General features: G+C 41.9%; 1 protein-coding gene across 7 annotated transcripts; it reads right to left on the bottom strand.

Annotated features, from left to right (window-relative positions):
* Positions 1-4,806: 4,806 nt before the first annotated feature.
* On the bottom strand, positions 4,807-84,820 carry EEA1 (early endosome antigen 1). 7 transcript variants are annotated; one of them, XM_084810254.1, is made up of 30 exons: positions 84,665-84,820; positions 76,617-76,709; positions 73,587-73,712; positions 66,440-66,567; positions 61,955-62,009; positions 61,689-61,842; positions 60,732-60,771; positions 58,832-58,945; positions 58,623-58,744; positions 54,165-54,320; positions 44,376-44,492; positions 42,430-42,768; positions 38,171-38,320; positions 36,961-37,080; positions 35,956-36,159; positions 32,717-32,917; positions 30,580-30,693; positions 29,745-29,900; positions 25,144-25,283; positions 24,463-24,793; positions 22,117-22,218; positions 21,528-21,722; positions 18,347-18,529; positions 13,822-14,007; positions 12,990-13,121; positions 9,471-9,656; positions 8,773-9,011; positions 7,711-7,831; positions 7,241-7,339; positions 4,807-6,104 (listed from the first exon to the last, which is right to left on the bottom strand). In XM_084810254.1, the coding sequence occupies exons 8-30, from the start codon at positions 58,881-58,883 to the stop codon at positions 5,982-5,984; spliced, it is 3,768 nt and encodes a 1,255-aa protein (XP_084666380.1). In that variant the 5' UTR covers positions 58,884-58,945; positions 60,732-60,771; positions 61,689-61,842; positions 61,955-62,009; positions 66,440-66,567; positions 73,587-73,712; positions 76,617-76,709; positions 84,665-84,820; the 3' UTR covers positions 4,807-5,981. The 7 variants fall into 7 exon arrangements, with proteins under 7 accessions (XP_084666380.1, XP_084666375.1, XP_084666378.1 ...); XM_084810249.1 differs by having other exon boundaries at positions 61,777-61,842; XM_084810252.1 differs by lacking the exon at positions 73,587-73,712 and adding an exon at positions 62,992-63,170 and having other exon boundaries at positions 61,777-61,842.
* Positions 84,821-108,649: the final 23,829 nt, after the last annotated feature.

Genomic DNA, 108,649 nt, shown 5'->3' with positions numbered 1-108,649 from the left:
TCCTCCTCTGTGGGAAGCTGATTTCCCCGGGGGTGGGGGGATGACACATAGTATCTGTACCTGACCCTCCTGATCATTATGCCCTTGGGAAGATTCTCCTTCCCTGACTCCTGTGGAGCCTTGGGGAACTTCCTCCCCTGCCCTCTGTCCCAACTGTTTTTCTCCTGGCCCTGCCTCTGAATCAGAATCTTTGGACTCCACAGGGAGGCTGGGCCCAATGCTGACACATAGGTTTGCTGAATCATTTAGGGATCACCCAAACTGGCAGTACACCTCCACAAGGCTGTCAACACTGACATGGGTAATTGGCACAACACACTCAGGAAACTGGCTCTAGAGACTACACGGCCATTTTCAGTGAGAAGCACAACCGCTTAAGTCATTATTCACTCAAAGAGCTGTTGAAGGAAGCATAATGGTACCAATTAGAACAGCTGTATTCATGATCAAGAAGATGGGGGAAAACACAGCCTTGCTGCAATTATGTTCAAGATTCGGAACAGTGATAGAATGCTGCTCATGCTTGCATGACCACTATTTGAATTTGCAAATGAATAGTAGTCAATACAGTGATAGTTTTCTATGTAAGCAAAAGTACAGCAAATCAGTCATTGAAAATGGTCTATTAGAAATGTCTAATTTTATTTTCAGTCCAATAACAGATTAGAATACAAAAGTAACATTTTCACAAGTATCCACCCATGTGTTTCATACAGAATTAGTTGATACGTGGTGACATTGTCTTGCTTTCCAGCTTCCATTACTTTCCAAATGCAGAGTTTAGGGATTACTGTGCATACCAAACTAAACTCTTTCACAATGTAAGGCACAACTACATGACTACAAGTCATAAACACACCACTGAAAGGAGGATTTAGGAGAATCCAACTGATAAAACTGCCATGCAAGACTATCTACAGATAATGTGAATGGAAGGGTCCAGTTGAGAAAGGAGTTCAGTGTTATGTAGGTAAGGCTACCTTAATACACCTCCTGTAAATACAAAGTAAGCACAGAAATTTTCCAATTCTAATTTATACAATTATAAAGAAAAATCAGTAAATATTATGCACAATATTCACATCTGCAACCATAAGAAACCAATCATGTTAAAGAGGCCAACAGGACAGTACAATTTGTGGCACACATCCATTATAGCATTTGTCAACTTCTTGTCTAGAGTTCTGGAAATAGAGGCTAATTTTTGGCACGTAAATGTTAACAGAAGCCACTTGCCAACGTGACATATATAGCTGATATAACCCAGTAGACTATATAGCTGATATAACCCAGTAGACTATATAGTTGATATAGCCCAACACTTTGTGTGTTGTGTGTTGGTTTATTTCTGTCCAACAGCTACAGAAGTCAAAAGACCACAAGTGAGTCTACAATAATTGGAACCTACAGAAACATACACATCCAAATATTAGATTTTTGGTGAGACAACACACTTGAAAATTTGGCAGTCACCACAAATCATAACTAACATTATAGTGAGGAAATCCTATCAAAATGAACTAATGTTGAGTTTCATATCAAGAGGTAGTTTAAATGAAATCTTATATAGTAGCATCAAGTGTCAGATTGGAGTTTTTGTATTTTTAAAATATTTTTATTACAAAAGTGACAAATCTTATACAAGCAGCATTTTGGATAGATTTCTATTATTATAAAAGGTTTCTGTGTTTGCTAACTGAATGTGACATTCTTTTCTTATCCCTTTGGTGCTCAGAGTTGGGATTTAACAATATGTTAGAAAGTACTTTGCATGTGAGCCAACAACAGGAGACTTGGACCTGCCATACCAGTCAACAATGAACAACCTGTCTGAAAAATTTTAAACCCAAAAGGCCAGTAATAAAACTATTCACATGGGCTTAGAGGGGATGACAACTGACAACTCCATTGAACTTGAAAGGATTAGTTTCCTAACATCAAATATGTTCTATTTAATCCAGTGAAAATCTTCCAATCTACCTGCTATACAATGACTGCACAGAATATTGTGTTGTTCTATGAACCAAGGCAGTACAGTCAGTGTTGAGAACTAGCAGCTTTTACTCATTTTCTAAATCTAAATTCTTAAATGGCAACTATGTTTTTATAATTGTATACTACTTTAAAGCTTTTTAGCTTTTAAAAACAGAATGTGAACACAAAAACATCAACTCTTCGGTAGGGGATTTTCCTCTCTATTTATTGCTATGGTCTGGAAAACAGACCAAGTAAATTCTAGTATAATTTAATGGTAAGAAAACAAAAGGAACAATGGAAACCATTCAGCTAACAACGTAAAATGTGCAAAGTTGCTATGTCCATATTCCCCATTCTTAAAATTGAAAACGCTCATTAAAAAACATGCAAATTCCTTCACTACGCATATGTTGTCTGAGGTGGATAGGAATTATGGATACAGTATTCCTAAGCACCAACATGAAGTTACCATGAATTTCAATGAGAATGTAGCTAAGAATACATAGACTTGTGGACCAATTACTACATCAGTTCTTGCAAAACAGTTATTTCTTGCATATTGCGTTGATTACACTAGAAAGAAAGTGCATAGTGCAAGTGACAATGCTATTACTTTACCCTTCCTGAGGTTTCCACTGAAGTAGTTCAAATCTCTATAAACTCTAGGAACACTTCATGTTCTTTCTCTGGACAAGATCGATTTTTCTCTGTCTCCACCTGTGTGCAATTTCTAGGGCCACACTGATTCTGTTCACACAACACACTAACTCACACTCAGTGGTTGAGTGTGGGTTGTTTTGAACTGTGAGGTGTTTGTTGAACCATGGGTTAGCATGTGAATACAGCACATTTTCTGTAGGATGGGTTATCATGTTGTCTGCATGGCTTATAAATCATGCAGTGTGGCTTGTTAGCCACCCTGAACAACCCAACAACAAACCATGGATTCTCAAGGTGGCTTGTTCGAGAAAATAAGCCACAGTGTCCGGTTAACAAGCCACCCTGGCTGCATTCAGACAACTTGCTAACCCATGGTTCAACAAAGCCGCAGTTCAAAACAACTCACACTCAACCAGAGTGTGGGTTAGCGTGTTATGTGAACAGTTTCAGTGTGTAATCAACCAATTAAATCAGTTCAAACCATTTAATCTATTTTAAAACCCAGTTTAATTGGGGAACAGGTGCTTTTTAAAAATTCTTTCAAATACATGTAGTAACAAGGGGTTGGATCCAGGATCTACCTTCCACAAGAGAAAGGGCTCTGCTAGCGGAAGGTCCTTCCACCTGATTTTTTAAGATCCCCCTCCCCACAATTCACCTCATTCAGCAGGGTCTCCTGACTCTGTGTAGCATTTTCAGGGAGCTGGAGGGGCTGCCATGGGAAGGAATGGGCAAGAAATTCCACTTCCACCAGTGCAGTTGATCCAGCTTAAATCTGGACCCAGCCCAACTGTTGGTGACAAATGCCATTTCAGAAGAGGTATTTCCCTGTTCTCTCACACACTGGGGGGAATGCTTGTCCCAAGGTGGTGCCTCCTACAACATATGTGAGAATCGTCTAAAAACAAAGTATATGTTTTTCTTCAGAACTAGCTTATTTATATGCAAATTTATGCAGGTTAATTGATTAAAACTAATATGATTAACATTTTTTAGTCAGGTGACAAGCCTAATAATTTGCAATTCTATTAGCAGATGCTTTGGACACTACTTTTCTCTACCTTTAGTCCTAAAGAGAGAAGTAATGGAGAAAAGTGGCTGAATAAGTAGCATCTGAATGGTTAAATGTAAATCTGGAATACAGGGCATGCATACACGAGTCAGGTGTTTTGAAAGTTCCACACATCTTATTTGTATTTGACCATCTGGATGTTTTTTAACAGATGAAGCTACTTCACACCAAGACAGACCATTGGTCCATCTAGTCCACAGCTGTCTAACCCAGAACTGCTTGCTCTCCAGGGATTCAGGCAAAGGGTCTGTGCTAGTCCTGGTATCTGTGGACCCATTTTATCCTTTTTTATCTAGAGGAATGAGGGACTGAACTTGGGATCTTCTACATGCAAAGCACATGCTTTACCACCAAGCTATGGCACCTCTACAAATATGATATCTTTGTTAAGCTCATTGTTTCTCCCTTTCTTCCTAACTCTGTACTCCAGTTTCTCAACCTGCAACAATTTTGCTTGCTGGAATCATTTCTCATTCTTATAGGTCAGTGAAAATTTCAGGGCATTTTAAAAACAGACAAATATAGAAGTTTTAGCTTTAAATGTCACTGTGTATTTTATCCAGGAAAAAAAGATTCCATTTCAAAATGTGAGTGCAGACTGAATGAATCACTGGTAGGTGTTACAGTTATCAGATAACACCAAGCATTCTGGGACAAAGAAACAATGACCAAGCCAATTTCTGAAAACAGTCTGCCGTTTTTGAAACTGGGTCTATACTGCAGACCTCATGGCCACAAGACCTGACCTGATTTTTGAACTTTTCTGTTACTTCTCCCATCCGCTGCTTCTTATACCACATAGCATGATGAAGAGTTCTGGAGAACTCAAAAGCTTGCAAAACTTTCATGGCATTTTGGTTGGTCCTAATAAAGGGATTGCCTAACTATAAATATTTCCCCTGGATTCTGGATGTGTTACTCATTAACCAGCATAGCTATCTTTGTTGTTTGCTGTATATTTTAGTAATCCTAGATTTTATAAGTATATCATTTTATATCAACGCAGAGTGTGCATAGATGTATGTATGTAAAGACTATCTCTCTCAATCAAAAGAAGAAAATGTATAGCAATATGAAATTGGAAGATGTCATCTGCTGCCTAAATCCAATTGTTTAATTCAAAACAGTAATCTCAACCAACTTTTCAGTTGGACAAAATATGACAGCATTGTACTGTAAAACTCATGACTGGGATGTACCTCATTAAACTAGTTCAAGTAAAACAAGAGAGACTACAGTGATGGTAGAATCATGGTTTCCAATAATCTTAAAAGCTGTCCCATTAACAGAGCTGAGGATTTCACTCCAAATCTGTAGGGAAACAAAACAAAACTCTAGCAATAACTGAGAAATTAGAAAGCAAAATAGCCACTAAAAATGCTGGGATTCCAAACTAACTAATTTCTTCTGCAATTACTTATCTCTGAAGTCCAGCACTTCCTATGTATATTTTCCTGGATCTTTTATGCAACATTTCTTCTGAGAACAGAACAAAATTTTTTTTTTTAAGAGTACAAAAGAAATGTAAATGAACATAAGGGCTCTCAAAGAGGGAGAGGCAAAAATATAGCCCTTCCTCAAAGGCTTAAGAATAGGAATTTGCATATTAAGGATGATGTAGCCCACCTAAGTGCTAATTTTGATATGATGCAGAATATTCTTAGAAGAGATGTCAAGCATACACTATAGTCTTGACATTGCTTTCATTTTCAGTAAAGTATATATAGTGACACTATAATGAAACTGGCTGAAATTTTTAAAAGCTCAAGACAGTTTTCCACTAACTGGGGAGGCACCATAGAAGTGACACTCACAGTGTGTGTGTGTGTGGGGGGGGGGGGGGAATTGGCAAAAAAGTGGCTTGTTTACAAACTCCGATGCAGCCGTTAAACTGTAACTATGCCATTACAGCAGCAATATTGGATACACAAAATCCCTGTAAGTATGTTTACTTTAAAAGGTGTTACTTTTGAACAAACAAATTAGGATAAAAAAATACATTGTTACTCCTTTGTTTAAACTTTATTTACAAGTTACTGGAGACTTATAAACTCGACACAGAAGCTCTGGTAGGATCAAGACCAAATAAGCCATAGATAACTTCAGCCTCACAAGTACATTTGTTTGACTTTATCAGTGAAGTATATTTTAAACTATACTATAATTTTGCCAGTTGTTACAATCATAGCCCAAACCAAACAGTAGTCTGAGTGTTATATGAAGTGCATAACAGAAACATTATTCTAGCATAACATTTAAGAGTCGTGAATAATTATCCTTGCAAGTCGTTGAAACAAGTATCACAGACGCGAACAGGTTTCTTAGAGGAAGGAGTTAAGGCATTCTTTGATGAGCACTCGGCACAGAAGATGTTTCCGCACTGTCTGCAGTGATGCTGTAAACAAAGGGGGGGAAGTTACACACACAGTTCAGACATAATGCCAAACCATGATTTGGCGCTACATGAAAATGCTCCCTTTTCCCCCTGTGCACTCCAATTTGTTACTTCCACCTTTAGCAAACTCCATAGTTTGCTGTTAAATCCAAACCAGCAACCTATGGTTTATGCTTGCCCTTCAAACCAGGATTGCAAACCATGGTTTGAAGGGCAAGCATAAACCATAGTTTGACAGTCCTGATGCAACTACAAACTAAGGTGTATGCTCAAGATGGAAGTAACACATTGAACCAGAGCACACAGGGCAAGGAGGGAATGGAAAGGGGAGCACATGAGTACAACGCTTATTTGCCATGATTTGGCATTGCATGAGACATCCCACAGCATTTTAAAACACAAAATTGTCTATGAAGTGCATTCCAAAAGCAATATACACACTTTTTTCTTGTTCTTTTTTTAAGAAGTCATGAGGTCAAAAGTCTTAACCAAAACACTCAGCAGACCCCACGTTTTCTGCCAAAAACATCCCCAGTAGCAGGGATAACATAGGACTGCACTGCAATAGCAGATAGATAGATGACAGATGGATGGATGGATAGAAAATGACAGCTGAACAGGTATGTTTTAAAAATAACACAACAAGAAGCCCTATCTAAAGTACTAGAAGATGTTCTGCAGTATTGCGCCTTCCCAAAAAGGTCAGCAGTGGAAGTAGTTCCTTGAGCAAATTTGGTGCTCACTCTATCGGAGTATAGATTAGTATGCATATGAATCCAAAGCAGATACTGTGCTTCACACTGTGAAGCTTTCATACTACCATGCTCACAAGCTTCAAATTCTGTCCATTGGGACACAGCCAGTTAGATTACAAGGGAAGAAGATGTCCATGCCTGGTTGAGCAGGTTGTATAATCAAGGTTAATGGAAACAAGTGAATATACAAGGCCTGAACAAGATTTCTACTGTACTAACAACAAACTTCTCACTGCACTACCAACAAAAGAAAACATGTTTCTTGGATAAAACTGTCCAACACCACAAAAAAGTGGGGGTTTTTTAAAGCTTTTCCTAAAACACACTATTTCATTGCTTTAAGGAAAATAATTCTCATAAGATCATCTCAGACACACATACCCTTCTTACTGTTACAGAAAAACCTTTTCCGCAGGCCATGCAATTCTGAACCTCATTGTCTTCAGCCCATTTCCTATTTAGGGCTTGTGTATGTTTGATCTATACAAAACATAAAAAGTAGAGATTTTAATTGACATTAAATCAAACACCCAAATCATGTCAAAGCTATTTCATGGAAATTCAGTTGTAACATTGATGATGTAACACTCTCTCTCTCTCTCCCTCTCTCTCTCTCTCTCACACACACACACACACACACACACCTCAACTCAAGGACCCAGCCATGTAAGCATTTGCCAAAAATTGTTCTACCCAAAATAAGCACATAATTTTTACCACCCTTACTAGATCACTATATTTGTTTCATCTGTTCTACCCACCAATCCACCTCATCCCAGCAAATAGCAATATTTACCTGAATTAATTTTATATTAGCACTAACTCTGTCTTTCAACACCAAAATGGAATACCTGTAGTGACTGGTTCTCTCTCCCTAGCTCCTGCATGGCTGCAGTAGTATCATCCAATTTTCTTCGTGCATCCATCAGTTTGGTTTGAAGCTTTTCAATTTCCCCTTCACTTTTAAGGCACCTACAGAGGAGATGGTAAATAAACAAACAATTTCCTAAGTCTCTGAGAAGAAATTGCAGTGGTCTTTCAATGCTGTAACTGGGGAAATAAGTTATAATTATGGTTATAGTTATATAACCATAATGAAAATTACCATGACAATTAACGTTGTTAACCTGCCTTAAGACTATGTATTGCTTCTTTCCTTATTGAAGTCACTATACAAAACTGGTTGGTTGTAGAAATGAACAAAAGAGAATGCACAAAAGTAACGTACAGAAGGAATATTTCAGCACAATCAGTAGTAGGTCTGACTGGTCGCATTAATCAAAGAAAGCCGGGCAAGGGGAGGCGAGGGGAAGGATAAAAGAAAACAGAGCTTTTTGGTTTCAATTCATGAGAAATTTCTTGTCCCAGGATCGATCTTTCTTTCTTTCTTGTTTGTTTGTTTGTTTATTTATTTATTTATTTCATTTTTATACCACCCAATAGCCGAAGCTTTTGTGTGATGAAGCTACATTTCATAAGGTATGAATCATTATTCCAACACAGTTCCAACCATAACTGCAGGACCACCATATACACTTCTGAAATCAAAAGAGGCTATTAAGAAATCCAGGAAGTGGCTGTAGGCTTTTTGCTATCCAGACTCAAGCAGAGATCCCTGACCAGGCAAGCTACATGCAAGGAGTAAGCCACTATATGCATTATACACACAGCAGTCTACATTTCACATAAACCTGGAATCCACCCTATAATTTTGAATTTCAGCAGCTATCCAGTCGACCAACTTATCCTGAACGTAGAATTTTTCATCTGCATGGCAGAGAAATTGATTTTTAGCACAAAATTACACAAGATCTAATCTGTATCAAAGGCATTACAAAATTTTTGTTCAATATATTCTAAAAAAAACAAACTGCCACAAAATCTGTTATTTTGCCCCTCATTCATTCATTTACCTTTCCAGCAACACTCTCCTCTCATCCTGGTTATTTTGTACTGTGGCTTCCAATACTGCAATCTCTCCACGCAGATCATCTGTTTGCTTTTCTAACTCACTAACCCTTCTTTGGCTGCTTTGCCACTCTTTCTTCACCGTCCCCAGATTTTCATTCAAAGCTGTGATCTGCATATTGAGTTTATCCTTGGCCTCCTCATGACTTTTATACTGTTCATCTTTCTCCTTGATCTCAGCTTTCTAAAACAACAGAAACATGTAAAATGTACACAATCCTCATTCCAACAACTCAGAGGTTATTTTTTCCAGACAGAAACAGAGAACAGGCCTGAGCATTGCATGCTCTTCCCTGATCCTTCTCACTATGGAGAAAAGTGAATGACTAAATGAGGAGATCCTGGCTTGGATCTTGAGTTGCCCTTCCATAAATGGAAGGGATACCAAGCCAACTGGGACTCCTGCTGGTAGGAAAGGAGGAAGTCTCCCATGATGTTCCAGAGGTTCTCCCAACCATATGAGCAGATTTTCAGAGGTCACAGAGCATTTCAGGGGGAAGAGGAATCAGCAAAAAATGCCTCTCCCACCCATTTGCTAACATGAGAACAGGTTGAGAAAAAAGAGGGGAATTTACATCTCATCATTTATAATCATATTTAAGCATGTCAACATAACAAGAGCTCTCATATTAAATATACGGACCAGTTTTGCTTCAGTCTCAGCACATTTCTTCTTCAGTTCTTCTTCTCTCTTTTTCAACTGATCTTTGATAACTTCCTGGTTCTTTTTCTCCTGTTCAAGAGCCATATTAATGCTATCAGCTTTTCCCTGTAATTCTAGCTTCTGTTTAATCAGCAGTTCCTTGGCATCCTTTAGATTTGTTATCTCCTGTTAAAAACATACTTAATGTTACAATGGAAACGTAATAGTTTGGTGAGAGTTAAATTCCAGGTTATACTACATGACATGACTAAAATTTGAGAACGTAGGTGTTAAACCAGCCAGAGCTTTCCCAACACACAAAAGATAAAGGTTTAAAGAGACAATATTTTCTAAATTCCAACAGCCTAAAAACCAGCTGGGCTTTTGTTTTGTTTTGGCCAGTAAGACCTTGTAATCACTCAAACTGCTGCAATGTTTTGAAGTGCAATGTCAACACCAGAATATTTCTAAAGAAAAATAAAGGTCAGTTTAACACAGAAAAGCTGCAAAGGACCTAGGGACAGGAAAAGGTATGTAGGCAGGAGGAAGAGAAGCTGAAAACTGAAACTGAGCAGGAGGAAGGACCATAACATACGGAAAGTAAAGGACAGCAAAATCCCAAGGCGTGAAGGCTGAAGGAAGGGGCAATGTCAGCAGTGGACTGAGGGCCAAACTATATGTTAAGTTATTCATGCTTTTAAAATGGCATGCTTAAATTGGCCACTTCTGTTTTGAAGAAAATGAAGCCTTAGGGCTGCTAGCTGGAATGTGAATCCGAGTCAGCTCAGACCCCATGTCAGTTTCCGTCTGAAAGCCACCTTCTTCCCGTGCTGCTATTTGCCCTCAGAGGTGCTGTTTACTACAAACAACACCCAAGACGGGGATGATTTTCAGCAAGAAACTGGCATTTACTTCTGCTTCAAAACAGAAGTGGCCAATTTGGCCCTGAAAGGCAGGCAACTGTGTGAAGGATGAAGGTCAGAAGCTCAAGTCCTAAAGGACCTAAAGTCAAAAAGCAGCAGAGCTGAAGGAAACAGAGGAAAGGGGGACTCTTTCTTTCTTTCTTTCTTTCTTTCTTTCTTTCATTTCTATACCACCCAATAGCCGAAGCTCTCTGGGCAGTTCACTAGGTAAAAACCCACATAGGGTAGAGGGTGTACAGTTAGCAGGAAAGGGGAGAAAGAGCAGATCACCATGGTGAGTAGGCAGAGAACTCTATGGGATGGAAAGTTGAGTGGAAAGAGGACCAAGAATCCAGGTGGTGGTGCTGGTATGGAGTTGAGCAAGCAAGTGAAAAACAGACAACAGGCAGAAAAAACAACACTCACTAGACAAGCAAGGGACCAAAGTATAGCTAAGGTAAATTTCTGCCCATAACTGGAGGGGGCGAAACACTCCAAAGAAATTCGAAAGGGTACATTTTGGGGGCTGTTTGCAGGCAAGGTGCCCCCATACCCTCACTGCTCCTCCAATACCTTTCTGTTCTCCCTCACTGCATGATCCTAGCCCATCAGGGATCATGTAATTAGCAAGATGACATCACACTGCTATGCAGCCAATCAGATCCACACATAAAGGAAGGAACATTATGATCTAGGAACACACTCCCTGCTCTGCACCTTATGAGCAAGCATTTTGCCACTCTTCACAATCTACCCCCACAAGCATAATCAAAAGGGGGGGTAGATTTGGGGGAACTGTAGGGCAGGGAGACCAAAGAGGTTATGGAGTTCAGCTATCAGCCATATTTTAGGCTGCAAGTGTATATTAATATTTTATTTCATAGAATACATATTAGATTAAATGAAACAGCACATCTAATTTTCTCTTTCATAAAAAATACAAGTATAGCAAACATTCTGGCATGTTTTGAGTGAGTAGCTGATAATAGTCACTTCTGTCTATAATCAGATTTTAATAGTTCCCATATTTGCTTAACTATCTGTAACCATTTCAGTTCTACCAAATAAATGCTACGGGGAGCGAGTGTAGCAAATATGACAAATTGTGATGTTACGTCAGCACTGCAGGTAAACATGTGAGTGCAAATGTGTAGAATCAATAGGTAAGGGAACAATCCTATCGGGATAGGCAGCTACCTCCGAACTCAGAGGCGACCACCTATCCAATGCAGGGCGGGTGGAATGCAGAGGGGATCTTCTCCTCTGCACCCTGGCTGCCCTGCATTCGCGGCTAGACAGCCGATTTCAGCTGTCTAGCTGCAAGACTTAATAGCTGGGATGCGGGGATGGGAAGACCAGACAACGCATAGGAAGCGTCGTACTGGCACTTCCGCACTCCCCACCCCCGGGAATGCCCCTTTTGCCCCATTCTGCTCTGCTCTTCTGAGCGTGGAGCCCGGGGATAATCCACGCCACCGCCAAGGCGGCAAGGGAGGGGACAGGTAAGTGGTTTTCTGGGAAGCGACCTCAGAGTGTGGGCTCTGAGGTCTGTTCCTGAAAATCGAACAATCCTATGGCCATCTAGCTGCTGTCTAGCAACCACAGGATTTGCCCTAAATTAGTGTTATGTCTTGTATTACAGGTAATAAAGGTTTGTCACAATACTTGATGTATTTAATGATTAAAGTAGAACAAATAAGTTAAGTAGTGCTACTACAATGTATGTACACAACTAACTAGAAAGCTTAACTAAAAGAGTACTACCTTAACCATCACTGCGAAAATATAAGATAAAATATAAGATAAAATATAAGATAAAATATAACGGTGTTCCATAAGGCCATAGATTTAGTGCAACTCAATTCTACCTGCTTGCAAGTATTTATGCCAAGTCATATTATGGTCTAGGATCAAGACTAGGACAGCAATAAACTATGTTTTATCATTATGGGAATTAGCCTAGGGCATGCACTCTCCGCACTCTCCTTCCCATGGCACAGCTACAAAGGGCAGGTCGGAAGCTTTCAGTTCTGTTTTTGACTAAGTACAGTTTAGCACTATGTGCAAACCCAGACAAGCTATAGTTACTCTTAACTATGATTTACTGAAACAAGCCAACTCCAAATGAATGCTTCCAATCTTCTCACAGCCATGGTGGAAGAAAAGGGAGGAGTGCAACAGACTAGACTTACTTAGGCTAATTCCCATCATGATAAACTACAGGTTATTGCTACGTCTGAATGCAGCCAATTTATAGACTTTTATAATTTGCAAGACACTTTTGTTCATCTTCTCTTCTCATTTAACTATTAAAAAGAATGCAACATTCTGGAAATAATATTGAAAATGAAATGATAGCATATCTAAATGGCTCAGAACATAGAAAGCTGGGGAAAAAATCTTATGTTTGGCCCACCAGATGTATGACACATTTCTAATATAGCCCTTGGAGCTGAAACAGTTGATCGCTTCTAGTGCTGATTCTGGACTGCAATATAATGCATTCCAGCTCTCTTAACTTCACCAAAGCCACAATTTTGGGGTAGTGCTGCCTATCTTCCAAAGGTTTAGGTAAATATATAGTCTTAACTACTTGAACTCCTGTGTCTCAACATACCTTCTCAAATTCTTGTTTGCAGATTCTGGCTTCTTCCCTCAGTTTGGAATTTTCTTTTTCCTGTTTGCTTCTTATATTCTGAAGCTCTGTTGTTTTTGATTTTTCATTAGCCAAGTCTTTTTCTTTTAAATCCTTAAGGTAGAAAAAGCCAACAAGTATGTTTAAAAGATCTCTTTCAACTGATCTACAAAAGCTGTTTCATTTTCAGTAAACAGCACTGCCTCTTTAAAATCCTGTTATAATGTACTTCTTCCCTACAGAAGAAGTATTGCAAGAGCATTAAATTTTGATATACCACTAAAATATCACCATCTAAACCAAAAGATTACAAATAAGTCCAACAGTGAAAACATGCATTTTTACTTGGAAGAAAGCTCCAAATTCAAGGAGACTTTACATTTGTGCAAAGGAGTACAGCCAAAGGCTAATTGTGCCTATATCTACAATTAGATGTCAAAGCCATCTGTTACTATTTAACTCTTGCAATGCAGAATACATGCTATCTCTTACAACCATCATAGCTATTTCATGTACCTTGGATAAACTTAGCTATTTTTTCTATGATTAATTGAGTTCAAATTTCTAGCCATTCTGATTCAACTTCTTTTTGTGTGACATACTGAGTAACTGCAACAGCAAAGTCATCAGTTCTCTCCCAAAAGATATACGTACACTATACTGCTCATATTACATTTGCATATACCTTCCAGTGGGGACTTAAGTTTACAGTAGGGCACCAATGTGTTTAAAGAAATAGTGAGAAGCAACTACCAGCAGAACTCTACTTCAAAGCAGCAAAGGGAAAAAATTATGATGCGTGAAAATCAATTACCTTATCTTTCTGTATTTCCTGTAAGAGTTTTTCCTGCTCTTTCAGCTGCTGTCCTTTTTTAGACATATCTTGCTCCAGTGTAGATCTCACAGTCTTAAGTTCTTTGATCAACTGATTGTGATTACTAATTTGATTTCTATTTGAAACCAATTCCTCTTGAGCCAAAGCAAGCTTCTCCTCTGTGGACTAGATTTGAAGAAAAATAAGTACTACTAAATTCCCAGAGCCTGTCTGCGTTAAAACAGAAGATATTATGTATTAACGTGAAAAAGATGTTTTCATTTTAATTACAGTAAAGCACTGTTAGCAGCAATGTACAAAGGACTTGCTGATTCAATTGGTATGGTTCAAAATTATCTATTATTTATTTATTCAGTCAGTCAGTCAGTCTTGTTATTTCCCATATACTTCTTCCCAGAGAGCAAAAGAAGTGGCAGCTAAGTTGGTGCAAAATGAGAAGAAACATGGCAACTGAGTAGGAAAAAAGGAAATAGAGTAGACCTTCCCTACTCCCAGGCCTTTGGCAGCATATGTTAAGTCTTGAGAATTGCAATTAGTCAACGAGTTATAAATATTTTGAATACAGCCAACAATGAATCTTTCTAATGATATATATAACATTATATTTATCACTGATAATCTAAGCAGTTTAGGCCTCAAGGGATACTATTGCCTCAGGTCCAACACACCATGGCTGTGTTTCCACCAGCGATTTACTCCAACCTGGCTGCATGGTGAGGTCTCTGTGTTTCCATGACGTTGTGGCCGTTCAGCACCAGCCCCGCATTTTATCGCGGAAATTATCGCGGAAAAACCGCTTCTTCTGAGACTGGTTATAGTCCGACTTTTCCTGCTTACTTTGGCTCCATTAATGACCTGTTTTCACAACCCTGCTGGGTCCGGTATCACAGTCCTGCCCATGGGGCGTGTAGCCCGGCCCTTGTTGATGTGTCGCTCACCTGCCCGTGACCTCACTGGAAGCAGCATGTGAAGGAGAGGGGGAGACGATACTGGAGGGAGGAGTCAGGCAGAGATGAAGAGATGCACACATAAGCACCCCTGACATACAAGTGCAGTGTCCGCCCACCTTGGGTATTCCTTCCTATGAAGTTCCCAGTCAAGGTGGTGGCAGGGAATCAGGAGAATCGCAAAGACCGCTTCCCAGAGAGTTGTTAAGTCATTAAGGAGCATTCCCCGGTTTAGGGGAAGAAAGTGTTAAGGCTGAGGGGGAAGCTGCACACACAACTTTGCTTTTACGCTCCTCTTCGTTAAGGTGAACGTATGCTTTAAGTCCTCGTTTGGGGGGGGAGGCTTTAAAGGGGGGGTGCCGCACACATGACTTTGCTTTTTCGCTCCTTTGTTAAAGCGGAAGTGCGCTTTAAAACTCACTTTAAAGGAAAAACAAAAGGGCTGGAGCAGAGCAGACGGGGGTGAGGGAGAAAGAGTGAAGAGATGCAGAACTAGTATGTCATCCACTGGCTCTCTTTGCCATTTCTTTCCTGTGTATTTATTTCCTCTTTAGTGCTTTGTCCTGCTTTGTGTGGGCGTTTACTGGGGTGTTGCTTCGGAGTAAACTCATTGGCTGTAAGGCTTTCCTTTCCTGGCAGTAAGTACCATTGTGGCTTGCTTCTGAGTGGGCATGCATAGGAGTGCATTGTAAGTCGACTTAGAGTAGCAGTCTTAAGGGATCCCATCTCCTTCAATGCATTTGCTTGGAACTTCCCCTTCCCATTGACTTCACTGACTGTTTCTTCTCCCTTTTGCTCACCAGTTTGATGGGCTTTTTTCCTCCCAGGGTGGATGGGGGAGTCTCCCTTTGCTTGACAGTTAGGATTTCAATGTATTAAAAGTGCCTTCAATTAGGAAGCCAGCCAGCCACTATCTCTTCTTCTAGCCTGCCTTGCAGGGCCATTGGGAAGCCAGAATAAGGGGGGAAAACAACAACAGTGCCAGGGGGATGGGGGGAGCAACCCGGGCCTAACGAAGAAGGTGTCTCCATGAAGCAGTTGCTAGGGATGGGGATGCTGCACACAGGATTTTGCTTTTTTGCTCCTTCATTAAAACGAAATTGCACTTTTAAGTCCCTTTTGGGGGGGTTAAAAGGGGGGATCCTGCACACATGACTTTGCTTAAAGGAAAAAACAAAAGGGCTCGGAAGGCATGGAGGAGACTGACCAGAGCGGGAAACTGGAGCAGAGCAGAAGGGGATGAGGGAGGGGGGAACTGGCAAAAGGAGGAGGTGGGAACACTGATGAGGTAATCAGATCCAACCCAGACTCCATTCAGACTCCACCCAGCCGTCAAGAAAATAATTTGATTAGAGCTCAGTGGAAACAGCACAGAGCCCCAGGCTACAGTGATGATAAGCCAGGTTTTTAAGGACTGTGGAAATAAGAAAAGGGGAAGATGCAGTTGGGGAAACATCACAACAAAGTTGAAAACAAAGTGAAGCTGATAGTGTGAAAACACGCCCCATACCAGACAAAAAACAACTCTTTTTAAAACCCAAGCTTGTATTGTAAGAGGATGACACTCCTGCTGCTGTTTGCTGTACTTTTTAATTAGCTGCTTTTAGGATTATATGTTGCCTTGGATATAAAAATATAAAATATATATATCTTTTTTAAGATATAAAAAAAAAATATCTTAACTCATACTATAGCTTTAGTTAGGAAGGCAATGAAAAAACACAAGTAACAAGAATTACTTTCCCAAAATGCTCCAGCAGATGGTGCCATCATCATAGCTCAATTGGCATCACTGATGATACCACTTCTAAGTTTATTACCCTTAAAGCTGACATCCTTGTTTTCTTTCAACAAATGTTTCACAGGGCCCATACCTTGGTCCCTAATCCTTCATGCCCCCTAATCCTTCACTAGCACTTCCCCCACCCCACCCCAAAAATCTGATTGCATGTGTAGTCCAATCTGAATGTCTGCAAACCGTCCTCCCCTATTTCATCTTAAGACTCTGACCATGATGCAGACATAAAGTCAGCCTTCTCCCTCCTCCTGTTGCACCCACTCTGCTTTTTGTAATCCCTTGATGAAGAGATCCAGAGATCTCAAAGCTTGTACATTTTTTGTGACCTTTGAGTTGGCCTAATAAAGGTATTACACTAATATGGATTTTGGAATCTTTCTTATGGCCTTGCTTTTTATATATTTAGCTATTCCCTCTCCAACATACACCCCATTTTATTTAAAGTGAACTTGCACACACATATCAACACCCCTCCCTCATTTTGAATCATATTCCCACACAGCTACTGTGTATATACATGAGCAAAGCCATCTGTGCATCATTTTGACATAAATTACCCAGTCCAGAGAACTACCCACAACCAGAAGGGCAATGTGTACAGTAGAAATGCATGAAGATAAGTACAGGGACAGCAAGAGAACAAAGTCATCCAACTCCAACAGATGAACGCAAGTGCAGATCATCATCAAAGGTACTAATTCCAATCTTCAGGGGGAAGAGTGCCATTTCTTATGTATCTAACCTGGCAGCACCCACATACTAGAATGGTATCAGCAGACTCAAGGAAACCCCAAGGTTTGCAGATATACAAAATAATCTTTAAGAACCTTGCATTCTTAGTTGCCACAGAATTCTGATTGGGGTGGGCAATCATAAAACTGGGGTAGGGGGAGAGGGTGAATAGAATCCTGAACAGAGGGCTTTTTTGGCAGTAGTCCCAAAGTTGTGGAACTCTGTTCCAAATGGATTAGACAGGCTCCATCATTACAGCCCTTTAAGTGGGTTTTGAAAAACGTGTTTATTTACTGCTGCCTTTTCATAATTTTTGGGATTTTATTTGGGCTGTTATTATTCTGGGGTTGTATTTAGTGATCTCTGCTTATCAGGCTGAGTGCTGTTATGCTGTTACTGCTGGCAACAGCTGTTTAATTTTATCATGACTGTGAGCTTTAACTACAATGCTTTTATGTTGTTATAAATTGTTTAATGTTGCTATAATGTAATTGTTATAAATCATTTAATGTATTTGTAAGCTGCCCTGTGAGAATGTTTTGTAAAAGATAGGATATACATTTATTAAACAAATAGTTCGCCCTATTTCCAAAGTTCAGAGGCAAGTGTAGATCCCTGTGTAGCCAAAACAGCGCCATCTATGCAACAAGAGGGAGGTATCAGCAGGGGACCCCAAGCTTGTACCCCAAGTACAGAAAGTCTTTAAGGGAAAAAAAAAAACCTATGGTTGGGGGAGAACCCCAAAACTTCTTAATGAGGATTGCGCATACTCAGTGGAAATAAAATACTGCCTGATTGTTGCGGGGGGGGGGGGGATTATCATGGGAGGGAGAATGGAATGGAGTAGCATGCAGATGGCGCATGGCTGGCTGATCCAAGACCAAACAGGAGCACTCCAGACTGTGTTGCAAGTTCCACTTGTATAACTTAAGTGCCAAAGAGAAGGTAGAGCCTTATAACAGTACACTGCATAAACTGCAAGAACATACCCTTCCCTCATGTACAACTTTGAAGCACTGTAATGTACCTTAAGGTCTTGTCGTATAGCCAAGAGCTCAGATTCTTTACCATAAAAATCCAGCTGAAGTTTTTCCATATTTTCTTGGGTTTTTTTATGGGTCTTCTGTAGTTCTGTTATCTTTTCTCTCTCTGCTGTAAGCTCTTGTGCTGATAATGTTATCTGCTGCTGCAATTTATTCTCTAGTTCTGCCTAACACATGCACAAAATAGATTTCTCTTATACACAACAAGGCAATCAAAATAAGAGACAATATGGAAACATATAAATATGGATCCCTTTCCAGTTAAATTTTTATTAATCGCACTGTTGTATTTACAAAAATACTTTACAATTCTTTTCTCACTTGTCCCTTGCAAAATAAGGTAAGCTATAAGACAAAAACTTACCTAAGACCCAGTGCAGAATTACTGAGATAGTTCAGACATCACATTAAACCAGAGTTTAGCATGACAGCAACAAGCCGCAGGAAGCTTCTGGCTCATATGCTGTCTTACTCTCTCCCACTACCTCCTCCTGCATGGCCACTTCCATTTTTTATTAGCCACAGCTTGTTGTTTCTTCTGTAGTTAAACTGTGGTTAATCTTAACTATAGTCTGTTTGAAACAAGCCAACTTCAAACCATATGTTGTTAAAACAAACTAGGTAGCTGATTCATTTTAACAAAACATACAGTTAAGATTAACTACAGTTTAGGTTTCCGACACACTGACCTGATTTGCACGTAACCCTAATCCATGGTTTATTTAACCAAGTGTTTGTTGCCCTATCCAGAGTTTGTCTTGCAGATGATCAAACAAACCATGGTTTATTTTCTCAATCCTTGGGTTGTTTGTTTCCTTCCACCTTCAGCCACTTCCTCCCTGTATCAGCCTTTATGGTACTGTAGCACTGGCATGTACAGTGACTGGGGTTTTTGACCCCTCTTGCCTGGCAAACAACCCATCAACAACCCACAGTTCTGGGTTCACATGTAACAACCCATGGCTTAAGCAACCCAGAGTTCATACCCAACAACAAGCCATCTGTTTTCTTTCTGGGATGTTCATGGTTTGTTAGTGCGTCTGGTTCACGCTTCACGACAACCCAGAATTCAACAAACCATGAGTTAAATAAACCATGGGTCAGTATTATGTGTGAACCAGGTCAATGCTAAACTACAATTAATCAAAAATGGAAGTGAAAGCTTCTGACCTCCTCCTCACAGATATACCAGAACAGGAGAAGTGGGGGGGGGGGGTAGCAAGCTTGAGACTTACTGTGACTCATTTCTACGATAAAGAATGGTTTACCATGATGTCCAAACTGGCCCAATGTTTCCTGATCTTTTAAACCATGGTTAAGAGATCCTTTGGTTTTGTGCACTCTCTCCCCTGCAAACTCTATACTCTCTTCCATTTTCATCATTAAATCACAGTAGCATGTTATGTTCTCATCAAGCCTAAGACTAACCTTGGTTCGCTTTAAAACAGAGTTTGAACCCAGGGTTTGAAGCTCGGTTTGGAAATGCTGTTTAAAGCTAACTATAGCATTAGCCTCAGTGCAAATAACAGTACACTATGGTTAGCTCTCATGCAGGAAGTGCACGAGCGCTCAGTATGCTCCTGATCTTTTAACTATGGCTAAGGTATTTGCAATTGTTACATTTGCATTGGGCCCAAGTGAAATTCATCCATTCCCAAGAGTCTAACCACAGCACCAAACTCGCCCACTGATAAAGAAAATCAGAAAATATTGAAGTTGTTTGGACCAATCTAATTTACCTGTTCATATTTGGTAGCAAGCTTTCCCTATTTTGTGGGCTACAGTGACTTCACTGGATTGTAAAGCCACCTCATCCATACCAGTATACTACATATTTGTCCAGGCTCGGATGATCAGCGGGGGAAACAACGCAGCACCCGTTGTTTCCCCTGCCCACACACATGCCAGTCATGTGGCCAAGATTACCCTAATTACCTGCACCACAGCGCAAGTTGCCATATCATCCGAACCCAGGGCACGGCACACATGTAGTGCATTTTCACCCACCTTACAACCCATGGCTTGCAGTATGGATTGTGGGGTGGGTGAAAATGCCTGCACAGCATGCCAGGTTTGGACGGCATTGCAACTTGAGATGCAGTGCGGGTAATTGGGGTAATCCCAGTCACATGACCAGCACGTGCAGGGATGGGGGAAACAACCAACGCTGCATTGTTTCCCCCACTCTTTGTCTGAACAACCCGATTGACTGGAAAGCTCCCTAGCTCTTAAGACCATTCCGACTGCACCTTTCTTGTCACCGTTAATGAAAGTTTGTAAAACATAGTTGCACTAGATTTTACAGAATCAGACAAACTTTATCAGTCTTCACAGCCAGCCCTCTCTCCTACCCCAAAGAATGATTTTAGGCTGTCTTGACAATGAAAGGTTGCAACTGAATACACAGGACATAAATAACTATATGTAACAGAATATTCTATACTTTTATGGGATCTGTGCTTGAATATTTTACCTGTGATTTGATCTGTGGTTGAATACACAACACTTCTATAGATTCAAAGCTTGAAAATTAGCACTTCTTCCCCCAATTAGCATGAATGAACAATCAGAGTCGCCCAGCCATCCCATTAGGCAAGGTGAGCCCTTTGCCTGAGGTGGTGGATCTGGCAAAGTGTCCCTGGCCTGTCTGCCACATCTCCAGCCACCTGTCATAGCTTTTCCATTTATCCCCTGCAGCAAAGCAGCTGGCGACTCCCCTATAGGACTCTCTAGGTTACCCATGCCTTGTTCTGAGGAAGGGTCCTCCCTCAAATGGAGTCACTATAGGCGAGGTGGCCCCAGAGAATGCTTGTTTAAAGTTTCAGTTTACTACTGTTATATTTTAAGAAGTATTCACCACTGCTGTGGCAAATATTTTAAAAGTTTAGCGGTAGTAAATTGTGAAACCTTAAATAGGCATTGTCTGGAGCAACCCTACACACAATGTCTTGCTCTGAGGAAGGATCCCACATTCCTAGGAGTGATACACTGTGGGGACAGATGGCCCTGGAGGGCCAAGAAGTTCCTGCATTTCACAGCTAATGTGGTAGCAAAAAATATTTACAGCAGGGGCGGGGGGGGGCAGGTTCTCATCTCAGGGAGCATAATGTCTTGCACTGGCCCTGATGAACAGTAGCATTCTTGAAGAAAATATGGAACTATTACCTTTTCTAAGAGGGCTGTTTTTAATTCAGCTTGCTGTGTTTCATTTTGTTTTTTCTTTAGGTCAAAAGATTCCTTCAGTTCTTTCACCTTCAGCTGGAGCTGCTGTTCATTCTTTTCTTTTTCTTTCAGAACTCCTTGAATCTGCAGGACTTGTTCACGTGCTGAATCAAGCTCTGTTGCCAGCTGCTTGGAGATCTACATATAGAAATGTAGTACAACATATTATCTCTGCTGTAACCAGTATTATTTTAATATAGCTGCTTTTACATGATGCCTTGTTGCAGACCTCACTGGCACTGCAGTACAGTTCTCCAAAGTCTAAGCATTTTTAAATGCATTTTATGAATTTATACAAATAAAACAGTACAAGTGACCTACAGATGTGCTATCCTTACTTGTGTTAAATATTCACACATGCAGTTATTTAACCTAGGAGCATTAATACATTATTTTCTTAAGTGAAACCTGTTTTGTATGCAGAATAGAGCAAAAATGACATCGCTTTCCACAGAGTTTGATTCTAGCAAAGCTATTTGATAAAGCAGCCACTCTACGGGTTTCATGTTTGTGGTCAAACAGTCATCATTACCCCTTCTTGTTTTTCCAGCAAGTTTTTCAGTTCATTCTGTTCTTTAGCTATAGATTCTGATTGTAGTTGAAGTTGACGTCGAGCTTCTTGACAAGATTTCTCCTGTGTAAAAAGAGAAATCCAACATGTATTGCAGCAGCTATAAAAAAAGTGAATTCCATTTTAGAGACCAATAGAAAAGTGATCAAAACTAAAACTGCCAATATTGTAATGCCTTTATAAAAATCAATATGAAACAAGACTTGAAATAGTGTGCACAGTTCTGGCCACTACACATCAAAAATGGTATTATAGAGCTGCAAAACATAGAGGAAAGGGAAACTAAAACGGTCAGGAGACTGGAACAACTCTTCTATGAGGGAAGGTATTGGGCTGGTGACATAGTGAGACAGCCCCATGGTTGTCTTCATGGGCATGAAGTCCTGAACAGGCCCACTAAAGCAGCCCTGGTGTGAACACTGAAATCCTGAGGTTTCCCACTACCATGCCAGGGACTACGTCAGCCATCTCAGGCAGGGAGACTGATGAGCAGTGGGGTGGTAGAATCAGTTTTTCTGGATCAACACGAGGTATAAACTGGACTGTTCCAGCAGGGCTTGTCTTATGTTCTTATGATTGAAAGAACGGCTTCCTGTTCTTTGTTGCAGCTAACTTGGGGGGGATCTCATGAAAATGGAATGAGAAGCACATTGGAGTATTACCCAGATTTTCATGGAATCGGCTTTGGTCCATTCAGGACATGCGAAGCGAGATAAACCGAATGTAGTGTACCTTTAAAATCCAGTTTTCAGGGCTCGCACAGCAGGTGGGGTGGGGGGAGTAGAACTGAACCTGACAGGGGCTGCTCAACCAATGAGAGAGGCTTGTTTCCTGCCCCTGTCCAGGCTCCCTGCTGCTACTACATTATTATGAATGAAGAGCAACTAATTTTCCCCATGCCTGCAGGTTTCCCTGAAGACACCAAAATCCCCAGTTCTCCAGTGAAGTATCTGAAGGCTCCTGAGAGCTCCCCCGGCCCGACCCCAATTTCACCACATCCCAGCAATCTGCTGCAGACTTATTGCTCCCACCCCATTTTTCCCCATGTGTGCACTTTTGCCTATTGCTTCCAACCCCCCACTTCCAACTCCCTGCTTTCTCCCTTTCTCCTTCTCCCTGCTCACAATGAGAAGCTCCCGTAAAGTTATTAAAATCAGCCTTTAACCCTATCACTGCAGGGGAGCAAGATTTATTTCTTACTTCTGAGTAAACATGCACAGAAGTGGGGGGGATATGTTAAAGACTGAAAGTAGGCTACCTAAGGTGATTGAGTGTCCCCACTACTGTGGTAATGCGAGGGGTCGCTGCTGCGCTCCTGGGGATTTTTTCAGTGGGAATGGGAAAAACTGCTTCCATTGTGGAAACAAGAGGGAATGAGGCATCTCACTCCCTTGACCATGTCACTGCCAGGTCACAGAGGTGCGCCCAGGATTTAATGTGGGGGGACATGGCACACTGTGGTAAAACCGCCAGAGAGTGATTTCAGTAAAAAAAATTGGAAGAAAGGAGATTCAGAAAATGTGGCTTTTCAAGAGGGAAGCAGCTGGTTGGCAGTGGATTGGTGATGACATCACCTGTTGCGAAGGACCTCAAACTGCTCTAACTTCACACTAAATCACTTGTGAAGACAGCCCCCTGGTCATCTGTAGGCAATTTGTTCTAGCTGAGATTACAATATTTTAAATGATTGGTAAGTACAGTCATCATAACAACCAATTTTCCTGCAACTCATATCCATTAGGGCACTAGGCTCACTTGTCATTCTAAAGAGTATTATCACCCACAAGAGAGTGATAATTGTCTATATATACATATATATATATATCTGTTTATATTTAATACAACATAAGTAATCTTATAGGGTGCTCAAGCAAGCATATGGGCATCTTTTATAAGGAATGTAATTGTTTTAATGTCATAAAAATACCATGTTCCCTAATTTTTTTCTTAACTGGCTTCCAAATGAACACAGTTCAACATTTCTTCCACAATGCACATGAAATAAAGCTGCTTCATTACCCTTTCCAATTCTTTCCAATACTGTTCAAAAATTAACAGTAGACAGGTGTCTGATCCAAGTCAGTGCCCAGCACCCAAAAATAAGCATGCACATATAGACCAATACATTTAATTAGTGAAATGCTCAATTTAGTATTCTTAAGAGCACTCATTTCCTATTGTCAGGTCCATCGATCACTAGCATACTGCCCTAAATTTTCACAGCAGGCAGCAAAGCGCAGCTAGTATTTATAGATGTGCAAATCGGTCACACAGGAAATGTCTATTTGTTTAAAATTCATGACTCACTATTTCTGCCACTGCTGCCTTTCCTTTTTGTTTTTCCTTTTCCAATTCATCCTTTGCTTCTTTCAAAGATTCAGTGCTTTTTGACAATTTGTCTTTGATGACTTCAAGTTCTTTTAATACAGTATCTTTTTCCAACTTCATTTTCTTCAAATCCTCCATCACTGCTTGCAGCTTTCCATCTAGTTCCTTGTGGTGTCTGTCTGCATCTTGATGTAATTTCTCAACATTCAATTGCAATCTTGCATTTTCTTCCTCTTGCTTCAGTATCTGTTGGTTTGCTTCTTCTAAAGTATCACATTTCTTTTGTAGGTCTAATGTGGTACTAGATACTCTGTACAGACACAAATTAAATAACTGAAAATCTTTTGATACTAAATGCGACAAAATAAAGCATTCACATTTATATAGCACATTTTAAATATTCCAAGTACCCCCGATATCCTCAGTAATAACTAATATTATTAACTTAAGTAATGCTAATCTTTGTACCTGATAGCTAAATGATCCACTGGCATAAATTACTCATAAATTACATCTTGCGAGTATAAATCAAACTAAGACAGCTGTCAATTAATAGCCTTATTATTAAAGAGAAGAGGTCTTCTGTAACCATGAACTCTAGGTGCCTTTAACATTTCGATACAAATCTGAAAAGTAGTACATTTAAGAGATTTAGCATACATTTCTCTTTCTGCATCTAGTTGTTTGGTCAGTTCTGCAGCTTTGAGACTTAAGTCTGTACATTGTTGTCTTTGCTGCTGTAGCTCCTGAAGGGTCTTCTCTTTACTGCCCACAACTTCAAGAATGTCAGCTTCCAGTTTCTGTAACAGAAGGTTTTAGAAAGCTGATAAAGGTGTACAAAATTATGCATGTGTGGAGAAAGTGGATAGGGAAACATTTTAATTATAATAATAGAACCCAGGGTCATCCCATGAAGCTGATTGGTGGGAGCTTCAGGACAGAAAAAAGGAAGTAATTTATTTGCAAGCACATGGTTAAACTATGAAATTCACTACCACAAGATGTAGTGATGGTCACCAATTTGGATGGCTTTAAAAGGGGACTAGACAAATTCATGGAAGAGAAGATTATCTAGTCCTGATGGCTGTATGCTACCTCCAGTATCAAAGGCACGATGCCTACGTACACCAGCTGCTGGGGAACATGGGCAGGAGGGTGCTATTGCACTCATGTCCTGCTTGTGGTTTTCCTGTGGGCAGCTGGTTGGCCACTGTGTGAACAAAATGCTGGACTAAATGGACCATTGGTCTGATCCAGCATGGCTCTTATGTTCTTAAAGCTAACAATTGGAACAAAAAAAAACTGTCACAATGAAGGATAGGGGCTTACTTAAACTTGCTGTAAATTCTCATTCTTCTACGTCGGGGTGGGCAACTTGTGACCCTCCAGATGTTTTATCTTACAACTCTCATCACCACCAACCAGCATAGCCAATTGTGAGGGATGATAGGATTTGTAGGAGGACCATAAGTTGCCCACCCCTGTTCTAGGTGGACAGATGGTAGTATCTGTATCTGGAATAGCATCTCCACATGATAGGGTGACATGGTCCATCTTTGACCTCACCACATGGAGGAGCTCCTTGCCTACACAGACCAGAATTGGCAGAGTAGGAAACACTCTCACCCATCAGAAATACAAACAGTAACTGAGGGAAAGGGTATAACCAAAGCCATGGAAAACTGGTAACATTTTTAAAAAGATAAAATAATGGAAGAGGAAAAGGCAGGACACCCCTATGAGTCCTTGCCTACTTCCCCCAAAATGTGCCTACGGGTATGGACCCACCCAATTCTGTATGGGTAGACCGCTCTCTGTACACCTAGAAGAATGAATTTGCAGTATTTATTTCCCATTCCCTTCCAGGTTTATAGAGGGCAATCTCTAAATCCAGGATGCAGAAAAGCTTTAATCTCTTCTAGGAAGGTCTGCAGTTTGTGCCTGGCATACAGCACAGAATCAGCGCCCTCTAAAGAACCCGCCACCAAAAAATGTCTGCTGAGGAAAGAAAGATCCACTTTATAATTCCTGATAAATGTGAACCAAAGCCCATGATGCAGCCCTGCCTTTGCCAAGGATTTGCTGTATACATAAGCACATGGCTCTTCTGTATCTGGAGTTTCAAAGCCAGTCAGCTCTCAGCTCTAGCCTGTTTACGCTCATTTGAGACTCTGACTCTAGCCATTCCTGACTCATCAGTTCTTGGAGATGGGCCCCTTAATCAGATGGGCTCCTCAACTTTCATGGTGATAACAATCGATTGTGGATTCTTCAGAGGTGGCTCCTGGACAGTCTTTCTGGGGCTAACCACTAATCCAAGGACCTCTATTAAAATACATTCATTCTCTGATTCATTCATTTGTACAGCCACCCCATAACATAAGTTGTCTGAGGGCTCACAAAACAAATACAACGACTGAAAAAAGAATATAAAACAGTAACACTAATTGCGTTTTTAGTTTTTTAATAGAAGACATATTTTTAAAATTAAGAAGACAAGACCACAAAGCATGAGTTATTTAAAAGACCTAGGTGAATCGAAAGGTCTGAAAAGACTTTACCCAAGTCTGAAAAGACCACAAAGATGGCACCAGGTGAGCCTTGTTTGGAAGGCTGTTTCATAACTGGGGTGCCACTGGAAAAAGGTCCTCTCCCTTTTCTCACTTCATTTGGTGGGGATACCTGAAGCAAGGCTTTTGAAGAAGAGTTAGTGCTGAAGAACCTCTGACCTGCAGAGTTTCCCCATCCATCCTGCAGAGACTTGGGCTCCCTCCCCATGCACACCCCCTAGCCTGTAGGTTACCAGAGGCTTTGGGAGGAGATGGGGAGAAGAATCCCCTTACACAGCGTGCCGCTCTCCCTCCCAAGCTCTGGTTCAGGACAGCTACAGCCTTGCCTGCATCTTACAAAAGAAAGAGATAAGAGCTGGGTGTCATCTGTATATTGGTGACACCTCAGAACCAAATCTCTGGATAACCTCTTCCAGCAGATTCATGTAGATCAGTCTTCCACAACCTGATGCCCTCCAGATGTTTTGGACTACAACTCCCAGCATTCCTGACCATTACTCATTCTGGCTGGGGCTGGTAGGAGTTGAAGCCTGAAACATCTCGGAGGCACCAGGTTGGGGAAGGCTGATATAATACTAAATAGCATAGGAGAACTGAACCCTGCAGGACCCCAAAGCATGACTGCCAAGGGGTTGAGCAGGAATCCTAGCAGAACCTTCTGGAAAACATTCCACTCCTGCTTGGATGACTGCAGCCAAGCAGAATCTCCCACAGCCAGTCTGATCAGTCTGTCCAGAAGGATACCATGGCCGATGGTATTGAAAGCGGCTGAGAGATCCAGCAGAACCAACAGGGTCACACCCTTCATCTTTCTATCAACGAAGGTTATCCCACAGGGCAGCCAAGGCAGTTTCTGTCCCAAAACCAGGCCTGAAACCTGACTGAAAATGGGTTTCATTCAAGAGTGACTAGAGTTGTCCAGCTATACTCTCTTGATCACCTTGCCCAGGAAGGGAACATAGGCCACTGGCCTATAGTTACCCACTGGCCATGTCATCGGGGTCCAGGCAAGGTTTCTTCAGGAGTGGTCATCTTATGGCTTCTTTTAAAGAAATGTGAACTACTACTTCTCTCAATGAGGTATTTACAACCTCCTGGACTCAGACAGATATTCCCTCCAATTTTTGGCACCTCCCAGTTAAAAAGGAAGAGATAAATTGCTCAGGTTCACCAAGAAGGCTAGACAGGTAGAAAGCAGTCCTATCTGGACTCCCCAAAGAATCCTTTCTGATCCCTAACTAAGATAGAGGAAAGTGAAAGAGCAAATTTATAAATAAAATTTACAGAAGAAAATTAAGACTTAAAGAAAACTAAAGGTCTTCAATTCCTTTTAAATTATCCTGAGCCCTGCCAAAGACCAGCTTCTAGTCCAAAAGACAGGGCAGGTTTTGGTAGGCAGGGAGTTCCTCAACATAGTGAGGTATAAGACTAATATCCTGTCTTCCTGCCTGGAGAAGGACATATCTCCAATGTAGGGACTTACATTGCACACCTGGGAAAGAGAGCAAAGTGTTCTTATTTATTACATTTGAATTCCTCCATCATGGAACTCTAGACAACAAATTGAATTTTCTATTTGTAATCCATTTAGTATTTTTTTATTTTTAAATTCTCCCAGGATGTAATATAAGGATAATTTCCCACACTGATGTGGGGAACACAGCAAACATTCAAAAGAAGTACTTGTTTTCAAGACTATTATTTGTCACTCTGGATAAACTACATTTCAGGTATGATCCAAATTTTTCTCCTTAAGCAATGTATCCTGCTTAAACCTGTTCTCAACATCTCAGCCTCACCCACTAAAACACACTGCACAACGGGAGAACATCTCTGCTATGTGATGTTTATGCATCAATATTCCTGACCAGCACAGACAGTCCAACAGTGCTAGCACTGAACAAATAATAATACCAAAGTTACACCCAAAATTTTACTTTAGAAAAATATTCCACTCCTTCTGTTCATTCCTTTCTGAACAGAGAGCATGTATTTATTTATTTTGATGCATATTGTTCCCTATCCCAGATTTTGGGGGCAGGTTATACAAATATTGTGATCAAATGTATAGAAACTATTCTTATTAAAAGTATTTAAAATCTTCACCTTTAAAGAGTCTCTCAAGCCTAAGTTATTCTGCACTTAAAAGCAGTCAAGTATAACATTCACACTAACTCATGTCCTAATCATATAAAACTATTTATTTACTGTTATACAAGTACAAATCTTTGCAATACAGGAAAATGTACTTAAGGAATGAATGCTGCTAATAGATTTATGTAGCACCAATTTTAAGAAGTACTAAGGGGCTGGTCAGAGGTACCTTCTTCTCACCCACCATTTTTACACAGTGAAATTAGGAGCAGGGCTAGTCTTGTGCATGTCCTCCATACACACAGATGTGAACATCCAATAAGAACACTGAAGATCAACTTTTCCCTGTTGTGTCTATTGTTTGATGTTTGTCTATATTTATTCCTAGCATTTTCAGGAAAACATTTTTCATCTCTTTTACAATTTGGGTCCCTGTTCTTATATATTGATGGCAGTTGTAAGGCTGAGAAAGAAATAATGCCAGCTTTGAAACAATTCCCCATCCGCCCCCACACCCTCCTCATCTTAGCAATGTTGATAATACACCTATTATATACACAGTATGAACAAATGAAAAAAAGGTTTCTGAATACAAACCTTGTGATAACCTTCCAGCTCTTCGTTTTTTTGCTCTAAATGAAGATGCTTTTCTTTGTACTCTTTAAGATTGGCTTCCAGCTGGGTACAGTATTCCTGCTTGTCATGCAACTTAGCAGTAACCTGATCCAACTGTGTACTGACCTTATTTAGCTCCTATTAATAAACATTGAAAAGGGTAATTTTTAGAAAAACCCATTTTGCCATACTTGTTTAATGAACGAAGTATTATTTTGTAAATGAAACATGTCTAATAAATTCTTCATTTTTTTAAGGAAAATTGCAGATTACAAAAATTTTAATACAGAAGAACATCTATATTATTCGCAGAAATCTGCATTCAAATCTAAACATAGAGATATCATTCAGACACAGGAATATGTAGGTTCCTCCAGCACCTACACCTAATAGTAGGGTTGTCCATTTTGAATTATTAATCAGTTTTAGAAAGCCAAAATGCACCAGGGAAAATTCATTCCCAACTGAAAAATGTAGACCAGGATCCAAAGAACTACTTTACTGATTTCTGAAATTTATATCCCAACCTTCAATGGCAAATTGACAAGTCCAAGAGCTGAACAAGCCCAGTGAAATTTGACCTGTTTTCTTCCAACACAGCTAATAACCATTTGATAAAGGTAAATGAATGCATCTCCTTTAATACTTTAACATTTATTTATCTTACTTCTATTGTTTTAGCAATTTTAGCTAAATATAAAGAGGTCATCATGGAGCTACATATTCTAAGTGATTATAGCAACATTCACCCCAGTGATTTGGTTTTAATCAATCAGATTATCATGAAATCATCCTATATAACCTTTTTTTCTCTCACCTGCTGTTTATCTTGTAATGCATTCTGGGCAGTGTCCAAATGATTCTGAAGGTCTGCTCTCTGAGCAGCTTTTGCTGCTTCTGCTGATAGAAGCAATTCAGTCTTTGCTTTTACCTGACAGAGAATTAAAACAAGTGTTCCAGTGTTCACTATAAATATTAAGTAACTGCAGTTTCTTTAAATATTTTTCCCCTAGGGGAAGGTAATCTAGTAACTTCACCAGAGCAATTAGACTGTCCATCAATTTATGGAAAAGACACAGTTCAGCCCAATTCAAAATGGGTCACAAATTACAAGGGATTTTGAAGAACTTTAAGGAAAAAAACCCTCACTTTTTTTCTGAGAGTCCTAAACTGATTTTTAATGTTAATTACACTATATTAAACTGGTTTACGATCTCATCAATTTGTTTATTTATTGGTCTACATCCTGTACAGTAAATCTCACTTTGAACAGAATGATGAATAGTGGGAGATTCGGGACTGATATTTATTTATTACATTTCTATACCACCCAATAGTCAAAGCTCTCTGGGTAGCTCACAACAATTAAAACCATAAAATACAAGACAATAAAATACAATATAAAAATTCAAAAGTTTAATATTACAGTATAAGAATAAAAAGAATAACCAAATAGAACCTAGCTGCAGTGCAAAGATTTAAAATACAATATCAGATTTCAAACAGAAACTGAAACACTAAAATATCTGGGAAATAAAAAGGTCTTCACCTAGTGTTGAAAAGAGCACAGTGTAGGCACCAGGTTAAGCCTCTCTGGGAAGCTCATTCCACAACTGGGTTCCCACAGCAGAAAAGGCCCTCCTCTTAGCAGCCACCCACCTCACTTCCTTTGGAGGGGGCTCCCAGAGAAGGACCGCTGAAGATGATCTTAGGGTCTGGGCAGGTGTATATGGACAGAGACAGTCCTTCACTAATCTGGTCCCAAGCCATTTAGGGCTTTGAATGTTAATGCCAGCACTTTGAATCGGGCTTGGAAATGGACTGGCAGCCAATGCAGATGGAAAAATACCAGCATAATACAATCACACTGGCTAGCCCCTGTTAATCTCACTACTCTATTTTGGACCAGCTGAGGTTTCTGGACCATTTTCAAAGGCAGCACAAGATAGAAGGAAGTACTTCTTCACACGATACAAAGTTAAACTATGGAATTTGTTACTGCAAGATTTAGTGATGGCCACCAGCTTGGACAGCATTTCACAGGGGATTAGACAAATGTATGGAGGATAAGGCTATCAATGGCTACTAGTCATGATGCCTAAATTTACCTCCAGTATCTGTATACCTCTGATTTCCAGAGATTGTGAGCAGGAAGGTGCTACTGCACTTCCCATAGGCATCGGGTTGGCCACTGCAAGAACAGAACTCTGGACGTGTTAGGTCTTTGGTCTGCTCCAGCAGGACCATTCTTATGCTCTCACTAATTACACAGATCCTGATGAAGTGATATTTGATTTTGGTCCAGTCCAGCACACGAAACGTACTGCATTCAGATGTCATGATAAACCGTGGCTAATCATGAAAGAAACAAGCCACTGTGAGCCATCCTCAGGTTTGTGCACTTTCCCCAACACTTCCTCCAGTATAGCTGCATCGAGGACAGCAGGATCTTTTGCATGCTCCTTCCTTCCCTTTTCTACTCCAGTGTGGCTGTGAGGAGATTCAAAGTTTTCAACCCCTAAACTGTGGTTCATCTTAACTATGGTTTGTTGAAACAAGTCAGATTCATAATGTATTGCTTGAAGTTGGCTTGTTGCAAAGAAAATCAATCACAATTAATCATTAGTTAATTAGTTAATATTAACCATAGTATGATTTGGACAAAACAAGCCATGGTTAATCAAAAACTGAAACAAAAGCTTCCAATCTCCTTCTCGAAACTGTACTGGAGTGGAGGGGGGAGTACGCAAGCCCAAGGCTCATTGCAGCTTGTTCCTGTAACAATAAACCACAGTTTATCGTGATGTCTAAATGCAGCTACTATGTACATTGTTTAAGGTCAAACAACTTTCTGAGGCTGATCAAGATAGATTACTGTCACTAAATTTGCTGAAATTAAACCAACACCCCCACTGCTCATATTTTTATTTATATATAGGATAAAGTCAGATTACCTGCAAATCAAGTTGCATTGCTTTCTCTTTGCTTTCACTTAGCTGACTATTGAGCTCACTTATAGTTGCTTCTAAGGAGAGAACACGGTCTTGAGAGGCTCTTAGATGTGCCTTCTGTTCCTGCACCTGCTCATGCAAATTCTCTAGAGCCTGTTTATGGCTTTCTGACTGATTTTTCAGTTTTTCTGTCAGCTGAGTTACCTACAAACAAAACAAAGGAGTAATTACAAGGAAAAATATTAATAAAATATCTCAACTATGAAATGAAGACTAACACTGGCTGTGGGCCTGACTTTCAGAATATTAGTGAAAGTCCTATAATATATTGTACACATTTATGCTTCTATTACTAGTCAATTAATGACAGATAAGGGGAAAAGGTGAAGAAAAGTAACTCAAGCCATTTAGGCTTTATAGGTAAGAACTAGCACCTTGAATTGAGCCCAGAAACAATTTGTGAGCTGATGCAATATGGTCCATATAACATACATCAGCGAGGTCTGACTGCCATATTTTGCAACAGGCTATAGTTTCTGAACATTTTCGAGGGCAGCCCCATGTAGAGTGTGTTGACTAAGGTATTTGTCACTGTGACCAGATCCTTCTTCTCCAGGGAAGGGTACAAATGGTGCACCAGCTGAAGCTGAGCAAGGACACTCCTGGCTACTACTGCCACCTGGTCATATCCAAGAGTATCCCCAAAATGCACACCTATTCCTTCAGAGGGATTGACATCCCATCTAGAACAGGTAATACCCCAATCACAGGGCAGATTGTGCACTGACCAACCAGACTTCTATCTTGACTGGATCCTTAGCTTGTTAACCCACATCAAATCCATAACTGTGAACAAACACTTGTTCAAGTTTTCCACAGCCTCCTTGGCATCAGTTGAAAAGAAGAGATAGAGTAGGGTATCATCTATATAATGATGAGACACAACTCCAAACCCTTGAATGATCTCTCATGAAGTGGTTTCATGAAGATGTCAAAAACAAAGAGAATGAAATAGAGCCCTGAGATACCCCATAAGCCAATGCCAGGGGGCTGAGCTATAATCCCCCAGTGCCACCTCCTTGCAATGATCAGCTTAGTAGGGCCAGACCCACCATAAAGCAGTTTCACCAAGTCCTAAGCTAGCCAGCCATCCCAGAAGGATGCCACAGGCAATGGTATTGAATGCCACTGAGATGTCTGCTAGAAGCAACAGGGACACTTTCCCCCTTGTCAAGTTCCCAGCGTAGATCATCCACCAATGTGACTAAGGCTGTTTCTGTCCCAAAACTGGACCTAAACCTAGATTGGAAAGGATTTAAATAATTCTGTTATTCACTTTGTTAAACCTTAAAAAGCTCTATTAGCTTAATGTGCAAATTAACTGACATACTGAGGTTTAACATGACTTCAACTGCACTCAGCAACATACTTATGTGTAAGTAATCCCACTGAAATCAGTGGGACTTACTTCTAAGTAAATAGGTTTAGGAGTCAGAAGTCAATTTTATTGACCTGATCGAGACCAAAATGCCTTAAATCCAACAATTTGTATAAACTGAGTTGTGCCTCCAGCTTTCAGAAGTTCTACAGAGTCCAGTTCTCACCACTGCAGGTGCTTTGGGACAAGGATGTCATATAGCCCAATTAACATTAAATACACTAACTTTTCACCTTTACTAGCATTACGTCTCAGTATGCCTGCGGTAAGAGCTATACTTAGGGGATCAGCAGCAATGAGTAAGCATCTACCTGTACCTCTCTGAGATTGCCATCTTTGCCATCCAAGGGCTTCTCTGCCTTTCCAGAATACATGACAGACAACAATGTAACAGGTGCAGCAGTGCCCAGCACAGAGATACAGTGACAGGGAAAGATACATCTGTTACTGTTTTGCCTTGCAGCTGTCACAAGCATAAGGGTCCTCCTGCACAAAGCCCATTCCTAAACTTTGCTTGCAGAACTCACTGCTCTCCTTTCGCCTCCAATATTACTGCTGCTTCCAGAATTGCCCAAAGGCAAGTTTTGCTTTGTAGATTTCAACATCTCCCCAGGCAGGTCTTCAACCCACAACTTATGCTTCCCATTGCACTGCTCTGTAACACGAAAGTCCTGTTAATTTACTGCTGTAGCGTTGTGGTGGCCCTCTCCCTTCAAAATATGTATATCCCTTACATAGACACCAATACAGACTGTGTTGCATGTAGCATCATGAACTACATCTGTGTGGGACCATTGATCACAGTGGGACTCGAGCCTATGTCCTGGGAGACCTGTTGCTTTCCATGCAGGCCTCATCTTAATAACAAGGATATTGAACTGGCTGACTACTGTGATTAGCGCAGAATGACCTCCTTCCCTCTGTGGTGCTGGCCTTTCCCCCTGACAAAAGGGTTATGATGTATAGACCTGTTGTGTGTGTTGGGTTGTTGAGGGTTTCAAACCTTTTCTTGCAGGGAACCCTGCAGCTTATGGTTACAGGTATCAATTGCAGCCTTCCTACAAAAGCCACGGAGATTTGTCCTGAAGTTGGCACTCTCTGCTTGTGGGATCCCCACAGGCATCTGGTTGGCCACTGTGAAACAGAATGCTAAACTAGATAAGCCTTTGATCGGATCCAACACAGCCTTTTCTGGTTGTCTAGTTGTGTATTATATGTAAGAGAAGGTATGGACTGAGGTGGCCGACAATATGGGTGTGTTTGGCCTTCACCAAGCTTTGACTGGTGCCTTCCATGTATGTCTAAGTTGGGGACATCTTCAGCAAGCATGAACAATGGAAAGTAGCAATGTTGCCATGAATGCTATATGGGAGTGGCTGTTGTTAGGTTCTCTCTTGTTTCTAAGGGTATTGTTTTGCTTTCTACTATTCTGCTGGGAGGGGAGAAAATGATATTCTGGGACATCCCTGTATAGTTCAGAGAAAGGAGTTTTACCTCACAGCACATATCCCTTCAACCCTAATCCTCTTCTCCAAGATATAATCTTAGGGGCTTAATCCCTCTCTACCTTGCCCTCCATTCCCATCCCTCAACTAACACCCTAACATGATGTGTCTCAACTGGTGTCAACTATAGATAACCTACAAGCAAAGAACAAGTCTCTGATTTTCAAAATACACCAACACCACACTTCCTGTTAATTTTCACTGTTTCACTCAACACATACTTTGTGGATCAAAGAATAAACACCTCTTATATAATACATTATAATGAACTTGGAATTCTGCCTTAGAAAACATCTTACCTGTTCCTGCAAAGCATGGTTCTTCTCCTGTAGCTGGTTAAGAACTGCTGTTTCTCCTTCACCAGCTTGAATTTTGGCATACAAGTCTTCCCTTTCCTTTTCTAGCAGGGAGATATTCTCCTTACTCTTTTGCAGCAGGGCTTCAAGATTTTGGATTTTTTGATCCTTATCACCAATCTGACGTAGTACTTGTTCCAAATCATTCTTAGAATTGGGCAGGGGGGGATACATTAGCTCAAATAATTATGAAACATGTATATTTATTTACTTACTATATTTAGAGACTGCCTTTAAGCCATAATGGCTCTTGAAACACTTTGCAACAAGAAGAAATTAAAACAGTTCAAGTCTTTAAAAAATCCAGTAATCAATAGGCAAAAAGCCTAATCGAAATAAGCATTTCAAAATGAGAAAAATACAAAGCAAGAACGATTTCTTTACTCAAACCTCTAATGACTACCAAAAAAAAATGCAAGTTTTCACCCACAGACCCCAAATAAAGGAGAGACTGTGCCCAAACCTCCAAACAGGCAGAGTTCAAAAAGCAGGGGTCACCAACAGGGGGAAAAAATCCCTGCTCCTGGTTGAGGACAGCTTAGCATCCACAACTGATGGCACCTCTTTGGCAGGCCTTAATACCCAGGATAGGCACTCCCAGGATAAGACCTAAGCCATTTAAGGCTTTTAAAGTCAAGATCCTTCTCTTGAATTCGGCCTGGAAAATTTGGCAGACAATAAAGATGTTTCAAAACATCTTACATGTTTGTCCTGCCTTATACCTTCAGCAGATGAGCAGATTCTGAACCAGTTGAGGTGTCCAGCCCATTTAATGATAGCCTCACATAAAAAGTATTACAATAATCTATTCTAGAAGTCACCAAAGCATGAGTGATACAAGCCATAGCCTTGTCTTACATCAGTAGTGGGCGCACCTGGTATATCTAGTATTACCTGTTGTACACACTGGCAACATGGTCTTTTTCCCAGTGGCATGACGTCTCTTACCTGGGCTTCTCTCAGCTTTGCTGTTGTACTTTGTTGAAGAGTCTGTTGTTCCTGGTGCTGCTGTTTCATTTTATCTAACTGATGCTGCAATTCAGTTGCATTTCCTGCTTTCTCCTTTAGCTTAGAAAAATAGTCACAGACTGTTGACTGAAAACTGATAAGCACAATTCAGTAGTTTAATAGTGTTTAGCATTTACTCTAATACTGAAGCACTTTACAACAGATACCTTTTAAATTAATTTAGAAGTATTATGTTTGTCCTAGACAACCCCCCCAAAAATCAACATTTTATCAACAAATAATTTGTTCACACCAACAGAGGCCAAACTATAATAAAATTAAGCAACTAGGCATGGCATTTTACATCTGAAAACTTGCATGTTAGAAAAAGAGATCTGCTGCTGTCTCATTAATAAGAATTTTGACATAATTAAAATTTGCAGATGCCTTGTGTTAGATAGCATAACAATAATCCTCACAGTTATTGCAGTTATTGCACACAGACAGAAACCATTGCTTAACCCCAGGGAAAGGCTTGAGGGGGGAAATAAATGTTGAAGACCCCTAATTTAACTAAGGAGGACCAATACACTGATCCATTAAAATGTATCATTTTACCTACTTTGTATGTCTTCACAGTGGAAAGGAAGGAGAGGGTACGGAATAAGGGATTTTTGGATGGCACAGTTCTTTAGCTAAGACTAACCATTCTGATTTTTTTTACTAGTGTAGCTACAACTGTAGAATACAGGAGGTCCCAAAGAAGCACTGGAAGGGGAGCAGAGGGAAGAGACTGTTGACAGCTGGCAAGATGGGCTACCAATCTCAGTTTCAAGGGGAAGACAAGTCATGAACCATTTCACAAATCCCATAGACAGATAATCTTACAAGTCCCTGTGAAGAATTTATGTGCCCATCTAGCCTCTTTGCAACAGCCAGTTGTACTGTGGTCCCTTCTCACCCTTACTTGAATACGGCTGAGTAACAGTTTGTTTGACCAGTTCTATGCTTGTTATTTCTTCCAAACTGTATGTATTCAACAGGCTTCAAAATCTTCTCTGGATAAAGTTGTTGAGGCAAATTGCGTATTTACTGGGTACCTGGGTTGAATTCCATTAAATTCCAACAAAATGAAAAGGATATTTCAGTAACCAACTACAGAACATAAACTAAAATCAAGCAAGAACTAAATCTTGCTTTTGATACCTACCTGCTCCTCAGCACGTGAAAGTTTGAGCTGAAGGTCAGCCACCTGCTGCTCCTTGTCCATCAGCTTTTCACTAGACAGCTGTCTCTGCTCTTTTAGCCGGCCGTGTGCTTCCCCAAGTTGGCGCTCTGTCTCCAGAAGTTTATTGTGCAACTGGGAGGGAAAATTGGTCTCACTTTTCTCCAAAAAAAATGTTTTTGATGGGACAAGTAAAGCTTTATTTTTAATGTGCTATAATTGCATACAAACAGTACCAATACTTCCCACATTGGGTAAGGTGTGCATGATTCGCATCACTGGACTGGAACTAAACATACAGCCCAATCAGAAAGTCACCGTTCTCAAGACTGACAATGCTTGGCAGGTGGGGGAACTCAATCAATGCCTCTCCCTTCTACCCCCAAGTAGACCTCAGCTAAAGGGTGGGGTCAGTCCCACATTATATATTTTTTATCTTACTTTGTTCATTTTGGGATATTCTAAATACATAACCAGCAACAATTGATTAGGTTTTGACAAATGATTTGTCTGCATTCAGTTCAAGTCACACAAGGGCTATTTTCTTTCAGACATATGAACTGTACAAGTACATATAACGAATGAAACAGCTCATATTACTGTTATATAACTACTGTTAACAAGCACATCATACAATAATGCATGTCAACTGTACCATTAAAGTAAGTGAATACTGTAAGACTCGAGAATGGTTCTGTAGGAAATCTCTCAATAAGCCAGAAAAAAACAAACCTCCCTCAAGTCCCAGACAAGCCGATGGACCAGACATCCGCTCTATGTCTCTTCTATTAGAAATGAGAGAGCATGTGTGTCAGCAACTAGGCTTTGTCTACCACTCAGTAAGACACAAACCACTGTGTGCTAAACATTCCCAGTTCATAGAATAGAGCCTTGCAGAACATGGATCCTAACCCTATTTGGGTAGTTTTGCTAAAATGGTACATGATATCTAGATTCAGATAGCCTACAGGGCCCAGTCTTTGAAAGCATGTTACATCAGTGTTTCAGAACCTATACTAGCTAGGACTGTGAACCACTTCGGCTCCAGACCCGAATTCCGAGCCGAAGCAGCCGATTCAGGTTGCTTCAGGCCAGATCCAAAGCATGGTGGGATCAGTCCGAAGCAGGTCGGATCAATCTGAAGCCCATTTACGTCTGCAATGTTGCACACATGACGGCCCTACAGCTGCCATCTGCGTAAGATTTTATGTCCTCAAAAAGATGAGTCACCATTTTAAAAGAAACTGGAGAATCCCTCAAAGAGGGCGATTGCTGCGGGTGCTCCCCCCGGGTTCAGGTAAGGAGCAGGGGCTCGCACAATGGGGGGGGTGATTCAGATGTCCGAATCTCGCTTCAGATCCAGAGTCCAAAGGTGGTAGGACCAGGTCTGAATCAGGCTGAGGCGGTAGGGGCTGATTTGGAATCTCCGAAGTGGCCTCCGAAGCGGCTTGGGGGGTCCCTACGCAGCCCTAGTCCTAGCTATCCTACAACATTCAAAGTGCTGGGTTTATGGGTTAAAGGTCTATAAGCAATGAATGTGCTAGAACAATAAGGCATTTTAAATGATTAGAAGGGCTAAGAGACAGAAATAATATTTTTGTACTTTACAGCTTAAAAGATTGGTCTCCAAAACACAAGACCTACTCCACTACATCTCTGAAACAGACCTGCAGTATCATCTTAAGTATATTATCTGCATGTTGATGAGAAACTAGAGAGGTCTTCTTAGGGACTGCTTCCTTTGGAGCCGTACTGAAACCTGAGTATCTCCTGAAAGCACTGTTAGGTTTTCCTATTTGCTTTGGCCATTAGCAGCAAGAATTACAAGGGCACTGGAGATTTTAGACTGGTATGAGTTTTTTAAATCTTCTGTGGTTTACATGGATAATATTTAGATTTTCCATGATGAAACTTCAGTCTGGATAGAATGAAACCCTTTGTAATAGTATCACAAAGAAATTTCAGTGAGCTGCATTTCTTTTCTGGAAATCTATTAGCCCAATACTTCTCCCACAGAAAATGCTTTCCCTCAAATCCTATTAATTTGCAGCAGACCCAAAGACCATGAAATCAATTTCCAGATGAACTCATCAGTTAGATGCAATTCTAGAACTTTCATTCTTGATTGCTAGGGAGACAACTGCAAGTTCTTCAAATAGAATTCCAAAACAAGATTGCAGAATCTTCCATTCTGGCACATCGCCAAAGAACAACTTTAACAATCGACAGATTTCCATGAAGACACAAAAGATGTATAAAACTAAAAATATAAGCCAGGAAGACTATTTTACTGGTACACATGGGGGAACTATTTCTCCCTCCAATGTATTAGAAGCCAGAGCATCCAGAGGTTTCAAGAGTCATGGGATGACCTGGAAGTTGTCCTTCGAGATGGACGAAGGAGTAGCAAGGGCTACTTAATTTGCAAAAAAAGAAACAGAGAAAGTAGCAGCTAGAATCATGAGAGGCTAGAGATTTTACACATTTTGCCTTACAGAACCCAGGGGGTAGGTATGCATGACACAACAACCCACCCTGACAATACGCTACACAGTTTGGGTTGTTTGCGGAACCATCCATGCTGCACCTCACAGATGATCGGGCTCACCATGGGTTATTCTCCCCCTCCTTCCCGCTCGGTCCTCCTGCCAATATTCCAGTCCCCTTCATGGCAGAAACCATTTTGTCTGCCCTTGGCATCCTCATCCCCCACCCTAATTACAACCCTTTTTCATTGCCTTGCTTAAAAAAAAAAATCCCAGAAATCTGTGCAAATGGGGCCATAATTTTTTTATTTAAAAAAAATGTTGGTCTTTCGGAGATGCACAAATGTTCATTTATGGGTGTCCGATGTGTATAGCCTTAACTTGTCAGTGCCTTGTACATTTCAGCTGTCAACGCAAATGAAGTGCAGTAGGAAACGTACAAGGAAATTTACAAGAGGAGATGGCTAATTTGCACCCTGTGGAGAGTGACAGGACAGGAAAAAGGGGAAAGATTGGGAGATGTAACTGCACCAAAAAGTGGGGGATACAATACTGACCACTTAGCAAGGTGATCCTCTGGGTTTCAAGTGTTGAACTGACACTTGTCAGTGTCCTGCTTCCATTCAACACTTCCGAGTCTCCAGCTACTCAAGAAAGGGAAGATCTAGGCTCCCTCCCTTTTCTCGGTTCCCTTTCACAGTAACCATGGCAGTAACTGCTCCAAATGGAAGCCGTGAAAAAAGGGGGTGGTGAACAAGTGACAGCTCCTCCAAAGTCCCAATTGGGCATCGTTGGAGGGGCAGTCACTGGAAAGGGAGGCTTGAGGTGGCATGGGCAGGTGCAATCGAGAAGAGCGGCAGGGTCTTTTGCCACTCTTGCTGTACAGCTCTGTGCCCAATCGCCGCAACCCACGATAAGATTGCTCTCCCAGGTTCGGACGTCACAACAACCCACAGTGGGTTAAATAACCCCTACAACAAGCCATATTGTCAGGGTAGCTTGTTGCCAAAAAATAAGCCACTGTGTGGGAAGCAGTCTACATTTGGACAACACAACAACCTATTGTGGCTAGTTACCTGCAATGGGTTATCGTGTTGTGCAGACCCAGTCAGGGGGTTCAAGATTCTCTCTACTTTGATTAAATTCCCGCCAACAGTAATGGTGAACCACCCTTTTTATATACGAGTGGAAGTTGGGCTGGAGAGAGTCTAGTTAGCCCATTGCTATGACAGAGTGGTTGCATTCCTAAGGTTCTCTTGATATGTAGAAAAAAAGAGTATTATATATTTTTGCACCTTCATGTTCATTTTTAGAACTAGCATGTTCTCTGTTTTTTCTGCTCTTTTGTTCTTGGTTTACTCAGACTGGGGTGGGAGGATTTTTAATTTTATTATTGTTTTAATATATATTTTTGTAAATTGCTTTGCAAACACTTTCTGGGTGAAAGGCAACACACAAACTTAGTTAAACAGGAACAATACTGCATACCTACCACATCATTTGGACAGCCTACATGAATACATAAGACCACAGTTAAATTTAGCAACTGTGGTCAGCAATACCTCTTACACTGCGGAAGGAGGAGCCCTCAGAATGTGCTTCCCCACCACTACTACTATCGTAAGCACCATTCCATCCTCTTTCCCTCAGTGTAATTGTCTGTGCTTGTATTATGTTCTGTTTTGCAATCTCCATATGAAAAAATAAAGAAAAAAAACCTTTAACACACCCCTTCTGTGTGATAATCCTTTATCTTACCTGATTGAGCTCATTTTGAAGTTGCAGGCTATGCTGTTCTTTTTCCTCCCTTTGTTGCTGTAGCTGTTTGAACTCTGCCTTAAGATGCTGGTATTTGGTCTCAGCTTCTGACAATTCTTCCTTAAGTTTCTGACTTGCTTCTCCCTTTTCACCTAATTCTTTCTGTAACCTCTGTAATGAGTCCTCAGATGCAGACAGCCTCGCCTGAAGCTGTTGACAGTCCAAGTCCTTTTGATTAAGGGTTGCCTGTAGATTCTTTTTACTTAATGATTCTTCAGTTTGCCTTTCTTCTAACCGAGTGCAATCCAACTCTCTCTTTTTCAATTTTTCTGCAAGACTCTACAATATCAGATTAATTTAAAATTAAAGTTGGAGACACCTGGAACACTATATTGTAGATAAAACTAATGCATTAGTATATAAAACCACTGTTTCATATCCTTTTTAAATTGATAGCAGCATCTACCAGAGAGCAATTCAGTTTCCAATCTCTCATTTGTTGCTTGTAATGAGACAGCAATTCTCCTTTCCCAATATGAAGTTCTAGTTTGCTTCACTGTATTTGCAACATCAGGAAGGCCTAAAAGCAAGGAAAACGCAATCCTGCTACTCCACTGCAAGTAGGTTGAATTGGAGCCACATCTGAACCACCCCTAAATTGTATAGCCTCATCCCAAAAAACAACGCACCAGCAAAAGAATGCAGGTGTAAGATGGGAAACAACAGCTATCAAGATGGAAAACCATGAAGAACAAGAATATTGTGACATGTTGTGATCAGATACTATCACATGAAATTCTTATATAGCACGGATTGGTGTGATGGTTCAGTACTTCTATGGTGAGATGAACATAACCCATTTCTATAGTCAGAGGGCCAGTTCCCACAACACGACAGCCCATCATCGGTTAATTTACCTGAGAGGAGCTGCGGCACGTGCCAGCCACCGTGGTGAATATGCAAGCTCTGGTTGGGTGTTGCCATGGCCTATAGTGTCATCCAGACCCGGGCAGCGAGGGTTATTTGAGGGATAAACAACCCTCATACAACTCTAAAACAGACCGTGGGTTATGCAAGGGTTATTTAACCCTTAAATAAACCCTACCACCCAGGTTCAAATAACATGACAAGCCATAGCAATCCTCAGCCAGTGCTTGCACATTTATAATGCAGATGGCACATGCTGTGGCACCGCAAGGATTAATTCATTCATTTGTTATATTATTGCCCCATAGCCAAAGCTCTCTGGGCGGTTCACAAGAATAAACCCATGGTGGGCTGTCGTGTCATCCGAACCAGGTCAGAGTACACAACAGTGAAGGAGGTTAACTAATTCAGCATAACAGAGATATACAGAATGTTCTGTTCAGATCACATTTATGCTGGCCTTCACACAGTGCCTTGGCAGTGTGTGGGAGTTGCTGGTCACACAGGAGGGCAGCACCCATGCTTATGTGAAGAGCCATATCCACATTGGGGCTGTAGACGCAGCTCCTGCCATGTATGCAATTGTGGTGGCCCAAGAAATGCCTGCCACAATGACACAAATCATGGCGGCTGGAAGCACAGCTCCCTCATGCTATTTTACACAAATGGCACCTCCACTAGTTCTGCCTGGGAGTGTGTGGGGGCTGACATAAGTGTGAACTTACAACCCCTGAAATCAAAAGCAAGTTCTTTCAAACACCAAGGGTCGTGGCCTCTGTACTTTCACTGAATTCTTTTAACAACGCAAAAATTACCAAAATTGTCATACCACATCTGAACCACTGAATTATTTTACTTATCAGTTCTATCCACTCAGCAGAGTACACATTAATCAACTGAGCTCTCTATTTTTGAACTCCCAAGGACACAATGCTGAGCTGTAGCAAAGCACCTCCAAAGTGGTGGTGTTGATTATCAGTTGACACTTTCAAGTAAAGTAATGCCAATATAATGCTTACCTGATTTTTCTGCATTAATACATTAACTGAAGTTTGAAGTTTTTGAAGGTCCTGTACATATACAGCAACTTCCTGTGGTCCTTTGGCAAGTTCAGTTCTTAGCTGATAGATGGTAGCCTTTAAAAAAGACATATCAGAAGATTCATCAGTATCTTCAGTTCAATGTATGTATATTTTTGTAGTTGGTTTGACACTGGAAGAACTGGCGAAGAGTCAGATTTAAACTGACACAATGTCCTATATGCTGTTTGAATGCATAGATACTTGTGTAGCTTAACATAGATTTTAGCAGGCTTTAAGCAACCAAGGTTAGCCCCTTATATAACAGGCAGCTTTTTAGTTAATTAGGAAGGCCTCTCACATAGGCTGGCAATTTTCAGCTTCACCTTGAAGTTGTTTTGGCCAGCTGTATGATCTCATCCTGTAAGACGAGCTAAGTTTTGCTTCCCATGAGAAGGAAAGCCCCCCTTCTCCAGAATGGGCAGAAGTATCACTCAGCTCCTGTACTAGGGAGAGACACTTATAAAATCCAGCCCACTGGCTTTGCTCTTTAGTCTTGCTCCAAGGGGGAATACACACACTACCAGCCTGGAGAAACTTGCTGGTCCTAGGGGAATGTCTCATACACTGTGGGGACCCCAGAGTACAGTCAGCTGTAGTAAAGGTCTGGTTTGTCAACTGAAGGGATGTGAGCTTTCTTTGCATATTCTTTTTGCCTCCGTTTATCATCTTCGTGTAATCAATAAACTGTTAAACTGATCCATTTGAGACTTTGTCTCATTTTGGCATGTATGAATCTGGTTTAATTGGGACCTAAGTAAATCAGGATCCCAAAATCAATACAACTCTATAATGAAAATCTAATGAAACTGCGTTTTGAGTAGCTTAATACACCACCAGAAAAAATAGCTTATTTAATTATATACTAGAACAGTCATCTCTGGAAGAGGAAGCATCTCCAAATTTTTCCAATTTCTCCAGAAAAAAGCAGCAACATCTACCATTTAGCTGTGGTAAACAGAAACAATGCTCCAGAAAGGAGGCTGCTGCGTGAGCGAATGTCTTCATAAACTGTTATTGGATAAGGATGTATACGGGACAGCATGAGGTTAACATGCTCAGAAAGCCTTTGTCTACTAACTATTGAGATGTTTAGTTTTCATTTATAAAATATAAGCCTCTTCATCTTTAGTATAAGTGCAAGAAGCTTCTATTTTAAAAATAAAAGCTAAAAATATTGCGTGGCTCTGGGCACATAAAAAAGTAAGTTACTATAAATGCAAAAATAGAGAATATGGCACCAAAGCTCAGACCTTTGAGAGGTATGTATACATATAAAACCCCTATTTTACACGTATACACATCCTTACATATACCATAGCTGGGGAACAGCTACAAGGTTGTACCTCACAATAAGACTACTATATTGGCATATAGGTATAAGCAATCCCTGCTACTTTTGGACAGCTGGTCCCTCATCACATTCCATTTTTTACCCTACTAGATAGCAGGGGTGAGCATGCTTCAAGATCTACTTTAGTTTTTAAGAGAACTCCAAGATCCATCAAGGATGCAAAAGACATACACTTAGAATTAAGGAATTCTTAAAGTATTTTGTAAACATACACATGCAAACCGTTTCATTCACATATTAGACCCATTTTCTTGGGGCAGTGTGCTGAGTCCAGCAATACAAGGAGCTCCAACCACCCCTTCTCTTCCCACCTGGGCTCCTTGTTCTTGTTCAGTTGTGTCTGACTCTTCATGACCCCATGGACCATAGCACGCCAGGCATTCCTGTCCTGTGCTCTCTCCCAGAGCGTGCCCAAGTCCATATTCATTGCATCAGTGATGCTATCTAGCCATCTCATCCTCTGCCGTCCCCTTCTCCTTTTGCCTTCAATCTTTCCCAGCATCAGGGTCTTTTCCAGAGAGTTTTCTCTTCGCATTAGGTGGCCAAAATATTTGAGCTTCAGCTTCAGTATCTGTCCTTCCAATGAGCACTCAGGGTTGATTTCCTTTAGTATGGACTGGTTTGACCTCCTTGCAGTCCAGGGGACTCGTAAGAGTCTTCTCCAGCACCACAGTTCGAAAGCATCAATTCTTCGACGCCCAGCCTTCCTTTTAGTCCAGCTCTCACAGCCATACGTTACTACTGGGAAAACCATAGCTTTGATTATACGGACCTTTGTCGGCAAGGTGATGTCTCTGCTTCTTACTATGCTGTCTAGGTTTGCCATAGCTTTCCTCCCAAGAAGCAAGCGTCTTTGAATTTCATGGCTACAGTCACCGTCTGCAGTGATCTTGGAGCCCAAGAAAATAAAATCTGTCACTGCTTCCATTTCTTCCCCTTCCATATGCCAGGAAGTGATGGGGCCAGATGACATGATCTTAGTTTTTTTTATGTTGAGTTTCAAACCAGCTTTTGCACTCTCCTCTTTCACCCTCAACAAGAGGCTCTTGAGATCCTCTTCGCTTTTTGCCATTAGGGTGGTATCGTCTGCATATCTGAGGTGGTTGATAATTCTCCCAGCAATCTTAATTCCGACCTGTGATTCATCCAACCCGGCGTTTCTCATGATGTACCCTGCATATAAGTTAAATAAGCAGGGCGACAATATGCAGCCTTGTCGTACTCCTTTCCCAATTTTGAACCACTCGGTTGTTCCATGTCTGGTTCTTACTGTTGCTTCTTGACCCTCGTACAGGTTTCTCAGGAGACAGGTAAGGTGGTCTGGTACTCCCATCTCTTTCAGAATTTGCCACAGTTTGTTGTGATCCACACAATCAAAGGCTTTAGCGTAGTCAATGAAGCAGAAATAGACGTTTTCTGGAATTCTCTTGCTTTCTCCATGATCCAGCGAACGTTGGCGATTTGATCTCTAGTTCCTCTGCCTCTTCGAAACCCAGCTTGTACTTCCGGTAGTTCTCGGTTCGCATACTGCTGAAGCCTAGCTTGTAGGATTTTGAGCATCACCTTGCTGGCATGTGAAATGAGTGCAATTGTGCGGTAGTTTGAACACTCTTTGGCGTTGCCCTTCTTTGGAATTGGAATGTAAACTGACCTTTTCCAGTCTTGCGGCCATTGTTGAGTGTTCCAAATGTGTTGGCATATTGAATGCAGCGCTTTAACAGCATCATCTTTTAGGATTTTAAATAGCTCAGCTGGAATACTGTCATCTCCACTAGCTTTGTTGTTACTAATGCTTCCTAAGGCCCACTTGACTTCACTCTCGAGGATGTCCGGCTCAAGTTCAGTGACCGCACTATCATGGCTATCAGGGACATTCAGATCTTTCCTGTATAGTTCTTCTGTGTATTCTTGCCACCTCTTCTTAATCTCATCTGCTTCTATTAGGTCCCTGCCTTCTTTGTCCTTTATCATGCCCGTCTTTGCACAAAACGTTCCCTTGAGATCTCCGATTTTCTTGAACAGATCTTGAGTCTTTCCCATTCTGTTGTTTTCCTCAATTTCTTTGCATTGTTCATTTAAGAAGGCCTTCTTGTCTCTCCTTGCTATTCTCTGGAACTCTGCATTCAGTTGGATATATCTTCCCCTTTCTCCCTTGCTTTTCGCTTCCCTTCTTTCGTGAGCTACTTGTAAAGCCTCATCAGACAGCCACTTGGCTTTCTTGCATTTCTTTTTCTTTGGAATGAATTGACTTACTGCCTCCTGAACAATGTTACGGACCTCCGTCCATAGTTCCTCAGGCACTCTGTCTATCAGGTCTAATCCCTGAAATCTATTCCTCACCTCCGCTGTATATTCATAAGGGATATGATTTAGGTCATACCTGAATGGTTTAGTGGTTTTCCCTACGTTCTTCAATTTAAGCCAAAATTTTGCAAGAAGCAGCTCATGATCTGAGCCACAGTCAGCTCCAGCTCTTGTTTTGACTGACTGTATAGAGCTTCTCCATCTTTGGCTGCAAAGGACATAATCAATCTGATTTTGATATTGACCATCTGGTGATGTCCCCATGTGTAGAGTCGTCTCTTGTGCTGTTGGAAAAGCGTGTTTGCTATGATCAGCCTGTTCTCTTGGCAAAACTCTATTAGCTTTTGTCCTGCTTCACTTTGTACACCAAGGCCATGCCTGCCTGTTATCCCGGTGATTTCTTGACTTCCTACTTTAGCATTCCAATCCCCTATGATGAAGAGGACATCTTTTTTTGGTGTTAGTTCTAGAAGGTGTTGTAGGTCTTCATAGAACCGATCAATCTCAGCTTCTTCGGCATCAGTGGTTGGGGCATAGACTTGAATTACTGTGATGATGAATGATTTGCCTTGGATTCATACTGAGATCATTCTATCGTTTTTGAGATTGTACCCCAGTACTGCTTTTCCCACCCTTTTGTTGACTATGAGTGCTACTCCATTTCTTCTAAGGGATTCTTGCCCACAGTAGTAGATATAATGGTCACCTGAATTAAATTCACCCATGCTTGTCCATTTTAGTTCACTGATTCCCGAGATGTCAATGTTCAATCTTGCCATCTCATGTTTGACCACCTCCAGCTTACCTTGATTCATTGATCTGACATTCCTGGTTCCTAAACAATATTGTTCTTTACAGCATCGGATTTTCTTTTCACCACCAGACACATCCCAGCTGAGTGTCCTTTCGGCTTTGGCCCAGCCGCTTCACTCTTTCTGGCGGTACTTGGAAATACCCTCTGCTCTTCCCCAGTAGTATATTGGACACCTTCCGACCTGAGGGGCTCATCTTCCAGCATCATATCTTTTAGCCTTGTGATACATTCCATGGGGTTTTCTTGGCAAGAATACTGGAGTGGGTTGCCATTTCCTTCTCCAGTGGACCACATTTTGTCAGAACTCTCTGCCATGACCTGTCCATCTTGGGTGGCCCTGCACGGCATAGCTTATGGCTTCACTGAGTTATGCAAGCCCCTTCACCACAACAAGGCAGTGATCCTTGAAGGAGACCTGGGCTCCTACCTCCTTGTATTGGAGGACCCTATGTTCTGTCTCTCCATCCCCTCCCCTTTCAAACTTCCTGGCTGTTTTGCCCATCCTACCCTGCTACAGGGTCCCTACTCACTCAAAGGGAGGAGAGGCTGATCGCTAACAGCAACTCAGTCTGCTTCCCCTTTTGTTGTTGCTTTTTATCTTATCCACTCTTTGACCTTATTTTGGTTCAAGGGACAGTAAGCCTTACCTCAGTGTGGGGAGTATATGGGGAAAGGAGTTGCTGGAAATAAATTCCCAGCTTATATACTTTCATCAAAACAACTCTGCAAATGGTGAGGTCAGTAATTGTTTTCAGGTCGTCCAGTACGGACTGGCAAAAAGCCAGTCAGCACTTTGTTTACACTGGGTGATGGACAGCAAACTGGGGGAATGCCAACCAATAAAGGTGCCTTCTGGAAGTGAGGAAGGAAGGGTTGGAGAGAACAGGCGGAGAGAGAAGAAACTCAAGGCTATGTCATTAACCTCTCCATTGCCAGATGTAGGCTGGGTGCGGTGTGATGTGATGTGTGTGTATACACATGCAGCATTTATTTATTAAAGTAGATTTCAAGAAGTGTGAATACTGGCAGAAGAAGAGAAAATAATGCTGCCTTTTTAGAAGCAGAATGGCAACCAAGCAAGAGAAAAATATACTGGTGTAAAGAGCAATCTATAGGAGAACTGTGATCATGGTATCTTTTTTTTTTAAGTGAAGGTGTTGAAGGAGCTGTACTTTGAAGTTGGATGGAGGATGTTTTTAATAGTGATGTAGAAGAGAGAGAGAAAGATAAGGAGAAGGAATGACTTTATAAATAAAGAGATTTCGATTTATGATAACCCACCTGGGAATTAACATGCCTGTTAGTGCAGAAGTGCTAGTAAGAAAGAACACAGAAAATGGACTTCCCTAAGTTTGGCAAAGCACATGTTCAAGGTTCTCACAAGACAATTCCCCAGTCCCCATCCCAAGAATCATGTCCTTCAGTATGACACATTCTCAGGCACTAAAGACTCAGTGAAATATAAGGCTGTGCTTGCGACTATATGACTATAAATCTCCTTCAAGCATAGATTCATGTACTGTGAGCCTACCAGACAGTGGTGCTAATGTGTCCAGCCCTGCTTTTTTCTTCTTAACTTAAGGTAGGATCCAGCAAATTCCTTCAGATTTCTGAAGAGATGCCAAGTTGGGGGTGAGGCCCAAGAGACATTTAAAGGAACACAGAGGGTGGTCACAGCAGCCACTCGGCCTGGCAATTAGTTCAGTCAGCACTGGGCCAGCCTTAAACAAAGAAAAATGTGGCGCCTTGCCACCACCACCTCCTCTCACTCTTTTTCCGTTTTAAAGGTGACCCATAGCACTGAGTGAGGATCAGCCAAGGCAGCCAACCAGCTGTAAGCAGGGTGAGGAGTGCTTGCTCCACACCACCACCCCTATCCACCACCCAAATCAAGAGGCTTAACTTGCCCCAAGGCAGGGCAAATCTCCCAGTGCTTCAACAGATGTGGCATATATGTCTCTTTGGATCACAACCTTTACTTTTTCTTCTTGTGTAGTCAGATTTGGGGCATTATTCATACACTTAGCCAGACACTTTGCAGAATTTATTTTAAAGACAAGGGGCCCAAGGAGTTTTACAAAAATAACATACAGAAAAACAATTTAAACAATAACAAAATTAAAACACTGCATGGAAACCAAAAAGAACAGAGTTAAAACATTACACCTCAAATTACAAACCATTAAAAGTCAGGCAGAGTAAACAAATTTTTACAACCCACCTAAAAGTCGTCAGGGATCAACCTAGCCTAAGTTTTAATGGAATTGTTAAAATACTTGCAAAAAACTTTATTGCATTGTCTTCGGTTTGTAAATTCTTTCATAAATAAGTCCCTATCTGGTTTAACATGATGTTGACGTTATCTTTGGAAAATGAAATAAATTCAGTGAGAGATAGTTTTTTTTAAAATATTACCTCAAGTTTAAAGACCTCCATTAGAAAGCAGCAAAAAAAAAAATGATGATGGGTGAATGGTGAAAGAAAGCAATGATAAATGTTATTACATTAATCATAAAATTTCATGGATCTACTTCAATATATTTAAACTGCAAACCTACACACACTCACCTGGGAGTAAGCCCCATTGAACTCAGTGGGGCTTACTTCTGAGTAGACATGCAGGACTGTACTGACAGGCTGCAAAATCTGTGCATGCTTATCAAGGAATAAGACTCAGTGGTCATACTCCTTCCAAGTAAACATGCATAAGATTATACTACTAATCTTTACACAACTTTGTGTTCTGTAATATGAAGTCACCTTCCTTACAGAAGGTGGAGAGAAATATTATTTAGTCTTTATTTAATCCAGGACCTCCGTAGAGCAAAGGTTTATGAACATGCACTTTTAATAAAAGGCATATGAAATAAATCAAAATGTATCTGTTTAAGCCCATTTTCTATTAAGGGCAGCAGCCTCTGAATTAATTCTTCTATATAATAATGAGTTGTGCAGGAGCTTCAATATATAGAATCGAAGAGGAGGATGAAGCCTCAACAATAAGAACGAACATGTAACAAATACTGAAAAAACAAGATGATGATGATTGAAGAGCTGACAGCCTAGAGAAGAACTTATCTGTTGATCTTCATAGAGCCGAACAGCACAATCATAAGTAAGTTTAGTCAGAAATAAGACCCACTGAATTCGATGGGACTTTCTCTCATATGTGCACTGGAATCAAGTGGGCTTTCTCTGTAAGCCTACTTAGGATCGAAGCGTAAGGCTGCAATCCTCTACCTATTTACCTGGGAGTAAACTCTACTGAATTCAGTGTGATGCATTTCTAAGTAAACATATATACAACTCTGCCCTAAGTCACTTAATGATTCCTGAAGCCATTTCATTTTATTGACAATTGTTAAAACTATGAGTGGAAAATAAATTCCATTTTTACTTTTTATTTTCAAAGATCTTCAGCTACACTATCCCTTACAAAAATCTACTATTACATTTAACAAAACCTAATAAAATTAAAATAACTTTGTTGGTTAATATCCTATTGTGCCCATGCACTTGCAGGACCCACCCCTCATGCAACAGGGCTTTGGTGCTTCTAACCTGAAATGAGCAGAAATGCTTTTACAGAACAGGCAGGTCAACGGAGCTCATAGAAGGGAGCTCCACTGACCTGACCCAATCCATAAAATGAGCGTTTCCATTCATTTCCAGGGTTAGTTTTAGAAGAGCCAAAGCCCCATTGCAAAAGTGGTGGATCCCATGAGCACAACAGAACCAATGAATAGGGATGTTAGAGAATTCCGCCACGGATCCCAGGGGGGCCGAATTCCAGTGGTGGATTCCACCTGGAATCCGTGGTAGAACGGAGCAACCCACCCCACCACCCCGCGAAAGCCCCGCAAAACGGAGCCTACCTGGCTGCGGCTCCGGCGGCAGCTTCAGTGGCAGCAGCTGTGGCTGCTGCCGGGCTGCTGCGGACACAAATGGCGTCCTGAGTAGGGGACGCCATTTGCGTCCCTATGGTAGCCCATGACAGGCTACGTAAATATTTACGTAGCCTATCACGGCTAAAGCAAGGATGCAAACGGCGTCCCCTACGTCATTTGAGTTCCCGTTTTATCCGTGATAGGCTACGTAAATATTTACGTAGCCTATGACGGAGAAAACGGGAATGCAAATGGCGTAGGGAATGCCATTTGCATCCCTGCTTTAGCCGTGATAGGCTACCATAGGGACGCAAATGGCGTCCCCTACTCAGGACGCCATTTGCGTCCACAGCAGCCCGGCAGCAGCTGGAGGCCCCGCTGCAGGTTGGCCCGACCGGCAGCTCCGCGGCCTGGCAGGATTCCAGGGGGGAGGAACGGATCGCCTCCCCCCCGTCGAGGATTTCGGGGGGAGGGAAGGAGCGCCTCCCCCCCACCGCGGATGTCCCTGGACGAAACCAGGTAAGTGTTTCGTACATCCCTACCAATGAAGGCAGAGAGGGTTTGCTGGATAGTGCCCTCCGTTGGAAAAATAAGGCAATGAAGTAACTGGCATAATTAATTTTCAAGTATTTTTTAAAATTAACACCTCTGTTAATTCAAAGGGGTGCAAAGGTAATCCTTCTCAGAGCTTGTGCTCCATGTTTCCAGCAAACAGCTGAAGATTTTTTTAACAAACTTAACATTTCAATCTTATGTGGGCAACAAAAAAATCTCTAAAAAAAGTAAATATCTTAAATTACTGAACTTAACACTGATAAGACATAACCTCAGAGCTACAAACCACATAATTTCATAACGCTTTTCCCATTACAGTCCAATCCAGGAGGACACATGAATGAATAAATTCATGCAATCACTTTAATATGGTGAAGCTACTTCAAGTCCCCTCTTCGGGGGATTTTGTCAGGCTGACCAGTTCTGTGAATGCATTAACATGGTTTGTGGCTCATCCCTTTTGGAAAGCCTTTGAAATATAAGTTGAGCAAGCAGGTAGCAAGTCAGTTTCAAAACATGTTAAATTATTCACAAGAATATCACCATTCCACCACTCAAATGCCTAAACTCCTAGAGCCTCAATATATAATACTGAGGTTAAAAATGGAACAACCATTTTTGTATTTGTTTCTCACCTTTCTATCAAGAAAATGGCACTCAAAGCAGCTATTACCAATACAAATTGAAACTGATGGTATGTCAAAGTCATTCATTAAAGTAAAGCAGGTGTCCTGATAATACAAATGGATTAACATGTTATTTTTATGTGAGGATTATGGCTCATATTCAACTATAGTTTTGGCAAGATTCAGTACCTCTGAGGTTGTACATTCTGTTCGCAAGTGATTGCACTCATCTTTCAGTTTATCAGATTCTCTCTCGCGCTCCAAAGTCATCTTGTCCATCAGCATTTGAACTTGTACTAATTCCTTCTTTAGAACAGCAACATCTTCCACCCCAGGCCTCTGAAGCTTTATAAAAGCAAAAGAATGACAATGTGTCTTATGGAAATCAGATTGAAAGCAAACAATCAATATGGCTCACAAGAAATATTCCATGTTAGACTGGGAGCATTATCAGGCACTCAAGCATATATTACTGTGTTGCACTGACCATAGGTAGACCTGCTTAAGTACAAGACAGTTGCAGCATCAGGTGCTGTCTCAGCTATATTTCAGCATTTGAATCTTTCTGGAGTAAGAGCTCCAGTGTTTCATTTCTTTATTTTAACTTCAATCAATGTCTTTACACTAATCTTGTCTTGTTACTGAGCAACTACATCCACTGGAGCTGTTCAGACAAGTTCTAGGTCAGATTGTTAAAACTTTCAGTTACTTTTATGCTATGTTTGTATGCAATACTATGATTAATAACTTGGGATGGTTCCAGGTGTAAGTTTGAACCATCTCAGTATCTGGTACAGCTGTAATTTGAATGTCTGCAGCCATCTCCAACTTCCCATCCTAAGACAGTGACCAAATGCAGACTCCGTGGCTTGAACATCAGTCACTTTTTTCCTCTCCCCACCTTTTTGCTTTGTTTAGCATCTTGCCTGGTGAAGAGTTCTGAATAACCTGAAAGCTTGTGCAGTATTTTGTAACTTTTGAGTTGGCCTAATAAATTCTTCTTTTGGAACTTTCTGTACTTGGGAATATTTTCTGGGTAGAAAATGCACAGTGTAGTTTATGAATGTTGCACAAATTTATAGATTGCAAATTTTACCAAAATACTCAAACAAACACAAAGTAACCCACTGGCAGTACACTGTACAAATTACATGGCATGATAAATTTTGGTAAAGAGAAAAAATACTGCAATGTACAGTGAATTTATCCCTTCATGGATCACTGCCTTGTTGTGGTGAAGGGGCTTGCATAACTCAGTGAAGACATAAGCTATGCCGTGCAGGGCCACCCAAGACGGACAGGTCATGGCAGAGGGTTCTGACAAAATGTGGTCCACTGGAGAAGGAAATGGCAACCCACTCCAGTATTCTTGCCAAGAAAACCCCATGGAACGTATCACAAGGCTAAAAGAGATGACACCGGAAGATGAGACCCTCAGGTCGGAAGGTGTCCAATATACTACTGGGGAAGAGCAGAGGGAATTTCCAAGTAGCGCCAGAAAGAGTGAAGCGGCTGGGCCAAACCCGAAAGGACACTCAGCTGTGGATGTGTCTGGTGGTGAAAAGAAAATCCGATACTGTAAAGAACAATATTGTTTAGGAACCAGGAATGTCAGATCAATGAATCAAGGTAAGCTGGAGGTGGTCAAACATGAGATGGCAAGATTGAACATCGACATCTTGGGAATCAGCGAACTAAAATGGACAGGTATGGGCGAATTTAATTCAGGTGACCATCATATCTACTATTGTGGGCAAGAATCCCTTAGAAGAAATGGAGTAGCACTCATAGTCAACAAAAGGGTGGGAAAAGCAGTACTGGGGTACAATCTCAAAAACGATAGAATGATCTCAGTACGAATCCAAGGCAAATCATTCAACATCACAGTAATTCAACTCTATGCCCCAACCACTGATGCCGAAGAAGCTGAGATTGATCGGTTCTATGAAGACCTACAACACCTTCTAGAACTAACACCAAAAAAAGATGCCCTCTTCATCATAGGGGATTGGAATGCTAAAGTAGGAAGTCAAGAAATCACCGGGATAACAGGCAAGCATGGCCTTGGTGTACAAAATGAAGCAGGACAAAGGCTAATAGAGTTTTGTCAAGAGAACACACTGATCATAGCAAACACTCTTTTCCAACAGCACAAGAGACGACTCTACACATGGACATCACCAGATGGTCAATATCAAAATCAGATTGATTATGTCCTTTGCAGCCAAAGATGGAGAAGCTCCATACAGTCAGTCAAAACAAGACCTGGAGCTGACTGTGGCTCAGATCATGAGCTGCTTCTTGCAAAATTTCAGCTTAAATTGAAGAACGTAGGGAAAACCACTAAACCATTCAGGTATGACCTAAATCATATCCCTTATGAATATACAGTGGAGGTGAGGAATAGATTTCAGGGATTAGACCTGATAGACAGAGTGCCTGAGGAACTATGGATGGAGGTCCATAACATTGATCAGGAGGCAGCAACGAAATCCGTCCCAAAGAAAAAGAAATGCAAGAAAGCCAAGTGGCTGTCTGATGAGGCTTTACAAGTAGCTCACGAAAGAAGGGAAGCGAAAAGCAAGGGAGAAAGGGGAAGATATATCCAACTGAATGCAGAGTTCCAGAGAATAGCAAGGAGAGACAAGAAGGCCTTCTTAAATGAACAATGCAAAGAAATTGAGGAAAACAACAGAATGGGAAAGACTCAAGATCTGTTCAAGAAAATCGGAGATCTCAAGGGAACGTTTTGTGCAAAGACGGGCATGATAAAGGACAAAGAAGGCAGGGACCTAATAGAAGCAGATGAGATTAAGAAGAGGTGGCAAGAATACACAGAAGAACTATACAGGAAAGATCTGAATGTCCCTGATAGCCATGATAGTGCGGTCACTGAACTTGAGCCGGACATCCTCGAGAGTGAAGTCAAGTGGGCCTTAGGAAGCATTAGTAACAACAAAGCTAGTGGAGATGACAGTATTCCAGCTGAGCTATTTAAAATCCTAAAAGATGATGCTGTTAAAGCGCTGCATTCAATATGCCAACACATTTGGAACACTCAACAATGGCCGCAAGACTGGAAAAGGTCAGTTTACATTCCAATTCCAAAGAAGGGCAACGCCAAAGAGTGTTCAAACTACCGCACAATTGCACTCATTTCACATGCCAGCAAGGTGATGCTCAAAATCCTACAAGCTAGGCTTCAGCAGTATGCGAACCGAGAACTACCGGAAGTACAAGCTGGGTTTCGAAGAGGCAGAGGTACTAGAGATCAAATCGCCAACGTTCGCTGGATCATGGAGAAAGCAAGAGAATTCCAGAAAACGTCTATTTCTGCTTCATTGACTACACTAAAGCCTTTGATTGTGTGGATCACAACAAACTGTGGCAAATTCTGAAAGAGATGGGAGTACCAGACCACCTTACCTGTCTCCTGAGAAACCTGTACGAGGGTCAAGAAGCAACAGTAAGAACCAGACATGGAACAACCGAGTGGTTCAAAATTGGGAAAGGAGTACGACAAGGCTGCATATTGTCACCCTGCTTATTTAACTTATATGCAGAGTACATCATGAGAAACGCCAGGTTGGATGAATCACAGGTCGGAATTAAGATTGCTGGGAGAATTATCAACAACCTCCGATATGCAGGCGATACCATCCTAATGGCAGAAAGCGAAGAGGATCTCAAGAGCCTCTTGTTGAGGGTGAAAGAGGAGAGTGCAAAAGCTGGTTTGAAACTCAACATTAAAAAAACGAAGATCATGGCATCTGGCCCCATCACTTCCTGGCATATAGAAGGGGAAGAAATGGAAGCAGTGACAGATTTTATTTTCTTGGGCTCCACGATCACCGCAGACGGTGACTGTAGCCATGAAATTAAAAGACGCTTGCTTCTTGGGAGGAAAGCTATGGCAAACCTAGACAGCATAGTAAGAAGCAGAGACATCACCTTGCCGACAAAGGTCTGTATAATCAAAGCTATGGTTTTCCCAGTAGTAATGTATGGCTGTGAGAGCTGGACTATAAGGAAGGCTGAGCACCGGAGAATTGATGCTTTCGAACTGTGGTGCAGGAGAAGACTCTTACGAGTCCCCTGGACTGCAAGGAGGTCAAATCAGTCCATCCTAAAGGAAATCAACACTGAGTGCTCATTGGAAGGACAGATACTGAAGCTGAAGCTGAAATATTTTGGCCACCTAATGCGAAGAGAAAACTCTCTGGAAAAGACCCTGATGCTGGGAAAGACTGAAGGCAAAAGGAGAAGGGGACGGCAGAGGATGAGATGGCTAGATAGCATCACCAATGCAATGAATATGAACTTGAGCACGCTCCGGGAGAGAGTGCAGGACAGGAAGGCCTGGCGTGCTATGGTCCATAGGGTCACAAAGAGTCGGACACGACTGAACGACTGAACAACAACAACAACAGTGAATTATCTGTACATCCAAAATATTTGAGCATAGGGCAAGAAAACAGATTCTTTATCGCAGAGCCTTTTTGCCATGAATAAATCATTTCAAAGATGAACAATGGCAGCTTGTTCTTTTAAAAAAAAACTGTATGTGAAAATGATCAAAAAACTGGAACTGTCCCCTTCCAATTTGGAGAAGGTATGATAAAAACATGGTTTCATGATATGACGTACCAGCTCTGTTTTTAAATCCTCACATACACCTCTTTCCTCCTGTAGCACTTGTGTCAAATTTGCCACTTTCTGTTCTGCAGCTTCTCGAAGGCTGGTTTCTTCATCATATTTGGCTTTAAGATCTAGTTAAGAGAAAGGTCGCAAAAAGGGTCATCCACTCAGTATAAAAAGGAACAAGAACATATTATATAATATGTATGAACACTTACCCACAATTTCAGTGGCTAGTTGTGCTGCTTTCTGTTCAAACAAGTCTTTCATCTGCTTAATATTAAACTTCTCTAATTGACTCTCTTCTAGCTGATGTTCTAATGATTCCAATTCTAAAAAGAAAATATAATTACTGAGTAAGTCAAACTAGAATACTTTTTACAAAGTCCTATATTGATATAAATACCAAATTAATCTGTTTGGGGGTTTTTACTTCAGAGGAATCTTGCTGTGCTGATAAAGACATGCTTAAGTAAACATGCAGCCCGAGCCTAGGCTTGTTTACTTGGAAATAAGTTCCAGTGTATGCTTACAATTCCACCTCTAGCATCAATGTGAACTATCTAACCTATTAAATCAAACTTAGATTCTAGAACCTCTAAACGTTTATAACTCTAATACATGATTCTATAAAGAACAGCCAGTGGCCCAGTTCAGGCATAACAATAAACCATGCTTTGTCATGACAAGGAATAGACTAACCATTTCATAAATAAATAAAAAGCCAGCAAAAGGAGTGGGGGGGGGGAGATTTGAAGCTTCCATTCCTGATAGTTCAAAACTGCAATTTCATATTTCATCCAAACTCAGGAAACTGGAGTTTGTAGAAGCTGTGTTTTGTTTTGACACAAATGTCATTGTCACTGGCCTATCATAATAAATGAACATGCTTTGGCTCTTGAATACAAAACTTTAAGAGGGAGAAGATTAAACAGTTCTCTTCCAGCACCTGTTGTAATGGGCAATCCTAAATAGACACAATTTTCAAAAATCACTGATTTGAATGACACACGCATCTACTATCTCACTTCTCAGAATTAAGATTATTATTAGGCCACCAACAAAGACTTTTGAATCAAGCACATTTAGCTTATGTTGTAGTGTATTTTACAGTATTAGGCCTATTAGAGTTTTTATGATTTATGTGGTATTATATGTAATTATCAGTTTATATAATTAAAGGATCCTGGCATGGATGGGCAGTTTCTGGCCCACAGATGTTTCGGCCAACAGCTCCCATCAGTTTTAGCCAGTATAGCCAATGGTGAGGGACCATGGGAGTTGTAGGCCAAAACATCTGGAGGGCCACAAGTTGCACACCTCTGCTGTATAGCATTCATTTATTTGTGTTGCCTATATTTATTCCTTTTATAGTAGGGTCTCCTACTATACTGACAAACAATATGCACCTGTGCTGTATTTTCATGGAAAATACAGGCATGTTTGAAATTCCTTTACATAAATCTTGAAGGACCCTGTTCTTTGGATCTATTTTGGTATATTACCCACATAAACTAGAAGGATTTCCTGCTTGTTTTAATACAGCTACTAAAGCGGGAGACTGCAAGTAATTTCCACAACAAATTGAGCACCCAATTAGTTAAGTAAATTAACTGTGTGTTAATTATAAAACCATAATGGCTTCGCAATTATTTGATCTGCTAAAAATAGTAATTGTGGTTTTAGCTCTCAATAAAAAGGTCATTTAAAATCTTTATGCTGTAGCTGTAATAATGTTGATGATACTGAAGACAACATGTTCTACAGAGGCACAAGCTACAGGGGGCGGGCACACCCCAGAGAAAATTTAACTCCTGTTCTTTCTTTCATCAAAGCACAGAACCAACATATGGTTTTCTGGAACTATAAAACGGGCTCTAAAAAGAAGCAGAGAAGTCTGCAAAATTCTGGAGTACTTGAGGTATGTTTTAAACTGAAATATTTGCAGCACAGCTGCCATTACTGAAGTAGACAACATTATGAAATAATGCCTTCTAAAGAGATATGTGGATCACACAATAATATTTTCTTGACAACCAAGTTTCATTAGACTTGTTTCTTTCACTCATAATTACTAGACCACCACCGTAGAAACCATTTTTAAAATAGAGTTTTCACCTGTAGATGCAGCAGTTGCCAGTCCATCTGGTTTAGACTCCTTAAGAAGAAAAGAAAAACAAAAAATGCTTGACTAGACATTAGGAAAAGCAGAAATATTTTTACAGGCACTTCAGGGAATTCCATTCAGATACACACTTTTGCACTTCATGCTATAAGCAATTTAAGTATTGATCATTTATGCAATTACCACCTGAGAACAGAAATGTCAAGGTATTAAATAGGGTTGTATGACTGAGAATAAGCCTGCACTTTAGTATGCTGCCAAGACTAACAAATCCCCTGCTACACATCAATGCTTCTATGAGAATCCACTACACTCTAGAAGCACAATCCACTATGCTCTGCTATTATACAACCTTAATGCATTTCACTAGGACTCCACTGAAATGAACAGAAAGTTATGCAGCAATGGCACCTCATTGATTGCAAAATGACTTGCCTAGCACCTGTAAATACAGGACTGACAGACAGGAGGAGTTTTTTCTGCTAATATGCTTTTGATTAGTACATGCAAATCTGAGCTGATATGTAATGTTATTTTTAGACTGAATTTTAAAAGCACTTCAAGCAATTTCTCCTTAGCTTATACTGTGTTAGGGAGCAGTAGAGAGGGGAAGAAGGATCAGCAGAAGAAAGGCAGGAGAGAGGGAAAGGATTCTGGCAGGTATAGGAAGCTGACAGGAGATGGAAGTTGACATAAGCCTTGCAGAGCAGAAAATCTGAGCCCATAGTTCAGTAGGTGCCCAAGTACAAACATGAAACAATAAGATGGGAACCTGAAACTTTTTTACCTTAGGATAAAAACTAGTCAGACTGTTAGCATCAATGCATAGGTTAAGGAAATATTACTGAGTACAATATTTAAAGGTATACATGGGGAATACAATACACACGTGAGATTGTTACATTACTTCAGTAAACAAGTTATGGAACTAACTGAATCAGGCCACGTGCCTTACAAAAAAGGTATTAATCTTCCATTTCAAGGTTGATAACAAACTGCTTGTGGTAAACCTGCTTCAAGTATTTTTAAAGCAATTACTTGCTGCCTCTGCCCTTGAACTTTTTCCAATTCTTTCTTCAGCTCTTCAGAGTACCATCGCTCCTCCTGAACAAAGAAGGTTAAAAGCATTTTATGAGCTTACAACTTTGACAATCTTCTGATGGATTTTGCAATTTAAGATAAAGAACTGCATACGTAAGTAATGCACACTTCCAACCTTAAGTGAAGCTTGCAAGTCTTGAACTTCTTGTCGCAGTAGTGTTATCTCATCTCTGAACAAATCCCATGTTAAAGAGAAGGAGACAAATGTTTAAACTTGTGGAAAAGTGACTGCAGTTAAATTCAATTTATTTGTCCAGGATGATATATTTAAAACAAGTCACTTTGGATTATAAATTCCAAAATGAAAGTTAGACATAGTGAGCAGGTTTGCACATCACACTAAGCCACCCTGCAAATTAGCCACAGCAGGCTGGGTGTTCACAGAACAACCCATGGTATGCCTGACAGACGATCGGGCTTGCGTGGCTTGCTCTCCCCCTCCTTCCCCCTTAGTCTCCAGCCAGCTTTGGCACATAACCCAGGGGACTTCGCAGCAAAATCCGTCTTGTCTCTCCCTCCCTGCTCTATCACAACCCCCTTTGCACTTCAGCAGATGTGAACAAATTTTCCTGACAGTTTAAAAAAACAAAAAATGAGAAGGCAGCTGCATGGGACAGAGTGAATGGGGCCCATATGGGGAGTTGGGGCGGATGTAAGTACTGCTCCTGCAGGTGCCTCATTTGCTCTGTTCCATTCTGCCACCATCTAGGGGGACTTTTTTTTAACTGTCGGGAATATTTGAGTAAACATAAGGGCTAGGAAGTAAATGAAAGGAAAACGTATGCACATTTAAGAGCTGAAAAGTAAACGGAGATGAAATTTGCCCAAATTTAAGGACTGGAAAAATGTTGTGCACCTGCATGAACAGCTCTGTTACTGCAGCTGCACAAATGCCCCCCCCCCCTTTCCCATTTACTGACAGGGAGACTGGCACATATCCTCTGAAGCACGGTAACCGCAGCAGTAACTGCTCCAAAAAAGAGCTGCAAAAAGGGGGGAGTTAATATCTCCCATTTCTGGAGTAGCTAGAGAGGCAGGGAAGTGTTGAAAAGGTGGAAGATGCCAAGAAGTGACAGTTCAATGCTGAAAACCAAGAGGATCACATTGCCCAGGGACAGAGATTGTTGTCGTCCCCCCTTTTGGTGTACTTACTCCTTTGGCTTTTTTCCTCATTTTCAGTGCTTCTGAATTGAGCTATTGGGTCCCTCCTTTCTCTTACTGTTATTACTCCCCTGGACCTTCACAACTGTGCACAAATTAGCCTACATGCAACCTCATCTTGTCAATTTCCTTATATGTTATCTACCCCACTTCTCAGCTCCCTTAGACAGCTGAAAGACATAAGAAAATTGAGCAGGCAAGACTACATACTGTATATTGGACAGCCGTAAATGCGCACTTGCAAAAGACTGACACACACACTCTTCCCAATGACCCCATTTGTGCATTTTTTAGGCAGTGAACTTTGTTTTTTTTTAAAGGCCAAGGCACAAGCGATGGTCATTGCAAAGTGCCATTTCGGCATCAGATGACACAACACATGATGGGTACGAGGAACCCTACAATGCGCCATGGCTTTTCTGAGAGGCATGAATTTTGTTCATCAAAAATAAGCCACCCAGTGGAAAGTACACCAGGTTCGGATGACACGACAACCCACCATGTTTGGCTGCCCATGGTGAGAACCTAGTCAGTTTCCCATGCTGTGAGAACCTAGTCAGTTTCTTTATCTCCCTCTCATATTAACCACCACACTAGAAATACTAAAAACAATTAATACACATGATATAAGATGACATGCAGACCAGTTTTAAGCATGCTAACTCCAAAGTCATGCTCAGTTCAGAGGGGCTTTCTTCCTAGTTAAGTGTGTTTTGGACTGCAGACTTAATCAGATTTTTTAAATACATATTGGCCACATTATAGGACTTAATAAGCTGAGATATGCATGAACCTTTTGCCCACACATTACAACATCTTTTGCCGTGATTAAACCAGGAAGTCTCTAATTAACCACAGTTTCAGGTGTTTCATCTGAACCAGGGAGGTATGGTTACTAGTTTCGGAAAAAGCCAGGATATTAACCCAGCCTCAAACCATAGTTTAATATACTGGCTTGTTCCAAAATTGGTAACTATAATTTCCAAGTTCAGAAGAAATGGGAAACTGCTGTTAAATTAGTGGCTTCCTGGTTTATAGTTTATGTAAAAGGAGGAGCAAAGGCTCATGCATGTCTCATCTTACTAAACCAAGATATAATATTCTAGACCAGTTCATAGAATCATAGAATAGTAGGGTTGGAAGGGCCATCGAGTCCAACCCTCTGCTCAATACAGGAATCCAAGTCAGAGCATCCCTGACAGATGGCTGTCCAGCCTCATCTTGAATGCCTCCAGTGTGGGAGAGCCCACTACCTCCCTAGGTAATTGGCTCCATTGTCGTATTGCTCTAACAGTCAGGAAATTTTCCCTGATGTTCACCGGAATCTGGCTTCCTGTCATTTGAGCCCATTATTCCGTGCCCTGCACTCTGGGATGATCAAGAAGAGATGCTGGCCTCCCTCTCTGTGACAACTTTTCAAGTGCTATCATATCTCCCCTCAGTCTTCTCTTCTCAAGGCTAAACATGCCCAGTTCTTTCAGTCTCTCTTCATAGAGTTTTTCTTTTTAAGGAAAAAATTCTTTATAGTGAACAGTATAAATACTCCTTGTTAAAAAGAAAGGGAAATTTATAATCTAGTAATTGCTTCAGCGGTCATATCATATTTTACATAAAGAGGAAATTGTATATTTACAATTGCATCAACTTGAACATTTCTGTGCATTCATGTTCAAGACTCTAACTTCCTAAAATGTCCATGCTGGTGTTGGATGAAACAGGGTAGCCAATAAAACGAACTCAAAAGTCTACCACCACAATTTGCAGCACATGTACTTTCAAAACTTGATTCGTACTGATACTACTTACATAAGGCATGGAGGGCTGTGGCACAGGTGGGTGGCCATTTTGAACATTTAAACTGCAACAGTGGCTTGTCATGTCATCCAAACCCGGTAGGGGTGGGTTGTGCGAGGGTTAAACAATCCTTGCATAACCCACAGCTTGTTTTAGGGTTATGCGAGGATTGTTTAACTCTCACGCAACCCACCCCAGTTGGGTTCAGACAACACAACAAGCTGTAGTTATGGCACACCCTGGTGCATACTGGGTGGCTTTTGAATATTTAAGCTGCAATCTGCTACAGCTTATTTAAGCCACAGTAATCATGTGAACCAGGTCAGAAACTTCAGTTGGTTCCAAATATAGGTACTAGACTGTTGCCAGGGGTCTGGTTCACCAACTTCCCTGGCTTCCAGTCCATTTACAAGCACAGTTCAAAATTCTGATCTTAACATTTAAAGTGCTACATTTAAAGGCTTCAACTTGGGCAACAGAAAGACCACTTTCTCCCCTATGAACCTGCACAATTGTTAAAACAGCTTTCCAAGGCCTTTCTCTGAGTCCTCCTGCCAAAGTTCAAAGAGTTAGTGGCAAGGGAAAGGGCCATTCTGTGGTAGTACCCCATTTATGGAATGATCTGCACAGGAAGGTTCATCTGGCACTAACTCATGTCCTCTGGGTGCTGGATGAAGACTTTTATACTGAAACACACTTTTGGTTTTTCAAACTTTTCCCTTTCTTGTCTTGTTTTGATTAAAAGTGCTAGTTAGAAAATGGGTTGGGGGGGGTGAATTGGACTGTTTATTGATGCCCTTCCATTTTATCACGGCATTTAGGTTATTGCTTATCATTTTAAAATCTCATTATTGTAAGCTGCTCTGGAAGGTCTGTAAAAAAGAAACCTGTTAAGGCTGGGAAATTAAGCTTAAATTAAAGAAATAAATAACACATTTCTAGTTCTAGTAACATTTCTGAATACACAGAAATCCAGTTATCATTAACATGGTACTAGCAATATTGAAAATTATTATAAAAATACATATCATTATAAGAATTGAAGAAGTATCCAGAAATTCTAGTCAGAATCATTACAATGTTTTGAACAACCTCTGTTCAAACCAAAATACCAAGAGGTGAGCAGGGGGATCAAGGTTAAATATGTGTTTTTCCATTAATACAGTCAGTCCCCAACATGGCTTACATTAATCTAAAACAACGAAAACAAACTATAATATCAAAAAACAATATTAAAAAAATACAAAATACCAAGACTAACACAATTAGAAGGTCTGGAAAAATGAAAAGGTTTTGACTGCCTCCTAGAAAGGACCAAAGGAATTCCAGACAGTAGGAAGCTCCTCAATCTGCTAGAGATAACATGTAATTTTAACTCATTTGATTTTGTTCTATATTGTTGCAGGAAAACATATTTGAAGGCTTTTAACATTAGCCACCTTCACTTTCATTAACTGAAACACTGCACATTATGAAACATTGCACATTGAACTGAAACATTGCACATTATCCATTGCACATTAACATATTTCACTGTATTATTTAGTGCTCAATTAGTACATCCTTAAAATGCAATTATGATACATTATTACTATTTAACACATGTAAGAAATATAAAAACAAATAAACCAGTACTGCTCAGCACCTTTTTGGAGACATGTTAGATTCTCCTCCATGACTTGTATCAATACCAGAGTCGTGAACTGCTTCATAGTGTTTGAAAAGTTCTTCAGCTGATCCATGGGATTTCATACAAAGGGGACAAATAAATCCCTGCAACATGAAGCAAAAAGGCAACCATTTAATAGAATTCCCTTGTTATTTTGCTTTTTTGTAGTACTTCCCTGGCCTCACTGAATTTGCAAAAGGTTCCAGATTTTCTTTCACCATTACACCTAAATACATAATGGTCTAATTTGGGGGCATGAAAAAAAAAACAAGAAAACACTATCAAGAATACAGTTCTCATGTTTAGATATAACACAGTGATTCCTTAAGGTTTCCTTAAAGAAAAAACTTTGAGTTGCATGTGACAGTTTTTATTACCAATAGTTGCAGTAGCAAACACCAGTTTTTGTTCTGAATGCGATATGCAAAAAATTACTAACTCAATACCAGACAACGTATCATACCTTTTCACTTCTCAGACACTTATAACTGACATTTTCAACTTATAGTACTCCTTAAATCCAGCCTCTCATGTTCCATCTTTGCATTTGCCTATGCTTCAGCTTAATACATGTATAGTACTGGTCCACAGGGCCACCTGGAAACTCTGGATTGTTTATGGGTTTAACACCCAGAGTTAACAGAACAATTGCCCATGTTTTGTTATTGGGTTAGCTCTGGGTTCTTTAACCCATAAAAATTCTAGAGCTTCCGGGTTCGCACATCACACAAAAAAACAGGGAAGGGCATTCTTGGATTCTCGTTCCTGCAATTCCTCAGTTAAGCAACCTAGGAATTGTCACCATGACGTATGAACCAGGTCATTATCTTGCACTTCTCTTAAACCCATTACTTTGACACAGCATTTATATTTAAATAGGAATTGGATATTTTGTTCCTGTTCTTGATTCTTTCTTACATGAAATCTGTCTTAAGAATTATAAAAAATATGTTGTTAGAGGCATAAGATTAGTTCATTCACATTTTACAACTCAAGAATAGAGAAAGAGGTTCCATATGGTACCAAGTGCATTTCTCTTCTTTTTTGAATGCCATATGCAAGTCAACCACCATACCCTTTTTGTATTCTTTATAAAAAAAATTAAGAAAAGAAACTGGATCTGAAATTTATAATTTTTTTCCTAAAGCTACCATGGCATGAGACATTGCTCTTCATTCAGTAAGGGTGCAATCTTATCCATGTTTATACAGAAAGAAGTCCTACAGCATAGCTGGCTGGGAATTGCTGGGAGTTGTCGGACTTTTTTTCTGTCTAAATATGCATAGGATTGTGCCCTAACTGTCCTAACCAATTGGCCAATATCCCAATGTTATCATTACTTTTCTTAGAAAAGTTATCCCCAAATATTCATTTGCGGTTAGATTCACAGAAGGTTTTTTTTTAACTGTGCATCTAAATATCATCCACTTAAGGAAACTAAAAATCTATTTGGTCAAGTTGTTTAATGTCAGCCACTTGCCAAAGCAGATCTAATACAGTATGGTAACAGTAAAGCTTCCAAATAAGCTAATTTCCTTCTTTTTACAGCTCCAAGCCAACATTGCTCAACCTACATGACTAATGCTTTAATACTCTTTTGTGAATCAGAAGTGCCACATCATACTTTTTACACACAAAGTACATCCAAAGTAAGAAAAAGTGTGAAACATTAATGCAGAAAATCATGGGTGGAAATTTCACATTTTTGTCTATTACCATCAACACAGAAGGCTGTCAGACCACTGGGCCAGTCCAGCCCAGTATTGTCTATACAGACTGACAGCAGAGTTTCAGGCAGGTCTTTCCCAGCTCTACCTAGAGATGCTGGGGTTTGAACTGGGGACCTTCTCCATGCAAAACATGTGTTCCATCACTGAACTATAGCCCTTCCCTACGATGGCACCCACTAGGAAGCCACAGCCAATTGCAAATTTCCCAGTTTGTGTACATGCAAGAATCTCTAGGCAGGGCTGGACAAAGACTCCTGTCTGAAACCCTGGAGAGCCACTATTGCATCAGATGATGATGATTCCTAATTACATTTCTATGCCACCCCATAGCCAAAGCTCTCTAATACTAAACTAGATAAACCAACAGTCTGATTTGGTATAAGGCAATTTCCCATGTGCACACATGTGCAACTGTCACACATGACTATTTATGTGGGTTTCATGGAACCACCTCCTATATACGATACATATGAATTGGGGCAACAAGCAGAGACTACCCACTCATTTTGAAGTCTGTCAATCATGGGTTTCCTATTCTCCCCTGGTCAGAGAAATGCTCCACATGTACACTGGAACTTCTAATGCAAATGCAAGCATTACCCTGCCACAGAAAAGAACAAGAAGCACCAACACTGAATTCTGCAAGCATGCCATAATTGCTAGATCTCATTAAATTTATCATCTGTTGTTACACATCTACAAATTTTTACGCAGAGATATATTTTCAATTTGTTTATTTATCATGTTACACAATATTCTTTTGATTGCTAAGTGTACTATAAAGGGATTCTAGCAAAGGACTCACGTGGTTTAATCACATGAGGATTGAACTCACTCTCAGAATAATGAGAATGAATAGATCCTTTGCTGCAGAACCCAGCAAGGTAAATGTACTGCAAATGTATCACATTTCTGTATAAAAGTTACTTATAATAAAATTAGGAGAATTTAGCTTGGCAATTCCCATTTGGCTATTAAATCCCTATCATTACATGCATCACGACCAATTGGCAGCCTCTTTTAGGCTGGACATTAAAAATAAGATAGGTAGCATTCCGCATATGAAACCATCTCTGTACCTGGTAGAGCCTAATTTGAATGTCTGCAGACTCCTCCCACTTTCCATCTTAAGACTGTAACCAAATGCAGATTCCACGGCTTGAACATTAGCCACTTTTTCCCACGCCCCACTTTTTCCTTTGTTTACCATCTTGCCCTATTTAGAGCTTTAGAGTTATGGAGCTTGCACAGTATTTTCTGACTTTTGAGTTGGCTTAATAAAAGAATTACGGTGATAGGAATTTTGGAATTTTTCTTTTGGTCAAGGTAGCTACCTGTGCTTTTTGCGTGACCACTTTTAAAGTAATCACTTAAAAATAAATGGTATATTCACCATAAAACTCACTATATACAACTGTAAAGCACGAATACGGGACCGAATCAGCCTTGGTTGTCCCGATAGATGACTTTTGTCAAAAGAGGGACAAGGGGAGTGCAACTCTGTTAATTCTACTCAATCTCTTGTTGGCTTTTGTTACCAATGGCCATAGTATCCTCCTGGATTGACTCAGTGGGGTGGGCACTGGAGGCACTGTATTACGGTGGTTCCAGTCTTATCTGCAGGGCCGATTGGGCAACCATTCGTTGGCCCCTTGGCAATTGAGATATGGGATTTTGCAGGGTACCATCTTGTCCCCAGTGTTGTTCAGCATCTATATGAAGCCACTGGGCGCGGTCATTAGGAGATTTGGAACCAAGTGCCATCACCTGTGACATCTGAATCAGGAGAGGCTGTGCAAGTCCTGGATTAGTGCCTAGACTCAGTAATGGGCTGGATGAGGGCTAGCAAACTGAAACTGAATCCTAGCAAGACAGAAGCCCTGTGGGTGAGTGATTCCCGAGTCTAGGAGATAAGCTCATTGCCTGTTCTGAATGGGGTTGCACCCTGTTTGAAAGATCAGGTTCATAGTCTGGGGGTACTCCTAGATCTGTCACTGTTACTAGAGGCCCAAGTGCCCATGGAAGCTCAGAGTGCTTCTACCAGCTTCAGCTGGTTCACCAGCTTTGCCCTCTCCTGGACAGGGATAGCTTGGCTACAGTGGTACAGGCGCTAGTAACCTCAAGACTGGATTACTGCAATGTACTCTACATGGGGCTACTTTTAAGGCTGCTCCAGAAGCTGAAGCTAGCTGCTCAGCTGTTGTCAGGAGCTGCCGTATTTCAGCATGCAACTCTTTTGCTGAGGGAACTGCACTGGCTGCCTTTTTGCTACCAGGCCAGGTTAGGGATGGCGGAGAATTTCTCCCCGAAACTTCGGGGGGCCGAGCGCCAACGTGTTCGGCCCCCCGAACAAGTTTCGGGGAGAAATCCTCCGCCCCCCCCCCCGGGACGGGACTTACCTTCCCTGAATGTCCCTCCCGGCGGCGGGTCCGGCTGGCGGTTCGTCCGGTGTTCGAGCGGGGCGGGAGCGGCAGCCGGTCTTTCGACCGGCTGCCGCCCCCGCCATTGCAATGAAAGAAAAAAAAAAAACACGTCCCCTGATAGGCTACGTGACGATTCACGTAGCCTATCACGGCAAGATTTGCAAAGTCAGCCGTGATAGGCTACGTGAATCGTCACGTAGCCTATCACAGGTGACTTTAAAAAAAAAAAAAAAAGTGTGTACGGATAATGGCGGCCCCCATAGGGAGCCGCCATTCGCGTTCCTTATTTGGTCGCTGTAGTCTACGTCAATGTTTACATAGACTACGGCGAAAATAAGGGCAACGCTATTTGCGTTGCCCTTATTTTCGCCGTAGTCTACGTAAACATTGACGTAGACTACAGCAACTAAATAAGGAACGCGAATGGCGGCTCCCTATGGGGGCCGCCATTCGCGTACGCGCTTTTTTTTTTTTTTTTAAAGTCACCCGTGATAGGCTATGTGACGATTCACGTAGCCTATCACGGCTGACTTTCCAGATCTAGCCGTGATAGGCTACGTGAATCGTCACGTAGCCTATCAGGGGACGTTTGTTTTTTTTTTACTTTCGTGTTCGCGGCCGGGCGAGGCGGGAAGCCTCCCCCCCCGGCCTGAATTTCGGCCGGGCGAGGCGGGAAGCCTCCCCCCCCTGGCCTGAACTTTGCGGGGGGAGCAGCGAAGCGCTCCCCCCCACCGCGAAAAAGCTGCGAGAAAAGGTAAGTGACTTTCGTTCACCCCTAGGCCAGGTTTAAGGTTTTGGTACTAGTGTATAAAGCCCTAAACAACTTGGGACCAGGATACCTGAGAGAGCGCCTTCTTCTCTACCAACCTGCCCAGTCACTGAGGTCATCAGAGGGCATGCTCTTGGTGGTTCTGCATGGACCTATGGCCCAATTGGAGACCACCGGAGAAGAGCCTTCAGTGTGGTGGTCCCTTCTCTATGGAACCCCCTGCCTCTGGAGGTCAGGCAGGCACCAACATGGTGTTGTTTCTGGCGCCTCCTGAAAATATCTTTGTTCCAGGAAGCCTTCCTTGACTGACCAGCTACAGTTTTTATCAGCACTCTGTTTTTAAAAAATAACAATTTTTAATATGAGGTTTTATTTCGTTTATATTTTTATCATTGTAACCTTTATTGTTCACCTCTCTGGAATCCGTTTAGATGTGGAGCAGTAGATAAATGCCGTAAATAAATAAATACAGCTGGATTCTCTGCTGAATTCCCCATGGGAGAATAAATCAATAGTACTTTTTGGTCTTGTATTTTTCTTGATTAGCTAATAGAACATAAGGCATCTTTATGTTGTATTGCATTTATTTTTGTAGTGAATATTGTTGATTTTACATTTTTGTTCAGCCATCTTTGAGGTGTTTGTAAAACAAGTTGTTCAGTACAAATGAGGTTTTAAAAAGTAATGTAATTGCATCAACAATTATTAAGATATTGTTAAAATGAAGGGTGGTAAACATGTCAAAATATTTATCCACCCTATAATAGAAAAATGATCAAGATCTCTTGTAGACTCTAAGAGCTGGTTCTAACATTGTCTTATATGCAAGTATACTCAGGAAGTATGTGCACCTAAACTGTAGGTATAGCATTCAAGTGGAATGCAAACCATTTTACTTACAAACCAATCACCCAACTTTCACCCAGACAGCCATTAGCAACTCATATACATAACTAAGGCTATATCCTATACACACTTAATAGGGAGTAAGCCCCACTGAACATAGTGAAACTTCCAAGTAAACTTGCACAAGATTTCACTGTAAAACAAGAACAAGCCATGATTTCTGCAGCATTCCTACAAGCATGTGTTTCTCTGTACACAAACAGAAAAAAAAAATAATGCGAGAAGTAGGAGAAGACAATATTTGCATCCAAGTCATGTAGGAGATCCTTTACCTACATAACAAAGCATATTGTTATGATTATGAACTCCTACTTTACATGGCTGCTAAAATCTTGACTGATGGGATTTGTTCCAGATGTAGTCATACTTCATAGAAATCACAGAAATCATAGAATCATAGGGTTGGACGGGGCCTACAAGACCATCGAGTCCAACCCCCTGCTCAATGCAGGAAGCCTGATGCAGTCTCCCATCCAAATACTAACCAAGGCTGACCCTGCTTAGCTTCTGAGTTCAAACAAGATCAGGCACATCCTGCCCTTTGCTCGGAGCAGACCCATTGAAATAAATGGAACTTCAGTTAGTCATGACTAACAAGACCTACTGATTTCAACAAGTCTGTTCTAGGTATGACTAAACCTGGTACCAAACCAATGTATATGGTGAACCTCAAGCTTTTAGAAAGAATATAAATCCTAAAGTGGGTAAGTTCAAGCTTTAACTGTCAGCATGGAACTCCACAATTCCAGCCGTCTTAATTTTAAAGTATATTTCTGGTTCTGATGATTTCAGAAAGATTTGAAATGCCATGGCAAAAAAATCATTTTGGTACTTAGCACAAACCATGCCACCCACTTTTGCCTATATTCAGAAAACCTGTAAGGAGAATTTCTACGTGGCAAATCAACCAGCCTAAAACATGTAAATATATATGTATAGTTCTGTAGGTTCACTATGACATATTCAGAAAAAATCCACATAATATATCAAGCTATTCAAATATCTAGGTAAGAAGGAAACCATGCAAAATTATTTTCCAATCTTGAATACTTCAGCCATTCCACAAAAGATAGCTGCAAACCAGAAAGGAAACATAAGACACGCTCGGGTTATACATTGTTTGACATTCACTTTCTGTGAAGAATGGAAGAAATCGTCACCTCATATAGCCCTAGGGCAGCTAGCATCCAGAAAAGTCAAAAAGGCCCACACCCAAGCAACCAGAAAGGAAAAGCACCCTTTTGTTATAAGCATCCCCAGAACCAAGCCACTGAAACCAAATTTTAAAAACCCACAGTACTAGCAGGCAATTCATGAAGATCCAGTCTTCTTGTTTCTGTCCCAACGTGCTCATTCTGGTAATGTTCAGACAGATCAGTGGCGGTAACGCACATTTTCATACACACTGGACAGATGAAGCCCTGTGAAACAGCTGCTTTTAGGCATACATCTTTTTAAACATTGTAAACAAACTGAATGTCAAAAGTTTAAAACAGATATTTCTCAGTACGTATCAGCATTTTAGTATTATGTTGTCATCTTTGTTAATGGTTTTAAGAAGTTTTAAAAATTCGTTATTCTATTAACAAAGAAGGCAAAGACAGAGCCGTTAAAAGTTAGAACACAAACAAGAAAAAATTAACACACCGCAGCTGGAAAAGCTAGTGTAATCCACCATCAATTCTTAGAATCTGTACTGCAGCATCAGTTTTTAATCCAAACTATCTATTTTTAAAGTTAATAAGCAGCATTTAAATGACAGTGGTCGGCACATTTTTTTTTCAAGCAGCCTCTAGGTCACTATAAAAAAGCATTGCAATACCAAAAATACCACCATCTGACCAAAGAACTTGTTGTAGTACAATATTTCCATGAATTCCATTACTGATTTTATGAGGCTTCCTTGAAATCCATTATTGTACAAAGAAATTAGCTAAGTCCCACTTCATTGAGCCCAATCGCACATCATAGTGGCAAATCATGGGTTAATTAATTCATGATTTGCCAGGAAATGTGCCTGGCATATGCTGCCACCATTTTGAATATGCAACCTTCCTTCAGCCCGATCAGAGGTTATTTTGTGACATGCAAACCCAGACACTATGATTAATCATGGATTAAACCACCTACAGTTAACTGAAGAAGTAATCACAGGTTAACCCACAGTGTTGAGGTTCACATATCATGAAATAACTGCCGATCGGGCTGATCAGAGGTTGCATCTTCAAAATGGTGGTGGCATATTCAAAATGGTGCTGGCATGCAACCATTACGAGCAAACCAGGCCATAGTGTAATTCTTTTTTGTTTTCCTTTTTCATGTGTACTTTGTTATAAGAATCATCTCTGAAAATGATTCACTTCCATAAGTGATCTTATTTGCTTAAAATGAAGTTACAGGTCTGTTAAATCAATATGTATATCACCATAAAGAACTGTCAATATCCAGCAGCACTTTATAGTTCAATGGCTAGTTGTCTCTTCCAAAGTCCAGGTGATGTCCGATTTCTTGGGCCAACCTTCTCTTCCCCCACCTGTCACTGCCTGCACATTTTTTCTCTCTTACATGGGAGCTGGCACTTCTGTCCAAGGCTATATATCTCCTCATGCATGTGCACAGTATCAGAAACATAACAGCCAGGATTTGGGAATCATGATGGGCACAGAATTTGAACCCAAAGAGCAATACGATGCATACATAGTATTGAAAACATGAGCTAGGCGAAAGGCTTTGGTAGGAACTACAGAAACAATAAGCTTGGGGCTTGGACATTAATAAAAGCACAACTCACAATCTAACACTTCTCTCTTTTGCTGAACAATTCCCTCCCTGGCAGTTAACTGTCACAGTAATAATCCGTATTTCCTAAACCCAACATTTGAAAGAACACATTTTCACATAGTCCTAGAAGAATCTATTTTACTTTCATTTTTCATTTCATTTCATTTCTATACCGCCCAATAGCCGAAGCTCTCTGAAATCAGCATATTATGCATACTAGGTAATCAGCAACATAGTAAATCCAAATGGACTACTAAATTCCACCCTTGAGAATTAAAACTGAAAATTAATGCAGCCCAATTTTGCAAAACCTACATAAATTCAATGGATTATACCATGATGTGCAAATCCCACTGAAACGAACAAGGTATGCCCAAGAAACTTGCTGTTGCCTCTAACCCATTTGTTTTAATGTAACTAACATAGATGAAGTTGTTGACTGAAACACAGTACCCCATGCTACTGTGCTAGAAGGACTGGATCCTGCCCCTAGACCTAATCATGTCCTAAAACAAAAAAATTAACGTATCTCTTGAGCATAAGCTATTTTCTACTTTTAGATCCAACACTGAAATCTAAGAAATGTAAAGGTTAACAATCTAATGAATATACTCTCAACTTTGCAAGGTTATTTCTGTCCTTGTCTAGTTTAAGACTGCATTGTTACCATTAATTATATAGTGTTGGATCCAGATTTTGCTCCTGCCTACAGAGGGGAGTGGGGAGTCGACTTTTGCTGATTCTCCCATCCCCTTGCTCCTTCCAAAACTGTGCTCTGCAAGGTTGGGGGGCCCTTATGTGTGGAACAGAGTGGGCGGTGGCACTAGGGGTTGCAGGGGGAGGAGGGAATTGGGAAACGCCCTCCTTTCCACTAGCAAGATCCCTCCTCTAAATTAAAAGCCTTCCATTTGTGGACAAATCTGAATCCAATCATTATAAATAAGCAACACAGAAGCTGAGATTTTCCAAACTGTTAAAATGTGCAATAAACATAACTACTGCAACGTAAAATATATTATTTATATCACAATTTGTTTGGTATTTCAATAGATTAATTAGATTAGATTCTAACACAAAGAATAAAAGTGGCCAGTAGTGCTACACAAACTGAAAGTTCTCCCCCATGGCGGGCTTTGTACTAATCGCTTATTTTTTAGCCTCAGTGCTCTTCTCCTTTAAAGTGCTAATAGGTTGCCTTTGACCACATTTTTGTGAAGCACTACTGGCCACTTTTATTCTTTGCATTAGAATCCCTAATCAATGTAACTTGGATGTAGGTTTGTATCTGAATGTAGCTCATAGACCTCACTATTTTGGACATGGCTCCTTTTTTTATAAGAGCCCTGAAATCCACAATCAAAGTAGATCACACATACCCAAGGTCTGCCCACCCGTCATAAGCATGCACTCAGACACAAACATGCATCCATGGGTATTTTATTTTGGCTAATTTGCACCCCATCCTCAGATTTGCTGTGCCAATAAATAAATACATCCAAGGGTTTTTTTTTAATCTACATTCACGTATTGTTGCAACATAGTACCTCTGAAGAGCTCTCATTGTTCACATCCACTGCGTTTCCAGGGACTGCAGATGAATCAGAGTCAGAACTCTGAGACCCAACTCTGCCTGGAGTCTGGAAAAAAAAGAAGATGTAATGTATCCCCTTAATATGTAGTGCATAAAAGTGAAATTTTAAGTGGGAGGGGAGCAAACTGGCATATCCTCTGCTACTTCCAAAACCCTGCTGGTTCATGTTGGCCAGGGTGTTAGATGCGGAGCAGCAGGCTGGCAGGGGATCCTTTGTTTAAGAAGTCACTCACCACTCTTTGCACTGAAACAATTGAGGGAAAATATCTCAGCTCCAGGCTGGCATACTTTATGGGCCCAATCCTGCACCACCCCTGGGGGAACTGGAGGGCTTTGGACACAGCTGATCCAAAGCCACTGCCATCCCACCCCAGGAAAATATTGTTTGGTCACCTCCCACCAGCAGGTGTATATGCCTGCAGAGCTTTCCACAAGCATAACTGGGTTTCCAGGAGAATGGGAACCCCCTTGATTGCAGAGAGGCTCCTCCATCCTATCCTAACCCCATGAGCCAGCAAATTTGGGGATTAGGCATGCTCTGTAATGCCTTTTGCAAATTGTTTATAATTTCAAAATGTTTACAAAATAAACACATTCATACATGTGACACATACATTGTTTGTAATTCTCCTTTTCTAAAGAGTGGGAGATCTAAATTCCATTTGAAGGAAGCTACATCAGTGCCCTAGCTATATACAAATGTACAGGTTGAGCAGGCATTTCAGGGGTACAGTAGCAAGCATAAAGCCTGGCAATGCTAGTCCCCATAGAAAGTACAATATTAAAAATATCCAAAATGGCTTACAAGTTAAAGTAAAAATAGGCAACCTAGAAACGATTTAAATTCTTATAAAATTAATTCTGCCACTACAACACAAACCAGTTCAGAACAGCCAAAATTCGTTTCTCCATATCATATATTATATTTCTGTATGTGAGTGCAGGCACCTTATGGAGTGGTTGGGACTATTCACATGTAAGAAACAGCACTATATGAACTTTAATAGTCAAATCTTACTGAAAAAGCCAAATAAAATAGGTAAGGCAAAAACCCAGACTTTTCTCATTGCAAGAAAACAAATGTTCATTTTTAATAGACTATGCAAAAGAAAACCCCATCCTAGCAAAATAATGCTTTAGGTTCCCAGATGTGTCTACATGGATGTTCAAAGATACAAGAATGTTGTTTCCACTTCATTTGTTTTTCATAGGAAACACCAGTATAACACTAGGATCCATGTGTGGGCTTGCCATGTAAAATTTATTTATTTTATTGTATTTAAATGTGCTTCTTAAACATGATTTAAAACAACAACAATACTGCCCTTTTGAACATGTGCTAGAGACTGATCATCTTCAGTGACACTTAAAAAAACCTTTTGCTGAACAGCTGAACACTTTTTAAAGTCCTACTGAACATTTGGATCTCCCACCTGTCCTTCTCTAGATTTAAGTTACTATGTCAGATACATTTTTTAAAGTTGGTAGCCATTCTACATCTTAACAGTCATGGTTACTTCATAAATGAAGGAAGATATTGACCAACAGTAATATAAATATAATCTACATAATACTTATTATTTTGAATCAAAGAAATGCATTTTTTCCTGAAGAAAAAATGCAGTGGTAAATTAACTCAAAAAGTCATCCATGAACAAAAAGAGTGCAATAAAAATAAAATGACTGCTGCCTTAGAGCACACATACTTCAAGTACATGGCCCAAGACTACAAAGGCTACATTTTCTGTTCTTATTTGACTTCTATTTAAAAAGGTAGAAGCTACCTGGGATATCATAAGTCAATCAGAAAACAATTCACTGTAAAATATAATGACCTTTCAAAAATGGCATCAAAGAGAAAGCAACATTAGGCAATCAAGCTTTCAACAACAAAAGATATTCAAAAACATCTTGAGATCTTCTAAACCACAGTAAAAACACTTGGTTCTCATTATTAGCATAAGTGTTCTTCATCAAAGACAACTAAACTAATTAACAGCAACCTATTTTGAAAGCTTTCAGGCTCCTTTCGCAGGCTTTCAAAATAGACATCAAATATCCAGGCTGAAGTTTTCACCGCATGATTTAAGTTCTTCATGACACTGGAATTATACAAAAGATTCTCAGAAACTGAAGCAGTCTCTTTCAACCAACAGTGCAGTCCAATGCATCTCTATGCAGAAGTAAGTATCATTAAGTTCAGCGGGGCTTACTCCCAGGTAAGTGTGTACAGATTGCAGTCTAAATGACTCAACTCTATTCTGTACAGTTTACATCTGAACACTCAGGAAAGGCAGGAATTCCCTTTGCTCTCAGAGACATCTATCCACAACTAACAGCCAACTCTATATTATGGTACTCTTGTCTCCATCATGCTCACTTTGCTATCTTAGTTTGAAAACATGAAGTAAAGGCTGCCTCCCCTTCATGGATCACTGCCTTGTTGTGGCGAAGGGGCTTGCGTAACTCAGTGAAGCCATAAGCTATGCCGTGCAGGGCCACCCAAGACGGACAGGTTATGGCAGAGAGTTCTGACAAAATGTGGTCCACTGGAGAAGGAAATGGCAACCCACTCCAGTATTCTTGCCAAGAAAACCCCATGGAACGTATCACAAGGCTAAAAGATATGACGCCGGAAGATGAGCCCCTCAGGTCGGAAGGTGTCCAATATGCTACTGGGGAAGAGCAGAGGGTATTTCCAAGTAGCGCCAGAAAGAGTGAAGCAGCTGGGCCAAACCCGAAAGGACACTCAGCTGTGGATGTGTCTGGCGGTGAAAAGAAAATCCGATGCTGTAAAGAACAATACTGTTTAGGAACCTGGAATGTCAGATCAATGAATCAAGGTAAGCTGGAGGTGGTCAAACATGAGATGGCAAGATTGAACATCGACATCTTGGGAATCAGCGAACTAAAATGGACAGGCATGGGCGAATTTAATTCAGGTGACCATCATATCTACTATTGTGGCCAAGAATCCCTTAGAAGAAATAGAGTAGCACTCATAGTCAACAAAAGGGTGGGAAAAGCAGTACTGGGGTATAATCTTAAAAATGATAGAATGATCTCGGTACGAATCCAAGGCAAACCATTCAACATCACAGTAATTCAAGTCTATGCCCCAACCACTGAGGCCGAAGAAGCTGAGGTTGATCGGTTCTATGAAGACCTACAACACCTTCTAGAACTAACACCAAAAAAAGATGTCCTCTTCATCATAGGGGATTGGAATGCTAAAGTAGGAAGTCAAGAAATCACCGGGATAACAGGCAGGTATGGCCTTGATGTACAAAATGAAGCAGGACAAAAGCTAATAGAGTTTTGCCAAGAGAACACACTGATCATAGCAAACACTCTTTTCCAACAGCACAAGAGGCGACTCTACACATGGACGTCACCAGATGGTCAATATCGAAATCAGATTGATTATGTCCTTTGCAGCCAAAGATGGAGAAGCTCCATACAGTCAGTAAAAACAAGACCTGGAGCTGACTGTGGCTCAGATCATGAGCTGCTTCTTGCAAAATTTTGGCTTAAATTGAAGAACGTAGGGAAAACCACTAAACCATTCAGGTATGACCTAAATCATATCCCTGATGAATATACAGTGGAGGTGAGGAATAGATTTCAGGGATTAGACCTGATAGACAGAGTGCCTGAGGAACTATGGACGGAGGTCCGTAACATTGTTCAGGAGGCAGCAACGAAATCCGTCCCAAAGAAAAAGAAATGAAAGAAAGCAAAGTGGCTGTCTGATGAGGCTTTACAAGTAGCTCACGAAAGAAGGGAAGCGAAAAGCAAGGGAGAAAGGGGAAGATATACCCAACTGAATGCAGAGTTCCAGAGAATAGCAAGGAGAGACAAGAAGGCCTTCTTAAATGAACAATGCAAAGAAATCGAGGAAAACAACAGAATGGGAAAGACTAGAGATCTCTTCAAGAAAATTGGAGATCTCAAGGGAACGTTTTGTGCAAAGACGGGCATGATAAAGGACAAAGAAGGCAGGGACCTAACAGAAGCAGATGAGATTAAGAAGAGGTGGCAAGAATACACAGAAGAACTATACAGGAAAGATCTGAATGTCCCTGATAGCCATGATAGTGCGGTCACTGAACTTGAGCCGGACATCCTCGAGAGTGAAGTCAAGTGGGCCTTAGGAAGCATTAGTAACAACAAAGCTAGCGGAGATGACAGTATTCCAGCCGAGCTATTTAAAATCCTAAAAGATGGTGCTGTTAAAGTGCTGCATTCAATATGCCAACAAATCTGGAACACTCAACAGTGGCCACAAGACTGGAAAAGGTCAGTTTACATTCCAATTCCAAAGAAGGGCAACGCCAAAGAGTGTTCAAACTACCGCACAATTGCGCTCATTTCACATGCCAGCAAGGTGATGCTCAAAATCCTACAAGCTAGGCTTCAGCAGTATGCGAACCGAGAACTACCGGAAGTACAAGCTGGGTTTAGAAGAGGCAGAGGAACTAGAGATCAAATCGCCAACATTCGCTGCATCATGGAGAAAGCAAGAGAATTCCAGAAAAACGTCTCTTTCTGCTTCATTGACTACGCTAAAGCCTTTGATTGTGTGGATCACCACAAACTGTGGCAAATTCTTAAAGTGATGGGAGTACCAGACCACCTTACCTGTCTCCTGAGAAACCTGTACGAGGGTCAAGAAGCAACAGTAAGAACCAGACATGGAACAACCGAGTGGTTCAAAATTGGGAAAGGAGTACGACAAGGCTGCATATTGTCACCCTGCTTATTTAACTTATATGCAGAGTACATCATGAGAAATGCCGGGTTGGATGAATCAGAGGTCGGAATTAAGATTGCCGGGAGAATTATCAACAACCTCCGATATGCAGACGATATCACCCTAATGGCAGAAAGCGAAGAGGATCTCAAGAGCCTCTTGTTGAGGGTGAAAGAAGAGAGTGCAAAAGCTGGTTTGAAACTCAACATTAAAAAAACTAAGATCATGTCATCTGGCCCTATCACTTCCTGGCATATAGAAGGGGAAGAAATGGAAGCAGTGACAGATTTTACTTTCTTGGGCTCCAAGATCACCGCAGATGGTGACTGTAGCCATGAAATTAAAAGACGCTTGCTCCTTGGGAGGAAAGCTATGGCAAACCTAGACAGCATAGTAAGAAGCAGAGACATCACCTTGCTGACAAAGGTCGTCTAATCAAAGCTATGGTTTTCCCAGTAGTAATGTATGGCTGTGAGAGCTGGACTATAAGGAAGGCTGAGCGCCGAAGAATTGATGCTTTCGAACTGTGGTGCTGGAGAAGACTCTTACGAATCCCTTGGACTGCAAGGAGGTCAAATCAGTCCATCCTAAAGGAAATCAACCCTGAGTGCTCATTGGAAGGACAGATACTGAAGCTGAAGCTCCAATATTTTGGCCACCTAATGCGAAGAGAAAACTCCCTGGAAAAGACCCTGATGCTGGGAAAGACTGAAGGCAAAAGGAGAAGGGGACGGCAGAGGATGAGATGGCTAGATAGCATCACGGATGCAATGAATATGAACTTGAGCACGCTCCGGGAGAGAGCGCAGGACAGGAAGGCCTGGCGTGCTATGGTCCATGGAGTCACGAAGAGTCGGACACGACTGAACGACTGAACAACAACAACAACAACAAAGGCTGCCTACAGGAGAAGATCCTTTCTTATCCCCTCTCCTGCTTCCACAGCATCAGAACAGATATCAGCCCTTCACCTTCTTAATCTTAATTCAATCAGTGTACCTAAACAGTGTGTATTGACACATTGGCTCAGTGTAAGTTGCCTTACACTGAGCGAGACTACTAGTAAATCTAGTTCAAAGTTGTTTACCATCTGCAGCTCTCCAAGGTCACTGGTACAAATCTTTCCAAACCTTTCTATCCAAGATCCTTTAACTGGAAAAGCCAGAGATTGAATCTGGAACTTTGTACATGCAAAGCATGAGCTATGGTCCCTCCACAAGCTCACCACAAGGTACAAATTAAAGGAATTAGAAAGACAAGTAATAAGATAGTATAAAATATAAGCAACAAGCATGATTAAGGAAGCTACACGACAGAGCTGCACGGTATGTATTGGTTGGGCAAGTATTGGACATCATCTTAGTACAAGAGTATTTAGTTGCAATTCCTCTAACTTGGGTTTATGAGCCACCAGAACAGGAAAGCGGAACAAGAGTGCACTAGCCAAGATTACTGTGGGTATGAGCCTGGGAGCTTTCATCACATAGTTTTAAACAGAGACTCTACTAAACGTTTGGTGACTAATGTCTGACACATCCCAGCATCCATGTGTATCTCAAAGGCAGCGATAAGGAAGGTGAACAAGCAACAGTACTAGGAAGTGCACTTGATCTGGAGTACAGGTGTCTAGGTTTCTGGGCCTATACATATATGCGATACACAAACTATGACATCTCCACTGCCAGGACTCAAAAAGGGAGATGCATAAATAGCCACACAATGGTAGCAGCCTCTGTCTCCCACCTGTTCATGAAGAATCCTTCCAGTTCCATAGCACAATCATTCTGCCACCAGCTTTCAAATGACCCCTATGGTGTGTGTGCACTAGAATTTGGGCCACTGCTTTTTGGTCATGAGATAAGGAACAGATCCTATGGTCTCAGTTTTGGAGAATTTAATGGAGACCCAGGCAGAGACTACGATGGATGTCATCACATCTCTGCACCTATTTTAACCAAAGCCTTAATGACTACTCCAACCCTGGGTTATACTCCTCCACCCTGACAAGCAACAGAAGTGGATGTTCCACCTACTCTGTGCACTACCTGCTACTAATTACATATGAACAGAGAAGTCAGCAAAATTACCCTGCTAGCATTCTCCCTATTTTCCATTCCTTTGAATTTTTCACCCCTTATATCTCTTCTCCCAGACAGCCTGTGACAGTGGCAAAATGGGCATGTGCAGACTCAGACAGTTGTCAGTAGCTAGAGGCACAGCACCACTATTTTGCCACCACCATTTCCATATGCGCAAACAAGCCCTCCCTCAGAAAGGTGCATATGATATCAGAATACATATGAGTCCATGTGCAACAGCTCCTGTAACTTCACAGAGAGATTTAGCCTGCTGTTATGTCTAATAACACAAGCCTTGGAAGAGTCAATGAGTAATGTCTTCCACCCTCAACAGAGACACCTCCCTGTCAGAGGGAGAAGCGAGCCATGATTAACCCTGCCAAGTGCTGAGGCCTTCAGAGCCAGGCTGCTACAGCAGCTGAAGTCAGATTCACAAGAGCCAGGCCAAAGTCCCCTCAAAACTGTCTGAGCCCTACATATATTTGGAGGGGGGTCTCCATTAGCTTCCCAGACAATTCTATATTGACTGGGAAGCAAAATATATCTCTGTATTTCACCCCCTCACTTTTTCTCCCACCCCCAAAGTGGGGCCCCAGAATTTCCTCCCTCCCCATCCCACCACATCCAGCGTGATCATCAACGGTCTGACAGGAGCCTATTATCGCCCCCTCCCAAACACCCCCCTCCCCAAATCCACGCCCCCATGGGACCAGCCTGGCCTTCCGTCCCCTTCCCCATCACTAAAAGCCCCTGTTGCTCCCGGTCCTCCTCAGCCAGGCTCCTTGGCCCGAGCCCTCCACCCCCCCGTTCCCTCACTCATGAATGGGCAAGGGGGGGGGGAAGGAAGGGGCCTAGGAGCGCAGGCAGCCACGGCCTGGCCAAGAGGGCTGTCAGGGAAGCGCGGCTGCTCGCGGGGAAGAGAGGGGGCCGAGCCAGCCACGGCGGCCGCAAAGCAGGCGGGCAGCCTGGCGCCCTGCTGCCGGGGCCGTGGGCGTGCGTGGCCCCCTCAAGCGCTGGGCTGCTCCCTCCCTGTCGCCGCTGGGCCGGCTCCACGAAGCGCGGCCGCCTCCCCATGCCGCTGCTGTTGTCGCTGCTCCACCTCGGGCAGCCAGCGCTGCTGCGGCGGGCGCGCCAGAAACGCCCTCGCCGCCCTCCCCCGCCTCCCCTTACCCTCTGTAAGATCCTCCTAAACATTGTGGCAGAGGTCACGTCCCCTCCAGGGTGGCGGCGGCGGCGGCTCCGAGCTGCTCACCGCGGGCTCCCCGGAGCCACTTCTGAATCACGGGGCCACTCCAGCTCTGCTCGCTCGCTCGCCCGGCCCGGCCCGGCCCAACCCAACTCGTCCCGTCGCTCCCTGACAGCGGAGGGAGGCGCTGCCAGGACTGGGGCGGAGGGAGCGGGAGGCGGGGCCGCGGCGGCAGAAACCACCCCCTGGGCTGACTGCGAAAGCGGCGGAGGACTCCCGGCTCTCGATTTGCCCCTTTGGGCCCGTGGGAGGCGGGCCTCGGAGGCGTCGGGTCCTGCCTGGCCGGCCGGCGAAGGAGGCAGTTTCTCTCAGGGCACGGCCCGGGAGCCCTCATAGTGCCCGCAACGGCTGGCTCCTCGCCTTCGCCTTTTGTTTCCAGGGTTCACTACCCGAGACTCGCCAGTATGGGGTGAGTCCCACAGCCTGCCTTCAGGCTCTGGTTCAAAACCGGAGGGAGGGGAGAGCGCTTTGGGCCATACGCCGAGGGCACCTCTCCGCCAAGTCCGTGATATTGGTATTAAGATCTTCTGAGGGCCGAAAATTGGTTTCTAAAAATAAGCCAGGTCAAGGGGAGTTAGTTCATCACATGCCTTCCTGTGAGTTTCCAAGGCAGTCCAGTCTTTCAGGTGTCTGAGGTAAGCCTGTGCCTGTCAACCCCACTCTTTCCTCCTAACCCTCAACCCCGAGGTGCAATACACAAGGAATCTTATCTCCACATAATAAATTCCAGTCAGTCTGACATCAATCCCTGGGAAAATTCTGGAGCAGATCATAAAGCAATCCATCTGGAAGCACCTTGACAACAATGCCGTGATTACTCGAAGCCAACATGGATTTGTCAAAAACAAGTCCTGCCAGACAAATCTGATCTCATTTTTTGATCAAGTCACCTCCCTTGTAGACCGTGGGAATGCTGTAGACATCATATACCTCGACTTCAGCAAAGCTTTCGACAAAGTGCCCCATGATATCCTGATGAGCAAACTAGCTCGAAGTGGGCTAGATGAAACAACGATCCGGTGGATCCACAGTTGGCTACAGAATCGAACTCAAAGAGTGCTTATCAATGGGACCTTCTCAAGCTGGGGAGAGGTAACGAGTGGGGTACCGCAGGGCTCAGTCCTGGGCCCAGTGCTCTTCAACATTTTTATTAATGACTTGGAGGAGGAGGTGCAGGGAATGCTGATCAAATTTGCAGATGACACAAAATTGGGAGGGATAGCTAATACTTTGGAAGACAGAAACAAAATTCAAAGTGATCTGGATAGACTGGAGTGCTGGGCAGAAAACAACAGAATGGCATTTAATAGGGACAAATGCCAAGTTCTGCACCTAGGAAAAAGAAACCAAATGCACAGTTACAAGATGGGGGATACGTGGCTCAACCACACTACGAGCGAGAAGGATCTTGGAATTGTCGTCGATCACAAGCTGAATATGAGCCAACAATGTGATGTGGCTGCAAAAAAGGCAAATGCTATTTTGGGCTGCATTCATAGAAGCATCGCTTCCAAATCCCGGGAAGTACTAGTTCCCCTCTACTCAGCACTGGTTAGGCCTCATCTGGAGTACTATGTCCAGTTCTGGGCACCACACTTTAAGAAGGATGCAGACAAGCTGGAGAGGGTTCAAAGGAGGGCAACAAAGATGATCAGGGGACTGGAAACAAAGCCCTATGAAGAGAGACTGAAAGAACTGGGCATGTTTAGCCTTGAGAAGAGAAGACTGAGGGGAGATATGATAGCACTCTTCAAGTACTTGAAAGGTTGTCACAGAGAAGAAGGCCAGGATCTCTTCTTGATCATCCCAGAGTGCAGGACACGGAATAATGGGCTCAAGTTACAGGAAGCCAGATTCCGACTGAACATCAGGAAAAAATTCCTGAGTGTCAGAGCAATACGGCAATGGAACCAATTACCTGGGGAGGTGGTGGGCTCTCCCACACTGGAGGCCTTCAAGACGAGGCTGGACAGCCATTTGTCAGGGATGCTCTGACTTGGATTCCTGCACTGAGCAGGGGGTTGGACTCGATGGCCTTGTAGGCCCCTTCCAACCCTACTATTCTATGATTCTATGATTCCTGGTTCACAATTTCTGTGCTCTGGTAGGTTGGATCAAGCCTTAGTTATACTTAAAGTTAACCTATTGAAATCAATGGGACTTAAGTTAATCATGGGTTTACTCTAAGTCTGTATCCAACCCAATTTTTTTTAAGTTTAAAAACCTAATTGCAGTTCCATTTGAGGTATTTACAGTGCAATCAGATGCATGTTTACTCAGAAGTAAGTCCCATTGAGTTCAAGGGGACTTACTCCCAGTTAAGTGTGTATAGGATTGCAGCCTCAGGTAGACAATTTTATAAGGTAATACCAATTGTATTAGGTAAATTGGCAAAACCGAATAGGTATAGAGTCAATTCAATTAAAATTCAGTACTATTACCAAGTAATTTTTTCATTCTATTCTCATTCTGTTTTACCAATATGACATCTTGTTGAGCACAACACCTTACGTACTTGAAGGATATTATATTTTACTGTCCAAATAGAAATTATACAGGAAGAAAGATACAAGATTGTTATGAATACCTGAACTAATGTAAGGAATGCAAATTCTGCTCAGAGGATTCATCTCCCTACTTTTTTCTCAGTTAATTAGATGGAACCGCAGATACTAGGCCTTTTGATCTGCCTATGTCTATTATTAGTTCACATTCTTCCTAGCTAGAGCAGTTAGCAACATCTTTTCTATTTACATTATTTGAATTTTTCAACATTTTATGAAATCATTAACAAGCATTTCTTGATCATCCCTCTCCCCATAGCTTCTCATCCCATCAAACATGCCTGAGATCATACTGGGAAGGAGGGAAAGAGAAAATTTGACGTCAGTTATTTAATCACCAAAGATGTTTTGAAAGCTTTGCAAAGCAGTGGCTTTAACAACCCCTCCAATAAGCAAAGAACATAAGAGCCCTGCTGGATCAGACCAAAGGCTTGTCTAGTCTAGCCTCCTTGTTTCTGACACTGGCCAACCAGTTGCCTCTGGGAAGCCCACAAGCAGAATATGAGGGCAATAGCCCTTTCCCACTGTTGTTGCCCAGTAACTGACATTCAGAGGCATATGGCTGCTGATCCTGGAGGTAGCATATAGCCATCATGGCTAGATAAAGGCATAGCAAGTAATGAAAGGAAAAATAAGAATAGCGTGTTGTGGCACTTTAAAGACAGGAAGAGCAATCCTATGGCCCCTAGACAGTGTTGGGTGGGGGGGCATAGGATAGTTCCTGGATCCGAGGTACAAATCAGTGCTTGGACCTAGGAGTCTGAGCTCCCCGCCCCTTTCTTGCAGCTGGTGCAGACAGAACCGTGCCACCTGCCTCTCTGAGGTCGCAAAAGCTACCTCAGTGGGAAGGTAAAGGGGGAGTTCCAGTGGGCTGGAGGGGACTGGAGAGGCCAGCCTACAAGGAATCCTGTGGCCTCCCCAGCCTCCTTCCCTCCCCAACACCTCAACTAGACAGCTGAAAAAGCCTGCCTAGCGGAAACGCCATGAGGGAGGAGCGCGAAGGCAAAGATAGTTTCCACTGCTCCTCCTGCTTCACATTTGATGGCCATTAGCCTCTGAGTTCGGAGGCTTACGGCCATCCCCATAAGATCCCTATGGACACTGTTCACTTCATCCAATGCATGAACCTCAAACTGGTAGATTTATATACGCATGCTGGGGGAGGGAATGTGAACCCTGAGAGGGAACTGAAATGCAAAAAATACAGGCACTGTTAGTTAACAGTTGTCATTCACAAAATGTTGTTGGGTGATAAAACAGATAACATTGCTAATCTAACTGAAGATTAGCATACGTAGTGTGATTTTTTTTAAAAAACAAACCTTTGTCCTTATTCAAACCACAGGAATAGAGTTGAAACTCTTAATGAATTGTACTTCAGCAATTTGATATGTATTTGTTCAAGAATGGCCACCTTATGGGCAGTGACAGTGTCCTAAGAGGTTGAAATGTTCCCCTACTGGTTTTTTTACCATTACCATTACTCATGTCAGATTTGTGTCCCTTTATTCTTTTGTGTAGCGACTGGCCTGTTTTGTCCTGTGTAGAATGCAGTAGGGCACTGCTGGCAAATGATGGCATATATTACATTGAAAGATGAGCAGGTGTATGAGTGGCATTGTTAGGTCCTGTAATACTGTTGCCAACATTGGCATTTGGATCTGCAACAGGGTCTGGTTCCTGTGTCTAAAGTTTCCAAATGGACTTTAAAGCAGCCACACATACAATGCATTACAGTAGTCAATCCTATATGTTATCAGAGTATGGATAACTGTGGTCAGGCTATCGCTGTGCTGAAGAAGCTACAGCTGGCACACCAGCCTAAGCTGATGAAGGGCACTCCTTGTCATAGAGGCTACCTGGGCTGCCAGTTACAAAGCTGGACCCCATAGTAGCCCCATACTGATAGCTCCGCACTCCATATCCCTGTATCACATCTCTCAGTAGTTTCATGTAAATGTTAAAAATAGTGAGGGACAAGATAGAGTCCTGGGAGACCCCACTGCATGAATGCTATGTCACTGAGCAGTAGTCCCCCAGCACCACCTGGAATCAATTCTCCAGGTAGGAAAAGGAACCACCATATCACCAAGCCTCCAACTCCCAACCCAGAGAGCCTATGCAGCTTACCATGGTTGACTGTATTAAAAGCCACTGAGACATCCAAGAGAATTAACAGGATCACACTCCTGTTGTCCTCCTCACAGCATTAGTCATTATCTATCAGAGACAAGTTAGTCTCTGTACCAAAACCAAGACTGAAACCAGATTGAAATGGGTCCAAATAATCGCTCCCATCCACGAGCACCTGAGTTGTGAAGCCACCAGCCTCTCAAGTACTTTGCAATGGAAAGTACATAACGAAGAACATGGCAAAGTCTGGAGGTATCCCAAATCCCCAACCTGCTGCTCCCTTCCCTACCAGCTGCAAGAAGGGCTGCTGTTGTGAGCTTCATTAGACAGCAACAGCATGGATGGTATAGAAATGTAATAAATAAATAACAAATAATAAGATTCCTGGATTTCCCAGGGCTTCTGGATCATTGAGGCATGTCATATGCAATTAAGTTCTATGTAAAGTTGCATGTTACACCCATGGATACATGAGTACACTTTCATATATCCAGGGTGATTGCATCCTAATTCCTCATACAATCACTGTAATATGGTGTTGAACATACAACTCTACAAAATATGTTAGATTCACTGAATACTAGAAAATACACAGTGTGTCATTTTGTTAAGAGTACTTCTGAATCAGAGCACCAGTCACATGCATCAACATTTTGAAAGGGATGACCTCCATTCTAATCACTACTAGTCCAGATGAACTAGCATGATCAGCATGAGAGGCAAAGCCACCACTGTGCTGAAAAAACAGTATTTCTAGACCTCACGACAGGAGTTTCTTATGAGTTACATTGTATAGTGTTTACAATTTGGGTTCTGCTATCACGGATCGGAGTCTAAAAAAAGCCCCTTTCACACATCATATTGTGAAGGGGGCTCCATGCAGCCAAGGAGCAGCAGAGTTGTGCTGCTGGCCTTGCCCGCAAGGTTGTGCGGCTTCCCCTGACCCCACTCCTGAGATCTGTGCATTAGGCATGGACATGTGCAGGAGGAAAGCCTAAGTAGTGAAAGGGGGGTACCCACATCAAACTCTAAACCATGCCCCTTTTTCAAAAGTGACAGGGGCCCCACCCCCTTTGGAGACCAGAAGTCCCACCCTAGCTGGAAGTCCCACTGCAGGAAGGAGTGATCAGCTGGTCAGGTCATATGACCTGGGTCGCCTGACAGGGGTCATGTGACTCCTCTATGAACTCATCATGCCACCATGGACCTATATGATGAGGCTTTAGAGCCCTAACTGGTATGGGTGCAGAAATGGCCCACAGGGCCATTTCCAATCCCTCCCCGGATTGGCCCAGAGGAGTCATGTGACCCCTCTATGAACTCATCATGCCACTGTGGACCAATAGGAAGAGGTTTTAGAGCCCTAACAGGTATGGGTGCAGAAATGGCCTACAGGGCCATTTCCAAACCCTCCCCGGATTGGCCCAGCAGGGCCCACATGGCCCTGTAAGGTCACGCCCCACCCCCACTGACCAATAGGGACAGTTTTACCCCCCAGAAAAACAACCTTTCCTACCAACCAATCAAAAGCAAGGGCAGTCAGATTCAACTGAGGCAGCCTTCTTTTTTCTTGTCCAGACATGTTTCCTGCATAGACAACATGGAGACGCCAGGCACCCTTGAATATTGAACCCCAGAAAGGCTGCAAGCTGAGTAATGACTACATACTTTTAAAAAGAACTAGAAAGAGAGAGCCTGCCATAGCTCCTGCGAATGTAAGAAGAAAAGATGCAGCTGTGGCAGAGAACATACCTGTAGACATTTTACAGAATTCCTGAAAAAATTGAGGAGGCTGTAAGCCTGTTAATACAATGAAGGCCATCCGCAATAAGCAGTTCAATAAAACTTTAAGGAAGAAAGGAACTTTACATCTATATAGATGTACTGCCACAAATGTTATAATTGCAGTTTTCACAGAGCTACTAGGGGGCAAGCCTTATGGAGACAGAAAAAGAGGTTTTCCAGTCAAAAAACATTTTACATTAAGTTATCTAGCAGCACCCCGCCCTTTTTTTGTTCTTTCTGCAGAACACTTGGTTTTATGTTTAAAACTTACTACAAACTTACCTGCAATCTGCCCCATCACCCTGGACATATTTAGAAAGCTGTTAAAGTCCCCCCCCCCAACTATGCTCACCCCATAAAGTGACTTCTGAGATGAAGAAGACACAGATCAAGCAAGGGACTACACAGAACTGTCAGGATCCAACTACTACTTCTCGCACTTTTGTTAGAGAGTTTTGTGTTGGTCTTGCTTAGCAGCACCCCACCCTTCCTTTCTTTCTTTCTTTCTTTCTTTCTTTCTCTTTCTGCAGAGCACTTGTTTTTATATTTAAAACCTACTATAAACTTACCTGCTATCTGGTCCATTACGCTAGACACATTTAAAATGCTGCTAGGGTTTCCCAAAAACTATGCTCACCCCTGTAAAGTGACTTTGTATCATTAATCCCCACACTGAGATGTAGAAAACGTGTGCTCAGAAATAGCCCAGGAAGAGGAAGGTGTGGTGGTAATTAAGCTCTTGCATAATTTCCCTGCAAGTGGATAACACAAAACATCCTTAGAGGTGGAGAATCCCTGGCTTTATCAAATCGCTGCCCCAGAGCTCATACAACAGCATTTGAAGGTATGAAAGAAAAGTGCAAAGCCAGGTACTTCCTTTTTCCCCTGGACAGGCAGTCACATTTTCTCCTAAAAGTTAAGTATACTTACTTCCCTTTCTCTCCTTTTACAAATAAAATAAAAAAAATCTTAAAGACCTGGGCATGACCATGCTGTTAGCATCAAGCCAACAGACCAAATAGCATGGGGGGCGGGGGGGATTGTACTGCTTCCAACCTCTAGTATATTGTTTCTTAAGTAAGCTGTTCTGTTATTTCCACAGAAAATTTTTCCCAAAATGTGTTCCTGACACTGTTGCAGTTCTGCTAGAAGGCAAATAGCTTTTTTTCCTCTTTTGAGGAGATTTTGTATTTTGCTAAAAGGAGGAGATAAATTCTTAGTTTTAAGGGTTTGTAACTGGAGGATTTGAGGAGGGGGGTGGTTGGGCCTTTGTAGAAACTTGAATATTTGCAGAAGCTTTGTTAAGTTTGTTTTGCCTTGATTCAGCCTCCAATCATGCAGCCTTTTGACATATGAGACCCCCTCATAGATAGAACCTAGAACCCTCAAAGCAGAGTGCATACTGCATGCTGAGGGTTAAAAAGCCAGGCTCTGTGAGGCATGTGAACCCCTCGGTATTTCATTTGATTTTATTTGAATACATGATAAAAACCGTTTTCTCTTAGAATTTGTGCTACTCAGACTCCTTGAACATTGCTGTAGCTGTGAAAAATACAATTAATACATGCTTGCAGAAATGCAGGCACTACAAAATAATACATAAAAAGTGGTTTAATAAAACTTTAAGTAATTTTACATCCAAATGTGCAAGAGGGGCTGCAACCTGCATGTATTTTTAATGGTTTCTTCTCTATGCTACAACTTAAAGGCAGTTACTGTGAAATTTTCTGTGTCTCAGGAATAAGGGAATCCCACACTCTCTAAGAACAGGTGTTTGGATTAATAAATTTACCAAACTGCTAACAGCTAGCTTACAAGGAAAAGCGGGCAAAGTGCATTTAAAAATGAGAATTTATTTCCATTTTATAGTCTCCCTATCCCAACTCTTGCTAAATGCCCCCCCTCCCCACCCCCGTTTGTGGATCTCAGCTTAGTGATGCTTTCCCCCCCCCCTGCAAACTACCTGAACTATATTTTCTGAGGATCAATGGCTGAAGCAATCTGAATCTAGTCTTACAAGCAAACAACTACAAAAGTTACATCTTTGGTGGAGGATGTTGTAAAACAAATATTTAAAACAATGCTATTTCCCTTGACCTGTTGGTCTTTGGCTGGGACACAGCCAAATATTGTTGCATGTGGGATGCTGTGCTTCCAGCAGATTCGGGTTTCTGGGACAGAGGGAGGGTTTGGGAAGTCCTGAGCTAATCAGAAAGAACCGAACTATAATAAAGAGGTGGTGCACAGAGTCAGCTTGCTATCCTGATCAAAATAAGACTTGCGCGCTGCTGTCCTGAATTAGCTACATTGGAGTAGCAAAGCATAGTGTTGCTACATTGTTGTTGTTGTTGTTCAGTCGTTCAGTCGCGTCCGACTCTTCGTGACCCCATGGACCATAGCACGCCAGGCCTTCCTGTCCTGCGCTATCTCCCGGAGCGTGCTCAAGTTCATATTCATTGCATCCGTGATGCTATCTAGCCATCTCATCCTCTGCCGTCCCCTTCTCCTTTTGCCTTCAGTCTTTCCCAGCATCAGGGTTTTTTCCAGGGAGTTTTCTCTTCGCATTAGGTGGCCAAAATATTGGAGCTTCAGCTTCAGTATCTGTCCTTCCAATGAGCACTCAGGGTTGATTTCCTTTAGGATGGACTGATTTGACCTCCTTGCAGTCCAGGGGACTCGTAAGAGTCTTCTCCAGCACCACAGTTCGAAAGCATCAATTCTTCGGCGCTCAGCCTTCCTTATAGTCCAGCTCTCACAGCCATACATTACTACTGGGAAAACCATAGCTTTGATTAGACGGACCTTTGTCGGCAAGGTGATGTCTCTGCTTCTTACTATGCTGTCTAGGTTTTGGCCATAGCTTTCCTCCCAAGGAGCAAGCGTCTTTTAATTTCATGGCTACACTCACCGTCTGCGGTGATCTTGGAGCCCAAGAAAGTAAAATCTGTCACTGCTTCCATTTCTTCCCCTTCTATATGCCAGGAAGTGATGGGGCCAGATGCCATGATCTTAGTTTTTTTAATGTTGAGTTTCAAACCAGCTTTTGCACTCTCCTCTTTCACCCTCAACAAGAGGCTCTTGAGATCCTCTTCGCTTTCTGCCATTAGGGTGGTATCGTCTGCATATCGGAGGTTGTTGATAATTCTCCCGGCAATCTTAATTCCGACCTCTGATTCATCCAACCCGGCATTTCTCATGATGTACTCTGCATATAAGTTAAATAAGCAGGGTGACAATATGCAGCCTTGTCGTACTCCTTTCCCAGTTTTGAACCAATCGGTTGTTCCATCTCTGGTTCTTACTGTTGCTTCTTGACCCTCGTACAGGTTTCTCAGGAGACAGGTAAGGTGGTCTGGTACTCCCATCACTTTCAGAATTTGTCACAGTTTGTTGTGATCCACACAATCAAAGGCTTTAGCGTAGTCAATGAAGCAGAAATAGACGTTTTTCTGGAATTCTCTGGCTTTCTCCATGATGCAGCGAATGTTGGCGATTTGATCTCTAGTTCCTCTGCCTCTTCGAAACCCAGCTTGTACTTCCGGTAGTTCTCGGTTCGCATACTGCTGAAGCCTAGCTTGTAGGATTTTGAGCATCACCTTGCTGGCATGTGAAATGAGCGCAATTGTGCGGTAGTTTGAACACTCTTTGGCGTTGCCCTTCTTTGGAATTGGAATGTAAACTGACCTTTTCCAGTCTTGTGGCCACTGTTGAGTGTTCCAGATTTGTTGGCATATTGAATGCAGCACTTTAACAGCATCATCTTTTAGGATTTTAAATAGCTCGGCTGGAATACTGTCATCTCCGCTAGCTTTGTTGTTACTAATGCTTCCTAAGGCCCACTTGACTTCACTCTCGAGGATGTCCGGCTCAAGTTCAGTGACCGCACTATCATGGCTATCAGGGACATTCAGATCTTTCCTGTATAGTTCTTCTGTGTATTCTTGCCACCTCTTCTTAATCTCATCTGCTTCTGTTAGGTCCCTGCCTTCTTTGTCCTTTATCATGCCCGTCTTTGCACAAAACGTTCCCTTGAGATCTCCAATTTTCTTGAAGAGATCTCTAGCCTTTCCCATTCTGTTGTTTTCCTCGATTTCTTTGCATTGTTCATTTAAGAAGGCCTTCTTGTCTCTCCTTGCTATTCTCTGGAACTCTGCATTCAGTTGGATATATCTTCCCCTTTCTCCCTTGCTTTTCGCTTCCCTTCTTTCTTCAGCTACTTGTAAAGCCTCATCAGACAGCCACTTTGCTTTCTTGCATTTCTTTTTCTTTGGGACGGATTTCGTTTCTGCCTCCTGAACAATGTTACGGACCTCCGTCCATAGTTCCTCAGGCACTCTGTCTATCAGGTCTAATCCCTGAAATCTATTCCTCACCTCCACTGTATATTCATCAGGGATATGATTTAGGTCATACCTGAATGGTTTAGTGGTTTTCCCGACGTTCTTCAATTTAAGCCGAAATTTTGCAAGAAGCAGCTCATGATCTGAGCCACAGTCAGCTCCAGGTCTTGTTTTTACTGACTGTATGGAGCTTCTCCATCTTTGACTGCAAAGGACATAATCAATCTGATTTCGATATTGACCATCTGGTGACGTCCATGTGTAGAGTCGCCTCTTGTGCTGTTGGAAAAGAGTGTTTGCTATGATCAGCATGTTCTCTTGGCAAAACTCTATTAGCTTTTGTCCTGCTTCATTTTGTACACCAAGGCCATGCCTGCCTGTTATCCCGGTGATTTCTTGACTTCCTACTTTAGCATTCCAATCCCCTATGATGAAGAGGACATCTTTTTTTGGTGTTAGTTCTAGAAGGTGTTGTAGGTCTTCATAGAACCGATCAACCTCAGCTTCTTCGGCCTCAGTGGTTGGGGCATAGACTTGAATTACTGTGATGTTGAATGGTTTGCCTTGGATTCATACTGAGATCATTCTATCATTTTTAAGATTGTACCCCAGTACTGCTTTTCCCACCCTTTTGTTGACTATGAGTGCTACTCCATTTCTTCTAAGGGATTCTTGCCCACAATAGTAGATATGATGGTCACCTGAATTAAATTCACCCATGCCTGTCCATTTTAGTTCGCTGATTCCCAAGATGTCGATGTTCAATCTTGCCATCTCATGTTTGACCACCTCCAGCTTACCTTGATTCATTGATCTGACATTCCAGGTTCCTAAACAATATTGTTCTTTACAGCATCGGATTTTCTTTTCACCACCAGACACATCCACAGCTGAGTGTCCTTTCGGGTTTGGCCCAGCTGCTTCACTCTTTCTGGCGCTACTTGGAAATACCCTCTGCTCTTCCCCAGTAGCATATTGGACACCTTCCGATCTTCCGGCGTCATATCTTTTAGCCTTGTGATACGTTCCATGGGGTTTTCTTGGCAAGAATACTGGAGTGGGTTGCCATTTCCTTCTCCAGTGGACCACATTTTGTCAGAACTCTCTGCCATGACCTGTCCGTCTTGGGTGGCCCTGCACGGCATAGCTTATGGCTTCACTGAGTTACGCAAGCCCCTTCGCCACAACAAGGCAGTGATCCATGAAGGGGTGCTACATTGTACGTAATTTTAAATGGGGACATAATTTGCCCAGAAGATTGGAGGCTGCTTCCTGTAGAGATTTTGCAAAAAAGCTCCCCACTTACATATGGCCCACAACCAAGAACCCCCTACCCCGCTGTCTTCTCCCCAACTGGCCACAAGTAAATTGAGCCTGGTTTAGATAAAATGCCCTACGGATTATAATAAAGTCTTTTAAAGTAATTGATTGCAGGCAACTCCAGTATAACTATAATGTTTTGATAGAGGCGGTAAATTGACAAAGCACATGACATGTTTAAAATCAGGAGGGCTACATGTGTAAAAGCAAGTTGTACTATTAAAAACCTATCCCACAGATAATCGGGGCTCAGTGTTAAAGCTTAAAGGTTTGACAGCATCTTTGTAAAAAGAAAAGTTAAATTCCTCTTTCGGATGAGGGGTCAAAAGTAAAAGAATACATTAGAAAAAATGAATTGTAAGACTGAAAGCATTTAGATGCTAACTTCTTAGCCACAAGCCTATACAAAGACTTAAAAGCCTAATTTCCAGAGAATGATAACAAATCACACCTTTTAAAACAGAATCCTGCAGAAGTACTTATGCCTGGCCAAAAGGGTCCATGCTGTTTTACACTGCAAAGCTGGTGCTAAATTGATGGCCTGTAGATTAAAAATTACTCAGGCCAAAGGTCTTGTGAGTTTCTATCTTGTGCTATGCAGCAAGTGTGGTATCGGGGTCTGTGGATTTTTTTTAAAGTTACCCAGATCTCTCAATAGTTGAAAACTCTGAGATTGCGGGGAAGGATTAAAAATCTATAGGATTACCACCCCACTGATATCAGAGCCACCAGCCTCCACTGGTCTGATGGATTATGATATGACATCAGAGTAGAACAGGGGTGATGAACCTCAGGCCTGTGGGCCAACTCTGGCCTGCCTGGAGTCCCCATCCAGCCCTCTGGGGTTCCCCAGATACCCCCTTCCTACGGCCCCACCCTCTTTCCCCCGACAGCCAATCATTTGATGGTGGTTTTTTACCATTGTAAAAGGTTGAAATGCTATTCCTAAGGCTTAGTCACTAGTAGTAAGAGTTTTAAGCTTAAATATATTTTAAACTTAAATATATTGGAATTTTGGTATGTTGGCCCTCTTTGCCTTCAGTCCTGCCCAATGGAACGCAGCCTCCGAGAGCTTCTCCAAAATTGAATTTGGCCTTTGGGCTGAAAGACGTTTGACAGCCCAAAGAAATTGATTTTTCTATTCATCACCCTGAATAGAAAAAATCAGAGTTCTATTCTGATGTCATATCATAATCCGTCAGACCAGTGGAGGCTGGTGGCTCTGATATCAGTGGGGTGGTAATCCAGGTTTCAGTCAGAACTCTAAAGGATCTATCCAAGGTATCAAAGAAGCAACTTGGATAGCTCCTTTAGAGTTCTGACTGGTCCTGACTGAAATCTGGAGCAGATTCACTGCCCCACTGCCTTAGACATGCTGTACTCAAGGCTTGGCAGAAATTCCTGTGATTGACACACATGGCAGGTTTCTGGCTCTATTGTGAAGACATCCAGTACTGTATATAATTATAGACACAGTGCCCTTATCCCCAACCACTACATCCTCTAACACCTGCATCAGCCAAGTCCCCATGTGCTTTAAAAAAATTCCTTCTTCGGTGTATTTGTCTTCACCACGAAATAATCTGTTCCATGATGTCATCTCACCCTGTATTTCTATTCAGTTGCGTTAATCCTTGTCAGCCCTTTATCCTTCACCTCTCCCTCTTCTCTGTCTGTTCTTGCCATTGGACTGCCATTTAAAAACAGTTCCCCACCTGTCAGTCTCCATTTCTCCTTAGAAGTGTAATAATCCCTCTGCTATTCTGCAATAAGTAGACTGTGACTAAGACAAATGATCTCTAAATCCTTCCTCCATCTTTGTTTGCTGTTTCAAAGGTATTTCATCTTCACTTAGCAAAACATTATCTTTGCTTATATTGTAGCACCAATCCTGTAACTGGCCAGAGCAAGATGGCCCACCTCAGACAGCAAACTCTTGATGCCAGCAAATTTGCTTGTTATGAGGTTTTATTATATTTTTCACCACTAGGGGGCAACATTTGGATTTTCGGTCTCAAGCACCAAACTTTCTTGGGCAGTTTGTGTACCCAGTTTTCTCTTGTCATATAAATGGGGAATTTTTACATGGTAAAAGATGCTGTGCCTGAAAGCTGGTCTGTGACAGCTAGGCTGGATTAACTGCTGTCACATGACATAGTCACTGCACATATGCTGAGAGTTACTTGGTTGTACAACTTGGCATTTAGATGAGTGTTACAGTGCAGGCTTAAACTTATATTGGTGCAAACTGCAAACATGGGCATCCCATTCAGCCTGATAACGTTGAAAGTCCTGGTGATTTATATCACTGAGGTCAAGAAGAAATGAAAAGCATGAAAATAGTCATTGTTTTAAATAGGGTGCAATCCTACACACGGGGAGCAAGACCCATTGAACCTAAGTCTGAGTAAACATGCATAGGATTTCTCTGTAAAGCTTTGTTTGTTTAAATGTAAGATGACAAAATGAAAGGTGCTGTTTAAATGGAGGTTCATTCTAAGTGCTGCTACAGCTGCATCATTCATAGCTTCTGAATAGGCTTTACTGTGTCCTGAAACTGCTATTGTAGCATTAATATTATTAAGAACATAAGAGCCTTGCTGGATCAGACCAAGGGTCCATGTAGTCCAACATTCTATTCACACAGTGGCCAATCAGCTATTGACCAGGAACCCACAAGCAGGATACGAGTGCATCAGCACCCTCCCACCCATATTCCCCAGCAGCTGGTACACATAGGCATACTGCCTCTGATACTAGAAGTAGTATATAGCCATCAGGACTAGTAGCCATTTATTAATGCTGTAGAATAGGAGTACACACTGTTTGCAGAAAAAAATGGATTTTACAAAGTAACGTTCTTGAAGTGGCAGGTCTGTGTAGTGAAGAAACAGGTAGTCTTGAGCTATTTCTTTTTCAAGGGCTATATGAGTGATTATCCACATGCCCTCATGTCATTATTGAGTATACAGTGTGTGTAGTGTACATGGTGCCTTTCAGACCCTGCTGTCATTAAGTTAACAAATTAAAATAGATAGTTGGGGTGGGGGACAGAGGAAGGGACAGAAGGAGAGTCAGTGGCACACACATTTTATACAGGGGGAAGCAACACAATTTGACAACTGATTGAATGTGGAGAGGAAAGGAGACAAAAGAATCAAAGATGAAGCCAAGGCTACATGCCTGATAAACAGGTTAAAGGCTGATGGTGTTAATGGTTATGGAGGGATTAAGGAGTAGTTCTGTCTTAGATATATTGAGCTTGAGATGACAGTGAGACATCCAAATGGATATATGGGAAAATATAATTGAAATGTTTGGTTGTTTATTTTTTAAAAAACTTAGAACAGTGCCAAAGCTGTCATGGGTTATGGTAATTATGCCAAAATTTGGGTGGGCACTTTTCTGGGTGCAAGTTTCAACTTTTCCAGCTACAAAGACCTTGAAAACAGTTTTGACAGAGACCATGGCAAGACACAGAAAAGGAAGGTATGTACACAGGGCAACAATGGCTGTACAATATTGTCTCATAGTTCTTATATGTACAGTTGTAAACTAATGAAACTTGACCGCCATGCTATGGTATCACCTCTATCTGATGTGTAAATTATTGGCTTCCTTAGATTGAAGCTGCAGGATAGTGTATGATCTCTCCTAAGCCACAAGAGGGTGCACATAGTCCCACAGATGAGCTCCCACTGTAAAGTAGCTTACTTTGGAGTAAGCAGTCCTAAACGATTGGTTAGAGGACAGCATTATGTTCTCCCTAGCCAGCATAGGGTGCATGTTTCTACAAAGCTCAGTCAGGAAGGGTAAGTATCCCTAAACTTAAACCACAGAAGAAATCTGTTCTTCTTAACTAGGAAAATGTGCACAACCCACAGTCTTGTCTCAAGGGCAGCACACATGCTTTACCCAGCCAGGGGAGTACATACACACTGCCCTGCTTGTTGTCTCTGCTTCCAAAGAATATACTTGATGATATCTTTTACAAAATGTACAGTGTGTACATTCTGTCTGTCCAAGAAGGCTCATCCATGCTAAGGGGACATGATGCTATCACCTTACTGAAGCTAAGCAAATCTGAGTTTGGCAGTGCCTGGATGGGACACCTCCTGGAAACCATGTGTACATTGCATTGAGTTCCAAGATAGAAAATACATAGTGTGGTTGTATCTAAGGCAGTAACCTACTCTAACTTAAAGACATAAAGCAACTCTCCCTCTCTCTCTCTCTCTCTCTCTCTCTCTCCCTAGTCGCTGTGGATTCTCACTGTCTTTTGGTTGCCATGGAGCATGTGAATGACATGTTTTACATTATGCAATATAATGCAGTGCAGAGCCTTCCCAGATACTGCAAGACTTCAAGATGTAAATCTCATGATATCAGGAGGTTTCCCAGGCATCACAAGGTAATCACAAAATGGCCGAGATTTTCTAGCTATCATGAGAATTTGAGGCTGACAAGACTTGGGGGAGGCCTACATAAGGCCTCTTCCCATGCCAGTCAGAGTCATCATCAGGGGAGAAGCAATGCAACCCACCCACCCCCAATAAATGCTGGGTTATCTCAGGCTTTGGCTGGTTCCCCTTTAGGGGAGCAGGAAGGTATTTTTTTTTGTGCTGTGCTGATTGGCTGTTGGATGGGCATGTTTTTTACCATCCTTGGAGCAACTTCACTGTAGCCAGATCTGGACCACAATTAAAAATGAAAGAATACCCCTCAGACTTGGCAAATAGTAGGACCAAATCAACAGGGGAAGGAGAAGAGTGTGGGGTTCCAAACTTGTCCTAATGCTCTTAACACTGGACCAAGAGAATTCACCAAAGCTGGCCTGGCCCCTGTAATCAGCAGCTGTACAGGATGGCAGGGACAGCACCACCCAGAAAGGCAGGGCAGATGCTGGGATTGGGGCTGCTCTTTGCCTAACCCTATGACTAGGCATAAGACTTCAGTGTAGCATATGGTTCAGCCTTGAGCCACAATGCTCAAGGGGCAATATAGAACTGGATAGCCAAACCAGTTCCTTGGGTAGGTAGGGTCGATCAGATATAAAAGTCCTTGACTGCACGGAACATGTGAATTAATCCTTGCTGATCGTTAATGAATGTAAAACAATAAAGTTGCAGACATCCTTTTAAACCCAAAGATTAACATCTTTCTCTTTCTTTGTAACCACAAACCTATTCCACTAGTACTTTTTCAATCAAGGTGTAGCTGGTTTAAGAAGGGGCACACACCCCACTCAAAGCAATGTGCAATGAATGTGAGACGTGCAAATGACATTTCTTCATGGCAAAATAAGATCCTTTCAATCTACAAAAAGATTTAGGTAGGAAAGAGAAATTTGGCAAGGTTCATGCTGGTGGAGTCTGTAGCACTGGCTCAGAAACAAGGGATGCCCAGTGGGAGGTGGAAGCCAATTCAGCAAGTTGGCTTCCTGCATCAGCAGATCCTTCACCTATTTACCACAGCCTCTCATCCAAATTTCAGATGTGAGATGTCAAGGAAAAGACCTTAAGCATAAACTAGTAAAAAAAAAAAAGAGAATATGATAAACATTAGTCATGTAATAAAGCCCTGACAGAAATACATATGAACCTCAATGGAAATAATTATTCCATATTTTTGAAAATGTGGAATAAACAAAACAGTGAGAAATGTATGCCTTCTGTCATGACATGGGGAGACAACAGACAATTGGACAATAGACATTGTCTAGGAGACAGGAGACTACTATAAAGTTGTCTAGACAAGTAAATTATAGAAATTTATGTCGTCTCAAGAAGTAAAATATCATTAATTGGTGGTGTGTGCATAAATTCCTGCATATTACCCTCAAAATGTACAAATCCAAACTGCTAACTTTGGTGTTGAAGCCCTTCTGTTTTCCAGTTACAAATAATGCATTTCGGCTGTGTCATAATAGTAATTATGTGAATGAGTCTTTAATTATTTAATTTCTCCCTCACAGCACACAGTGTGGGGATTAGCTTAGGTGCTGTGCGAGGCCAGGGGAAAAATATTGAACTAGACCTATATTCTCAGCCTTAAAAATACCTCATGCCCCTAAAGGTCATTTAGATGGTAAAAGATGACCACCAGGAGCACATATACCATTCAGCTGTAGCACAATTTTCTTTTTCAAAGTGATAGACACTTCCTTGCCTTTTCCTTTGTTTTCATAATCTTAAAGGTTATGTGTGAGTCACCAGTTTATGGAAATAAGGGACATGTTTCCTTTATCAATACATTATGAGCACATTGTGTGAACTTTAAAATTAAGAAATTCTGTGAGGACAAAACATGAAAATTCAGCAGGTCCCAGATCACAATGCTGTCTGGAAAGATGTGCTGGGTAATAAACTGAGCTGCTGAAAATATTCTGCTGCTCAACTTCATCTGATAGCACCAAGTAAAGATTGTTCCCTGCACCATGATGTCTGTAGAGACTGCCATGGCAAATACATTTTCCTCCATATCTGTTTCTCAGACAACTATCACTCATCCTGTATATGCATGACCAAGTTTTCAATCATCTTTCCTACAGTGATATCAGGAGAAAAGGTATTTCAGAAAAAAAAATGCCACCCATTTCAATTCAGTCATGCTTTTGGAGTCAGGTTCACTGGGGAGCAAACACAGAACTAGGAGAATGCAGGGGCAAGGCCAGCTCAAGATATTTTGCTGCCTAAGGCAAGGGATAAGATGGCACCGCGCCCCGCCCCACTCTGTACAGAGGCTGACGGGGCTGCCAGGTTGCTTGTTTGTACCCGGCCTTTCTACCAAGAAAAATGGCACTCAAGGCAGCTTACGGTAATAAATAACACTTGATTAAAACAATAACAAACAAATGCATTAAAACACAATTAAAAATACAACAGAAACAGAATAAAAACAGCATCCAACCCAACAGCCCCACCAAAGCTCTGCTTGAATAAAAAGGTATTTGCCTGCTGGCTGAAGGACAGCAAAAAGGGAGCCAAACCAGCCTCCCTCGGCAGGGAGTTCCACAACCTGGGACACCAAGAAGGCCCTCTTTCACACTGCCACCAAACACGCCTCTGAAGGTGGTAGCATCAATTGAATCTGACTTCTGAACACTGATAATGGGACATCTTCCACTGCACCCGAAGGCAGCAGGCTAGCCTAGGGGGTGCAGAGCAGGCCGCCTGACACACATAGCTCTGTCCTTCAACAGCTCTCACGCTGTCCCTCAGCATCTGCTGCCTGAGGCAGCCATCTCACTCTGCCTAAAGGTAGGCCCAGCCCTGGGTCTAAACAGAATCATATAGGACAAAAACAATGAGAGTGCCCCAACACAATTGCTGCCTAGCCCCTAGAGTTTTCTATATGATTGCCCCGCCATGTCCACTTCATCAGGCTGGAAATAAAACATAATAAGTTATATCACATCAGTGCAACAGTCCCAGATGACCCGACAAATGCACAGTGATAAATTTAAAGCAGCATCTGCCCAGAAGGTAGTTTTTACCAGGGAATAGCAGGCACTGCTTAGCAGAAACCACACAACAAATAAAACAAAAGCAGTCAAAAGATTGTCAGTGGTGTACAACACAGAACATGAAGCAAAAGTAGAAGTGTGCAAAACAGCCTGGGACACAATCAGCAGTTGATCCTTGTGGTCATTCGGACAATTTGCATGTGTGTGCAACCATACAAGTATATATAGGAGGAAACCATGGTTTTTAAGAACCAGTTACCACCAACCCAGTAGAGGATAGGTCCTTTTGTCCTGTGATTACCAAAAATTACTGAGGAGCCTTTGTTGAGGGAGGTTGCCCAAAGGCTTTTTGAAAATCCAAGTATATAATTCCACAGGATCACCTCTGTTTACATGTTTGCTGACATGTGTTTTGTGTCAAAGGGCAAAGGGGTGTGCCCCGAGATGTGGCATGGCTAATCTACCATACCTGAGGGGTAAACAACATCCAAACAGCATTCTGAATGCCTAAGCTTTTGAGCTAGTTGCTTATCTTCACTGCAGTCAAGCATCTGTAGTGTTAAAGTTTTATAAAGACACCCAGCAGCAAGATGAAAGATGAAGAGATTACTGAATAATAGAGAAGGGCGTTTTTCAGACAGTTCAGATTCATTTGAGAACAGACACAAAATATATTATGCATTCTATTCATTCCACAGGAGAGCTCCAGCCTTCCTCAAGGCTTTCTAGCATGGAAAACTCCATCCAAGCAAATGATCCCTCAATTCAGTAGGGTACTTGAAAGAGCTAGAATGCAAAATTTAGTGAGGGAGACAAAACATTATTCTAAAATTAGTATCCAGACTGCTAAAAATACAGATTTCGACTGCTCCACTATCAAAGATTTCACACAGCTTCAGTCCGATTCACATAACAACCCAACACAGGTTGAGTGCAACAACAAGAATAACAGGTAGCCCATGCTGAACTGCTTGTGTGAAGCTCGATGCTACATACAGACCTGATTTTGGAACCACTGAGTGCCAAATCTGATTCATCCTGCCTTCATCATATGCTCTGTTGAGAATCACACAGTTAGGTTACTATGGAATGAAACAGGCATGGGCAACTTCCTTCTGTGGCCAGAGTGTGTTAAGCAATCATGTGAGTAGTAGAATAGCCAAGTGTCCAGCTTTACAGAGGACAGTCCTCTGTTTGAAGAGGTATTCAATCCAAGTTTAAAGTCAAAGAGCCATGAGGAGGGAGAGCGAGAGCCCTGAAGTTGCCCATCCATGGTTAGCACTGTGTGCCAGACTGAGCAGGCATACAACTCACTTAGTCTGTATTTTTCACTGTGGTGAGATATGTTGTATTTCTATTTAAATTATAGTTATTATTTCCAAATGTGCACATATATAAAGTTACATATGCAAATGTTATGCAAATTGGTGCCCTCTTTTGTCCTCTCTTATTTTGGTGATGTGTTTCCTCTTTTGGGCAACACTTCAGTCTGGCTATGAACAATGCAAACAAATTATCAGAGCTTGAAAGCCTCCACAGTGGGAGTAGCCTCTGGGCATTTCTAAGGTAAAGATAAAGGTGTCCCCAACCAGTCGTGTCCGACTCTAGGGTGCGGTGCTCATCCCCGTTTCTAAGCCGAAGAGCCAGCACTGTCCGAAGACGCTTCCGTGGTCATGTGGCCGGCATGACTGAACACCGAGGTGCACGGAACGCTGTTACCTTTCCCGCCGAGGCGGTACCTATTTGTCTACTTGCAATTCCTTGCTTTCGAACTGCTAGGTTGGCAGAAGCTGGGACTGAAGACGGGAGCTCACTCCGTCACGCAGCACTCGGTCTCGAACTGCTGACCTGCTGACCTTCCAGTCTGCAGTTCAGCGTCTTAACCACTAAGCCACCGCGGCCCCTTGGGCATTTGTACACCAGCCTAAAATCCTGCATTTAAAATGAGGCTTTCTGCTTCCATTTTAAATGCAGGAACACCACTGGCACCCTTTACACGCGCTTCCTTTCCCCCCCCCCACCCCTTCTCCCCATATCTGAGTCTTCCATTATCTTTCAGTGATCTCGCTCCTTGCCGCTTTCACTCTTTTCACAGAGGAAACTGAAGCGGAACACGCTGTGATAATTTGATAGCTCATTATCTGCCATCTATTTAAAAACTGAACAAAGGGCATTTAGTGCAGGAGGGTCATGGCAGGGTCACAGTGTCATGTAAAGAGCCCACAAACTTCCGTGAAGGAGCCATCTCAATTGCAGGATAAAAGCTCCGTCTGATGAACCCCTTTGCTCCTGTCAGCCATGCAGCTGTCAAACATAAAGGTTCTACCTGGACAAAACATTTGGCAATGGCCAGCATCAACTTCGCATGCAACTGCCAAGGCCTAAGTGCCCCAGGAAGGCCCACCAGTGCTGGCCCATGGCCAACTGATCAATTCTTTCATGGAAATGATTTAGGCATAATCTTTAAGAAAGTCAGATGTGTGAAGAATGGTTAAAGTAGTCACAATAGACAATATGCATGCCACTGTTTTTAAAAAAAATAACAGCTTTCAAAGCATTCTTAATAACAGCCCTCTCTCTCCTTGTGCTTCCTTTCCACCCCTGCCCCTGTACACTCAAACCTGCATCCTCCAGCAACAGAAGCATGAAACAGTCTCTCTTTGGAAGCATAAAATAGAGTGCAAAAATGTACCTGTGGAATTGCCTTTAGGAAGTATTTCTATGTTTTGAAATGAATTGGTACTAAACTGTGCATGTGTGTGTGTGCGCGCGCGCGTGTGTCTTGCTCTTGCGTTGTGAGCCACTTTGGGCATATTTATGTGGGAAAGTGACATACAAATAAAAGTGATGAAGATGAGTGGTGATAAAGGCCACTCATGGGTTTCTACATTTATTTTCAGTAAACTATCCTTTCAAAAATGTCCAGCTTGCTGAAATCATAATTCTCTTTAGAAAGAACATGCCCTTTAATTTGGTTGAACAACAGCAAGATGATTATGCAAGGTGCCTGAGTGGATGGTGGCTGTGCAACTATCAGGGCTCCTCCGGCCCAGTTTTGCAGTCCCCCCACCCCATGGCACTTGTTTTGTGGAGTCTCACAGAGTTCAGTCCTGCCTATCTATGTGATGTTCCTGGGAGGGAACACCAGTAGGGTTGGGACTGGGCATCTCGGCAATATGCACATGACACTCCATTCTTTTTCTCCGTAACATCTATATTACCAGGGGTGGTAGATCATTGTCTAGACCAGAGGTGGGCAACTTTGGTGGTGCAGGGGGCGCTTCCCTCTGGACTACACGCACCAACAAGAGCAACAACAACACCCCAGGATTGGCAGTTTGCCTCCAAGTTTCAACTACAAACTGCAACAGAGGCTTTCAAGGGACAAATTTCGCTTGGTTTTCCCCCACTCCAAATTTCACTGGGGGCTTCAGAGGCCAAGGGACAGCATATGGCTTATGGGTCGTATGTTGCCCACCTGCGATCTAAACTTGATAATGGGCTGGTTGAGAGCCAATAAACAAACTCAGTCCTGACGATTTCCTGATCCAGGAGGTGGGGGGGATTGAACTTGATCAGAGGGAGTGCAACCCCTTCTGGAAGGACAGGGTTCTAGAAGTGAAAGCTTGGGAGTTCTCTTTGAGCTAGCTTTGTTACTTGAAGCTCAAGTATCCTCAGTGGTACTTATCAGCTTAGGCTGGTACTCGTGCTGCGACATCTCCTTGGGCCCATCTACATGGGGCTTTTACTCCAGTTCTACTCCACTCCCAAGTCGATTATGTCAGATGATGCATGCCGCTCTCCGTAGCATGCCTGGCATTCCTTGCCCTAAATCCGGTTTGAATTTTTTCAAATTCATTTTGTGTCGGATTTTCCCATCACAGTGGCTTCAATGCCATTTGGGAGCCCACATGAACTCAGCTGGCTTCGGCGTGTGCTGGTAGAACTGGCGCTGATTGGCAAAAGGAAAAGTTGTGTGGGGCAGCAGCATGGGGAGAGCAGAGGCGTAAACATGTCTACCCGGAAGTAACTCATTGCTTTCAATTCCACTTTGCCTTGCTGCTTTGAAACTGCATTATTGCAAACGTGAGCTCAGTTGCTGCCGCTCACTTTAAATAGTCATTGAGCTTGGGAGTGGGGAAGGGAGCCAGCCCTGCTGTTTTGAAACTGCACAGCTACGAAGGAGCACAGCTAAGAAATGGTGGACACCTGTTGATTCGAAGCTGCATAGCTAAGGAAGGGTAAATGCCAGGGTGGATGATTTTAGAACATGAGAAGAGCCATGCTGGATCAGACCAAGGG

The sequence above is a fragment of the Heloderma suspectum genome, chromosome 7 (genome assembly GCF_057233095.1).
Source record: "Heloderma suspectum isolate Gila_16-S chromosome 7, 16-S_ref, whole genome shotgun sequence".
Lineage (NCBI taxonomy): Eukaryota > Metazoa > Chordata > Lepidosauria > Squamata > Helodermatidae > Heloderma > Heloderma suspectum.
Note: the sequence above shows the minus strand (reverse complement) of the source record. Positions and strands in the feature narration are given on the sequence as shown.

Bases quoted from the DNA above. Each gene is read 5' to 3' on its own strand.
- EEA1 (XM_084810249.1), bottom strand. From the start codon at position 84,688: ATGTTTAGGAGGATCTTACAGAGG. The intron at 44,493-54,164 runs GTACTGAATCTT...TCTTTTTTAAAG, and splicing joins CAGAATGTACAACCTCAGAG to GCTACCATCTATCAGCTAAG. The intron at 32,918-35,955 runs GTAAGATGTTTT...TTTTGTTTGTAG, and splicing joins ACCATGCTTTGCAGGAACAG to GTAACTCAGCTGACAGAAAA.